The 109,336-nt window shown below is 47.0% G+C and overlaps 1 protein-coding gene and 1 long non-coding RNA gene across 2 annotated transcripts; both read left to right on the plus strand.

The window, feature by feature from the left end:
- Positions 1-6,292: 6,292 nt before the first annotated feature.
- Positions 6,293-61,716, plus strand: LOC149325325 (uncharacterized). Its single transcript, XM_089564233.1, has 2 exons — positions 6,293-6,406; positions 61,466-61,716. Exons 1-2 carry the CDS (start codon positions 6,355-6,357, stop codon positions 61,714-61,716), a joined length of 303 nt encoding a protein of 100 aa, XP_089420359.1. The 5' UTR covers positions 6,293-6,354.
- A 420-nt stretch (positions 61,717-62,136) lies between these two features.
- On the plus strand, positions 62,137-62,688 carry LOC149325326 (uncharacterized). The gene is made up of 2 exons (XR_016286502.1): positions 62,137-62,312; positions 62,377-62,688. It is a non-coding gene; the product is annotated as an uncharacterized LOC149325326 (long non-coding RNA).
- The last annotated feature ends 46,648 nt before the right edge of the window (positions 62,689-109,336 follow it).

The raw sequence follows: 109,336 nt of genomic DNA on the forward strand, positions 1-109,336 counted from the left end.
ATAATCTGGGTCCCAGGCCACGCAGGCGTAGCGGGGAACGAAAGAGCAGACAGCCTAGCTCGAGGGCTTACACACCGAGCAGGCATGTCAGATGTTCTGGAGCTTCAGCTACTAGCATGCGAGGGGGGATACACAGAGACATTACAACTATACAGGGGGACTAGATTCAAGTACCCACCACCACACAAAGCCCTCACGAGGGAGGAAGCAGTCGGCTGGCGTAGGCTACAAACAAACTCCTTCCCCAGCTTGTACATCTATAACAAGATGTCACCAACACAATACAGAGCAAACTGCCCCTGGTGCGGCGACACACCCACACTATACCACATCACATGGGAGTGAGAACGAAATAAAGCATTCCACCAACACGAATTCCCGAGTGCGGAGCAATGGGAGAGCCGGCTCACCAGCAGCGAGCTCGCGGCCCAAAGGGCCTTAGTGCGGCACGCTACTGATGCAGCGCGACTCAGTGGAGCCCTGGACTAGGGGCCCAACCTTGCTGAAGAGAAGCCTCAAGTCGCCGGCGCCACGAAAGACGACGGAGGCTTCGAATCCGCGAATCTCTTAAAAGATCTCAATAAAAGTTTTCTACTACTACTACTACATGAGTCTGCGTCTGGGTCAGGCGTGAACAATGTTGCCATGCGTGGTCACCTGTTTGAGGAAGCACTTTATCTTTAATGCTGAAATCTACCTTCATTGTGTTTTTCTGGGAAGCTGGCCGCGCCAACTGTTCCTTTTGCTGCAGCAGTGAAGGCAGGAAAAAAGCTGCAGTGTTTAGTTTTTACTCTTGAAACCCACAATGCACGCACTGCAAACAAAAGATGCTCGCGATACGCCGACGACCGCTTTGTGCCCGTACCGAATCATTTGTGAACGAACCGCGTGAAGCCCCTCAGTGAACAGCGGCGGTCTCCTGACGAGCTGAGCAGTACCGGGAAGGACGAAATGCCCATGCGATCGTTGTTGCCGAGCGTGTTTAAATCCGTGCATGCAACAACGAGACTTTAGCACTGAATTCAACTTGAGGTAAGAATGAACGGCGTGAACATCAGCCTTTGAGCACGACCAAAATTAGAAACTCGAGAAGTTAGCGAAAGGGTGCCTCCTCTGCAGTCTCATTGTACGTCTCAACCCGCTGCTGTCGCCCTGTTTATGAATAGCAATTGCCGTTCCTAAACTGCGCCCTAACGACATGGCCACACTTTTCTCCCATGGTGTTGTGTGGGCATGGCCTCTCCTGAGTTTTAAGGCGAACGCCTTACTAGCCCCATTACGAGAAAATCAAGAAGCGTGTATCAGTGTGTGTACTCGCAGAGAGTTCAGAAAATCTAGCGATGGAAAGAAAAATAAGCTGACATCATCAAGGAGCCGTAGCACGCCCACAGCAAGCCGAGTGCCGCAGTTTCAGAGAATCATATAAATTTGGCCCATCTTCTAATCCTCCCTGCCCGAACTCAATGTTGTTCATGTATTCCTAACTAAATTTGTAAAAAAAAACATATGGCCAGCCGTTCTTCATACCGCGTTCCGGGTTGTTTCATACGATTTCAGTTTTGCATACAGCTTACATGTTCAAGCGAAATTGGCGGCGAACTTGCGAAATGGATTCTAAATGAGGACATGTGCACTTTGAATTGTTTGCTTTCCAAGGCTCTACCCCTTTCCTTAAGGCGCAGTTGAGGTGTAGACCATGAAGTCCGAGAGTTAGTGTGCCATTTCCTTTCCTAAAAGTCAATTTTCATATTAAAATTGAGACGCAACCATTCCTCTTACACCGTTGTAATGTCATAGGGTTTCTCGTCCTATATGCCATACTTTTCTTAGTAGGGTTGGAGGCCTGCACGCGACAGGCGTTCGAGCCGAGTGTTTCGCTCCTACCTTTGTGGATTGAGCTTTCGGATGCGCGTTTCCGTTTCACTTCTCAGTGCACAACCTGCGTCGAAGTCGAACATTCACTATCAGACAGTAATGCTTTCTCCATAACAGCATGTCAACAGCCGTAAGGGCCTTCTCAATTTTTGCTTCTGCATGGTGCTCCTTTAGAAGCGCCTGAGTGGAGGGGCGAGTGAGTATAGAGCACGTTACATCGACGCCACTAGGTGGGAGCCTTTCGTACGTGGTTTAATCGATACGGAAGACAGAGCACTTTTAGTTGTTAGCTAGGAAGATTTGCAGACTTTGGTTAATTCTTGTAAAGACGAATGAGACGCATCAGTCTTCACTGTTAGCGCAGTTAACTCAAATCTACTAATTTTTAAGGATTCATTTTATCAGATGCTTAAAATACCAGGTCATGGAGTATCGAGAATTACAGAATGCATGTATATGAGGGTATAGGCGCACAAACGACACATATACATGCAAAAGCACGAGCTAACTGTTGCAGCTAAAGGGCGGTGGATGCCGCGATAGGCCAAAGTAGGGTATCATGAGGGCACAAGAAGCGTGCAGTACTGAGGGGTATATGGAAAGGAATGGTGCGAAGGCTTACTTTTCGGAATGAGCTTTTGTGCCTAAGGACACAAGGTCAGTCGGGACTGAAAATGAATAAGAGTTTTTGGAAGGTTAGCGCTAGGTCCCCACACCAAAACCACTAATGAAACAGTTCAGGGGACATGGGTTTGACATCGAAGCATGGGCAGCTCACTGTAAAATATCATATAAAGAAAGTCTGAGGAAAGTGGACGGTAACAGGCGAGAAGCTAAGGTGTTTATGTACTTGTACAGAAGGACCATTCATTGACAATGGCCAAAAAGGGACCCGGAAACGAACCAGTAAGTATCTAGAAAATAAGGACGGAGATGTGAACAGCTTGAAGCGACAGGTAAAACGCAGAAGGTAGAAAATGGATTAGTTAGATTAAAAAGAAGCAAACTGTAGAACAATATAGAAATAGAAAAAAGGGATATCAGAAAGTAATCGTTCTGTGGTAGGTCAAAAGCAATGCCCTACTCTTTGAAGTTAAATGAGGATGTCTTAAAGCGCGAAGCTAGCAAAGAAATTTCACCCATTAGGGAATAAGAAAAATCTAACGGAGGAGTTTTCTTCATTCTTAGCACATAATGCTAGCCCTTATAAAGAAAACCAGATTACTGAAAAATCGTCACGATTCCTTCATTAGCTCCGGTGTTACAAAGGGGCACTTTTTACAGTACGCTAGGTCCTCCGCGTAGCACATGTGGCTTCTTCACTCCAGTCCTACTTGGTGGCGTGAATTTTGTTAATATGTCTGTTATTTTTCCGTGATGTAACAGTTCCTGCTGGCCCTCAGCAATCTTTTCTGGCTACACTGGCACCTCAGTAATTCAAATGTTCGCGGGAAGCTTTCTCCTTCCAAAGAAGCTTCAGACACGATTGAGCCAGAGTGTGAATGAACCGCTGGTTGCTGCACGTCAAGGCGTAGGTAATGACGAGTAACGTTCCTACCAAAGCAAAAACAGTCAGCAGGCTCCTCTCTAGCAGTTTTGTAGATTTTCCAGGCGTTCACAATTGCGAAGGTAAGTTCCTTGTCAACAGCCACCCCCACTTTCTGTCCTTGGTGCGGATTTAGTAGCAGATGACGGCTCGATCTGTAAGGTCGACAATTGCCCTTCCTTTGTTGTAAAACGAAAGGAGTTTCATACGGAAGAGCTGTTTTTCGTGCTCTCTAGGCAACCACCGCTTTAAAAAACATGTAGGCTCAAAGCTGTTCTAGTTGCAAGCCACTATGACTACACTGTTGTCCTTAGGCTTCAATAAAAGCACGTAACCTACACTATTGAAGCAGGAACCAATTTTTCCTGACTGCTTCTATTCCATTGCTTTCTTTACACAGTGTGGACACTTCTTAAACCCGTTTTGTCGAGCGGTTCCTGTAGCTCGAAATTCGTCAAGTCGAGCATTACAAGAATGTCTTGACTGGTAAAAAAAGTGCCAAAAAAGATGAAATTGTAACTAAGCATTGAAGACACCTTAGGCAATGACGGAAAACACGATTCCAAAAGTTTCTTTTCCGGGCAAAAGGACTTTCCACAGTAGGTGTGAAATGCACAACATTAACCGTCTGCTTTGCAGAACATCCAGTTCTTATAACTAAACCTTTGCTATGAGCAATTAACATTATGGCATTCTCCTATTCAGGATAGCTAGCGACAAGTACAGCAGTCGCTGAGGCCTCGCTGAGCCGACAAAGTCTTCTTTATCAGCGATAAATTGCAAGAAACAAAAAGATCTATTACCTGGAACAGACAGGCGCCGTCGTGCACACAAGAAGACCCAGCGCACTATACAAAGTACAGCAGCATATAATTGATCATAGCGCAAAGAAAAGCCAAAGCTGCTGGACATTCAAAGCATCCATTGTTTTCTTTCGTCTTTCGTGCTGCTCTGTACTTCAAGCTAGAATAATATGCACACAAGCGCGGCCGCGAGAAAATTATAAGCCAGCGACTAGCGGTGTAGTTCATGTGAAAGAAACATCCCGACATGCATCCCGAAGTTTCACCATAGAAAGATGACATACTGAGGAGAGGAAACTTGCCTTCTTAGTTAAGGGGCGTCGGCCGATTCTCCGGTGGCAACACCATGAGCAACTTGGAAAGAAAAATTCAACCTTTGGTGTTAAAATAATAAAAAATTTCACTGTACTTTTAAAAGTATGCTGGGCGCTAATGGGTTAACTAAGATGGCGATGCATTTGGACTATGTGGTGAATTTGTAGAAACAACTGATCCTCTTACACCGGAAGGCAGCGATATCTATGAAGATGTCGATGCAGGTGCAGTCACATTCCCAGAGGAAGTAGTGTTCAAATATACCCATAGCCATGTGGATCTGCGGTAGAGGTTAGCAATAAGTTGCTGAAAAATTGATGGCTGAAAAGCAGGGAGGTGACATAGGTCTGCAATCGCAGGATTAAAATTCCTACCTGAAGAAAATGGGGAATTGATGGATAACCCCAAAGAGCTTGGTTTGTTTAGCCTTCTTTTCCCTCTGTCCTGCGTTCGCTGTTTTTTCCATGAACCCTGTTAAGTTTGATGGATAAGAAGAAAGCCAAGGACGGTGCCTTCTGCCAACGGCCTGTTTCAAAGGGGTCGCTCCTACCTTCCATCTATTCATCGGCTGAAGCTCTTCTTCACCACCCGATTTCGCTTCCGGCCATTCACAGCCCCAGAATTGCTAGCGCTGCAGTGGCAATGAGAATGCGTTTTCGTAAATCAGAACATTTATACGGATATTACTTACGGCGGGCTACAAGCCTTCCGATACAGTAATATGTAAAAAGAAAACTATTTAATATTACTTAAACTGCCTCCTAATTATCACATCTTACCTGTATTCTGACACACTACACCTGTATTCTGACACATTACATCTATGAGAATGCTATGCCAAAAAAGCGCTCTTCTAGCAGAAAATGCAGATTTTTAAGGCTTGCTAACTGATTTTGGTGAAATACCGTGTACTTAGATATCAAGAAATGATGGTAAGAGTAACCTCAGACATCGCAGAAATCTTTTGTGCACTTAAACAGAATTTAAAAAAAGCCGCATTCATCAAGGTAGTCGCTTTTAAAGTGTTCTGTTTGTAGTAATCAGGATTACCAATTAGAGTATCATTTTTGATGCCCTTGTAAGCTGCCAAAATAATGGTAGGCTGCACTGTTACTGGCAGTAGAATAATTTTGATTGCCGCGCTCTCCCTAAATTTGCATTATAAGTTTGTGTATTGGATTTTTTTTTCTTCAGGTGCTTGAGCGAGCAGGCAAGCTGATACTCACACGTCTTGTAGCCGCCGAAGTAGCTAAGTAGCTTTGGCGCTCGGGCACTGGGTCCAAGGCGACGTGATGAAATCGTGACCATCCTGGCCACGCATTTTAATCAAGGAAAATGCAGAGACTTCACAGGGACATCTAACTGCGTTGTGTTGGCAATGTAATTTCATTAGAAGCTGTAGATGCCTACACCAGAAGTGACGTTAGTTCCGGTCTACTAACGTCGCTACCCTCAAGCCAATGAAAATTATCGGCTTTGCAGACGTCCTTTACCTCTATCCAATGAGAATTGTCCAGTTTCGTGACGCCTTCTCCCTCCAGCGAAAGGGCGAATTTTATGGCCCACGACTGATATTTTTTCTCAATGAGGGTTTTAGTGCGGGCGCACTCAACGCCTGTGTGCGTTCCTCCAATAAGGCGACCCTCCTAGCCCATATGTATCTTCGTGGTTATAAACGCCAAATTTCACTTATAGTGATGCTTTCGCTTTCCTTGCAGGTAGTTGCGTTCTTCACGGATGCCGTTGCCGTGATGGATATTGATAATGACGGTAGCCTGGACTGCTTGACAGCAAGAAGAACAGAGTACAACTCCGATGGCTGGACAGCAACTTACGTCTGGTCCTTGCCGGACGAAAACGGAAAGAGGTGAGGCCCTACTTAAAGTCCTTATGCTATTCAAGCAGGAAGGCTCACTGTTTGCCATTGTTTCTTATTTCCGACCTTGTCAAGCTTTTTAAGAGCTTTAGTAATGCAATTTTTTTCTCTCATTCCTGACATCCTTATGAGTACATGACAAGAATCAAATGAATGTGAAAATAAATGAAAATGCCACTGGGCTCTCAGACCCTTAGGCATAATATGTGTAAGGAATATGGCTATTAGACTAGCAGAGTTAAAATATGCCACGGCCAAATCAATATTGCAAGCAAGGAATCTAATATGATGGCAGGCACGTGGCAGGACGATGATGGCAGGATATGATGGCAGGACGATGGCAGGCACGTGCCTGCCATCGCACGTACCTGTGACTCGTTATCGTACGGAGCCGCACACGCGGCGTAACCCGACTATCACCTGGCGGCATTGCCATCAACCCCTACAAGCCTGACAGTTGGCGCTCCGGTCGACCACATCGACTACATATAAGGGACCACCATTAACACGCCGAACACTTGGCAGCGGCGACAATATCTTGAAACAGCGACTGGGCGCCGTTCTACTCTCTGTCGCAGGTTAGTGTCCTGTGTGCTTTCTTCTTTATGCCGTAGTCTTGTCGCTGCTGCCAAGTTGTGGATTGGTTCTGAAATCTTTTTGTGTGTGCTTTTTATTGTTTTTCTTTCAAAATGGATAAGAACCTGGCTAAACTTAAGGAAGACATTAGAGCGGATTTCCAGAAGCTAAAAGATGAACTGAGAATATCCCATGAGGCATCCGAACGAGACCTTCGCACCGAACTTCGTGAAATACGAGCTGAGCAAAGAACCGCAGCCCAAAGTATGGAATTCATGGATTCCACAATTGAAGAACTGAAGAAAAAGTTAGATGCTGAAATCGCAAGAAACATGGCACTAGAAACTGAGAACGAGACACTTCGGGCTAAATATGAGGAACACGAGAAAAGAATTGTAAGTCTGGAGCAGTACTCGAGAAACGCCAACATCGAGATCAAAGGCATCGAAAGGCTAGAAAACGAGAACGTTCTTGACATAGTCGCTAAAATAGGAGATGCCATAGAAGTCCCGATTACTCCTGATGATCATGAAGCTTGCCACCGAGTGCCAACTCGCAATGAAAATGAATCCAACATAGTAGTACAGTTTAAGTCACGTGCAAAGCGCGACGCGGCACTCAGGAAGGCAAAGAAAGCCAGACTAACTAACGAAGACATAGGCTTCAGCGGCTCGGAACCGGTGTATGTAAACGAGCATCTCTGTCCTGCACTTAAAAACCTACTCGGTGCAGCCAGCAAAAGGAAAACGGAGCACAAATGGAAATCTGTGTGGTCGTTTAACGGTAAAATCTTTGCAAAGAGAACAGAAAAGTCGAAGATTATACACATATCAGGAGAGCGTGACCTCTCAAAGATAACAAGCTCGGAAGCAGCTAGCTCAGAAGTACCCGCTTAGGTGCACAGTATGGATTATGTAACTTTCGCTTTACCGGAATCCATTAGACCTGTTTCCTTAGCAAGCGCCTCACTTCTACATTTGAACACCTGTTCAGCAGCTAATAAACACGATGCCATTAACAATCTTTCAAGTCAATTTTCCTTTCCAATAGACACCATAATGTTCACTGAAACCTGGTACTATGAAGGCTGTAACCCTCTTGCGCTTGATGGTTACAAAGTTTTTTTCCTTAACCGCCCAGGCCGAAAAAGTGGCGGCACCGCTATACAGGGTGTTTCACCTAAGACTTTCTGCAATTTTTAAAAATAAGCTATTTGAATTAGATGCGCGCTTTTTCTGGCATAGCATTGTCAGTAGTGTAGTACATCATAATTCAACTAAGACGTGCTAACTAGCAGGCATGTTAACCAATATTTAATAGTTAACTTTTAAACTATTACCGTTGGGCTCCTTAATTATTGAGAGGCATGCAGCCCACCGTAAGTAATGTCCATATCCGTTTTTAGAATTTCGAGAACGCGATTACCCTCGGCGCTGTGGCCCAACAAATTTCGCCTACATCGCGCCAAAATACATGCGGTTTGAGAAGCTTGCAGGCAAAGCAACCTCTCCAGTGAACCTAACTCGTCGAAATAGCCAAAATATGTTGGGCCACAGCGCCGAGGATAATCGCGTTCTCGAAATTCTAAAAACGGATATGGACATTACTTACGGTGGGCTACATGCCTCTCAATAATTAAGGAGCCCAACGGTAATAGTTTAAAAGTTAACTATTAAATATTGGTTAACAAGCCTGCTAGTTAGCACGTCTTAGTTGAATTATGATGTACTACACCACTGACAATGCTATGCCAGAAAAAGCGCGCATCTAATTCAAATAGCTTATTTTTAAAAATTGCAGAAAGTCTTAGGTGAAACACCTTGTATATACAGAAGCTTCTAAAAAATACGACCTTGTGCCAGAATATAGCAAGGTTACTGCGGATTATGAAATGCTGGCGCTGCGATCCAACAATGAAATTGTGTCGGTTGTATAGCGCCCACCCGGCGGTAATATGCTATGCTTCTTCAATTTCTTTGAACAGTTTTTGGAATACGTCTCTGAAAATAGATTCCGACTCATATGTTCTGGAGATTTTAACATAGATATTTTAGAGCAGAGTAATACAACTATTGACCTATATATTGTCCTCAACTGGTTTCAGAAACATAGTTTCTACACCCACTCGTGTCACGTTATCGAGTTCATCAGCATTGGATCTAATTATTACAAACATTGAAACGACTGTTCACCATGCTGGTACAATCACGTCCGATGTCAGTGACCATTGTCCTGTATTCATGTTTTATTCAAGAGACCCAGACAAGACAAAGAGCATATCCCGCGATCCATTTTCCTTTCAGTGCGTAACAACATATGCCTTAGAATCATTCAGAAATGAACTAAGTGCAGTAAACTGCTCTTCTGTATTTGAAAAGACAAGTGCGGATGAAGCGTATAGCGTGTTTATCAAAACTTTTACATGTGTCTACAGAAAGCACTTTCCCTTCAAAACAGCTAAGCCATCGAAAAAAATCAGAAAGCCGTGGATAACGCAGTGGCATGCTAAAATGATAAGGCATAAAAACCATCTATACCATTCATTTCTGCGTTCGCGTACACCAGCGTCGCTTGAAGAATTTAAAAAGACCCGGAATAAACTTAATGCCGAACTAAAACGGGCTAAGCTTGCATATTATCACCAATTATTTGCTAATGCTTCAGGCAAACAGCCAGACGTAGCCTGGAAAACATTAAACGAAGTCTTGGGCTGCAACCACTCAGACTTTCACCCTGATAAGATCACTGTGGACGGCCACGAATTCACCGGCAAGTCCCTTGCTGAATATTTCAACAGGCATTTCGTCAACATTGCTGCAACAATACAGACGGTGCCGCCAGACCAAGAACCAGGACAAGATGTAGAGTTTAGCCCCACAAATAGTTTTTTTATGGAACCAACAGACGAAACAGAAGTGCACAGAACTTTCAATAGCCTAAAGAATAGTGCTGCATTGGACTGCGATAACTTACAGATTAAGCCGATAAAACATGCGTGCTGGTGCACATATACAACCTGATCTTTGAAACTGGTGTATTTCCAAGTGAAATGAAGCGTTCAAGAGTTTCCGTAATCTACAATGGTGGTGATAAAAACACAATAGCAAATTATAGACCAATAAGCATTATTCCAATCTTCTCCAAAGGACTGGAAAAAATCATGTTTTCTCGTCTAATGAAATTTTTTTTTCATTAAAAAATGTCTTCAGTGAACACTTCCATGGCTGCAGAGCCGGGAGATCAACTGAAACTGCTCTCGTAACACTGGAAGACAAAGAAGTTGTTCTTACTAGAGCGTTTCCTTCACGCCTCTGCAGTTTTTTTGCAATTTGTGCTATAACCAGGGAGGCGCCGCTCCCTTTCACATACGGGGATGGAAGTGGAGGCTCATGGGCCTCCCTTGGAACCCGGCGGGTCGGCAGCGGCCGCCCAGAGGAAGCATCTCTACCATCTCAGTGACGCAAGTAGCCAGGCCACCGAGGTGTACTCGGCGGCCAGTGAAGACTCTTCGACGGACGATGGGTTCGTACCAGTCCTCAGCAAGAAGGCCAAGCGAAGACTGCGCCGACGTGAGGAGTCGTCCTCATCAAGCACGTCTACAGTCATCAAGACGCGAGGTCCCCCGACGCATACCATCTTGTTTGTGCCTGAAACGCCAACCGGAAACCTCAACCACCTGAACAGGCAAGCCACGTCTATGTTCCTTGAGGGCCTCGTGCCTGGGGGGATTAAAGACGTGCGAGTCAACCCTTACAAAAACATTATCGCCATCGATGTCACGGAGCGCAGCGCACTGCAAAGTCTGTCCGCCGGTACCAAACTCGGCGACATCAGCGTACGCTCCCATGTCCTCCAAGACAGCGGCACTACAGCAGGCGTCATTTACAACGTCGACATTTCCATCGCTGACGCTGATTTGTCTATTTTAATCAAGCCAGCGTCCAACAGCATCTCTATAATGGCAGTTCAGCGCCTTGGAAGATCTCAGTGCATCTTGCTCACATTCCAGGGCGACTGCATACCGTCGTATGTGAAGGTTGGGCATTTTCGCCACCCAGTTCGACCTTTCGTGCCCAAGCCACTGCAATGTAGAAAGTGCATGAAGATCGGACACGTGAGTGGCGTCTGCAAGAACAACATCGTGTGCTCTAGATGCTCTGATTCACATTGCGGCGACGTTTGCCGCGCGACTACCCTGAAGTGTGCCAACTGCCGTGGCCCTCACGATTCCTCTTCAAAAGACTGCCCACGCCTCAAGAATGAACGAGCAGTGTTGAAACAAATGGTTCGAGACCATTCCACGCACAGAGAGGCCGCTGCTAAGGTGGGACGACGTCGTTCGCGTCGTCGAAGGTCCTCTAAGAAAGCCGTCACTTTTGACAGAGAGGCCTCTAGCACTGCTGCAACTTGTCCTCCTCCTCCGCCTGCCGTACTACACCAAGGGAGCCCGACAGTTGATGAGGCCGGACTTGCTGCATCGGCCGTTACCTGGCCGTCACTCCCGAAACCTCCCACATCCACTGGGTCAGGAAAGTCAATGCCATCTCCAAGTTCGGCGCCTACTGTTGATCCGGAGAAAGGCCAAGATCTCAGCCATGGCCAAGAACTACAGGTTATGGCAATGCTGAAGTCCATCCTGAGTGCCATCCGCGCTGTGCTGGCAGGCCTGCGTACGCCAGCGGCACAGAATGCGCAGCAAGTACTAGACGCGCTAACACCAGTCCTAGCGGCGTTACAGTAGCAGGAACAATGGCTCCCCCAGCATTAACATTTCAAAAGCAGCGGAGGCAAGCCTCCATTTTTCAATGGAATGCCCGCGGACTTCAGCCACGAATTTCAGATATTCGGCAGTATGTTTACGTAAACAATTTCCCCATCCTTATCATTTGTGAGCCTAATGTGCCGAAGACATTGCGACTGTCAGGTTACGAGACGTTTGCATCTCCCACGCACCGAGGGAACAGTAAAGTCATCATCTGCATTCGGCGTGAACTTACATATGTGCTTCATCCAGTTCCCCCTAATAACGACAACCAGTACGTTTGTCTAACAGTGAAGAAGCGTAATCTCACGTTTACGCTTGTGGGTGCGTATATGTCTCCATCAAGTCGATTTGACGCCGCACGACTGAGTGACCTGATCGCGGTTACACCCGGCCCTTGGATCGTCATGGGTGACTTTAACGCTCACCACACAATGTGGGGAGGCGTTATAATGAACATTAGGGGACGGAAACTTGTGTCCTTCGCTTCTGACCATGATCTTCATTGTTTAAATGACGGCTCCCCAACTTATATTCGAGGGACAACTTACAGCAGCTGCCTTGACTTGGCGTTCGTTTCTCGATGCCTTATCAGCAATGTACGGTGGTTTTCGGATATTGAAACCCGCGGCAGTGACCATATCCTTACATATTTGACCATTACTGGCTTTTCCGCATGCACCTCTGCCACACGCATGCGACGCATCGATTGGACAGTGTTTCGAGCACTTATGGAAGATGCATCCAGAGAAGGTTCATCCGCAAGTTTTGAAGGGAAAGTTAAGGAGGCCATGGAGAACGCGACACGGTTATTCACCCCAATTAAAAAGTACACGGAATTCGATATGGAATTGGAGCGCCTGCGATCACTGCGGCGTAGGGCCGAGCGTAGGTACCGACGCACAAAGTCGAGCCTTGACCTCAGAGATGCGAGGCGCATGCAAAAGAAAATTCAGCGCAGAATTCAAGCAGTACAGGCACAACGTTGGAGGTCATTCTGTGAAACGCTTGATCCACGGAAACCGTTGTCACGCATCTGGAATGTAGTTCGTGGCCTTGGAACATCCCCACACCAGCTGTACCCTTTCAAGTCTCTTGCACTCTTCCAACGACGTGGCGAGGTCGAGGTAGCTGAGGATTTCTGCGCTAGGGTAGCAGGACCATCTGCCCCATCTGCGACGCTGCATTGCAGCGATGTTCCTGCTTCTCGGGATCCTCGGACGGACCTTCCCTTCTCCGTGGAGGAACTTGACACCGCGCTGGCTTGTTGCAGACGATCATCATCGCCGGGACCCGACGGTGTGCCATACACTGCACTTGCAAACCTTGGACAAGAAGCTAGGCGTGTCCTTCTGGAGCATTATAACAAATCTTGGAATGAGGGCACAGTTCCAGACGATTGGAAGTCCAGTCGTCTAGTTCCGCTCCTGAAACCAGGGAAATCGCCTCTTGACCTGACATCATACCGTCCAATTGCGCTGGCTAGTTGTGTTGGCAAAGTACTGGAAATGATGGTACTTACACGCATTGAGTGGTACCTGGAGCGCTACCGCATATATCCGGATATAATGTCCGGGTTTCGACGTGGACGCTCTTCAATCGACAACGTGGTCGACCTAGTGTCATCCGTCCAGCGCCAAAAACATTTGAAGCGCTTGACCGCGGCATTGTTCCTGGATGTAAAGGGCGCATACGACAATGTAACCCACCAGGCTATTTTGGACGCTCTGGAAGCTGCTGAGCTTGGTGGCCGCGTATTCTGCTGGATACGTAGTTATTTATCCAACAGATCTCTCTTTGTGCAGACAGAGGAAGACCCAACATCTTCTCATTTCACTTCCCGTGGAGTCCCGCAGGGTGGAGTGCTCAGCCCAACGCTGTTCAACCTTACACTTGTCGGGCTTGTCGATATACTACTACAGTCGGCGCAACTCTCAATATATGCGGATGACATTTGTATCTCGGCATCCGGAGTTACGCGCCCACAAGTTCGAGCGAGACTTCAAAAGGCGTCAAGTATTCTTGCGGCCTACCTTCGCCAGCAAGGCCTACAGATTTCAACCCAAAAGTGCTCGCTGGTTGCCTTTACACGAAAGAACATGTCTCCTTATACCGTGTGCATAAACGGCACAGCAATACCCTACGTAAAGAGCCATCGGTTTCTGGGAGTTATCATCGACCGAAATCTATCATGGACCCCTCATATCTCATACATGAAAAAGAGACTGACAGCGATTTCTCACGTTCTCGCCTTTCTTGGGGGGAAGTCGTGGGGAGCGTCGGTGCGGTCGATGATGCAGCTCTACAACGCCTTATTCATGGGATTTTTTCGCTACAGCCTCCCTGTACTTGGAAATATTCGAAAAACAAACATACGAAGTCTGCAAAGCGCTCAAGCTCAAGCTCTCTGGACTTGCCTAGGATTGCCGAAATGTGCCTCTACGGCCGCATCTGTACTTATCGCCCAGGAGCATCCAATCTCTACCTACTTAACAGTTGACGCACTGAGGGCACATTTCCGGCACATTTCCCGGGTTCCCTCTCACCATCTTGCCAGTCTTCCTATTACCAGGCCGCGCACATCGTTTACAGACATCATTGACGCACATCCCGCCATTCTGCCGTCCCAGTTTACACCCGCCTCTAGACCATCGTCGCCACTTTGGAGCCTGCACAATCCCCGTGTGCTTCTTTCGATACCTGGCATCAGGAAGAAGATAGATTTATCGCCGACAGAACTACAACAAGTCACCCTTGAATATTTACATGAGCACCATGCAAACCGGGTGCACGTTTACACCAACGGCTCAGTGAACCCTATCTCTTCTTCTGGCTCCGTCGTCATACCCGCAAGCACTACAGAAATCAGAGTTAGGACAGGTCACCGCACTTCTTCGACGGGTGCAGCACTCACCGCTCTTCGTGTCGCCATTGAATACATCAGTCAGCAGTGCCCTCAGTGGTGGTCTATTTTCACTGATTCGAAAGCTGCCCTCCAAGGCTTACAAGCTGCTCTTCGCCGTGGAGCCCATGAACAACTGGTCGCTGAAATTCGACAGATACATCACTCTGCCATCAACAAAGGACATGACATTGTCTACCAATGGCTACCGGGGCACAGCGGCGTAGCAGGTAATCACCGCGCGGATGAGGTCGCGCGAACTGCTCACAACGACGGCGATTTTGTGTCGATCCCCATTTCGAGATCGGATGCAGCGAGCAGGTTTCGCGCACTTGCGCGGGACATCACGCTTGCCGCGTGGAATTCCGGCCAATTTTGCAATTCCCGCTTACAATCCTTGGACCCAGATCTGAAGCTCCGGCTACCATCAGACCTACCAAGACGAGAAGAAACTTTGCTGTGTCGCCTCTGGCTTGGTGTAGCTTTCACCAACCACTACTCATTCTTAATCGGTATGGCTGATAGTCCTGCATGTTCTATCTGCGGGCATGACGAGACCATAACCCACATTCTTTGTGACTGCCCTGCCTACACCACCGAAAGGCAGTCTCTCAGCCGTGCGCTGGAGCGCCTAGATACACGCCCTTTCACGGAAATGAAGATTCTCGGTCACTGGCCGCGGCGGTCGTCGGCGGAGAAGGCCTGCAAGGCACTGCTCCGCTTCTTGAGAACTTCTGGCCTGCACGATAGGCTGTGACTTTAACGAACAGTGACGTTTTATAGTGACTTCAGTTTTCTATTACTCTCCTTTCTCTTTCTTTTTTATCCCCTCACCCCCTTCCCCCCGTGTAGGGTAGCAAACCGATTATTCTTTTGGTTAACCTCCCTGCCTTTCCTCTTCTATATCCTCCTCCTCCTCCTCTCGTAACACTGAAAGAGTATGTACTACATAACATCGATCAGAACTACTTTACTTTAGGTGTTTTTGTAGATTTCATGAAGGCTTTCGATTGTTTGAGTCATAAAATCCTCATAGATAAACTGTCCCGGTATGGAGGTCGTGGTATTCCTCTAGAATTGATTAAATTGTACTTAAGCAGCAGAACACAGATGGTATGGCTGGGAAATCACCGATCCAGTTTTCTACCCATTAATAAAGGCGTCCCACAAGGAAGCCTCTTAGGGCCTCTCCTGTTTAATGTTTTTATTAACGACATTGTCCTCATTGACAGATCAGTGAAGTTTATCATATATGCCGATGACTGTTCAATACTTACGCCGGGGCAAGGTGTAGGTATGCTGGTAAAGCAATGCGAAGACTTTCTTTTAAAATTATCCTTATAGACACAATACAATGGACTGAAACTGCGTCCATCCAAAACCAAAATTAGTTTTCCGAGCGAAAAATAAAAGATTTCCGGTTAATCACCCAATAAATTATGAAGCCCAAAATATTGAAATTGTAGAATCCCACAAAATACTTGGAGTCACGTTTAGTAGTAACTTTAACTGGGACTTGCATGTTGAGAACATATGCAAGAAAGTATCCGCAGCAGCCGGGGCGATCTCAGGCTGTCGAACATTCCTGCCTACACAGATAAAGATCCAGCTCTATCACGCATTATTTGCATCCCACATCCACTATTGTAATTTTTTCTGGGGCACCACTACAGGTACCAATAAATATAAATGAAATGAAATTTAAGCGCACACGAAAAACGCACACAAGAGGAGATACACACAGGACAGGCGCTTAAATTTCATTTCATTTATAGCTATGCACCATCTAGCCCAAACAGAAGTTTTGTTAAATTAGGTACATAAAATTCTTACACTACAAAAAAAGGATCATGCGATACATCGGAAATTACCCATACCTCTCGCACACTGGTCACTTGTTCGCAGCCTATAAAATATTCCCCGTGACTTCTTTGTACGACTTCCGAATTTTGCGCACGTTTTATTTTTCAAACGGCCCATTTCATGACTTTGTAATTGCAACCGCATCACTACAGCGCCACGAACATATTCTTTCTACCAGAAGCATTGATAACTGGTACATTCCGCGCTTTCGAACTAATTATAAACATCAGTCACTAAAACATAATCTCCCTTCGGTTCTAAACACGTACATATTTCCTACTAAGCCTACGATAAACCAGTTGAGGCAGCAATTTCTTAACACATTATGACAAAGTCTGCCTTGAATGTTTCTCACTTCAAAAATGCTGGTTTTGTTATGTCTAATGTAGTTGTTGCTTTTGAAATTAAAGATGTGTAAGCTGGTTTTTCTTTTTTTTATTATTTCTTCTTATACATGCAGTATGTTTTCCTTTATGTGCCACATTATAAAATGTCTGACTTCGTATTGTAATTAGTATAATAAAGAACTTTGAAAATGTTGTCTCTCCTGCATGTAGAATGTACGCTGAACATCTAATGTAATACGCTCATTGATGACTGACTGCACTATCGCAATACTAACTGCTTGTCTACCTACTTGATTTGTATTGCGTGTCCTCATGTATGAACATGTCAGCTTCGATTTTATATTTGTTTTTCTCCCTTAGTGTTTGTATTGCCACGCTGGCCTGCCTTGTTGTGGTCTCTTGGGCCCTGTCAAGCTGCCTCGAGCAGCTTTTTGCCCAAGAGTTCCTACCGTGCATATGGTGAAATAAACGAATTGAATTGAATTGAATATGTTATCGTATTCGAAAGCAAGGCCCCGCCACTATCGCGGAAAGGGTACCTTGATAGCTTACGTGAACAGTTGCATTGAAGACCATGTGTTCAGAGAAATCAGATCTCTTTGAGGACGCTCATCACGCAGATCTAACTCACGAGCGAAAGGGCAGAAACATTAAAACCCATTGACAACGTAGAACGGAGCTGATATTTTACCGCCACAAAATGTATTTGGAAATAATCAAAGAAGGATGACATTAACGGCAAGGCGGGTGCAGGCTACATGATTCATTCTGCGTTTATGTAATGAAACCGACTGATCTGCGCCTGAATCGGCAAAGCATGAAATATAACTCATAAAGAAGCGAAACGAAGAAAAAATTGTTTTTTTTTACTGAAACATACACACAACGGTGACATATCTCCATGGGAACACAGGTCAAGTGCCAGCCTGGTAGGAACGACAAGCTGTGTTTTGTTTGAAATTAAAAAGCGGCAGCAGAAGTGAGATATGAAAAACAGGGTGTCGAACCGGAACCGAACCCGAACCCCAAACCGGAATCGAACCCGAATTTTTGCCCGGAACCGGAACTGAACCGAACCCATATTTTTTTCGCCATCTTGGAACTGAACCCGAACCGGAACGATTCAAAGGAACCGTTCCGAACCGGTTCGGGACTCTCTTCAGCCCCACTTTGTTTTGCATTCCGGCATATTTTTTTGTTTTTCGAACAAAACGAGATGATCTAGAGTGTAGATTTATCATCCTTTAGGTGTCTGCGCTGGAAAGTGCGAAAATGGCACCCAGTATATTCGACAACAAACTTATATGAGGTCTGGTGCATGGGAAGAAGCCTAATTGACGATTCTGTAATGTACCACCGCCAATTCTAAAGACTTGCACGTTAGGTTTATGTGAAATCTTGAGTTATTACTCCTCCCTTTTTACATATTTGCGTAATGTTTTAATCAAATTGTTAGGACTGCTCCAACTCAGTAAAGGACTATAGACACCAAATTTTTGCTTGCGTGCTTTCTTCTTTCAAACGATGCGTTAGACATTGGTGTACATAAAGCACCCCGTAGTATTCGCCTACGCATAATAAATAATCTATATTTGAATTTCTTCTTGACCCTGTTCTGGTATCATCAACAGAATGATGGCTATGACATGTAGTGGAATTTAGGTCACGTGAGGCGCAACAAAATCGGCAATATAGCTCCTGATACGCTGTTCATTGTAATTCTAGATCTTGAATCAGGCTGATTGGAGTGCTATAGTAAGTCAATACAACATATCAGCGTTTGTATTAGTTTTTCCTCGCCTCATGTGACCTAATGTCATCAGCCATCATTCTGTTGATGAAACTGAAACAGCATTGGAGAATACCTTCATTTATAAATTATTTAGCGGCAGTAGGTGAATACCACACGGTGATCCATGTATTCTAATATCTGGGACGCCATTTGAAAGAAGAAAACACGCAATAAAACTGAGTGTCTATAGTCCTTTAAGCACCGATTGAGAATACCTTCCCTTTCTTTGCGTCATTTACCACAAATATATGAAATATTAGCGCGAGCACCCAAAAACGTTGTGATGGTGGTTTTCGAGGAAAGGAAATGGCGCAGTAACTGTCTCACTTCCCGATGGACACCTCAACGGCGCCGTAAGGAGAGGGAGGAAGGTGGGAGTGAATGAAGAAAGAGAGAAACAGATGCCGTAGTGGAGGGCTCCGGAATAATTTCTAACAGCTGGGGAGCCTTAACGTGCACTGACATCGCGCAGCACACGGGTGCCTTTTGCGTTTCGCCTCCATCGAAACGCGGCCTCCGGGGCCGGGTTCAAACCCGGGTACACTGAATAAGTAGCCGAGCGCCCTAAACACTGAGCCACCACAGTGGGTAGTGCAACATTTACTTTAATGGCTTAATGGGTGGGGAGCTCGGCTGCTTATTCCATAGTTGTGGGTTCAATCCTGGCCTCGAGGGCCACATTTGATGGCCGCGAAATTACAAAATGTGCGTGCTCTGCCACATGTTGAAAACCCCACCTGGTTTCCGTTAATCTGGATCCCTCCACTACACCGTCTATCCTATAAAGGCCACAATGTCTACTCGGCACGTTAAACCCGAGATATTACTACTAGTATTGCCAAAAGAAGGATGTTCGTGCAGCTTTTTTTTTTCTTTAGAATCCGCCTATTTTTGTTGGCACACGACGGAAATAAGCAACGAAAGGCTTGCCAGCGGTGGAGATATCAGAAAAAAAGTAAATACCGATTAGCTGAAAAGCATGCGCTCGCTTGCATGTGATAGTGATTACGCCCAGGAAGATGCTACTGCGATGAACTATAGCTGCGAGAAATTATTTCGTTTTGGCGATTCGCTGAAATCGTTCTGCTTATAAAAAAAAATTGATGTCAGTCGCCAGCGGGCGGTTTCATCAGCTGTTCTCTGACTGTTCGATCATGAATTCTCTGTCGGGCGGCTTATATCTACTGCTCGCTGTCATGCTTCCGGTTCTTGGTGTCTGGCGCGACAGGCTTATGATTTTTGGCGTTTTTTCGAAGGACGCTTGGGCGACAGAACACGTTTAGCCTTCACAACGATCCGCCTCGGCTATATCGGGTACAGGTGGGTGATGGGAGGTGGGGAGATGGATGAAAGTTGGAGGTTTATTTTTACCATTGTGTGCCCGGATGCGCACCCACCGGAGTGTGTATCAAGGGTGGACGCTGCACGCACGCACCCCCCTCCCACCCACACACACACACATCGCCCACACATACAGAGCACGGTTATTTTTGGGAAAGGAGGCTATACTGCTAACGCAGTAAAGAGAACAACTAAAAGAATATGCATACTCTAACCCCTAACTCCGAGTGGGATTCGTTCCAGTGGCGGCGCGACAGAAAAGCTGCGTTTAGAGATGCTTTAGGCTACTCGGCCATTTTCGAGGCTTCTTTTTGTGGTTGTTGCATGGAATATTAGAACCTCTTTGACCCTCCTCGTGCTTTACTTGACCGCATTGAAATTAGCGATCTCGGCATAAGGCCTCACGCCACCATAGCTCCCTTTCTCCGCCCGCAAATGAAAATTCCAGACGTTGTACACGTCAAGAAAGGGAACCAGTCAGGAGGTTGAACTTGCGCCGCATATTCCTCCTGTGTTAAAGTACACTGTTGTCTGAACAGTGACCTCGTTGAAAGCGGCGGTTCGGTGTGTTCATCCATCATGCGGGCTTTCCACACGCTAAACGGTCCCATGAACACGAAGAGTTCGCACGGAATTCCGGATTCTTTCATAGCAGACATAAATGTTATAATGAGATGCATGATGTCAATGGGTTTTTCAAGAAACTGCTTAAGTGTGTCCCAAAAGAACAAAGCATCACGACAAAAATATTTTTTTGCTCAATGATTTCTCGTTGCTCGCACAGGCAGGAAATCATTGACCACGGCACAAACGTCCCCTTGGCGCGAAGGTACGTCCTAACGCGTAAGGTCCATGCCTGAAGAGTGAAAAAGGTTTTTGTGGCTGATTGAAACTACAGTCGAGTCCACTTATAACGAACCTGACGGTCACGCGGGTTCCATTCGCTATATCTCATGTTAGTTGCAAGTGGATTCTTCGCGGAACAAGATCGCGGCCGCGGCGGCCGAATTTCGATGGAGGCAAAATTCTAGAGGCCCGTACACTGTGCGATGTCAGTGCACGTTAAAGAACTCCAGGTAGTCGAAATTTCTGGAGCTCTTCACTACGACGCCCCTCATAGCCTGAGTCGCTTTGGGACGTTAAACCCCAATAAACTAATAAACCAATCTTCGTACAACAGCCAAACATACTAAGGCCGCTGAAAGTGGCGTTTATATCTTATAAAACTGCGTTACGCGCGCCTACTTGTGCAAATCAGAGCCTGCCGCGGCTCTTTCCAGGCTATTTAGGGCGGTCATTTAATCCTCGTCGAGGCCCTTGCTGCCAACTATCGAATTTAGGGAAGGGGTATAACTAATCATGGATGAAGTGTGCATGGCAACTGGTGCAGGTCGGCCACATAAATGAGACTTCTGGCAGTAGGGAGAGCTCGCACTTGGTGTTCAACGTCTCCGTCAGAGAAGGTGCTTCTGAGATTTTGTGGTCCGCAGGAAAGTAGTTACCCGAGGAAACATCTGCCAGCTATGGATTAACGAAGCGTTGCCAGAAATCTACATGCGTCTGGTCACGTGCGTTTTCGAGCTGCTTCTGTCGTTCCTGGGCTGATGCAGCGACGAAGGTAGCGCTGCGCTTGTGGCGCAGAGTGCATCATTTGCACAGTCCGCTGTATGACGATGCCTGCACGTGGTAGCCGCGCAAAGCCGTCTGGGTAGGCTATTTATACCACGTGACTAGCATAGCCAGCAAGGATTTCAAAATTCTCAAATCCCTGCGGTTAGTTCATCCACGGCCGTGGTCAGTAGCTTCGCCTTCGACGATGCCCCTGTCTCGCGCGCACCGCGCTTCTTCCATTTGGAATGCTGTGGCCAGCCGGCGAACACGTAGGCAATGATTGCCCTCGTAGGCCATCGACGGTGGCTTGGCCGGCGGTTACTTACGGTTTCAATACGGTTAGCATATCGTTACCGTGTTCACTTTACCGTTTACAGTGCTACCAGACGCCGGAGTTTCCGGTTAGCGCTGCGCACGGCAGTGCCGCCTTTTAATTGCACTACTGGGTCGACATGTTCTTTCCGGGTTGGTGTCGTGAAGGTTGAGAGGCGCTCTTACATCTGCGTGCTTAGTGGAAGCACGACCTCTTCAACTCCGAGGGTAGTTTACCGCGACTCCTCGTTCGCTATAGCCGAGTGGTGCGGCCAGACTTGTTCGTTGTATCTGCGACAAATTTCCATTGCCCATATGCATATTTTGACGGTAGCACCGCACCCGCTCGTAATAAACGAGCGTTCGTTATATCTGCGGCCGTTAAAGTGGGCTCGACTGTACATCCGCGGAATTCACTTTAATACACTGGTATCAAGAAAGTCCAGGTGGTGCTGCAGATGTATGAGTAGAGGAAGTAATGACCGATCGCAACATTTGTCATCTGCCTTGTGGAGAGGCCGTACAGGTTTCCCGAGAAAAATCGAGAAGTGAGAAAATCGAATGAATCAGCACAAAGTTTTTACGAGAAAATATCCAGAAAATACAGGCGAGCACTTAGTACCCTATTAAGCACAGCTGCCAGAAAGTCGTTGTTTGTATTTTTCAAAATAAATGCTTGAAACAAGTTGTTGGACAATTTGAATAGGTTTTAGGCGCAAAAAACAGACGAGCCACATAGGAAAAGTAACAGGACGAAGCGCCTTCGTCCTGTTACCTTCCTATGTGTCTCGTCTGTTTTTTGCGCCTAAAACCTATTCAAATATGAACCAAATCCAACTAGCCCAGCAGGAAGTGCTTTTAGATTTTGTTGGATTTGTTGGACAAATGGTGCACACCAGATTAACCACTCTCTATCAAGGGCGCAAACGCTGCCTTTGATAGCGCCCCAGGAAAAGTGACAAAAGTTTTATGTAGTGCAAGTATATCTTCTTCCTTGTACAATGTTGCACTTGCAAGAACGTTGCAGCGCAACGTCGCAACGATGCTGCCTGTTTGTGTCCGTGCACAGATGAAACGTTCTCAATCCATTCAAGCCTGTTTTTTTATCATACTTTTTTATCTGAAGAAAAGAGGTTGTGGTCATAATAAGAAACCAATTGCGTCGTAATTTCTCACTGCACTAGCGAGAAGCCACGATTAGCTGCGTTTTTGAAGATACTGAGCTATAGGGACCCGGGACAGATTCGATCAGGGTGATTAAACAAGACACTTGTAGTATCTGAGGGGGGGGGGGAGGAATCTTTGCACTCTCTGCAATGCAAAGCGTTTACGACCCCGCTCCTTTATTCACCCATCTGCGATGTTCGAACAAATGCTCATTGCTTCCTCCACTAAGGAGAAGTGCCGTGTTTAATCACCCTGAACGAATTGTTGGGAGCTGGTGGAGGCCTTTATGACTAGGAAGGAAGTGTTTTTTCACCATCTATCAGTTTGGCAGAAGAGTTAGGCTTTCTTGGCAACTCTGTGCGGTCCAGGTGATAGGGGAGTGCCGTTTACTATGGAAGATAGGCGAATTTCATTGAAAAAGATGTCATTATTTGACTATGATGTGCATGCGCCGTATGATATTTAGGTTTTAATCTTTGTTCTTCTCTTTTTTTGGGTTGTCACTGTGTCCTCCGCCTTTATACACTTTTCCCAGAATAAAATAACCAGTGGTTAGTCAGTGCTCGTATCGTCTCCCGTCTTCCTTTTGTCCTGTTCCTGTGCTGCTTAAGCATGAACCCTTACCAACTAGCCCAGTTTTTCGTTCTCAAAACCAAAGTGTTCTGCCTTTTTTATTTTGTATATCGATGAGCCAGAAAAAAGTTAACAGCATAGCAAGGTTGATTGAAACCCAACTGCATTCTAATTTTTTTTTGTCCTGAACCCGTTTGAACCGGTTCGATACCGTCCGAACCGGTTCGAACCGGAACGAAATGTCCTTCTGGAGCCGAACCCGGAACTGAACCCGAAAGGCGCGAACCCGTACCCGAACCGAACCCGAAAAAATTCCGGTTCGACACCCTGATGAAAAAGCACGGGGTAATGAGCAATAACATGTGAAGCAATGACGGTATTAGACTTCAATATGGATGGAATTCTTAGTACTATGGTTGTTTCATATTATAACTGCTGCGTCGCTTTCGGGGTCCAGTGTACGACAAAGCGCACATTCTAGCCATCAGATGCAATCTATAGATACAAGTCATGAATATGTGACGGAAAAGACTTGCACCATGCTTCACGTTCTATACAATTATGCATATGTAACATGATTATATTCCACCACCATAAAATATGAGCTTTTTCAATGAAGCTGTGCAATTGACAACCGCAAGCACACATAGTTAGCGCAGTGACGTTTGTGTGAAAGTCTGGCTCTAGAAATAAAGCCAGTAATTTCAGCATAAGCATCGCGAATATGGTCAACCGTATTGACGTGAACACTACTAAAACTTTGTTCATTATATTGTGAACCGTGTACGCGCGTCCCTTTATTTCTAGGTTTCCAAGCAATGATTAGTCACGTGGATGTAATTATAAGTACCCAAATATCTGTGTAACAACTCATAAGACGGTTACCTTTGTGTATCCCACCTTCAGGGACAGCTCTGGAGGTATTGTCAATTCGCGATACATTGAGCTAAAAAACTGGAGAGGGACATTCATACATGCAGAGATATAGAGCACTCTTCTCACTTTTCTACGCATACATATTTCTCCGCAAGTCCTTATCTCCACTCCGCCACTCCAAGTGTGCAACGCCACCGCCGCTCATTCTCTCCTTGGGCGTGCTTCGCAGCAGCTTCCGAAGGAGAAGAGTGGGGCATTCCTCCGTTGTCAACGTATCCGCCACACACCTTCCCGCGGCACCCACCTTCCGTGTTCTTCGCGTGACAACGACGACCCGTTTACGTCACTGCTCCGCTCTGGCCACATTTCCCATCCATAGTAGCCCTCTTCCGCTTGGTTTCACGGTAACCACATTATGCCTACAGCTACCCTCCGGTTACGAAATTCCTCAGCTGTTCCTCATCGGTCCACAGTAACCTCCCTCTGGTTTGTTCCCCTGAGAACCACCCTTTTATTTGCGTTTCCCCGCTTCTTCTTCGACGGTAACCCTCCACCTTCTTAGAGTTTACCCCCCTTCCGTTACGCACACAAGTGCACCTTCGACAGCGTAAAAGAAGCAAACAGGCCTTTACCAGCTGTCGCTGTAAAACCGGGATCGCATTCCACCCTCCTCCCATTACATGTGACGAAACTTATGGGTCAGCAATGCTAGCTCATCTGTTTGCAAAAGTGAAGGAAGTCCATATTTCGCCACCAGTCACCTAATAGAGAGCGGTAGCAAACTTCGGTGACATTTCCACCGAATTCAAGAGATCCGGAAGCTGGAAACCCATAGCCAGCAGTACAGCATGGCCCAAACGTCAACCCCTTTTGCTCATTACTCGCCACAACGGCTGTAGCTAGCAGTACAGTGACGAAGCCCGTTTTGGTCTTAACTGGCGCATTTTGAAGGACAGGGTTAATTGGAGAGACATGGGAGAGGCCTTTGCCCTGTAGTGGGAGTAGTCAGGCTGACGATAATGATGACACGTCCTACCGATGATATTTTGTTCTTGGTTTGTACGTGAATAAGCAGATAACTTAATGTTCCTTGCCCCACTCTTCCTGTCTCTTCGCGTTACGCCTATAATTTCTTTCTTCCAATATCTCGCTGCTGTTTCATTTATTTAAAGCAGAACCCCATTTTAGCCTCCTTGTTTGTGCAGCATAGGGGACACCCGGTAAGTTGCAGCTAGTGTAAATATACTTTTCTCTTGAGAGATACTGCTAAACTGCCAGTGATGATCTGAAAGACCTGCCCAACATGCTCGACCTCGCTATCCTTCCTGTAGTCACTCCGTTCTCGAGGTTCTGATTACCGTTCATTACTCCTCCTAAATAAATGTTTTCCATTGCCAATTACCGGCGCCAGGCTATCTATGAAAAACGGCTGTTACTGGCACTGTTGAACACGGTTTAGTCTTCTGCATTTTAATTATCATACCTGAATTCTGCTTCGCCTGTATAAGTCATTTATCACGCTTAATATTTCATCGCCAGAGTTAAATAACAAGGTAATGCGATCATTTATTTTTATTAAAAATAAGAATGAAATTTTTTTAGGCATTTGTATTGTTCCACTATTGCCTGAGGCGTGCTGACTGAAATCTTTGACCTGTTTTCTTAATTTCGCAGAAAATACATTCCTGTTCGCACCTGGGCGACAGAAATTCCGGGCGTCTTCAATTTCACCGTAGATGCAAGTAAGAAAATGTGTAAATGCTCTAAAAGTAACTATTGTTGATGAGGTTATTTTATGCTTTGATGCAGCGATGGCGTAGAGGTAGAGCATCCGCCACGCGTGCAAGAGGACCGGAGTTCGAATCCCGGTGCCAGCAATTCTCCACCAGATTAAAAGAAAAACTCCGCGTGTCGATGGAATTGCATAACCAGCCTTGGAGTGCGGCCTGATTTCGGTGACCAGAACCGACAACGCACTTCCTCACCAGAACAGGATTTGGCCACCCTGGTGTAGTACTTGGCCACAACCTTCTATGAACAAACCAATTAACCCTCGGCCCTCAGTCCCCAGCGGCTGCGGAGCAACTGACCAAGGCGGCGGTCAGAGCTGTGACGCAGCAGAGGGTGCTAAGAATCTCTGGCTAAGGACAGGCCGCCATTGGAAACTGAACCTGGCAAGGTTTAACGCAAGAACCTTATCAAGTGAGGCAAGCTTAGCAGTGCTATTGGAGGAATTAGCCGGTATTAAATGGGATGTCCTAGGGCTTAGTGAGCTTAGGAGGACAGATGAGGCGTATACAGTACTAAAGGGCGGGCATGTACTGTGCTATCGTGGATTAGCAGATAGGCGACAACTAGGTGTGGGATTCCTCATTAATCAGGATATAGCTGGTAACATCGAGGAGTTTTACAGCATTAACGAGAGAGTAGCAGCTATTGTAATTAGGCTTAATAAGAGGTACAAGCTGAAGGTGGTGCAGGCCTACGCGCCTACATCAAGCCATGATGGCCAGATAGATGAAAGCTTCTATGAGGATGTGGAATCGGCAATGACCAAAGTAAAATCACAGTACACTGTACTGATGGGCGACTTTAATGCAAAGGTAGGTAAAAAGCAGGCTGGAGACAAGGCGGTAGGTGACTATGGCACAGGTTCTAGGAACAGTAGGGGAGAGTTATTAGTAGAGTTCGCAGATATAAATAATTTACGGATTATGAATACCTTCTTCCGCAAACGAGCAAACAGGAAGTGGACGTGGAAGAGCCCCAATGGTGAGACTAAAAATGAAATAGACTTCATACTGTGTGCACAACCTGGCATCATAGAGGATGTGGAGGTCCTCGGTAAGGTCTCTTGTAGCGACCACAGAATGGTAAGGTCTCGTGTTAGCTTAGATTTGAAGAGGGAACGGAGGAAACTGGTGAAGCGAAAGGCTATTAACAAGTTAGCATTAAGAGGGAAGGCAGAGGAATTCAGAATGTCGCTGCAAAACAGATTTTCCGCTTTAACTGAAGAAGACGACCGTAGTGTTGAAACAATGAATGATAATCTTACAGCTATCGTTACAGAGTGCGCCGCAGAAGTAGGTGGTAGGATGGTTCGACAGGATACCAGCAAGCTATCTCAGGAGACTAAAGATCTGATTAAGAAACGCCAAAGCATGAGGACGTCTAACTCCACAGATAGGATAGAACTAGCAGAGCTATCGAAGTTAATAAATAAGCGCAAGGTAGCCGACATAAGAAAGTTTAACATGGAGAAAATCGAGCATGCTCTAAGGAACGGAGGTAGCCTAAAATCAGTGAGGAGAAAACTGAGCATAGGTAAAAACCAGATGTATGCGCTAAAAGACAAACAGGGCAATGTCATCAGCAATATGGATAAGTTAGTTCAAATAGCCGAAGAATTCTACACAAATCTATACAGTAGCGAATGTAATCATCAAGTTACTGAGGGAGGCAGTCGAGCACAGCAATGGGACATCCTGCCAGTAACGAAGGAGGAAGTAAAGAAAGCCTTAGGAGCAATGCAAAGAGGGAAAGCAGCTGGTGAGGATCAGGTAACAGCAGATTTGGTGAAGGACGGAGGAGAGATTGTGCTACAAAAACTAGCCACCCTGTATACGCAATGCCTTGTGACCTCGAGAGTACCAGAAGCTTGGAAGAACGCTAACATTATCTTAATTCATAAGAAAGGAGACTTCAAGGACTTGAAGAATTACAGACCAATCAGCTTATTGTCCGTTGCCTACAAGGTATTTACTAAGGTAATCGCTAATACAGTCAGGACAACCTTAGACTTTAGTCAACCAAATGATCAGGCAGGCTTTCGTAAAGGATACTCGACAATAGGCCACATTCCCACTATCAATCAGGTGATAGAGAAATGCGCAGAATATAACCAACCCCTATATATAGCCTTCATTGATTACAAGAAAGCATTTGACTCAGTGGAAACCTCAGCTGTCATGCAGGCATTGCGGAATCAGGGTGTGGAAGAGTGTTATGTGAAAATATTGAAAGATATTTATAACGATTGCACAGCTACTATAGTTCTCCATAAAGTCAGCAATAAAATTGCAATACGGAAAGGTGTCAGGCAGGGAGACACGATCTCGCCAATGCTCTTCACTGCCTGCTTACAGGAGGTATTCCGGGGACTGGAATGGGAACAGTTAGGGATAAGAGTTAATGGAGAATACCTGAGTAATTTGCGATTCGCTGATGACATTGCCTTGCTAAGCCACTCAGGACAGGAACTGCAAAGCATGATCAACCAGTTAGACAGGCAGAGCAGAACGGTGAGGCTAAGAATTAACATGCAGAAAACCAAAGTAATGTTCAACAGCCTAGCAAAGGAACAGCAGTTCGCAATTGGTAGCGAGGTGCTGGAAGTAGTAAGAGAATATGTCTACTTAGGGCAGCTAGTGACTGCAGATCCGGATCATGAGAGGGAAATAACTAGCAGAATAAGAATGGGGTGGAGCGCATATGGCATGTTCTCTCAGATGATGAATGGTAGCTTACCAATATCCCTGAAGAGAAAAGTATACAACAGCTGTATCCTACCGGTACTCACCTATGGGGCAGAAACATGGAGGCTAACAAAGAGGGTTCAGCTTAAGTTACGAACAACGCAGCGAGCTATGGAAAGGAAAATGATAGGTGTAACGTTAAGAGATCTTAAGAGGGCGGAGTGGGTGAGGGAACAAACGCGGGTTAATGACATCTTAGGTGAAATCAAGAGGAAGAAATGGGCTTGGGCAGGGCATGTAATGCGAAGGCAAGATAACCGCTAGTCCTTAAGGGTAACAGAATGGATTCCAAGAGAAAGCAAACGTAGCAGGGGACGGCAGAAAGTTAGGTGGGCGGATCAGATTAAGAAGTTTGCGGGGATACGGTGGCGGCAACTGACAAAGGACAGGGTTAATTGGAGAGACATGGGAGAGGCCTTTGCCCTGCAGTGGGTGTAGTCAGGCTGATGATGATGATGATGATTTCCTGTGGGAATGCGTGATTTTCAGACGACTTTATTTGTTTGCACTGACACTCCTATAGGTTCACAAATTCAAAGAGAAATCAGATGCAGGTGTTAAGGCGGAAGCCTTTAATGCCTCACCGTTGTAAGCAGGAGCTGTCGGCAGAAATGTCACGCTTTTCAATTGGTCGAAACGGCCGTGACGTCCCAGTGCGCGAATTTCAAACGGGGCCAATTGTACTTTGGCCACTAACCACGCAACCAATTAAAGGGATCGTATTGTGATGCTCCAAGGAAGTTTGAGTTTAGTTAATTGCTTACTTAACCAATTAGTGTAATTTACCTTTCTAGTCAGACCAGATAAATCAATAAAACCGAGTAGGAAATTGGCCTAGCTTGGGAATCGAACCCCGGTCTCCGGAGTGCGAGTCGAGCACGCTACCACTCCGCCATGCCAGCTCGATGGTTTCGATTGAACAAAGGTGCGTGTAGTGAATACGGTGTCTTTGTTCACTCTCATCTTGCTCCCTTCCCGTTACGGCGAGATTTAGGTGTCCACTGAGACATGAGAGACATTTCCTTTCCTCAAAAACCAATTTACCGACGAGCAAGGCGTATTTGTCCGCGTTTCGGATTGCTCCAAATTGTCGCGACGTCACCGCGCGCGAATTTTGACGGGTGTCCACCGATATATGTGAGGCAGTTACTGCGGAACTTCCTTTCCTCAAATGCAATTTTCGACTAATGTCTACTGAGATATGTGAGACAGTTACAGCGTAATTTCCTTTCCTCAAATACAATTTTCATTTTCTTCATTACAGCCCCTCTTTCTTCTTTCACTCACACTTCCTCCCTTCCTGTACGGTCCCTTCCTGTAGGTGTCCACCGAGATGACACAGAATTAAAGCCCCATTTGCTTTCCTCAAAAAGCGTTGCGTTCAAAGGGCAACGGATCGCGCCGAACGGGGGGCGGCGTTCCTTGGACTCCGTGGCAGCGCTACAACACGCTGTCGCGTTCCACTCCTAAAGGCGAAGCTTAAGAGTCATTAATTGGCAGTTAATTAATGCACCAACAAAATGTGCAGTGAACAGTCGCGTAGCAGAATGCAGCACTCAGGCTTTCGCTTTTCACCACTTTAGCCGCTAAAGTTCCTCGTAATTTTACAAGGTTTCAATGGCCTTCTGTATTACTGCACTATAAGATTAATCATGCGAAATGTCCATGCAAACAAATTTTGGTAAACCACGACTGGTGCGTGTGCTCCTTCATGCGTAGCCTAAAGAAGTTATCAGAAACTAGTAGTTGAAATTGGACCGAGGATATGTTAGCAATCATCTCCCAGCTTGCGCCTGTATCTTATGTTGGATTGAAAATATTCACAAAGTTGGTGTAAGATTATATAACACAACTACTGCAGCAATACTTTTATCCCAAGACAAGGCATCAAAACTCCTCATCTTCCTGTATCCGCCGGCTGCATTCCATAATTCACAAGCTTCAAAAAACCTGTCGAAAGTCATATTATTGAAGTTTTATTTTCTTTCATTGCAATTACATCATAGGCATAGTTTCATATTTCTCATGCGTGCCAAGTATTGGTGATAAGTATAAACAAAAGATTTACGAGCAATAAGTGTGATTGTTTCAGAGTGTGGGGTGGGGTATTTCTTTGCATGTGCGTTCCTTTTTCTTGGGCACTTTTATTTACGAACTGAGTTCATTAACATTAATGGTAATTTATGTTCGTCATTATCCAGCTGCACTGGTAAAAATCTCCCGTCGTTCCGAGTGCCGTCAGATAGCACTTCCTCTTTCATTAGCCGCCGCGGTGGCCCAGCGGTTATGGTGCTCGGCTGCTGACCCGAAAGACGCGGGTTCGATCCCGGCCGCGGCGGCTAGAATTTCTTTGGAGGAGAAATTCTGGAGGCCCGTGTACTGTGCGATGTCAGTGCACGTTAAAGAACCCCAGGTGGTCGAAATTTCCGGAGCCCTCCACTACGGCGTCTCTCATAGCCTTAGTCGCTTTGGGACGTTAAACCCTATAAACCAAACCAAACCATCCTCTTTCATTACTCAGCCTTTACTGCCAATGATGACCTGAGGCCGAAGGAGGAACTTCGAGGCTTATGTGGGGATTACTACAGCGGAGTCAGAAATGAAATCCAGCAAGGCACTGGGTTTGGGGATTCCTTGCCCTTTGAAGCGGTCGCACAACATCAGCCACGCTTTCCAACTCAGGCTCGCACGTGCAAGTGGCCGCATGTTCTAGCGTTATCACTCACTAAACCGCGGACGAGTGTTGATAATGACGGCGATATCCAAAGCGGAGCGCAAGGGAAGCAGTAGTTCAACATGCGAGGGGAAAAACTGACGTGGTTGCGGAGTCAATAAAGAAAAAACGGAGGGATGGCCGAAGGGTGCAAAGCTGTGCGAGCTAGACGGAGCTGCTTTCACCGCCGCGTGTTTGAATCCCTCTCAAATCCATAAGTATGATAGGTTTGCGTTCTAGTTATTCAGAGGCTGGTCACCGGCAGATGGCTACAACTTAGTTACCACACTGAATATATTCGACGAGGCAGTACTGCTGCAGGTGGCATTTGTACAGTTTTAGAAACGTCTTCCGAGTTATGGCAGAGCATAATAAGGAGCGCTTACCAACACAACCTTTCTTTTTCACCAGTCTGTCCTTCTTTCTGTTCTCATAAGTAGAGGCTAGGTACGGTTCACTGGAGCACAGCAGCCTGTTCGTGTTACCGAAGTAGCACAAAAACCCAGCTTGCATGAACCTCATAGCATCGTTTTGAGTCGGCTGCTGGGTTGAGCAAGGTCACCCCAATTTTACAAGAACTTGATTTTAGTGAGTAGAAACCGGTTCAACGGCAACGGTACCAAGCGTTGAGCATGTGCAATGCGAGCGAGCTGTGGCCTTCAAGACGCGGCGTACCACCGCAGTCTCGCACGTGCGATAGCGCAAGCAAAAAAAAAGGTTCCCATTTATCTTCTTCCCTCCGACTAACCCGAGTTTTCCACTCGACATCGTTTACAAGCAGACAGAGGATTGGTCGAGTTGAGTCATCCTACCTTTTCAGGGGAGTTGACTAGAACCCGACCGCTCGACTCCCAACTCGATTCGTCGCGCGTTTAATTGAACTCTGTAACTCCCCACATTGGTCCCTTTTGGAGTACATGAGATCAGGTAATATAAAAATGTGGGCCTATGCGGAAATAAAAACCTCGTTACGCTTAATTGGGGGCTGCACGCCCAAAACCTCTAAGATCTCGCATTGACCGCACCGGGGCTGGAAAGATGGCGTGCCCACAAGTATCGCTTGTCAGCGTCTTCGTGGCAGATGCAAAAAAATACGAAAAAAACGCGGCATGCCCAAATGCGGCTGCTGATGTATTGCCACAGACGGTCCTACATTGGCTGCAGCGGGGCGGTACCTACCGGCGTGACTGCATGGGTATATGCGTGCATTTTTCAATAGTCTAAATTTTATTCTACGCACTCATAAATAAACCTCTAGATAACTTTTAATATAGTTCTCAGCATCTTTGCACGATCACTTTAAGCTACACGCTTTGGGCCCTCGCGCTCAAATAAGTATAAAAAGTAAAATGTCAAAATTTTTGCCTAAATTTGGAAAATGTGCGAAAGCATAATTGCATAAACACTAAGCACGACGATGAAGGCAACGAATTCGCTGTCTGTTTCTTCCCGCCGCCGATGGAAGTTCATGAAGACAAAGACGTATGTACATACAATGCACAGCTCGAGTGTGTGCAGCCACCGGTCTCTTTTTACGCCATTCAATATTTCGTACTGGACTCTAATTGGCTTGTTTGGTAAGATTTTTCTTTATTACTTTAATATATTTAATATAAAACATATAACATATCATTTAATATATATTTTCTTTTAATCACTCGGCTACAAATCCCACAGTGTCCATCTCCTGCATGCATTATGTATTTTCCGTTTTATTTCGGTATTTCTTTGTTCTTTACTTCTCTCTGTTTCACCAATCATTTTATTTTATACCATAAAAATTCATCCGACTCTATGCACCCCAATTCTTGACCGATCTCCATCTGTGGGCATGTGCCATTGTGTGAGGACAACATCAAGTGTGTTGGAGTTTAACATAAGGCGAGCTCGGCTACGGCGATCTCCTAGTGCTCTAGAGCACTGACCAGCAATCTGATCTGTTCGCTCCACCACTGTTTCCAATCCCAATCGCTGCAATATTTGTTCGATTTATTGCTTTACTTCACTTGGTACAAACCCAGAACCATTTTCAAGTACTCTGCACATACACACATCGCAAGATATTCGTCGAGGATTACCCATCCTAATAAGGCTTTCGTGCTAATAATCATACCATGCTAAGGAGTAATTCTGCCCGCTTACCAGAATGCAGTTGATTGTCTGAGACTGCCGACATCATTATAGTTCGGAGCACAAACATGGGATGTCGCACAACGCCCAACAGTAAGATTGGCTGCCTGCACAACGAGCAACATGGATTCAGCCCTTACAGACCTAGTGCTTAAGTACAAAGAAAATTTTGGTGTGCTCCTGAGCTCAGCTTGATATTTAATAAACCAGCCCTGATATAATGCCTTCAGGGTACAATGGGAGCATTCCAGGCTAGTCCTTTGCCACACCTGCCCCACAAGTATCCACATCTCCCTCGGCGGGTTCATGTGGTTCATATTGAGCTTGCCCCTTGAGAACTCGCATCGGTCACACGTCGATTTTGAAGGGGCTTACTGCGATGCAAACCTAACGTTCACCCTCAGGGGCTCCCTACATTTTGTCATAATAGGGCACATAGCTGAGTTGGGTGGCCTACCCACTTCAGCCAACACAGGCCGATTGCGGGCAGCCCACATGGACGACCTGCATCAGTCCCAATCGGTCCCATATAGGACCGATTGGGACATAGGACCGATTGGGACGTATGTCCCAATTACTAGCTCACGAAGGCCAGTGTTTCAGACCTTACATTGTTCCTACAAGGTCTCATTGGTCCCAACGGAACAACCTGCCCTTCAGGCTTCAGTTGAGTTCATCAGCCCAGACCTTCTACATGAACGGTCAGTTCTCACTGACTCCAGAGCAGCACTTCGAAGCCTGCAAGCTGCTCTACGCCGCGGGTGCATAACCAACGGGTTGCAGAGATTCTCTAGGTGTACCACCGCGCCATATTGAAAGGTTATGATATCACTTTTCAATGGCTGCGAGGACACTGCGGTTTCAAAGGGAACCACCACATGAATGAGTCTGTCCAGTCTGGCCGCAATTGCGCTCTTCTGCATTCCTATATCAAGGGTTGACGCAGCGTGTGAGCTATTCAGGTTGGTGCCGGAGCTCACACTTTCTTCTTACAACACTTGCCAGTTTTTCAACGGTCGCTTCAGGGCATTGGAGCGTGGTCTCCGCCCTTGTTTTTGCCAGAATATACCCCGTCGCGAAGGAACATTGCTGTACCGTGTATGGCGCAGGGTTTAATTTAAAGAGCAATACATATTCCGGAATGATGGCGGCCGAGAGCCCTGCTTGTGAAAGATGTGGTTGCGAGGAGAAAATTCTCGATCTTCTGTGTGAGTGCCCTGGTTTGGAGACCGAAATACATAGCCTGCGTTGTGCCCTGAACCACCTGGATTTTCGGCCTCTAATATAGGATAAGATCTTGGGATTGTGATCGCAGCAATCGACTACCCTCAAGGCCTACAACGCACAGTTGTGCTTCTTGATATCTACTGGCTTGAACGACCAGTTGTGACTGTGCCCTCACCTGTTCAGTCTTTCACTTCTCAATTCCATCATCCCTGTTCGCCAGTGCAGGGTAGCGAGCCACAGCACACTTAAGGTTAGCATCCCTGCCTTCCCTTTCTTCTTTATTGCTCTATCCCTCTCAGTCTGCTTGTAGGAGAGTTGATTCTTTGATGCGGGCGCTACTAGTACTGCTAAAGTGCATCAAAAATTTGGCCAAAGGCGTGAACTTCCCGCACTTGCTGGGAACTTCATTTCTCATACTACAGCTATTATGTATCCATATCTCGCTGCATTGCTTTTATTTTATTTTCGAGCTCTTTCCTCACACAGAAACTTTCAGCTTATCGATGAGTGCTGGAATGAAACTGCACACTTTCGTTTTTGAGACAATTCAAGCTTCTGTTCGTTAGGTCAGTGCTGCAGGAGAATGCGTGGTCACCTATTTTTATTATGAAAATTTGTGTATAAGGTCTGTTTCCACCATGAGCGCCTCTCCTATACGGATGCATCCCATAAGCGCTTGCAGTGCTTCCATGATAATCTAACATTTTCATCTAGCCTAGTCAAAATTGTTCTACTTTTATTTGCAGCTGAGCTTAGCATATGTGCTAGTCAGATCTTGAAACAAGCGCTCGGATGCATTGCGTCAGTTACTTAACAGACCATCCTAATTTAGAAATCAGAAGTTGACTTAGCGTTTCGCGTTGAACCTCATGCCTGATGGTCTTATATCTGTCATGTGGTCACTTTAAGCAAAACTGATACTACGTGAGGAGCAATACTGCGAAGCCCCATTGACTGAACCCTCCTTAATTCAATGGGAGTCGCAATAATTCAGACACCTCGTCCGGTCACGTGAAACGCAAGTACCACTCTGTGGAGTGGTACTCTTGGTACTTCGGAGCAACTGCAACAAGCTTCGGTTAATTAGGACAGGCCGTGTAATCCGCATGCCCACGGTGAGACGTAGGTTATGGTATTGATGCCGATCACTGTGGAACCTAAAGCTGTAGTAATAGTTGCTGGTATGAAACTGAAATGTTATTGTTCTGCACTCACCGCTGTGGTTGTTATACGAAGGGCTACAACGGGATGACTTTGTATTTCAGGCGTGCCCCATCATTTCCTGCTTTCTTGTTGGGTGCGTTTCGCCTGGTTTGGTGTTGCGAAGACTGTAAGTTTTTTACAGTAAGCGGTGTGAATATCCGAATAGTGCACTTTTAGCGTGAGCGTAAGCATTAGAACTCGTAGACTGGAAATATCTGCCCGCCCGCTCTTCCGTTCATCTGTCTTAAGCTGCGGTTGGTAGTTGTCAGTGTCAGGGCTGCCGTGAGTAAATGAAGGTAGCCGGGTCTCCTGCATAATTAGTGCGGTAGGCTGTATCATGCTTCTATTTGTCCTTGGCAGTCTATTCCAGTGCGGTATGGATATACGCTGAGGGCACAGTCCCAAGAGACGACGGATGCTTCGAGCCTCGTGGTTGATCGGTGCAGCTTGATTCCCTTTCACAGCACTCCTCCAGTGCACACCCAGCACTTCCTCCAAGTGTTACGAACTGGTCACTACAGTGATGAAGGCACCGAAAAGCTACCGAAATTAACTCTTTATTGGACTTAGTGGCGCACACAAAGAAATTCACAACTCGGCGGTAGCGATAGCACAGTGGTGCTATAGCTGGTAATCAAAGAGCCGAATGACTACCGCTCTCGACTAATGTCTTAATAAATGTTTCGAGGTACTTTCAAATTAAGGCGCAGTAATCACTCACGACAACCTCGAACAGAGTAGAAGCAATTCGTACGGGTACAAACCTTTTAGGCACGTTTCGGCGGTTTTAAGCATAGACAAGCATTAAAAGCTTCGCGCCGAATTGTTAAAGGTTTTTACCACTTTTAATAGGACAATTTGTGGCGACTGCAGCTTTAACCGTTTCCTACTATAGAATTTTTGTGATTGCAATAAAGAGCTTCAGAGTTAGTAAATGAAAATTCTTTGGCTTATTTTTCATATTTTAATTAAAATGAATTCGTTAACACTGGAAAACGTCTGGTCAGGCTCTTTACAGTAGTCATAGATGTCATGCAGACATTTTAGCCACCCCGCTGTCATATATTGTCAATCATTTTTAATAAAATCCGACAAAAAGGGCAGCGCGCCTGAGTGCGGTAGTCCATTTTTCAAAATAAAAAAATTCTTCCCATTTAGAAATTATATTTCTGGTAAAAATACTTGCATATTTCATTTTTTTTTGCACTGATCAGACAAAGACAAACGTATTCAGTGAACTTAAATATTAACCTTTCTGAAGTCCACCAGCTGCTCCAAAGTACAGATGTATTGCAGACATGCTTCCCTTATGGTTGTGATAGCGCGAGCGACAAGCGACCCGACGTTTGGAGGATGATCCCGCGCTTCAGATAAGCTGCGCAAAGCGCGCATGCGTGCGCTATAAGAACACGATGCTCTGGAAAATAAAACTATTTTTCTTTTGGTTCATGGTCACTGCTCATCGTAGTTATTACCATGGTAACTGAAATTTTATACTCCCTGACCGGACCAATACCACCTTTCGCCATTCGGGCTTAAGGCAACTTTTGAGGTCATAAGCCTAAACCTGAGTTGCTTAAGTACATTGTTTGTTTACCATCCTATCTCTAGCAATATTAGTTTAGTTCGGCGCGAGTTGGCTGTATTGAAGTAATTTTTTAATGCGAAAGCTTTTCTAGACTATGCCGGCGGTTTCGTGTCACCAAAGCGTGTCCGCAAAACATGTCCGCCGCAGTTGTGACGTTCTTAGAGGAGGCAGCATCAAACTAATGGCTCTAATCGAAAGAGGATGATGTGAGAATGCTGCGCAAAAACATTATGTCGATTGGATGATTAGTTAGTTATTCAGAGTAAAAAAAAGTCGAAATAGCGCAGAGGTTGATATAGTGAGTGGACGGGAAAACAGCCCTGGACGGAAAAATGATGCAAAAGTAGAAGTAGTAAAAATAAGGTTAGAAACGAATTGAAATGTAATTGATGAGTGATAATTAATCGGCTAAAAAGTTTCATTGACACACAATAATTCGTTAATCATCAGTAAACCTAGTGAACGTTTGAATAGGGTGGACGGGGATACAGTAAGTGGACGGGAAAACAACCACAGCGCCAGATTTAAAAAAACTAAAATGGTTGATTCAGGTAAAAAAAAAAAGGCATATTCAGCGTAAATACATCGATCTCGTAAGATAACTACGCTAATTCAGTAGTTAAATTAGTAAACGAAAAGCAGTTGATAAAGAGAGGCAAAGAGATGCGACGAGTGCCAAGGAGGCGTCAATGCTTTCGCATTCTCCCAGTGCTGGTCTCCGTAGTGATCTCTAATTTTTTTCAGAGACACTTACTGCTTGGACCAGGTATTGGCTTCAAGTATTTTGAGAAAAAATAGAGCAATATCTATGCATTTATTAGCACGGACCTAAGAATAGCGCGTAGCTCTTCCCTTGAGGAAAAATGTTTGTCAGTTTTCAGTAAGTGTGCTCAATGGAGGGGCTTCGGTATTTCGATTTAAGAAAACTCCTTCTTTTGTTGCAGATCCCGGGAAGCAATTCGTCAGATACATGGATTACTTTGATCACAAGAGCTGTGCGGTATTAGAGATGCCTCATTTTGGAGACCGTAAGCTGCAAGAGGAAGTTATATTCATGCTTATTTCATGTCTATCAAGCGCATAGATGACCGACATTTTAATCTGCGCATAAACAGTTTGTACTGTATGCGCTGGAGATGAGCCAATATTATAAATATGTTACTGAGGACGGTATTGCCAAATTAACCAAGCTACTTTAGCATATCAACGGCATTGCGTGCCAACTTTTGCAATATATGGCATTTTATTAGCAATAACCACAACCAGCATGGCGAAATGATGATTACTAAATGATCCTGCAATTTTAACTTTTAAAAACTTCTCCCTCCGTCCACAAACCAACCTCCGTAGCGGATTCGGGGTTTTTGTACAGTTATTAAGCCTTGGGAACGTAATTTTAGAAATAGATATAAAATAATCAGTCATAACAAGCGAATGTTTGAGCCCAATAGCAGCTTCGCGCCATCCCTGTCACCCAAGTTAAGTCGAGTGTCGGCCAAAGGCCTATCAGCCTATCCATTTCAAAGCGAGCAGGCGCGTCTCTGCGACTGACTTTGTCTGATGCTTCTGGCCTTGTTGCGAGCCAAAGACGAGCGAGGCTTGAAAAAGTGATGCGAGGGCCAACATTTGTTGAGCAAGGGCGCCGAGGCTTTTGAAAGTCGGAACAGTGGTACTGCTGTTACTGAAGGTTAGCAACAAATCAATAATTGGAACCAAAAAATTCAAAAGGGGGTGGCCGAAAGTTAGGTGGGTGGATGAGATCAAGAAGTTTGCGGGGATACGGTGGCCGCAACTGGCGAAGGACAGGGTTAATTGGAGAGACATGGGAGAGGGCCCTTTGCCCTGCAGTGGGCTTAGTCAGGCTGATGATTTCTTTAAAGTAATACTTAAAAACTTAAAACCTAAGTGTGAGAAAGTAGTTAACCATCTTATTAGTTAATGGGATTCCCCAATTTTCTGAAGTCCAGCAAAACTTATATAAAAAGAAAATAAAATATGAAGGGAAAAGATGTTGCTAAGCGTGGCATCTGCCATCGAAGCCTGAAGCCCCTGAGCTGCGGCTAGCGAGAATAAAATGAGACGGAGAGGACAGGGAGAAGGAAAGAAAGGGAACTAAGCAGTTGCAGACGCGATCTCTACATCTCAAAAAGCCATGTTTTTAACAGTTTTTCAGCTTTTCTGAAACTGTTACTAAGTCGTCCTGTGCATGTATAGCTCGTAACCACCATGTAAGAATATTTGGTGCTGACACTGCGCTCAGTGGCGCGACCAGATCTTCTTCGCCTCTGCTTGTGCTTCTCTAGAAAGTGGACAGAGGGCGCCACGCGGAGACTTGTCCAATCGCCGAGCTGCGGCAGCCGCAATGCAGGTATTGCGGGATCCTTCGGTGAAGGGCATGTTGGTTCGCTGGTTTAAGTGCGGTAATGGGTTTTTTGATATGCACTAAAATCTCAAGGGCGTTCGCAAATTTGCCTGCATCACAAATACTGCCTCCGAGGACGGGAATCGGTCCCGAACTCTCGTACTCGGTACCAGAACTCCGACGCTCTACGCAAGAGCGCCGGGAGCAAAAGGAAAGCATCAGTGAGGCGCTTCAGTGGTGACGTTAACGGCGTTTCAGTCGCTAGTGCTGTGCACATTAAGCTAAACAACGTGTAAATGATTTTCGAAAATGGTCGTGCTGTTAATTCCTCTGAGTTCATCTTTTACGCCGACATCGGCGGTGCTGTGCGCTGACGATATGAAGGGAAGCTGGACCGGCATGTATCTGCGTGAAAAGATAAAATACTTGAGACTTTAAACTGCATTTGGTGGATGACAGTGCCGCAGAATTGCAGTGCACCAGCTAAAATAGCTATGTTACTCTCAATAATGTTCTGCAACAAATTGCTCCACCGATCTTTAGAAAGATGTGTGTAAATTATGCACCTGCGAATTTGTTATAAACGATGCCTGCATATTTCCTGCCTTTCGTAGCACCTTGTGTTGTGGCACAAAAATGCACAACGGGTGCAAATTGCTCGAGGCCATGAGATCGCCGATCGAAATTTGCTGCGCTACTGTGCCTTGCCGCATTTGGTGGGCCTACATAGAAGATTCTTCGGAAAGTCAGGATTGATGCTGATGCACATAGACTATGGAGAATGGAGGCTGCCGTTAGTAGCAGAAATTGTTTCCAGACATCACTACCTCAATACTTTTGGACCTGGGATAGATCAATGGGCAGAGCAAAAAGGCGTCCGTGTGATGTGGGATGTCAGCGCACATTAAAGAATCTCAGGTGGTCTGAATTCACAGGGAGCACTAAGCTCGGCTTTCGTTACATACCTCATATAGCTTAGAGACGGAAAACTGCACAATTGTCCTTTATTAATGCACTGCTGCCCGAATAGCGATTCTGTGCAACAAACAAATTTACAGCAACAAAAAGCACTGCTGGCATATGTAATTTCGTGTATTCACAAGCTTATGCACAAACACAATTAGTCGCAGGTTGATGGGCAATTTTCGGGGAGTTAGGAGTCCAAACCGAGGCAGCAGTTCTGACATTCACTGCATCCGCCGCCTCGGACAATGACTGATTAAATTTCTCAGAATTTTGCATCCACTCAATGTCGAACTTCTAAATAGTTGATAGGCATGGTCTCTCGGTTGCGATAACCAAATCTGCTCTGGAAATTACTGTGCGCCAAAGGTCCAGGTAACGCCGCCACAGCAGCTCAATGGTTATGGCAATCGGTTGGTGACCCGAAAGAAAAGTGTTCATTTTGCCTGCATCGAAATGCTACAGGGCCGTGTACCGTTAGATATCAGTGCACGGTAAAAAAACCCAGGTGGTCGAAAGTATCAGCAGCCCTCCCCGACGATGTCCTCATAGCCTTAGTCGCTTTGGGATTTTAAACCTCTTGAAATCAAACCAAACAGGCCCAGGTGAGGAAGCACCGAAAGAGCTACATTTGATGAACGCAAGTCGTTTAGGCCGAACTGCGGTTGGCTAGAAAGTACGCATTGCCCATAATCGCGGCGAGTCGCCTTTTTGACCCAGCTGGGCTGCGTAGGTACGTCACAACAACAACCAACACATCACAGCCACCAGGCGCATAGACCGCGACGACGGCATATGGGCTCGGAACGCACCAGCACGGTAGACTGTGCAATGATCACCGAGGGAGGCACCAAACAGCAACGCAAAAGCCTAATTTTAGCAGAACTTATTCGCGCATGGTACCCACCGCACTTTCTAGCAGAGAACCTAATGGTCCCGCATTGAGATGCCCTCCGGTAGCACAAAACGCCCCAAACAGAGTCTGAAGCGGCACCGAATGGCACACCGCTATAGAGCGCCCGCCGCGCTGCAAGCCGTTTGCCACTATAGTGCTCCCCTCAGCATGCAAATTATGAGGAAAAGCCGCCACTGTTGCATGGAAGAGGCGGGCCTGGTGCAGTGGTTAGAGCATGTGCACGCTCAATCCCCTTGATTCTGACCCCCCCAATTAGTTTTATTCTAGGCATCTATTACTATTGCATTTAATGGCACTGCTTAGTAATGCGTCTGCTTCACCAGGACCTACCTGAGTGAGTTACAAACAAAATACTCGCCATGCGGGGGATTTATGACACCATCAACTGTGTACGCCGCAAATCACGAAAGTTTTCTTTTTGACAAAGGGAACACTTGGAATAAAATTCTGTGTTATTGATCAGAAAGCCTAGTTTTATTTTGTTTACGATTTATTGGAGTTTAACGTCCCAAAGCGACTCAGTCTATGAGGGACGCCGTAGTGCAGGGCTCCGGAAATTTCGACCGCCTGTGGTTACTTAGCATGCACTGACATCGCACCTACCTCCGAGGCCCGGCGACTACCAGCAGCATCGACGTGACATTTGTCACAAGTTCATTCGCCCACAACTTTGGCTGGTGCACTGATTTGGAGACACGCGGAAGCGACCATTACCCAATCCTCATATCGGCTTTCCATGCGCAGAGGAACCCAAAGAAATTCCATATAAAATCTACAGACTGGGACGCATACAAGGACGCTGTAAGCAGAGGAACACTGCGGCAACTCGCAATGAGGAATTTGCATCGACAATGGCGTATTGCCTGAGAGCGAGTGCACAAATTACCGCTAAAAATGATAACCTACCTTCAAATGATGACACAGTCCAAACGCTTTGCGGTATACGCAGGCGAGCTGAAAGGAAAGCTCTGCGCACAAAAAGCCTCGATGACCTACGTGCATGCCGACGGGCACAACGTCACATTCGACGCTGCATGGATAAACTCAGTCGGCAAAAGTGGCGTGACTTCTGTTCTACGCTGGATGTGCGCAAACCAGTAACCAATATTTGGCGGATAGTTAGAGGTATGCGCACGCCACTTCAACAACTCCACCCCTTCGCCGCACTCTCCCTTCACGAACAAAAGTCTATAAAAGAAGTCTCAGAAGAATACTGCAAGCTGATCCTCCGTAATCCTCCGCGAGAGAATTACTGCAGCATCGCAAGTGTTCAGGTTCATGGCGGGAACAAGGTGGGGTAGCAAGTGCCGATCAATGCTTCTGCTTGAAAAAGCCTACGTTGAAGGAACCTTGCGCTACTGTCTACCAGTGCTTCAAAGATTATCTACATCAAGCAATAAGACTCTCAATGCCGCACGGAACAACTGCCTGCAAATATGTCTTGGCCTCCCAAAGGGTTCCTCTGCATCAGGAACAGTAGCGGAGGCAGGATGTCTCCCACTAGAGGTGATTGCCGCCCAGGAAACTATGCGTACCCATCTTCGCCATGTCCTGCAAGGGAAGAAGCACTTCCTACACCGTGTCCACCTAACTCACAGCAACTCTAGCTTTGGCCAGGCAGTGCAGCTCCTGCCCCTTCCTACTATTAATCAGCCACAGAAACTACTACCTCTGGCCTTTCCTCCATAGACACTCTCTCCTCTAAAGGTGAAGATGTCGGTTCCAGGTGTGAATGCAAAGAGCCGCATGCCACAGGCAGCGCTTCTGCAAGCTACTCTCTCCTTCTTAATCGAAGAATATACGCAGCACACCCATATCTTCACCGATGGTTCAACTACTAAAGAGACCTCTTCTTGTGGCCTTTATGTGCCCTCAACAGGCCATGCCCTTTCTTACCGGCTGCAGCGGAGGACTTCCTCTACAACAGCTGAGCTTCACGGCATTAAGGAAGCTGTTTCTTACATCCTGCGCCGAACCGCCCGCCGTTGGGTTATCTTCACTGATTCATAAGCATCTCTGCAGATCCTGGCCAACCTGCTGAAGAAAACGAATCACCAGCCAGTTTCCCTGGACATCGGGTATATACATCATTTAGCTATTGCCGCAAGCCACTGCATAACATTTCAGTGGGTACCTGCTCACTGTGGCATTCCGGCTAATGAAAAAGCAGATGAAGCGGCCCGTAAGGGCCATCAACATCAGAGATACATTCGTAGTTTTTTCACGAAATCTGATGCGTCCCAAATGGCTAAAAGTTTTGCTTACGAAGAAACGTGTCGGCTTTGAAGTTTGCCGACACATCAGTACCAATTTCTTCACTCAATCGACCCACATCTTATATCAACACTCTCACCCAGAATTCCTCGACAACTGGAAACACTTTATCACCGACTTCGTCTGAATGCTGCATATACAAACGGCTTGCGATACCGTTTTGGACAACTGAACTGTCCGCATTGTGACAACTGTGCCTCGATAGAAACTGTGGAACATATCCTGCTTGAGTGCCCTGCGTATGGTAACGAGCGTGCGTACTATGAACATTGCATGCAGAAGCTCTGCCCAGTGCCCCTAACAATGGACAATGTTTTAGGTCCCTTAGCCTGCTTCAGGCAACAGAGACTTGCAATGACCTTTCTTTTTACATATTTAAAAGACATTGGACATTTCGATAAGCTCTAAATTCACTTGCACGTTACCTTCATGCATTCTTCATGCAGCGAACTGCGTCAGCCCATTTGTCGGACTATGCACTCTATCATTCCATAGGTTACATCATTACTCGCCATTCCATCCTCAGTACCCATTTCATGGCCGCATTTTATCTTTGTTTTTTTTTTCTTTCACCTCTTCCACGCTGCTCTCCTTCAGTCTTTATCTCCCAAATTCCCCTCCCTACGCAGAGTAGCATGCCAGCGATATTCAAACGCCGGCTAAATTCTCTGTTTTTCATTAAAGAGTCTCTCTCTCTCTCTCTCTCTCTTTCACTGACATCGCACAGTACACGGGCCTCTAGAATATTGCCTCCATCAAAATTCGACCACCGCGGCAGGGATCGAAACCGCGTCTTTCGGGCCAGCAGCCGAGCGCCATAAACACTGAGCCACCGCGGCGGCTTATTGTTCTTTGGAGATGTACACTTTAAAAAAGAAATGCCGCAAAGCACAAAAGCAGTAGGTGTCCGAATGGACTGTTAGTAACGGTCTAGGGTTCAACGATGAATATCAGTTTGCTTCTCCAACCATCAGATCGCGTTTAGGCAATAGAGGTCGAGCGACGAAGGGAAAGGAACCGTTCAGCGCTACGTACCTTTACAGTAATTCTGTTGGCCGCTTCTCCTCACCTCCCCCACTCTATTGCGGTAGGAGCGTACAGTCGAGCGCGAACAAAATCTGTGCGCCTTCTCCGCCACGGGGTGCGGTGTCACCACCTTAATATAATCTTACACCGTGCCTGTAACTCAGCGCTCTGCACCCTCACCACGAAATTCGCTAATTCCTTTATATATCTTCATTGCTAAATAGAGAAATGGTCAGTGAGCCAGACTACAGAGCGCTCACTCCACAGTGGCTTCATCTCTTTTCCAGAATGCACCTTGTGGGTTTCCGACGAATACGTGGATTCGGTGCCAGACGATTGTCTCCAACACTTTGGCGACATCTGCGGCAACGGAGTTACAATTCACGACAAGTATCTCTGTCATCTCTCTATTAGGGAGGCTTCGACTTTGAACTGAGATATGCAATACGTGGCGGAGTCTTTGAAGCCCAGGGTATGCAGAGGAGCGCGATGTCGCAGGCGTATCAGCAGCAATAAACGCGTGTGACTTGCCAACAGTGAGAACAGTCGCCTTCGCTCAGGGCCATGATTTGTTGCCTGAATGGACAGAAGCCACTCGCACAATCCTTTAATGAGTTTCTTTAAGTATTGTTTATGTGACTGTCTTATTAATACGTAAATCGTTTTGTGATCCTTTTTGCTCTGTCTAGCATTATTTTTCTACGCCACCTTGTTTTTTCTATGCAGCCGCAAGCGCTATCCCATGTAGACCCCTCCTTTCTATCATCCCTCTCCATAATTTTGCCTTCTCGTACATGGCAAGTTTCACAGCTCTCCTTGAAAATATTTTTCTCTAGCATTCGTAATTGAGCATGGGTCTGTCCAGTCATTCTTACTAATTTTTCATTCCACAGTGCGGTATATCCTAGACTTAGAGACGCTGTTCAGGAAATTCCAAAGTTTTATTAAGCAGCTTTCCAGTTCTACAGTAAAAAAAGTGCAAATTCAAGCAGAGAGAGAAGAGAGAACTGAACGGTTACCCCCAAAAATAGTAATAAATGTTTGGTTTGGTTTACGGGAGTTAACGTCCCAAAGCGACTCAGGCTATGAGGGATGAAGTAGTGAATGGCTCCGGGAATTTCGACCACCTGGGGTTCTTCAACGTGCACTGACATCGCACAGTACACACACAGTTACACTGCAGCTGCAGGGATTGAGCCGGCGTATTTTGGGTCAGCAGCCGAGCGCCATAATTACTGAGCCAGCGCTGTGGCAGTGAAACAAGTGCATACGTCATTGTATTTCAGTACAATGGCGTACCTGTGTGTCTATCGCCCCCACCTGATGAAGGGGACCGTTCCTGGTGCTCTGCACTACATTTCCCTTATTTAACTTTTCTCAGGGCCTATTCTGCGACGTCACCGTAACATACTTTGGGACTAAATAATAGCGTCTCATATACCAGGAGTGCGTAGGTTAATCAAGATTCAGAAATTCCGGATGTCAGTTTGACGCAGGTTGTACATAATTAAACAGAGCTCAATGAGCTCGATTTCTTACTACACTTTCTTTTTGCCGGACAAGTGATTAATCGTCGTACCTGAGACCTTCGACACAGCGTAATCTTGTGAACTTCAGACTACTAAGTAAATACGATGAAGCTGTTACATGCGCTCCCGTACGTAGCGCGACTGTATTAATGTGACAGCTTTACACTTCTCGTTCGACCCGAACCGTAGTGCCTGTAGGACGGTAATCGCATTGGTAGAAAAGGACTGTGAGGCCACAACCCTAGAAGAGAATCATGATTGGTGCTGGCGTGAGAGCTCACATGGTGGTTTGTGGACTATAACGTCACATCAAAATTTCAAAGGTGCTAACAAAATTAATTTTTTTGCGCGATAAAATAGATTCGATATTTTTGGCAGTGGGGATTAAACTTGGGCACCCGGTGACATGAAGCAAGCTCACTACCTCTATGCCACAAAGGTACTTTCTTTTCTTTATTGCGTGGAAGCACAACTGTACTGACAGGCTTCTAATCTTAGTTAACCAGTTCACACCCAGGGAACACGTGATACCTATTATCACTCTGTACGCACATCATAAATCCGAGAGACACACGCATGCATTGTGTAAAGGCAGCCAGATAGGAGGTCGATCTTGCGCAGCATATACCCTCAGCACCAAACAAACCGCTGTCTGAGCAGAGACCGCTGAACGTGGCGGCTCTGCACGGCGATCTATCATGTGGCTATTCTACAAGGTAAAATTTCCTATGGGCACAACCGGCGCTGAACAAGAGATTTTTACGGCAAACCCTGTTCTTGATGGCGTCACAGGCTGGTAAGTAGCGTGCAGTAGACGCCGGCGACAGTGCAGTGGCCCTACTCGACATGCCTTGCTACCGCGAAGCTTGAAGTTGGCTCAGTTCCGAGAAATAAATGTGGTTTCGCGTGCATACTTAACCTTTGTGCTCATTCAGAAGGCAATAGATTGGAAAGGGGTGCTCATGATGGCATAAATGACGGAAGACAACAGTCACCGAAGCCAGGGAGCACAGAGGATGTCTTTTTTCCGGTTTGTATTATTGGGAGGGTAATAAAAGCAGAAGAAAAAACCACGTGCCGCTGGCGCGTCCGAACCAACGACCTATACCGCTAGGCATCAGGGGTCGAACCGCTGCTCGGCAAGCCCATAAATCTGTGAGGGAGCGGCGCAGGTCTACGGGAGGGCCACAAGGTGACGCTCCAGAGGTCGGTCTGCGACAGTGCCAGGTGAATAATTTATTGTTTATTTGTTCTGACGCTTTCGTGCATTGTTAACTGTTGTTAAACGTCTATTGGCAATAGAGACTCTTTAGTTGCATGCCTTGCATTGCTTTTGAGAACCTTGTGTATTAGTGTGAATTCCTCTGTATCGTCAGTTGGCGCATAAAGTTTTGTTTTGCTTGTTTAATCTGACTCCGGCCCTTTCTCTGTCTTGAACCGGCAAAAGCAGGACACCAAACGTCCACTCCCTTCTGCCACTGCAGGTAGCTCGGTTCCGGCTGGTTGTCACGCAAGTAGAGGGCATCTCCTCTGAGACCGACACAGCTGTACTCCCTGTAAGGGTGTCCGGAGCGTGCGCACCAACGAGTGGTGCATCGTTAATAAATAAGATTATTAACTCGTGATATAGTGTAATAATATCACACAACTGAAACTTCGACACATTCTTCGCCTAACTTTATATTGACAGCTGCACTACGCCATTTATCAGGCAAGGTCAACCTGTCCGGCCGCTGACCTTCAAAAAGGTGGTGGGAGCTTGATCTGATTACGCGTAGGTGTCCACCTTTCCGTGGAGTTCACCCATAAGTATACTGCCCCTGCTTTCTTTTCCCCAAAACCTAACTTAAAGAAAAAATTAGGAAAAAGCGGCCTTGTGGTGATTAAGTGTAGCTGTCCACCATTCCGTGGTGTCCACAAAAGAGTATACTGCACCTTCTTTTCCTCAAAACTTTATCTAACAAAAAAATATAAGAAATGGCGATTGAGAAGGTGGTGTTACACGGGCTATCGCGGCTACCTTAAAGGCGAAGCTTGAGTGTTCCCCTTCGTTCAAAGCATCAAACCCTGCATAACCATGCTTAACACAGTGTTCTCTCGTATCCCTAGGTTCATGCCATGCTTAAACCCAAACAATTTTTACACATATTCCAAAAGCATTTTCTCGACGTGCTTTTTCTCGCGTTCTCTGCTTTTTTTTCGACCCCTTCCCATTCAGTTATGCACCCTGTCACCGCCACTAGCCGGTAGGTGGCGCAAGTAGCGCATGTCCTGGAAAGCTGGGCCTGTCGGAATCATTACGAATTGACAAACAACTGCTGCATATTCCGTGGATGAATTCTATCGCTTCTGCTCTGCTCACTGAAATGTATGCCAACGCTGTCGCTGGGAGCGAACTATTCGTCCCCTGTCTGCACAGACTGCGGCACTTGGCGCAAATAAGCGATCGGTGTTTTTTTTTCTCTCGCTTTGGGCGCTCAATTCCTTGGTCGCCTTAGCTTCCCGCAATTGCACTTTAAGGAAGCCTTGAAAACAGTGAAGAATGGACAGAAGGACACACCTCTCAAAGAGAGTGACGAAAGGTCACCCAGTTCACCCTGTGTGGGACCTTCAACGAGCTCCTCTCACCATACCGAGGTTTACCTTAGCAGCCCAGGCTCGACATCTGACACTGTAACCATTGCCTCCACACACTGCTGCCCTACTGCTAAATCACCACAGGGGCGACGTTACCAACAACGTGTAAGAATGCGTACGACTGGCTTGTTTATAACGCGTCAGTGCAGAGGTATTCTGTGAGACTTGTCGCGCTGCTTGTCCTATAAACAATCTTTCGGCCAAATGCTGCAAGAGATAAAGACTCTCAATTGACGTTTGTGGCGAATGGTTTTTCCGACCGGAAGAAAGCTCCTATGACATTTCAGAGACATGAGGCCTCGAATCTGCTGCGTGCGGACATGAGCGGAAATGCAGCTATCAAAGCGGGGGTGAACGTAGCATCTACATACATACATACATACACATATTCTTTATTTCTCTAAAAGAGAAAAAGGCCCCTGGGCAAAAAGCTACCTCATAGTAGGTTGTCTAGGCCCGGGGCCCATTACAAGGCAGCAGGGCATACAGAATTCAGACATGATAAAGCACTGCAATTTCGAACGCAAAAGAGGTGAAACATCTAAGGTTTTTTTACCAGTTAAACCAAATTGAACATAACACAGTATAACAGGCAAGAAGAACAATAAATGAAATCAAAATCAGACATCGAGAACACAGCGCTACTAAATAGTTCTAAGCGACAGAAATAAGTACAAAATAAGATGTTCACTATGAGATAATAGAAATAGGGAGGTAAACTTTTCTGTTTATGATTTGTGATCTGTTTATGATCTGCATGTGTAATTTCAAAGCAAAAGGAAATGAAAGACTGAAGGAAAGCACTGATGACGACATTATCTTCATTGCAGTATTTAGCGTGCCAGGGACTGGCACTGCGAGGTCATGATGATGCAGAAAGTAATCTAAGACAGCTTCTGGAATATCGCTCCAATGACATTCAAGAACTGCAATCATGGCTTTCTCGAACAAAGTAATGCTGTAATGCTGTGCTATGATATTTGACACGAAATGTTGGACACCATGGCTCATGATGTCCTCCGGTCGCTCAGAAATGTGGTTTGTGAAGCAGGGCACTATGCCGTGATAATAGACGAAACAGCGGACATATCTGCCAGGGAGCAAGCGTCAATATGCTTTCATATTTTTCACAAGAACTTCGAAACTTATGAGCTGTGCGGTAGATTTTATAACAATGCTGACACCACAGCGACCAATCTTTTTGCTGTTCTTAAGGACGTCACCTATCGTTTTAATCTGAGCGTTTGCAGTTGCCGTGGGCAAAGCAATGATGGCGCAGCACACATGAGATGACAGTACGGTGGGCTGCAAGCACTATTACAGGAGGAGGAGCCGCGAGCACTGTATGTACACTGCCTTGCGCACATACTGCACCTTGTGCTCGAGGACGTGTCTTAGAAAATGGAAATATGCCCCGTTATCCTGGACATGATACCAGAAATGATAAACTTTGTTAAGTGCTCCGCAAAATGTCTAAATTTTTTCGAGGCATTTCAGAAACGAGATGATGAAATCATTTTTCTGGAGAATAACAATGTCTTCACTCTAACAGAGCACAGCTGCGGAAAGTTTTTCTCTTGTGACATTCAACAACGTTTCTTCACGTTTCTTCGTATTTGCATTTAAATTTCGACTCCACTTTTTCATCTGACTGCATATTTCTTTACTTTGCTAAAGCATTCGAAAAATTTAATAACTCACTGCTTTTACATGAACTCCAAGTGTGCTGAACATCCAGGTTACAGTTTTTTAACTGGATCCATGGATTTCCTTCTTCTCGAGTTGAATTTGTCAGCATTAACAACGATGAATCCTCTACAGTGCTGCTTGTTTCTGGGCTCCACAAGGGTCAATACATGACCCGCTTACTTTTTTTTCATCTTCTATATTGCTGTGAATTGCCGTTCTGCACTGTAATGTACTCTGCATGCTGAGAGTAAAATAAATAAATATCTTTTTCCAAGGAGCATGCCCAGAGTAGGGGGAGGGATAAAGAAAATGAGAGAGGTTGCTAATTGGTCCCCAGCAACCCGCCCCCCCCTCCCCTAACCCCCTCCACAACGGCATATTGAAACCTCGGCGCCTATGAATTAGGTTATAGAGAAGTATGCGCTATATAACCAATCCCTATATATACGAGAAAGAATTTGACTCAGTGAAAACATCAGCAATAATGCAAGCATTGCGCAATCACGGAGTAGAACCCTGTCATGGGAAAATACTGGAAGACACCTACAACGTACATGACTTCACCAGCGAAAGAACAAGACACGAGGAGAAGAAGAACACAGGAGAACGCTGGACTAACAACTGAAGTTTACTCGAGAAACGGTCAACCTAGGTCACCAGAAGACGCATGCGTATCAGACACACCAAGCAAAACAAACAGATACATAAGTGGCGGATCGCCGAGGAGTGGATACACGCTCCAACACTGGCCAACAACAAAATACAGATAATATGTCTATCAATCTTGCACGCGCACACTTCTGCTTAGGAAATTAACTTCCTTGCTAATGAGATGCAAGGACGGTGCACTGATGCATGTGCCACTGCCTTGCAGCCGAATATGAAAGGCCTCGAGGATTTCCCTCTCCTCCCTGTTTTTCCCTTTTCCGATAACAAAAATGTTGTTAAAACCTGGAACACATTCTTTACAACTCCTGCAGTGACGTGGGAGAGTATTTTGATCTGACGAATTTTTCAGAGAATTATTATGTTCGCGTGCCCGGTCATTCACACATCTGCCAGTTTGGCCCGTGTACACTCTACCACATGACAGGGGTATCTTGTAAACGACCCGAGTCGAACAAGCAACGAACTTGCTAGCATGCTTAACAGAGCAGCTCTTAGGCTTCTTCCCCTCACTGGCCTTCGCAATTCGTGCACATAAACCAGACATCTTACAAGGTGCCGAGAACACTACCGTCACGCCGTGCCGTTGTGCCACTTTCTTCAGGTTATGCAACACACCGTGAAGATAGGGCACCACTTCAACTTTCCTCCCATTCGGTCTAGCACTTCCGGAGCCCCGTGCGTTCTCGTTTTTAATCTTCTGCAGCATCGACTCACCAACTGTAGTCAGCACATCATCCGGATAACCCGCATCGCTAAGGCGACGGACTTGCTTATGAAAGCTCTCATTCACTGCATGTGGGCCGCTCTTCTGCAAGGTATTCCCTAGGCAAAGGTTAGCTATGGCTCTTTTAATTAGCTTGGAGTGCGATGAAACATAAGGCAAAAGCGCTTTCTGAGTTCTGGGTGAGTAGCTCCAGCAGATGTGGGCTTCGTTAAAGGTTAGCAATAAGTCTAGGAACCGAATGGCATTGTCGCTAAGCATCAGCAAGTCCGTCGCCTTAGCGATGCGGGTTATCCGGATGATGTGCTGACTACAGTTGGTGAGTCGATGCTGCAGAAGATTAAAAACGAGAACGCACGGGGCTCCGGAAGTGCTAGACTGAATGGGAGGAAAGTTGAAGAGGTGCCCTATCTTCACGGTGTGTCGCATAACCTGAAGAAAGTGGCACAACGGCACGGCGTGACGGTAGTGTTCTCGGCACCTTGTAAGATGTCTAGTTTATGATGCAACATAGCGCCCAAACTCCTGCCGCTGCCAGTCAAGAGTAATATAACCTTCGTGCATAGCGGGGGAGAGCCGAGAGGGGCAAATTTCTTTTCCTAGGCGTTTCCAGCCTGTAACCGAGCCCATCCTTCACGTCGCCTTTGGAAATTCAGCAGCGGGTAAAGACTGAGCTCCATGTACGCAAAAAAGTAAGCGACGCGACGAGGCGGCGCGGCGACGACGGCTGGCGTTCGCTCTGTCGCCCACCGGCCAAACTTCATGCGTTGCCACAACGCGAACGCGAAATGGAGACAGCGATCAGAGTTGCTGGCATAATACACCGCAAAACTGTTTGCGCCTATAACAAGTGTCACGTTATTTGCAAGGATTAAAAGTCTGGGCAGAAAAATGTCAAATAAAACGTATTTACAGCTTTGTCATTGAATACAGACTGTTTAACGGAACGCTTACGTAAACTTTTAATACTTGGCTGGGGAGTTTTGGTTTTGGCGGTTTTCTCCCTGCTTTTTTCCCGTTCTGAAACGAAGCGCGCCTTATAATTTTTTTTTTTTGCTGCAGGTCCCAAAGAACCCGCCCCCACTTCACGGCGTCGATGAGCCTCTCATTGAAGCCTTAGGCTTCGGCGTGTGCCATGGTAGTGCAAGTGTAGTACCTACGAGCTCTCGAAAAAACTAGTCAACACAAAATGCGGCGTGTTCGAGAAAGCGAGCGATATTGCAGGCAGTGACGTACGACGCTGCCGGATTAGCTGCTATTGGCTAATCGCGTAAGCAACTGCCGGACGACGAGAGAAATTTTCTGTGAGTGCAGAACCGAGCGACACGACAAGCGACATGGGCATTTCGCTTCGCGCGACTTCGTCGCTCGTCGCTTGCCGCCGTCGCGTTGTCGATCGCGTGAGTTTTTGCATACATGGAGTTCAGCCTTGAAGCTTGACTTGCTTGAAGCGGTTCGCTTGTAGTTTACGCTGATCACTTGGTCGCCGTCCTGCGAGGCGGCACGAACGGCGAACAAAACGAAATAAGTGATAGAGGTCTGCGTACTGAAAAGGCTCTGTATCTGCACTGCGTTGTGCAGGCGTAGTTTACGATTTAGAAGGCTTACACTGATATCTTTTAGTTAAAAAGGCGCTTTTGTCAACATAGCATTGTGGCCAGTGGTACGGATGACAAAACGGCTAAGAAACTTTAACTAAGTAGCTACTCAGCAAAAACTTTTATAATAAATTAGAGGGTTACTTGGGAGCTTTTATTTATTTCTTGGTTGTAGCGTGCTATTGGCTATACCAATATATATCGCCTATAATAGTTTCCAAAAGCCGGTTCTCGTCTGTGCTGCTGTGAAGAAAATACGAGCTTTGAAATATCGTCACATTTAGGCCATTTAAACCTGAAGAGCGCATGCAGCCGCACTACAAGCGCACGTTACCCGGCATAGGATACATTATGGTCGTTTCTTCTTTGCGGATGAATGGGAGACGCGAGTGGGAAGAGAAACTTAGACAGTGGCTCGTACCTTCAACCTCGGGATTTTGTAAACAAATTTTTACTCTGCGTTGAAGTCCACTTTCATTAGTAGTACCCATTATAATCCCTTGTATGGTGCAGATTGCACACAGACGCATACGAAGTCGATTTCTGCCACTCATCTTTACCTCTTAAAGTTGCGTACATTATACGACGATTATGCTCAGTGCACAAAAATTGGGAAAAAACACTCTGGCCTAGGCTACATCTTTCTAAATTCTTTAAACACTAACTTTAAAAGAGGACTTAAACGTATAGAGTTGTAGCGATCATTAAGGAATCGTTAGCAGGGGTAAAGGTGAGTAGCTCACAATTAAAATTTAAATGATGGTAGCCATTTTGGAAGAAATGTTTTAATAGCGTCGATATTGTTCTGGGTGCCTGTCTTGATGCGTTGGTTTCCGCTGTCAGTTTTGGGGCGGTTTCTTGCTGATGAGAATGGCAGAAGTTGATATGTTCATAAACATTTGAGAATAATGATCCTTTATAGCGTCCTTCATGATTTGTTTTACGGTCCTATACATGCACTCAGTGAAGTTTTCCCAAACGTATTCAGCAATTGTTATTTTTGGTTTGAAAATACGGTACCATCGGGGCAGATAACCGGCTATTGGTGTTCTGTTCTTGAACACATCGAAGTCGAAGGCTTCGAAAGCTGGCGATGCAACTGTATCAACCATGAATTCCGTAACTCGAACCTCATCAAGAGTCACTGAAAGGGAAAACAAAATGATCATTTGCAGCTGCAAGCCAACTTTATGTATTATTTGTAACATTTCACTAATCGCATAAGCTGACGGGATGGCAAATTTGTTCTCACGCAGCATGCTTTACGATATATAGCGGCCTATCTCTGACATCAGGTTACCTGCAGATTTATGTGGCGCCTATAATTAGCTGCGTGACCTTCTCCCTTTGAAAGCGCGATCATTGCGTAGTCTGAGTATGTTTCAGAGCTTACAAATTTAGAGTTCACAATTAGATTTGAGAAAAGCAAAGATTGCCACTACCGTCTGGGAGACGTTGAATTAATGAGCGTTAGCTGTTCGGTAGCGCCATCTATCGTCCATGCGATGCATTGCCACGTGATTGGGCTACTTTTCCATACCTCACGGCGAGCGGGCGCCTACCGTTCCGAGGTCGGATATTTTTGTCGAATTTGACCCGAAAATTTTTTTCCACCCTTTGGGGGGCCATTTCTCCTTACTTCAAGGTGGTAGGTGCGCGGTCGCCAGGAGGTATGAAATTTTGAGCTGCCAAGTGCTGACGAGGTGGCCGCCATGTTAAGGCTTATCATAAGTAAATATTAACCTAATTAGACAATATTGGTGTCTAACATGTCCTACTCATCATGCCCGTTAAGAATATAAATTAGTTATACTATGACGTTATCGGTTAGTTAGTTATAAACAATCCAACATAAGCGTAACCATAAATAAATATTAGCTTCATTAGTTAATTTTGGTATCTAGCCTGTTGTACTCATACAGAGGATTCCAAATTTCTTATTCGTTTTATGATGTCTAATTAATTACTGAGATTAAAGCGTTTAGATATAGTCATGGGATTAGTTAATTGTGACGTCACAAAATCAGTGGCGCAACCAATCAGAAATTCGATATACTAATGGCTTCACCAATCAATCACCAATTGAGTTGCTATGTTGATTTACTATGGGGGCTGCCATCTCGAATTCCTCGGACTTGCAAAATTTCACGCCGAAAGGAGGTGGTAGCAGACCCCAAGAAATCAAGAAACATGAAGAGTAAGAGCTAACGCTCTTAAAAAACGTTGAAGCTAACCGTTTAATGGTCCCTTTCAGCGCAGGGGTCTGCCAATGCGTTCTTGGATGCGTGTATACGTGCATTTCATCCACGTCTATGCTGAAGATGACCTCCAAAGCAAGAACGGGAATTACGCAAGGAAAGCACGGTTCATAATCTCTCTTGTGTTGGCTTATCGCTTATCTTGCTCAGTGTTTTGTGAATTATGCGTCTTGGAGGTGGTCTTCTACTGGGATTCTGTTTACGCTCGTCCCCGCTTTCCATGCAAATAATCCATGTGACGCGGTACGCGCTGGACAATTAGAAAGCTGCACTGCTCTTTTCTGCCTCCATACAGGATGTGCGTAGCGTTGCAACTTATTAGCCCCACATATTTCGTTCTGTTTAGTCAAGCCTCACCCTCCCTTCTTGGAACTGTCATTTCGTTGCGAAATGTTTTACGTCCATTACACTAACTGACATGGCGTGAAGTAGCCGTTTTAATTAGGAGAGTCACACTATATTTCTCATTTCTGTACTACATAGCGCAATTAAGTAGAAATTCTGTATTGCTGATTTTTTTTGCTATTTTTGTTAGGACTCCTGTCGCGAAAGCTCTGTAACACGCTACTGCCCAATCTATACTTCTCAGTTGTTTAAATGTCTTCAAAAGCCAAATAATGAAGACATGTTCTGTCATGCATCATGACTGTTTTCGTGAACAACATGCATCGCGTGACATCGATCCCACGTAATTATAGTCAACTTTAATTTCCATTTCAGTATATCGAAAGTAAATGTACTACCGCCTCAAATAAAATGCGAAGAGCGGAGCGTGTGTACAAAGGTCTGCTATACGCCGTATGCCTGTCCTCGCAAGGGACAGGCACACTCTTCTGGTTTACGATTGTTCTGATCCTCTTTGTTTTACCTACTTCTTCTCGCTTTGCCACTGCAGCACCACATTTCTAGTGGTAGTACTGAGGTGCGGAGATAAAGTCCTGCGCACTGCAGAAAGAAATCATTCAGCAACGGCCGCGTTCGATACAGACCGCAACAAGTTCGGACTTGTCATTCCTTGCATCGCAGCCAGACGCTGATAATAGGACAATGATAGAAGCAAGATGAAAGCATTGCAGACCACTATAAAGTTCTGCTCACTGCAGAAACAAACGATTCAGCAACGACCGCGCTCGATATAGACTGCAACCTGAACAGACTTTTCACTGCTTGCATTGCAGCCTGACGCTGATGATAGTACAAAGATGAAAGCAAGATGAGAGTACTGCACACCACGATAAAGTTGTGATCATTGCGGAAACAAATGACTCAGAAACTGCCGCATTGGATGTAGACTGCATCCGGACCGGAGTTTTCACTCCTTGCATCGCAGCCATACGCTGATAATAGGACAATGATAGAAACAAGATGAAAGCCCTGCAGGCCAGGTAGCTAAGAACGCTCGCTTCTCCCACGCGCGCCACAGCCGCTGCCGCAAGCGAAGCCGTGCTGCGGAATTTTAGATCAGTGCAAAATATGAATGCGGCGCTCCAGGTGGAAAGCGAGAAAACGAACGTCAAGAAAATTAGGAGAAAAACTGTCGCAAACCGGAAGAGCGTGCCTATGTCTTATGATGACAGGTGGACGGTTTACAATATACCTTTGGCCACGCGCTCTGCTGTTAGCAGTTAAGTTGACGCCGAGAGTACTGGGAGCGCGTTTGCATTTCAGGTGACGCCGGAGTACAGGGCTTGCCAAAGTTACCAGTCGTCATGGTCTGCTTTTCAACAACGCAGTCGTGCATTTACGGCACCCCCACAGCGCAAACGTTCAGTAGCATGATGTGAATGCAGCTCATGCTCGGTCTTGGCGTCCGCAGCAGCTTCAAAAGCGCTGAAGTGCTCGACTGTACCAATCAGACATATCCTGTGACCAAACCCTGTACATAGGAGGACCACAGGACTTGCGTATTCTTTTCTACAAGTGAAAAGTGCCTGGATATACTAACATCACTTTCAGATACATAGAATTACCCAAATGGTGTGGATAAATTAAGAACTTCAGCACTGCAGCAACAGAAATCACCAGAATGTGTGAAACCTTATTGTTATGACCTCCATTTTATTGTAAAGAATCTTCAACAGATATGGATTAATGGAAATATTGCCACGTATCATTGTAGTGTCCGTTCGTTCGCGCTCAAGACCGCAGGAAAGAGGTGTTATCACTTTTGTTCGTGACCCGAGAGGCCACCGGACTAACTTCACAGCCATGAAGAGCTGAATCAACGTTTTTCCGGATTACTGTGGATGATCTTGACCTGTTATCTCGAAGTTCCCTTGCCGGATTTAAATTGAGCGATGCCGCGAGCGGCGGGCATTCGTAGTTATACGACTTACGAGCTCGTTTGTTGCTTACGCCGCCGCCGAGTGATTCCGTTCTTTTGCGGGCGCAAGTCAGCCCAAATAAAGACCTTCGTTTGCAAGTCTTGTTGCTGTCTACCTGACCGCTGGACTGCCCTCACTACAACGTGATACCTGGTGTAGGTGCTCGGTAGCGTTCCATATACCGGACACCACCTGCAAGTCGTGACGCCAGCCCTCTGAGTCCTTCACCGGAGGACCAGAGTCCACTCCACCGCACAAGCCGTCGTCTGCTAGGGGACGCACCTGAGATGGGCACACTGCGAGAGCCTACCCGGAAGCGAAATTAAACAGCAACGTCCGCCATGAGCTTGTCCCAGACCTCAACTCTAATCGTACTGCAGCAGCCTCGAGTGCCACGAACCTTCGACGCTTCGCCTGGCGCCTACCCCGAAGAATAGCTGGAACAGTTCGACCGTGTAGCTCTCTTTAACAACTGGGACGATGCCATGAAATTTAGGTGCGTCTTCTTCGCCTTGGAGTTACCGGAAAGAATCTGGTTTCAGAATGAGGAAGCTAGCCTTTCGAGCTGGGAAACCTTCAAGGAGCAGTTTCCTAATACTTTCACATATGTCGCGAGAAGGGAGAGAGCCCAGCAGCTGCTACAGTGTCCCCTACAACATCCAAACGAGACCACTGCTCAGTACATGGAGGAGATGAACCGTCTTTTCCGGCGTGCCGACGCGAGCATGAAGGAAGAAGAAAAGGTAAAGCTGCTTCTGCGAGGACTTAAAGAGCAACTCTTTGCCGGCCTCGTACGGAACCCTCCGAAAACCGTCGCGGAATTCATTGAAGAGGCATCCACCATAGAAAAAACAGGATGCTAGAGCCCGCCAGTATGACCGCGAGCAGCGCGTTTTATCAGCAAGCTGCCTGGACACCGCTACCAACGATAACCTGCGGTAGGTTATACGTCAAATTGTGCCAGAGGAGCTCCAACGATTGCTGCCTATGGGAACGCCGCCGCAGCTTACATCGCTCACTGACGTCACCCGGGACGAGGTTCAACAGGTCTTGGGTGTGACGCCGACAGCCACGCAGTCTCTGCAGCCCCCATCTATGACTTACATCGCAGCAGTGCGCCGTCCTGCACCTCGACGACGGGACCCAAGCCCCTACGCCCTCAGCCAGCTGCGATGGACCTCCGCCCTCTGGCTCCAACCCGCCCGTCCTACGACCGTCGTACACGGCCGAGGAAATGCGACGAATGGAAAACTCCCGTCCAGCTTCACCCACTGTGCTTCCACTGTTGCGAAGCCGGTCACATTCTCCGGCACTACCCATACAGAAGAATGGGCATTCGAGGGTTCTCTTACGACTCCCCACAACCCGAACCGGCCAGTGATCAGCCGAAATCGAGGAAGTTTTGCGCAGGAAGAATGCTCATCGCATAGCCGCCTATCACGTAACAGTCGCCATCATCCCCGCGCTTTGTATCTCCTAGCCGAGGTCACGCTGTGCGTGGACACTCCCCCAGCCTACGAAGGTTAAACTGAATAAAGCAGCCTCTGGAGGTGAGGTTGCTTCTGAGCGCAAGAACGAACATCCTCCATCGACAAAAACGCAACACCTTGCCTCAACTACGACGACAACGCCGCTGACGACGACGACGCGGCCAGACAAAGTTTTTACCGCTGGCCAGAGAAGTAACGTCGGATTACGCCCACCGCAGCCTCACTACTCGACGAAGCCGAGATCGGACACCGAAGACAAAAGGTTTACTCGATTTGGCTGCACTTTCTGAACTAGTTCAGAGAGTGCAGCACCTCTGTACTCGTTTTTTCAGTGCAGCCCGCGCCCCCTGCACCTCGATATTTCTTTTGCAAAGGTGCAGGTCTAGTTCAGCGCGAGTTCACAAATTTTCTGAACTGCTTGGCGAGGAAGTGCAGCGAAAGTGCAGCGATGGGCTCTTGCATGCCAAATTCCGAGCAGACGACGATGGTCATTCGTGGTACCGACGGCAGTGAAAAAGACGCTACGATTGTCTTAAATCCTGACGGATCATTCCTGCGGGACGGCAGCGGCTACGTTTATCAGACAGCAGGTGAGTACCGAGGCGCGACTGCCTTGAGCACGGTGTCACCGCTTGAAAAGACAAAAAAAAAAATAATAATAAACAGTACGCGCGCAGTTTTGAGCGCTATTTATATGTATATTTTCTCTTCGGTGCTCAATTTAATGTTTCGTATTGCACTACGAAACGTGGTCCCTTGTGTTTTAAGGTCGGTCATGTGCGGTTATAGTGCGCACGTGTGTGTGGTGCGTGTGCGCGCTGTGCAGACATAATTTTCATTACACAAGTGCATCTTTGAGCGGCATTAGTCGCCTGTTTCGATGTTATCAGTTTTTTTAGCGACAGCAGCCGCTTTTTGTGCTTTATTTAGGAAATACATTTTTACTTACACACAAACGCAAAGCAGTCTCGGTGATTCTGGGCGCGCATAAATGTTGGCGCTCGTCAAGGCAGCTGTAGTCTGAAAAGCTCTGCTGTCAAAATGTGCTGTGAACGAATTTCATTTTTCTTCTGCAGACGGGGAGCGTTACACGCTGGTATTCTCCCAAGAGGCTGCCGGAACACCCCCCTGCCAGGCACCGCCTGCCAGCCCCCCTGCCTTTGAAGACCCCCTATCTGCTTCGGCCGACCATCCAGATTCTGAGCGGCAAACGGGAGGCCATCAAGAAATCGATTACGAGCTTTGGAGCACCCGGAAAACAAAATTTTTTATCAGTAAATATTCCGAGTTCATAGACCTTGTAGGCAAGAAATGGGGATTTCGGTGAGTTTTTGTTTACCTTGCATACCATCCATGTATTGTAGATCAGCGCCTTAAATTTAATTATTTGCTTCATACTCAGAACCAAAAAGTTGATGTGGCGGAGGATCACTGACCTTATCAACGCGGAGTTTGGTGGGAGCCTGACGCTGACACAGGCGGAAAATAAATGGTTTGGTTTGGTTTGGTTGGTTTATGGGGTTTAACGTCCCAAAGCGACTGAGGCTATGAGAGACGCCGTAGTGGAGGGCTCCGGAAATTTCGACCACCTGGGGTTCTTTAACGTGCACTGACATCGCACAGTACACGGGCCTCTAGAATTTCTCCTCCAAAGAAAGAAAATAAATGGAAATCCCTTGAACGGGCCTACAAAAATGCAAAGAAAAAAAAAACAATTCGTCGGGTCATAACCGTGTGATTTGCGACTTTGAAGAGTAAGTTACAGCTATTATATTTTTGTCCTATTTTGCTCTTAGCGCTGCTCTGACTTACTGTGACATGCAGGGAGCTATCAGGCCTCCTCAAGAAGGAGCATCACATAAGCCCTCCAGTTGTTCTGGTGCCTGGAAGGGCACCACTTTTGTCGCAACCAGGAAATTCGGAGTAAGTGCTGGTTAGTGAGTGATAAAGCGTTCATTATTGAGCATTTGTGAATATGTACTTCTAGCAACACCACCGGTGACCCAACCGAGGACACCGAGGAACCGCCGCTTTCGCTGCCAGCTGCGGTTGAAAGGCCAGCACAGCCACAAAGGAAGCGACGTAGTGTGTCGGCTGCACAGAACCTAAGCCGCACTTTGGAAAGGATGGAGGACGGCCGGCAGAAGCGCCACAATGAAAAAATGATGCGGCTGGACCGCCTTATTGATTTGTTTGAGAAGCAAGTTCAGGGCAACAAACCGCAGCAAGTATAGTACTGTCAGGAGACACCTCCTGTAGAAATTACCGGCATGAAATAAACTTTTTTCAAAGAGCTCAGGTTCATTCTTGCCATGGTGGTATTCTTGTCAGATTCCTTCGCACTCATTCCAAAGCACTAACAAAAGGACATGCAGATTGCTAAAGTCCGCTTGTTACCGGGCCAAATCAACTCCACTCATGACTGAATAATAGTAATGTGTCAAGCAACTAGCCAGGAATGTGGTAGCAGTAATATCCCTCACCTTAACTTCTGCAAAACTTCAGTGTGAACATTCGTTATCGACCAACTAATATAGCATATTCATAGGCGATTTGTTCACCAAAATACTCAACACTTTTGCAACCATCAAGATGACAATGAACACACCATTTGGTAGGGAAACGGAAGAACATTTATTGTTCACTTTAGCACACATCTTAGCACTGCTGCATCGCAATGGCATATCTCTTGGCTTCGGCGGTGTCTACCAAAGTGCGGTCGACATCGTGCAGCACATCTTCATTGCCCACGTCTTCCTGCTGTGGCACAGATGCTTCTTGCAGAGCATCTCTGTCCTCATTGCACAGGTTGTGCAAAACACATGTTGCCATAACTACGAAGCATGCCTGCATTACTGTCTTTGAATCTGCAAGGTACAGCCTTCTGAAACGCTGTTTCAGGAGGCCAAACGAGTTTTCAATGGTAACTCGCTGTTGGCTGAGCCTCCTATTGAACCTTTTTTTCCACGACGGAAACGTGGCCTCATTATCGCGATATGGAGTGAGCAGCCAAGGCATTAGCGGATACGCACTATCCCCCAATAGGTATCCATCGCTGCACAGCGCTGCAGCATTCCCATAAAATGGGCCCTCTCTCAAAACACGGGCGTCATGCACAGATCCCGGAAATCCGATACACACGTCAAGAAATTTGTTTTCATGATCACAAATGCCCTGAAGAATTATCGAGGGCCATTTCTTCCTGTTATAGTAGGAGTGTGTCGACTCATCTGGCCTCAAAATTTCTATGTGGGAGCCATCAATGCATCCCACTGTGTTGCGTGGCCCTTTTCCAGAACTTTTGGCTAAAAAGCCAGCCTTAATGCGGGCGATCTCCGCACCTGTGGGCCAGCGTATGACTTCTCCGCTGATGGAATGTAGAAACTGCACGACTCTCTGCACGCATGCGTTCACCGATGAGTCAGTCACATAAAACTTGTCTGCAATAGAAAACATTGACGTCTGCGAACCAAGGTAGGCCAGCGCAATAAGGCACGTCTTGTCTGCGGGGATTTGCGGCCGTCCTCGTCCAGCACTTGGGAAAAAAGACGACATTTTAAACTGTGAATACAGGCCTTCAAAAGTTTCCCGTGAAAGCCGGAAATGCCTCTTAAATTCCTGATTGTAATATCTAGTCACAACACCCTCACAGTACATCGGCACACGATTGCGCTGTTGTCTCGAAAGTACACAAGCCACAGCCACGAGCGCATCGTCGTCGTCTTCGCTGTCCGTCTCCATAAGCTGTATTGCCGCCTCCACATACATGCCTACATTTGGCACGCGCGTCATTCTCTTCGACAGCACGCAGCACTGCAGCAGTAAAAGTATCGCGAACCACAGGTCACCGCAGCCCAACACCTCGACAACGCATGGAAATGAGCGCTCCCCTTTGTTTGTGCGCGCAATGCAGACGACAAGGCCTGCACTGTGTGCATTCGTTTTAAGTAGCAAGTGAGGAGCGTTGGTGGCGCTGGCGTCGTGCTGCACTTGAACCAGCTGAACTGTAGCTGCACGCCATCTGCACGTAGTCAGAACCTTCTTGGAACTTACCAGAACTAGTGCAAACAGTGCAGCCAAATCGTGTAAACCTAAAGTGCAATACGGAAACGCGAACAAGTGGCCTTGAAGTTACGGTCGACGGTCACGCGTTTACTGCCTTGGTCGACACGGGAGCTGACTACTCCGCCATGAGCTGACCACTCGCTGTCCGATTCAGGAAAGTAACAGCTCGGGATGGTCCGCTGATCCCCACCGCAGGTGGTAACTTTATTACGCCGTCAGGACGCTGCACAGCGAGAGTTACAGTAAATGGGCGAATCTATGCTACAACCTTCCTGGTCCTACAGTAATGGTCCCGAGTGGTGATTTTGGGAATGAACTTCCTGAATGAACCTCGGGCGATCATCGACCTTCGATCTAAGTCGATCAAGCTTTTTACGGACGAAGCCATACCTGCTCAGCACGACTCGTCACGGTGCTTTAAACGTCCTCGACGAAGCATTGAGTGCACCGCCTCTATCGAATGTCGTCGCCTGCATAGGTACTGGAGTCATCGAATATGCTGATGGCGTCGTCGAGGGTAACACCCAGTTACTCCTGGATCGACGACTAAGCGTCGCAAGGGGAGTCGACCAAATCCGATATGGCCAAGCCCAGGTGCTGCTCACCAACTTCACCGAAGAATACCGGCATCTAAACAAAGGTACGACGATTGCTTTCCTCGACGAGCTGGCAGACATCAGAGACATAATATCCCTCCTCGGCATCCAACCCGTACATCCGTCTGACCGAGGCCAACAACCCACGTTTGATATCAAGCTAGCGTTCCCACTGAGCAGACAAGACCAAATACGCGGTTTTCTTCAAAGGTATAGAGATTGTTTCTCATCAGCATCGAATGTGCGACGAACCCGGCTTGCCAAGCACTGCATTTCAAAGACGAACACGCCCGACCACTGCGCCAGAACCCATACCGCGTATCGCCGCTAAAACGCCAAGCTATCCGCAAGCAAGTTGAGGAAATGCTTCGGGAAGACGCCATCCTGCCATAAGGGAGCCCCTGGGCCGCACCAGTCGTCCCAGTGAAAAAGACAGGCACCCTTCGCTTTTTCGTCGATTAACGCCGCCTGAATAGCATTACGAAGAATGATGTGTGCCCTCTCCCCGCATAGAAGACACATTGGATCGGCTGTGCAACGCTAAGTACTTCTCATGGATGCACCTGAAAAGCGGCTACTGCCAAAGTTTTGAGAATATGGGTGAACAGGTGCAGCTACGAGTGTATCGTATTCTGGTCTACACTTGAGTGGAGGCTTCACCTTGTGAAAAATTGTCTGCAAACCTCTTATTTGAAGCGTGCACCAGTCCTGTCTTCTCTTTTTGTTAAAAAAATTGCTCTTTATATGTGTTTGCGGTTCTCTATATCTGCTTTTATGGTCCATGCAAGAATATTTCATCACTTCTCAATTTTCAGCCCAAGTGAATATTTGTTTCATTCTTTTTTTCAGATTTTGTACACCTGTAGAAAAAGTACAGTAATGGGCCGTCGTTATTTGCAGATGCCTTAGCTCTACATTTCGTAATCAAACGGACGCAGATGTATTTCTTGCTTGTCTTCATCGCAATACATTGTATAGATAATGAATAGAAACAGGCAGTGCAGTTTTGCACAGAGCAAACTCGAACCTGATGCTGTACACAAAAATTGGTCGGGTTTTCGCGTTGTTAAACCCAGTAGACGTGGGAAAGCATGTGTTCAGCCTGGTTGGCTTACGGTTTTGCTTTGCTGGGTTGTCCCCATGTCTGGCGACAATATTAGTTTGATAGTAGCCTTAGCAGCTGAAAACGACGATGTGCAATCTACAGCGTGAGACTGAATTTTAGTTCGATAGTAGTGTTGTTGATATAATACGACGATGTGCAATGCACAGCACGGGACAGTGTTGCAGTTTAACACGCGGTGTGATCAGCTGCGGCGATAGCATAGTGCTCTCATTCATTGGTCAACGGGGGTGATCTGTTCGCGCCGCAGCGTATTCGAATACTAGCCGCGGCAATATCTTATTTTACTTCATTTATTTATGGTGTGCCAAAGGTCGCCCTCAAGGCCAAGCTTCACACAAATTAGATTAGCCGGTTGGACGTCATGAAGTAGTACATTTGCACTAAAAAGATCGCATACTATCAAGCCACAGCTGATAAAATTCCGATGTAACCTTCTGCAGCCGTCTCTGGGACGCACACCGCTGTGGACGCAGTTGGTTTCGGGTACCTATTTTGAATGTGTTCGGGAAAAGTGTTCACTTCATGAGGATATCAAAAATATCCCAATGGGTTTTTAAGGAACATTTTGAGAGGGTTTTGTGCTTTTTTGGGGGTGCTTCGGCCGATCCACGAACATGTTGCCACCGCCTTCGCGCTGTGAATGCTTCAGATGCACGAAACGCTGGCCGAAAAAGCGTTGAGGCTGTACTGAATTCACCGAGAGGGCCCATCTGCGTAAAGCGCAAAAAGTATTCGTCAGAAAAGGAGTGGTTGCTATCTCAAAGTGACTGGACCCCACGAGCGTACCATGAATGGGTGCGAAGAGGAAATTTATAAATTTGTTTTTCCACCAGAGTAAATTTGTAAATTCTATTAATCTGTCGCAAATTATTCGGAATGATATTCGCCCAAGCCAACTCATGAAATGATGCTTGCTGCACCCAACTTGAAGGTTGTTGGATCCTTCTGACTTCTGATTATGAATGGCTCTATTTGGATTGAAAGCGCGTTTTCTTTGGGTATTTAGTTTCGACAAAAGACATTGTTCGGGGTGCGCAATGGTATATTGTAAGGTTGGGCGAGTTGAATTTAATTCAAAGTGAAGGTAGCGAGAAACACGAGGACAAATTAAAAGCGCTCGTTTCGCTCTTGCTTCTTTCTTTTGTCTCTTTCTTTCGCTCTACCTTCAACGAGCGCATAGATATGACTTATGCACGCCATGAAGGATGATGGAATCAAAATGAATTGCAGTGTGGCACTGTGATCATATGCAGCGCCCCCCTCGATGGCTGTCCAGTAATTTTAATCGTTCGCAGATTTCTCGAGATTCGATGTTTGTGGGCTGAAGCAACAGACGATCAGTATATAAAATGTTGAAGCTTCCTAACCAATCCTAACCAGCGTGCCGCTTTTAATCCTTGTAATGAATAATAGAACATACTAAATGCGTTGCCTTCTATGCTTTTTGAAGCTTTTTCGCTCAATTTTGCACGATTTATAGAACCGATCGCTAAACATATGAAATTATGTGCTTCCTCATAGTAGCCCTAGGACATACTAGCAGGTTTCTTCTGCTTGACTTTCAACACAACTGCAGCTAGTCGCAAAAAGCTTTCGTAGAGGCCTTAAAGTTAGTGCACTGTGGCATGCGCAAGGGCTGTTTTAACGAACGCGCGAGAAAGTATATGTGAGTGAATTGTTGGAACTATGTCTTCTGGCTAAAATTGTTGAAGGATTGCCCTATGGACACATACCCCCCCCCCCCCCCCCCCCCTTGAATCTTCGTCATGATCATCGCCCTGACTATGTCCACTGCTAAGCAAAGCTCCAACTAACCCTGCAATTTGCAGCTTCGCGCACCGTATCCCCGCAAACTTCCTAACCTCATCCACTTACCTAACTTCATGCCACCCCCTGCTATGCTTTCCTTCTCTTCGAATCCGCTCCGCTATCCTTAAGGAACATAGGTTATCTGGCCTTCGCATTACATGCCCTGCACAAGCCCATTTTTTACTCTTGAGTTCAACTAGGATATCATTAACCCGCGTTTGTTCCCTCACCCACTCCGCCCTCTTCCTATCTCTTAAACATTATACCCATCACTTTTGTTTCCATAGCTCGCTGTGTTGTCCTTAACTTAAGCTGAACCCTCTTTGTTAGCCTCCACGGTTCGGCCGTGTAGTTGAGTGCCGGTAAAATACAGCTTTAAAATAGAGGAATACTGTGCTTCTGGCGGTAGGCGTAAAAAGTAGGAGCCGGGGACCGGCGCCCCACGCTGTCCTACAGCTGCCGCAGCAATCGCACTTACCATTGGTGCTGTTAACCTCCATGTACATGGACACATCAGCAGGACTGCCCCAACCTTCGTAGGGTTTAGCTGCGACTTTTGTGGTAAAGTTCTGAACGATTTTCCTTCCGTAGTAGAGCGCCGTCTCGTAGGTGGCGACGTAGCCGTCAATGGGAAAGCGGCAGAAGATAGGCTTGTATTCTGTTTCGAACTTGCATTCTCCATTGCTTTCCTCTTGTTTCACTGCCCTCGTCATGTTCAGTCTACCATTTGTCAAGTTGAACCTAAATTTTGTCCTGCTCAGATTGCGAGGATCGTAAACCTGAAAGTATTTATATGGGATGTCTATGCTTTCATTTTCCTGGATTAAATTCAAGATCAGGTTGAGCAAGTAGTTTTCACTGTGCGGTCTACCTGAAAAAAGGTCGAAAACGACACCAATAAACATGTTTGTCAAGTTCATACTCAAGCAACACTGTACGCGGAAAGCACATGCTCACCTTATTTATTCTTGTAAAGATCGCAATCTGTAATTCTTGTTCTGTGATTCATGTATTTACCTCAAAGGCCTGGAGCTCATTAATACCGGTAGGTGGCAACTACTTAACCATGCAGAAGCTGGCCTAAAAAGGAAGCCTTACTTGAAAAAATGAACAAAAGTGATATATGAAGAAATATGTTCAATATAGAAGCACACTAAAGACACTCAATGCATCCGATAAAATGTACATAATATTAAAACAGCAAAACCTGCAGTTTTAGTTCACTCTAACAGGGAACTTTATTTTACAGAAATTTCTTCAGAACGAAACTGGTGATCGAAAAAATGAGCGCGTTAATAATTTGGTGCGACCCCCCTACCGCGAAAATTCCACGCAGTCAGATTTTCTAACACATATGAAGTGGTGATAAGCAAAGTTCACTCTGATTTTCTCTCGTCTTGCAAAAACACGAAAGGAAATATCTAATTTATACTGAAGCCTCGAAATGTCTGTCGTGCCCCAGCCCAGTGAATTCATAGTGGATGCGATTGCTCTTTATAATTATGTGACGTTATATCATAGCCGAGGCGCAGTCGCCGACCGAGATGGCGCCCAAAGTTTTGCTTATTTTTTGTATACCTCCTGCATTCGGAAAGAATAGAACCATGGTCCACACATAGGCATTTGCAATTATATTTTACCGTTTACAAATCGACCAGACCGACTCTGTGCCGGTTATAGTTTAGCATCCTAAGTTTAAAATTTCGAACCTCCGACGGAGCAGGCGTGTGAGCAGGCGGTACTGCAGCCAGTATTTGGTTTAGCTCAGGATTTAAAAATAGGTTTCAAATTAAGATGCCCAAAGACTGAGATAGTGCTGGGCCTGTTGGCCTTTTTGAAGTCATATTGACAAATATACGCAAACATATTTTTCAAAATTGGCTGTCCATGTGCTAATACTTGGTCATATTTCGCACGTTTCTTTGTAATGAACGCGCTCCAGAACTCTCAAAATGTCTTTATTTTATTTGTCCATAACGCACTTGAGAAGCGTGGTCCCTAGGGTTGCTTGTTACACAGTTTTACAGGAAGTAATTACGCGAGAAAAACAGGACGCGTTTGTTGTCTTCTTCCAAATTTCCGCTTTTTCGCCCCATTCTACCAAAAAGGTAATTGTTACGATATGATTTCTCTAGGAGCTCGTGAGCAATATGACGCACCTGTTTTATTGGATCAAAGCGAATAATGTGTCGCAGCTAGACAGCAGTCGATGCAACATCGCAAATTCAGCCAAAGCCATAGGTTTTTTCTCTCGCAATGGGAACCAGAAAAAACGGAAACGGACTCGGTCGCACCTATATTTTTCATAATTTCGACGTACAGAGGAACCCCTTCTGCCTCTCGACAAAATGTGCAGCCCCTCAGAAGCTTGCTACCACTGATAGACAGTAGCAGACGGCTTTTAGTAGGCTCGCTTCTGTGATGTCGGCCATCGAACAGCCCATTTAACTCTATGGTTTGCTTCGTGCCTTGCGGAAACGCAGAAATGCAGTCTGGTGACATTTTGCACTAAACACTTCGAACTGCTGCGAAACTCTGCGCTTGGCGTCAACATAACGCGAATTTACTTTATTTTCGTTTACTCCGCCTAACGCCTTGAGACATCATTCAATATTTGGCATGCTAAAGACAATGCTTTCGGCTGACAGCGTTTGTGAACGCATCAACTGGAAACTTTCCGATCACGCCGTGCTTACCACGCACTGAAGCAATCACACACGAAGATAAATAATGAAAACATTATAAGCACGTGCGAACGGGGAAAAGAACGTGTGTAAAAAAACTACGAAGCTAAAATCATATCGGTGACAGGTGGTGGCGGATGGACAGGTGTAAGAGCCTCAGCAACCTCCTCTTGGATGGCGTTTCGAAGAGCCGGAGCCAAATATGGTGTAACTCTGGAGAGCTCGGCAGAAGAGAGAGCAGGCGCGCCATATCCTCACGAACAAAGTCTTTGATTTGTTGCAGCAGAGAGGGGCCAGGTACCGGCGTCGGCCCAGTAAGCGCCTCAACTCGTCCAGGGTGCCAGCGAGTCAGTGTGCTCTTCTTGCGCAGCTCCTCGAAGCTTTGGCAGAGGGAGACGACTTCAGCAACGGTGAGCGGGTCGCATACTAGCAATACCTCGAAGGCGTCGTCGTCGATGCCCTTCAAGATGTATTTCATCTAGTCAGCTTCCGGCATGTGGAGGTTTGCGCGCTTGCATAAGTCAAGGACATATTCGATGTAGCTGGCGAAACTTTCGCTCACCTGCAGGGAGCGTACGCGCAAGCGTTGTTCGGCGCGCAGTTTCCTGACAGCCAGACGACCAAACACTTCTGAGAAGTTCGTCCTGTAGGCATACCAAGTTCGGATGTCCAGGTCCTGCTTCAGATACCACAGGTTAGCAACGGCTGTGAGGTAAAATATCACGTTGTTTAGTTTTGTCGCATCGTCCCATTTGTTGCAGGTTCACACCCGTCGCAAGACGTCAGCCAGTCTTCCACATCCTGCTCATCAGTCCCGGTGAAGATTGCCACGTGCCGTTGGCGAAGCGAGCCGGCACAGATAACAACTCAGACCACTTGCAAGGCTTGATGTTGATTGTCATCCGGCATCGCCGGGGTCAGGATAGTACGGCTGCGGAGTTCTAGGGCTGGCACCTAGTACCTCCACCAAATATAAGGCGGGAGTTGAAGGAAGCGGGACGATGGGTTCGGCGGCGAAAACAGTCCGAGATCATTCAGGGCGGGCACCGAAAACACACGGCGATAGCGATGCCGCTGAAGCGCATGATTATATTCGTATTTGTCACGCGTACTCGTCTTCTTTTTTGGAAAATAAATACTTCGTGAAACATTGGGCTGACACCCCTCAATCCTTATAAATTCAATCTCTTATCCTTTCGCTGGCACAGCCCCCATCTCTTCCAATATTCCATTTCTAACACCCCGATAGAGTTAGTATCATCTTATAACTATATGTGAGTCACTTCGTGTTATGAATGACCATGGCGCATCCATATTGGCAACTGATTTCAGCATCGAAGAAAAAAAACACTTGGATTTCTGAGCTGCCATATCTGCCGCGGCCGCTCACGTAAAATTTCTGCCGCATAAATCACTTATCAGACCAAAATTTGAGTCCGCCTCTGCCACGTTGAGCCCGCACCAAGCGCCCTTAATCAGTGCATTAGAAGCAGTTCAAAACTGCACCAGTAGATTCACCCACTCTTTATACTCGTCATACCCACTCTTCATACTCGGCATATTTTTCATACTTCTTCGTTGAAAACGATATCAGAACTACTGCCCCTTTCGTTCCGTCCCCGAATTGCCAGTCCCACCCTATATATCAAATTAGTTAATTCTTCACTCAAACGGTCACCGTAAATCACAGCCACCGCACGCATATGTCACCGCACCAGTCATCCCTACAAGTTGTTCGGCCGCCATCGCACACTGCTACGTTTTCTACTTCATACTTTTTTGGAAAGGTCTACCCCGTGGCATCGTGAACTTTTGTTTATCAGCCACTTTTCCGGAACGAGTAGCCGATCACCTTAAATGCTAAACAAATTGGGGGGGGGGGGGGGGTAATGTAATAAACTGAACTTAACTAAGCAAAAACGCAGTTGGACCGCCAGCTGCCTTCCAGAGCACAACCCACCAGCCTTACCCCGTTCACAAACCAGGAGGCTGCCACACACATCCACCCCAACCTCGGCCCACCTCCCTGCACAGCCTTCTCTCTTCATAAAATTTTCTCGCGCGTGAGCAGCTCCGCTTAGAATACGACCATCAAAGTAATCATTGAGGTGCGCTGAACTTAGTTCCCGGTGACGGCCGGAACCTAGCTTACCAAACAGCCTACATGTCATCATGCTGTGGTCAAGTCTCTCTTTTGCAAGGACTAGGGTTCAGTCTGTCATGTGATGAGAGATTCTTAGTTTTCTAAGCTTGACTACGGGACCTGAAGCTTTAATCACGGACCGTGTAAATTTGCCCTAATAGTGCCGAAAAGAAAAATCTAAGCATCCGTACGCCACGAAACACCGGGTCACCGGGTGTTGGTTGTCGATATGAAAAGAAGAATTGAGGTTGAAGGGCCGGATAAGTAACCTACCAGCCTGCATCAGAACTCTTGGTAAAGAATACTGATGACACAAGTCTGTTTCACCTAACACTAGTAGCAATTTTTAAAAGAGGGCTTTTTCATGTAGGAGAGTGCGTTTTTTTGGCATAGCGATCTCAGTGGTGTAATCGACCAGAATGCTGCAAAGTGGTGGTTACTAGCAGGCTGGCTAATATTTACTAGAAAGACTCTTAATTATTATTGTTAGGCTCATTTATTGCGAGGCGTGTAGTCCACCATAAGTAAAATGCATACCAAAGTTTTAAAATTTCGAAAACACAATTGTATCGCTGTCGTGGCTCAAAACATTTCGGCCGTCTATCGCTCCATTCGAAATTCGAGCGCCTACGAAGACTGAGCGGCGAAGTCCAGCGAATTTGGGGACTCCGCAATGCGCCTACCACGTGACAATCTCTCTCCGCTACACAAGCTGCGGTGCGACCCGCTACTCTCTACTGCGCGTTCAAGCGCGGGCAGGACAGAGAATGTAACGTACCACGTGCCCCACAGAATGACTTGAGTTTATGGACGTCAGTGTGTGATCTCCGCAGGCGCGTTTTTTGAACGGCCTAAAAAACTGCTCAAAATTTTCAAGGTTCAACAGCGGAGGTGCGCTTGTTTTATTTTAAAACGTTTCTTGGAAATTACTAAGAGCCTTTCGCAAATCTTTAATTTAAATCTCCCAGCTTACTCCAAAAATAAAAAGTAAACTGTTAGTATTTATTTGATAACTCTCCTCGTACGGGACGGGGCCGCAAACTAGCGTCCCCGAAGAACGCTCTCTCTCCTCCGGGTACATCGCGGCTTTCCCGCTGCGATCAACCAGGCACAGCCAGCAGACGCAGCTCGACGGCTTCCCGGTCGCCTTCTACAAGCCGGCAGAATGGCAGCAAGAACGCCACGCGTCTCACCTGGGCAGACCGCGTTTCCGGCAAAACCACCCGTCAACCCCCACCACCCCAGTCCTCCCAGGCAGACCCGAGAGACCAGGAACTCAAGGCCTTGCGTGACGACGTAAGCCGCCTTTCCTCAATCCTAAGCACCCCCGCCCCCTCCATGCCCCCTCAACCCGCACCCCCTGTCATTAATTCGAGCTCATCATCCACAGACACTTCGAGCACCCCTCCTGCAAAGAAACAGCGCACCACAGACGCCACACCCCCTCCCGTGCCCCCAGAAATAGACGCTAAATTAGCAGCACTCGAAGCAAAATTTGACTGTAAACTAAAGGAGCTAGACGCCCGCCTCGAGGCCAGATTCAATCACCTTGCCGCCGCCCTCACCGAAAAACTTGAGCAGCGCATGGACGCTATGCTTACCAAGACGATGGAGCTCTTGGAGCATAATCTTACCCATCGCTTCACCCAACTTCAAACCCCCTCCACTCCCCCCATCCTACCACCACAAGCACAAAACACCTTCCCTGAGCCACACATACCAATTGACACCCGTCTTAATACCCTCCTCAATCCCCCCACCATCCAATATGGCGGGGGGGAACACTAATTATCTCCCCATTATAACTTGGAACTGCCGCGGCTTCCGGGCAAAGCGCGCACCTCTGCAACTTCTCCTTCCCACCATCACACCCACGCCCCACATACTTCTTCTCCAGGAGACTGCACACCGAGCAACCCTCCCCAGCTACACATCTACACACTCGGATACCACTAACACACCCAGGGCGTCCACACTCATCCACCGCAGCCTCACCTACAAAACTCATCACATTACGTCTGAGACGCCCTGCGTGATCACGGAAATTATACATCACACACATTCACTTCCTTCTATATTTATAGCAAACATATACCACCCCCCGTCCCTGCCGATGGCCCCGCTAGAATCACTTCTATGAAGGCTACACCATCTAGCAGGGAAACATCCCCTACTCATCGGTGGGGACTTCAACAGTCAGCATACTGACTGGGGATACACAACCACGACACATCGAGGTCGCAGGCTCTGGCTGCTCCTGCAGAACCTCCAACTCACTGTGCACAACACGTTTCAGACGCCTACGCGGATCGGCAACAGTGTCAGCATGGACACCAGTCCGGACCTGACGCTGAGCCGCTGTATCCGCGGCGTTACCTGGAACAGAACACAACATACACTGGGCAGTGATCATTACATTATACAAATCACTGTCCCATACAAACCACCCCGTCACGCAAATATACTCTTCTAAGTGACCACTTTCTCATCCATATCACCACCTCTCTCTCCCACATCCCTCGCTGTCATCCGATTATTCACACTGACTGGCATGCTTTTCGCACTAATCTCGCCTCCGACTCCTTTCAATCCTACGACGACTGGACGTCGCGCATCTCTGCAGCGCTCACGTCCAGTAGCCGTCGCGTTCGCTCTCGTTACCCAATCCAAGACCCAGATCCTCACCTTCTCCGTTTATGGCGTCGCCGTAAACGTCTTCAACGCTCCTTTCGCTCCCAACCACACAATGCCCAACTTTCCTCCCGGATCACTGCTTTGCGGGCCGAGATCGTCGGCCACTGCGCCTCCCTCGAGCTCTCTCGTTGGAGTGCTCTTTGTGACCGTCTTGACTCTGCATTGCACTCGCGATCCACATGGTCTCTCTTCAAATCCCTCCTTGGCACTAAGCCTGCCCTTGCTCCCACTCTAGCTAAAGCCCTCACTCAAGGAACTCCCTCCGATGTTTTTGATCAGCTCGCCTCTCTCTATCTCCCGCCCCCTCTGGCACCCTCCTACCTGGTGTACTGCGATGGACCTAACCCCGATCTGGACCAATCCTTCACTTTCCGGGAGCTCGAATCGGCTCTGGCTGCTAATGCTACACGCTCGGCTCCCGGTGAGGATGCCATTACATACACCACACTTCGCAACCTTCCTGACTGCGCCAAAGAATTCCTCCTTAAAACCTACAATGATGCATGGGACAGTGGCTGCCTGCCCAGCTCCTGGACCTCCTCCCTCATTTCTATGATTCCAAAGCCGGGCAAGCCTCCCTCTCTCTCTAACCTCCGCCCAATCTCCCTGACATCATGTGTTGGTAAGACCCTTGAGCGAATGGCCCTGACTCACCTCTCTAATTTTCTCGAGACGAGGGAGTTCTTCCCTCATTCTCTCATCGGCTTCCGACGCCACGTCTGTGCACAGGACATGTTTCTGGTTCTTCAGCACACGTTTCTGTCACCTACCCCCACTCAAATTCACGCACTTGTGACCGTCGATGTTCGCAAGGCCTTCGACGGTGTTTGCCACGACCACATCCTTTCCCAACTCGCCTCCCTAGACTGTGGCTCCAGCATGTACTGTTATATCCGCTCATTCCTCTCTAAACGTGTCGCTCGCTTTCGAGTCGACACCTATCTGTCCGACCCCCACAACCTCACCCGAGGCACTCCTCAAGGTGCTGTTCTCTCTCCTACCCTTTTCAATCTTGCTATGGCCCCTCTCGCCTCCCAGCTAGCTGAAATTCCCGACCTGCATCATATATTTTACGCCAATGACATCACTCTCTGGTGTTCATCTGGCTCTCCCGGTCACGTACAGGACACCCTGCAACGTGGCCTAGATCTCATCGACTCCTTTCTCACCACCGCTGGCCTCTCTCCTGCTCCTGAGAAATCCGAGCTTCTCCTTCTCAACCATTCCTCCTACCAGCGCTCACACAACCACTTCTTCTCTCTCCACCTTTCTGGCTCTCCCATTCCTGTCGTCACACAGTGCAAAGTTCTTGGCTTCCCTTTGCATGCGGCTAAGAATGTGCAATCCCTTCACCGCGCTGTCACCACCTGCCACTCTGTAACTCACCTCCTGCGGCGCGTGGTCACTCGACGCTCAGGTCTCCACGAGGCTCACGCGTGCCGAGTTGCCCACGCGCTGGCCCTCAACAAGGTCTTGTACTTTGCACCCTACGCTTCCTTCACTCAGACTCAACTTAACGCTCTCGAGACTGCCCTTGTGGGCCTCTACAAGGCAGCTCTCAACCTCCCTATCACTACCTCTACCGCTAAGCTCTTTGCCACAGGCCTCTTCCATCCTCTTCGTTCTCCTCTCAGTCTCCATCGTGACTCGCAGCTTGCCCGGCTTTCCCTTACCCGTCAGGGTCAGTGGTTATTGACTCAAGCGGGTATCTCGCCCATTCCAATCTCCCCGTTTACCTCTCCTATTCCCACCCCCGCCCCCAATCTTCGTATCCTTCCCCTCCCGACCAACATGTCCCCCGTCCTGCACGCCGGACGTCGTCATGCGGCCGCACAGCACCATTCCCCTCTCTTTGATACCCAGGGTGTAGCTTACACGGATGCCTCCTTCGTGGCTCCTCGAGGTTCCTGCGGCTACGCCCTGTACCATCCACACCTCCCTGCTCCTGAAACCCACACCAGCAGGCCGTATCTACACCCTCCAGACGCATTGTCCCTCGAGGTCCTCGCCATTGCGCATGCCCTCCAGTCATTTTCCCTCCTTCCCTCTCTCCAAGGGTACACAGTCTATTCGGACTCACAAGCCGCTATACACCACATACAGAAACGCACCCTGACCCCTTCTCTCCAACAGGAGGTCGAACGAGCGGTCTCCGCACTGCAGCCTTCCATCGTTTTCCTCCGCTGGGTCCCTGGGCATTCAAGGATTGACGGCAATGAGCTGCTGGCCCATCAGCTGGCCCGCGACACACTTTTCCGGGCACCGTTGATCCCCTGGCCCAAGCCCTCGGAGGACGGTGGGAGGCTCACCCTTCGCCGCACCATAAAAGAGGTCTACCTTGAGCTCCGCCTCGACAAACGCCTTTACCCTCCCCCTCATCCATCACTCACGGTGCCGGAGTCTCGCCTTCTTCGGCACATTCAGATGAATGCAGTTATCACCCCGTCCCGCCTCTTCCTCTATCGCTATCGATCGGACCCTTCCTGTCCCAACTGCCCCTGTATCTATGCGGACCTTGCCCATTGCCTCTTCTATTGCCCGGCTGCTCAGCAGTCGGGTTCCTTCCCCCCACCCTCTCTATCCATCACCACCTGGCTCGACTGGCTTGGCGCTGAAGGGGAAGAAGAACAGCGGCTTCTGGTCGCCCAGGCGGTCGAAATGCCCGGCCTGTAAATTATGGTCGATTAAAAGTCTTTTATTACTACTTACTACTACGACCAAAAGTTAACATTGAGCGGCCCACTGAATCATAACGAAATATTCGGACATCCTTCCTAACAAAAATAATATTTTATTTTTTTATCTTTATTTCGAATACCCTCAGGGCCCGGGTCGGGCGTCACAGAGGGGAGTGGAATAAACAACATAATTAAGATAAAAGCACAGGCATATATATATATATATATATATATATATATATATATATATATATATATATATATATATATATATATATATATATATATATTGTGACGCCCATGAAAAGGCGATACCTATTCTGCATGGTCGGCGTTGCTGACTAAGCCGAAGTTGAGGAGAACGAGGTTGGTGGTGTCTCGTGCTCGGCAAGCGGACCCAGCTGCTTTCAGTCCTCCGTCCCGGTCTCAATAAACCCTGGGCGTCACATCTTGGTGGAGATGCGTGATATACTGGTTCCCCGAAGACGGATCCTCTGCTGCAACCTCGCCGGAGTCGTCGCGTTGTTGGTCTGCCGCCTTCTGTGCTCATGATGTCCCTGGACGGCGAGGCTCCGAGGTCTGTGCCCAGCAGTTAATGGCAGCATTTCCGGGAGCCACGGCCGTTCGCAGGCTCAACCAGCGAGGACGTGGATGAATGGCTTAGCCACTACCAACGGATGAGCCGCTACAATAAGTGGAACTCTTCTGCCCGACTTGCCAACGTCGTCTTTTCCCTGACCGACACGGCCCTAACGTGGTATGACAACCACGAGGATTCATTTACGACATGGGACCGCTTTGTAGAGGAGCTAAAGAAGTGTTTCGGCGACTCTGTCACGAAGAATAAGCGGGCTGAACAAGAGCTCGCGCAAAGGGCTCAGCTTCCCGGAGAGACCTCTACAAAGTACATTGAAGAAATCATAGAGTTATGCAAGGTCGTCTCTCCTGGCATGACAGAAGAAGATAAAGTTGGCCACCCACTTAAAGGGTTTGCAGAAGACATTTACAATTTTCTTATCGGCAAAGCAAGTCTAGATTCTGTGTCTGACGTCATCCAGCACTGCCGCACATTTGAGACATTGAAGATGCGTTGCATCATACCGAAATTCGGACGTTTGGCCGGAGTGACAACGGTGGCAGCCGTAGACACAACATCGTCGTGTGATCTGGCTTACACGATCCGTCAGATCGTGCGCGAAGAGTTGACCGGGTGGCTGGAACTCACTCGGAATTCTTCAGTGCTTCCCCCTGAGTATCCCACGCGCCCTCCACCGCCAGCCGCAGTTAACGCAGCGGACTTTGAGGACCACCGGGTGCCCCGATAGCTGCGACCGCGATAGCCTCCAGAGCACCGGCCCCGCTTTTACCAACATCCGCCGGCCACATACGACGAGAACATTTCGCGCACTACTAGGCACGAAGACTACTTGCCGGCCCAACGTGCTCCTCGTCCCTCTCTTTTGTGTTACCGCTGCGGACAGCCCGGTCACATCTCACGATTTTGTCCCCGCCGCCAACCATCGCGTTACGGCTCCTCAGGCTATCCTCCGCGGCAAGATTACCAACCTGTACCTTTTCGGCGCCCGTCCTACCCGCCTGATGTCGACAACCGATGGCCTGCACAAATGCGGAATAGTTCACCGGCATCGGATAGAAGCGTGACTCTACCTCCAGCTTCCCGCACTCGTCGATCTCGGTCACCCCGACGCCGCTCCTCTTCGCCTCCGCCAGAAAACTAGTCGGCGCGACCGATGGGGGTGAGGTCGCTGGAAGTCTGCCGCCGGAAGTGATACCCCTGTCTGTAGTTATGTTGCGGAACAAAGTGAATGTGCTAGTGGATGGTGTACCTGTAATGGCTTTAGTGGATACCGGTTCTACTGTTTCCATTATAAGCGCTGCATTTAAGTCTCTCCTTGGACGCAAAGTTTTGTTTCGGTGGGACAAAAATGTCCAGTTTTGTGTTGTGAGTAGCGAACCGTTGCCTGCAATCGGAGTGTGTACTGTTAAGGTTTCTTTGAATGGTGAAGTGTTCAGCACGGAAATGGCGGTGCTCGCCCGATCGACGCACGACGTCATTCTTGGGCTCGACTTTTTGCAGATGTGTGGCGCCAACGTCGATTGTCGCACCGGTGAGCTCAGCGTCGGCAAATGTTTTACCACTGGCCTTGTGGATGGCTCTTGCAGTGGAGAGAGTGTGCTCGTTGTTACCCGAGATACTGTCGTTTCTCCTTCTTCGGCCGTATGCGTACCGGTTTCCTGTCCTGATACCACTGTCGAGGTGTTTGATGCGACTGTGGAACCGAACCATCTTACCTGCATGAAGAAGAATATTTTGGGTTCTCATGCCATGGTTTCCGTCACCAACGGTCGCACTGAATTATGGGCAGTGAATTGTTCTACAGAAGCGGTAGTTCTGCCTGAAGGCCAGAAGCTTGCGTCGCGCAGCCACGCCTCACAAGTGTCCGTTGCCTTGGTTACCGACGCCTTGCACGCGGAAGCGCCAGAGTTTTGTGACGAGGCCAAGCTACTCAGCATGATTGACAACTCGCTCTCGACGCATGAGCGCCGTGCTCTTTTGGCCATTCTTCTGCGACACTCCACCATGTTTGACTTTTCACAGCCCGGTGGCCCACCTTCCATCCCCTCTTCTCGGACCCTTCACAGGATTGACACTGGCGCCTCACATCCGATCAGGCAAAAGCCCTACCGAGTGGCCCCGTCTGAACGTAAGCTGATCAATGAGCAAGTGAAGGAAATGTTAACTAAAGGTGTTATACAAGAGTCGTCGAGCACCTAGGCTGCCCCAGTAATTCTTGTTCGGAAGAAGGATGGGTCGTGGCGTTTTTGCGTGGATTACCGTCGTCTGAATGCCGTCACGAGAAAAGACGTATACCCCCTACCTCGAATCGACGATGCCATCGACTGCCTTTTTTCAGCCTCCTACTTCTCTTCTATTGATCTTCGGTCGGGGTATTGCTAAATCCCTATGCATCCCGCGGACAAAGAAAAAACAGCGTTTATCACGCCTGATGGCCTGTATGAATTTAATGTGATGCCATTTGGCCTTTGCAATGCGCCCGCCACCTTCGAGAGATTTATGGACACTATACTCCGCGGTTTGAAATGGGAAATATGCATGTGCTACCTCGACGACGTTGTAATGTTCGGAAAGACGTTCAGTGAGCACAACGACCATTTAGCTCTCATCCTGGACTGTTTGCGCCAAGCTGGACTTGTGCTTGACTCTAAAAAGTGCCACTTTGGTGCGCGTCAAGCGTTAGTGCTTGGACACCTCGTTGATAAAGACGGCGTCACACCTGATCCAGCCAAGACTGCAGCTGTCGAGTCGTTCAAGCCACCACAGTCTGTCAAAGAGCTGCGGAGCTTCTTGGGCTTATGCTCTTACTTCCGCCGCTTTATTCATCGCTTTGCGGACGTAGCTTACACCCTGACTGGTCTACTTCAGAAAGATGTGGCTTTCGAGTGGACACCTGAGTGCGATTCCGCCTTTCGCCAACTAAAATTCCTCCTGACATCCCACCCTGTACTTCGCCACTTCGATCCCTCCGTTCCCACAGAGATTCATACAGAAGCCAGCGGTGTTAGTGTCGGCGCTGTTCTCGTCCAGCGATGCGACAACAAAGAGCACGTTGTTGCGTATGCGACTCGCTCGCTCAGCAAGCCGGAGTGCAATTATACAGTCACCGAGCAAGAATGCTTGGTTGTCGTCTTCGCCACGCAGCGTTTCCGTTCCTATCTGTACGGACGACCGTTCACCGTCGTCACCGACCATCATGCCCTCTGCTGGCTCGTTAACCTTCGTGACCCGTGCGGGCGACTTGCACGGTGGGCTCTCCGGCTACAAGAGTTCGATTACACAGTCGTCTACAAGAGTGGTCGCCGTCACGCTGACGCGGACTGTCTTTCGAGGCTGCCCCTTCCTGAGTCTGAGCCTACCATCGCTACTTTGAACCAGTGCGTCGCGTCAGTGTCACCTGCTTTTCCTGATTTCGCAACGTTCAAAGCGGAACAGCAGAAAGATTTAACCCTACGGTCTCTCCTTGTGGCAGGTGAAGATCCTTCCAATGTCAGCCACTTTTGTGTGCAGGATGGTCTTCTGTGGAAGAAAAACTATTCTTCTACGGGCCACCGCTTCCTGCTGGTAGTCCCGAAGAGCCTGTTTCGCAAGCCATGCACGATGACCCTACATCTGGACATCTTGGTTCAGCACGGACGCTGCACCGTACTCAGGCACGCTTCTATTGGCCGAAAATGCGGGCCACGACTGAGCGGTACGTGGCCAGCTGCACTCAGTGTCAACGATACAAGCGACCTACTAGCCTTGCATCTGGTCAGCTTCACCATGTGACACCGTCTGCTGCACCGTTTGAGCAAGTGGGCATAGATCTCCTTGGCCCGTTTCCGAAATCCTATCATGGGAACCACTGGATGGTGGTTTGTGTCGATTACCTTACTCGTTATTGTTAAACGGCAGCCCTACCCGCAGCTACAGCGCATCATGTGTCCTCTTTTCTGCTACGATTCCTAGTTCTACGTCATGGACCTCCAAAAGTTATCATCAGTGACCGTGGTCGACAGTTCACCGCTGACGTCGTGGAGCAACTTCTCCGTTCCTGCGCATCGCATTTTCGCCATTCCTCGCCTTACCATCCCCAGACGAATGGACTCACTGAGCGCACGAACCGCACGATCACCAACATGCTGTCAATGTATGTTGATTGAAGGCACAAGAATTGGGACAGCGTCCTGCCGTTCATCACGTACGCGTTCAATGTCGCGCGCCATGAGACTACTGGCTACAGCCCCTTCTTTTTACTCTATGCTCGGCCCCCACGCTACACCCTGGACACCATACTACCATTTTCTGATGAGCTGCCTGAAGATCCCTCCATCGCTGAGACACTCTGTCTCGCCGAAGAAGCCCGACGCCTTGCTCGTCTTCGTGTTCTCGCCTCCCAAGATCGGTCCAAAGCGCGCTACGATGCCCGCCGCCGTCACGTCACTTACAGGCCTGGCGATTTGGTCTTGTTGTGGCGGCCTATCAGAAAGCGAGGATTGTCCCAGAAGCTCCTGTGCCACTACGATGTACCCTATGTCATTATTGAGCAATTTGGCGAGCTCAATTACCGAGTAGCTCGTCTCACGGCAAGCGGACGTCGTTCAGCGCGAACTGAAGTCACTCACGTTGCACGGCTGAAGCCCTACCATTCGCGCGGCGCTTCTTAACTCGCCCAGCGGGCTTCGGCTGCGTAGGAGGAAGTGTGACACCACCCATGAAAAGGCCTATTCTACCTATTATTATTCTACATGGTCGGCGTTGCTGACTAAGCCGAAGATGAGGAGAACGAGATTGGTGGTGTCTCGTGCTCGGCAAGCGGACCCAGCTGCTTTCAGTCCTCCGTCCCGGTCTCAATAAACCCTATATATATATATATATATATATATATATATATATATATATATATATATATAAGAAGCGGGTGAAGATCGGATGGATCCGGTAGAACATAAACGTAATTCGGTTGCCACACGGTGGAAAAACAACTTGTTGTTTTTCTACTGTGTGTCAACCGAATGACGTTTATATATATATATATATATATATATAGGGTGTCCACGCTCACTTTAGCCAAGGGTTAAAAAATAAAACATTCGAGGTAGGCTAGGGAGAGAGAGAGAGAGAAAGAAACAACTTTATTGCCATAGATTGGCGGGATTTAGGGCAGGTGGGCTTGGTGTGGCCCCCAAGGTGGGGGCGACTTCCTGGGCCCACGAAATGAGTGCCAGTTGGATGCTCTTGTCTGGCCTTCTGAGGAGTTGGTTCCATCCGTCTTCGGAGGGAGCTGGCAGTAAGGTTCGAGGGGGCGGATTTCCCGCGCAACCCCAGAGGATGTGAGCCTGGGTGGCGATTTCTCCCTGGTAACAATTTGGCAGACGGGGTCGTATTCCCCGTCTGTGATGAGTGAAAGTCTAGAATGGCTAAGGATGGAGTGTGTCTGCAACCTGCGGAGCAAGGTGGCTTCCGCTCGATTCAAGTCGGGGTGTGGAGGCGGGAACTGGCGTCTCATCTCTCTGTAGAGGTTGGTAATTTCGGCAAAGGTCTGGGGAGCCTCGGCAAGAGCGTCTGGGTCCGTGGGGCCGGCCGCCCGGTTGGTTAGTCCTCGGTCTAGTCGGTCGACCCCTTCGTTTCCAGAGTTTCCCGCGTGGGCGGGTACCCAGATCAGATTGATCTTATGGTCGGGAGTGCAGCCGCGAAGGATGCGTGCAGCGGGGTGGCAGATAAAACCTGCCGAGTAATTTTGTATCGCTCTTTTGGAGTCGCTGAGGACTGTGCGCGTACGTGGGTCAGCGATGGCCAGCGCGATGGCGGTTTCTTCTGCCGCTGTCTGCCGCTGCCGCTACTACTGTGGCGGCGGTGACGATAGTAGATTGTGGCGTGGTTGCACAAGCCACGTATGTGTTTGCACTTTGCCGTGCAGCATCTACGTATATTGCGTGTTCGTCGGCAAGGTATGTGGCGTCTAGTGCTTGGGCTTTCAGCTGACGGCGCGTATCATGGCGGCCAGGTAGCATGTTTTTGGGGATTGGTTTTATAACTAGGCGGCTATAGACCCCTATCGGAATGGGCGTCGTGGGGTGGACGTCGCCTATGGGGTTGATGTTGAGACGGTCAAGTATGAGCCGCCCGTGTTTAGTGCGTGAGAGGCGGTGGATTTGGGCGGTCTTGTGTGCCTCTATGAGTTCTGTGAGCGTGTTGTAGATGCCGAGTTGGAGTAGGTGCTGTGTGCTGGCCTACTGAGGTAGCCCCAGTGCCGCTTTGTACGCTGAACGTATAATGCTGTTCACAGCTTCCTCGTCCTTCCGGCGGAGGTGATAGTAGGGGTAGGAGTAGACTATCCTGCTAATGAGGAAAGCTTGCGTGAGCCGACAGAGGTCATCCTCCTTCATACCTCTGCGGCGGGTGCTGATGCGGCGGATAAGGCCGTTGATCTGATTGGCTGTGGTGCGGAGGCGCTGAATGGCCTCCGAGTTTTGCGTGTTGCTCTGTATTAACATACCCAGAACGCGGATGGTGCGGACCGGAGGTATGGGATGGGTGTCGACTTGAAGCACAATAGGTTCTTGCGGGTCGGGTACGGGCAGGCGAGCTCGTCTGTCCCTGATGACTAGTAATTCGGACTTCGTGGAGGAGCATGTGAGCCCGTTCGCCTGTACAAAGGAGTGTACTTTATTGATTGCTGTTTGGAGGGAGTTTTGGATTACCCCGTCAGAGCCAGAGTTGGTCCACAGGGTGATGTCATCGGCATATATTGAATGTTTAATGTGAGGTATCTCTTCCAGGAGCGGAGGGAGGCCTCTCATTGCAGTTTTGAAAAGGAACGGAGATAGGACTGCTCCTTGTGGTGTTCCTCGGGTGCCTAGTGTGATCTTCTCGCTGTGGAGGTCTGCAATGTGAAGTTCTGCTGTGCGGTTATGAAGAAAGTCGGCGATGTAGTTGTAAGTGCGAGTGCCTACATTCATTTGTGAGAGGTTTGCCAGGATGGAAGCATGTGACACGTTGTCGAAAGCCTTGCTGACATCTAGGGTTAGGATGGTTCGTGTAGCTCGGATGGGTCTCGGATCGAGGATGTCGAGTTGGATTTCCCACATAATGTCTTGAGTGGAGAGGCCGGCCCTGAAGCCGATCATAGTGGGGGGGAAAAGGTCCTCTTGGTCTACGTGAGTGTGGAGTCTATTGAGTATGACGTGTTCCATGACCTTTCCCAGGCAGGACGTGAGCGAGATGGGCCGAAGGTTGCCCAGCTCGAGTCGTTTGCCTGGCTTAGGTATGAAAATCACTTTGGCATGCTTCCAAGTGTCTGGAAGGCGACCCTCATGCCAGTGTTGGTTGAAGAGGTCCGTGAGTGCCTCGACGGACTGATCTTCGAGGTTACGAAGCATATTGTTTGTGAAGTGGTCGTCGCCAGCGGCCGCGGTGGTTTTAATCTGGTTGAGGGCGGCGCGGACTTCTCCTGCCGTGATGTCGGCGTCCATGTTGGTGTTCTGAGCACCCGTGTATCCTGAAGAGATGGGAATTTCAGTGGAAGTATAGATGTATTTGTCTTTTAGGGTAGCGAGGAGTTCCTCATTTGTTCCCTTAAAAGCGTGTATGACGCGGGTGAGGTTCTTGTGAGATGTGGATTTGGTGTGAGTTGGGTCCAGTAGATGTCTGAGCAAGAACCACGAATTTTTGCATCCTAACTGGCCGTTAAGACGGTCGCAGGTTTGATGCCATTGCTCCTGACTCAGTTTGATGGACTAAGCTTCGATCTCTCGCTCGAGGCGAACGAGACGGAGCTTGAGGGGTCGATTGTGTTTTTGGCGGAGCCAGCGAGCCAGGAGCCAGCGACTGCGCTGGGCCTCCCACATGTGTATGAGTTTGGAGTCGGGAGAGGGGCCATCCTCGTCCTGGGTAGTCGTGGAGGTGGCATTGGCAGTGTCTTCGAGCAGCGAGTTTGTCCATGTGTCCAGGTCGTCTATGGGGGCCGAAGTGCGTTTGGCGCGCACGTATCGGAAGGCGTCCCAGTAAGTGTGCCTGATTGTTCGGTTGGGGGCTTTGCTGTGTGTAGCCGTGAAGGTTGTGCTGAGAACATAGTGGTCGCTACCTATGTTCATGCCGAGGTTTTCCCAGCGTGCCTCTGGGATGTTGCGGGCGAAAGTGAGATCGGGGCAGCTGTCCTGTGAGACACTGTTTCCAATCCGAGTAGGCCTGTCGGGGTCTAGGAGTAGTGTCAGGCCCAGTGTTTGGGCTGTCTCCCACAATTTGGCTCCCTTACGACCGCATGCTTTGCGGGGGTAGCCCCACTCGGTATGCGGCGCGTTGAAGTCACCTAAGATGAGTAGCATCCCGGTTTGTGCAGTCGCGCAGTCCTTACGAACGAGGGTTGCCACTCGTGTGCTTTTGTCGCTAGGGGGGCTGTAGACGTTGAGGATGTGGAGCGGGGCTTGTGAGCGGCTGTTCGGTAGGACCTGTACGAAAGTGTGCGGAACCTCGGGGTAACTAAGGTCTATATGATTAGCTGCTAAATTTCGGTGGACCAGGATGGCGGTGTTGGGCCGGTGGTCTGGTGTCGTTTGTTGGTTATATGCGGCGTAGCTGGTAAGTTTCGTGTCCATGTAGGTTTCTTGAAGTGCGATGATGTGGGGGGTGTGCGGCTGGGCCTGCAGGGTGTGCTCCAAGGCTCGCCGCTTCGCCTTGAAGCCCCTGCAGTTCCATTGCCAAACTGTGAAGGGGGAGCTAGCCATCGCGTTTCCCGTAGGGTTCGGGGCGCTGTGATAGCACGACGGGTGATTTAAGAATGCCGCCTGCACGTGAGCGCGCGGTTGCACTCTCCGACGTAGCGACAATAATGGGTGCTGGGTAAACAACTTACATCTACCAACCGGCTTCCGCATCATAGGAAAATTTTTGTTTTGCGATTAATTAATTAGCAATTAAGATAATTTTTCTAAACGCGTAAATATTGACTTTAGATAGCAAATGTTAAAGGCAAAGTTGGAGCGCACCTTCAGAAACCCCCATTCCATTTATTTGCGGTAAAGAAAACCTTACGTGTCTCTTCTTTCCGAGCTTCAAAGAAAGCTCGCGAAATACAAAAAAAAAATCAAGTGACTAGCGCATTCGCGCGCCACGATTGTGCTGCTCTCAACCGTGGCTTGAGTGAACGAAATCAGCTGCTGGTAGGCGCGACGACCTCAATGCGCCGGCAGGCTGATATGTGGTTGCGGCGCCCGCGCGAGTCAGTCTGCAGGCGCAACGGTGCAAGTTGCAGCGAACGCGCCGGGCATTGTGAGCTATGACATGGCCAAAGGTGACAAACACCAATTCGACTACTTTTATTCGCCACTGAGAGGCAAAACAAAAGCAAAATACTGGCCTGCTACTTGCAACTTGCCCAGTCACGCTTGCAGACTGGCTCGGGCGGGCGCCGCAACCACCGTTGATATATCGGCCTGCCGGCGCATTGAGGTGTTCCCGCCTTGCAAGCAGCTCATTTCGTTCACTCAAGCCACGGTTGAGAGCAGCGTAATCGAGACAGGCGAATGCACTAGTCACGTGATTTTTTTTTTGTATTTCGCGGGCTTTCTTTGCAGTTCGGAAAAAAGATACACGTAAGGTTTTCTTTACCGCAAATAAATGGAATGGGGGTTTCTGAAGGTGCTCTCCAACTTTGGTATTCACATTTGCTGTCTAAAGTCACTTTTACGCGTTCAGAAAAATTATCTTAATTGCTAATTAATTAGTTGCAAAACAAAGAATTGCCCATGATGCGCAAGCCGGTTGGTAGATGTATGCAAGCGGTTTCCCTGGCGTACCTCGAACATTTTATTTTTAACCCTTGGCTAAAGTTAGCGTGGACACCCGGTATACAGGGTGTTTCACCTAAGACTGTCTGCAATTTTTAAAAATAAGCGATTTGAATTAGATGCCCGCTTTTTCTGGCATTGCATTGTCAGGGGTGTAGTACATCATAATGCAGCTAAGACGTGCTAACTAGCAGGCTTGTTAACCAATATTTAATAGTTAACTTTTAAACTATTACCCTTGGGCTCCCTAATTATTGAGAGGCATGTAGCCCACCGTAAGTAATGTCCATATCCGTTTTTAAAATTTCGAGAACGCGATTATCCTCGGCGCTGTGTCCCAACAAATTTTGGCTATTTCGACGAGTTAGGTTCACTGGAGAGGTTGCTTTGCCTGCAAGCTTCTCAAACCGCATGTATTTTGGCGCGATGTAGGCGAAATTTGTTGGGCCACAGCGCCAAGGATAATCGCGTTCTCGAAATTCTAAAAACGGATATGAACATTACTTACGGTGGGCTACATACCTCTCAATAATTAAGGAGCCCAACGGTAATAGTTTAGAAGTTAACTATTAAATATTGGTTAACAAGCCTGCTAGATAGCACGTCTTAGCTGCATTATGATGTACTACACCACTGACAATGCTATGACTGAAAAAGCGCGCATCTAATTCAAATAGCTTATTTTAAAAAATTGCAGAAAGTCTTGGGTGAAACACCCTGTATATGCGTGTGCGAGAGTGTGTGCGCGTAACTACCGCACAGAAGTACACACATACACCACACACGCACATGTGTGTGTGTGTGTGTGTGTGTGTGTGTGTGTGTGTGTGTGTGTGTGTGCGTGCGTGCGTGCGTGCGTGCGTGCGTGTGTGTGTGCGTGCGTGCGTGCGTGCGTACCTACTGTGGAGCGCTAGTACACATTCACGAATTGGCACGTCATTTTTAAATTTTAAACAAAGGCGGGCATGTGGAAGCAGACTTTTATTAACTTCGACATCCTGCCCGCTACATGTTTTCATGCGTTCTTTTCCGCTGTCAGTTCTTCGTGATTAGAATTGCAGTTGATATGTTCATTAACATTGCTGAGAAGTGCTGCTTTATGGCTTCCTTCATTCTTTGTTTGACGGTACTATACATGCGCTCAGTGAAGTTTTGCCACACGTAATCAGAGATTGTTATATTTTTATGAAAAATAAAGTACCAACGCGATAGATATCTTGCTATAGAAGTCTTGTATTTGAACACCGAGAAGTTGAAAGCACCGAAAGGTGGCGATGCAACCGTGTCAACCATGAATCCCGTCACTCGAACCTCCTTCAGTGCCACTGAAAGGAAAGAATAAATAGATTGTTTTAAGTACACCTCTCTTCCTGGAGCTATAAAAGAATGAAACATGCCGCCTGATTCTATTGTAAAAAATGATTCCCTCGATGCCTTTCTACAATGCACGAAATCATACCTAGATCGTAATACATCAGTATAATAGTTTTGCCTCTGCCCTTACGTTTTCTGATTTACCGTTTGATTTTTGTTCCTTTATGTCCAGTGCATTCTTTAATATTTAGTTCATGGTTATGGTTTATGGGGTTTAACGTCCCAAAGCGACTAAGGGTATGAGGGACGCCAAAGTGAAAGGCTCAAGGAATTCCGACCACCTGGGGTTCTCTAACGTGCACTGACATCGCACAGTACACAGGCCTATAGAATTTCTCCTCCATCGAAATTCTACGGCCGCGGCCGGTATCGAACCCCTGTCTTTCTGGTGAGCAGCCGAGAACTGTTTGTGTCGGATGTCCTAGTTGTGAAATGTGCCCCCTTTTTAATGTGCATTTATTCAATTTTATGCTCCTGACACATCCTGCAAATGCTGACAATATCAATGAATGGAATGAAATGAACTGAAATGCAAAGTTGTATTTGCAGCTGTAGGCAAGTGGTGTGGCTTCTTTTTAGAAAATACATTAACCGCATCAGGGGATGGGCTGGATAGTTCTCTCTAACGCTCGGATTTTGATAACAAATAGGGGAGTTCTTATGCTTTCGCCTTGCTTTCAGACATATATTCCACCTCGCAGTTCCCTGCGTGTCCTTGCGACATTGGGGAATAAGCTTCTTTGGCCAATTTTTGACTATTTTAAACTGCCACCCTTGCACCCAAAGCCTCTAGTAACAGACTGTTGTTGTTAAGAGCTCAGCGGTTCGCTTTCAGCGCAGCGGCGTCCTAAAGAGTTTCTCAATCTACAAATGCCATTTCTGTACAACTTAAATGATGATGATCTCCAAAGCAATCATGTGCTGATTAAGGAAAGACAAAACCTTGTTGGACCAGTTGGTTTATTAATAACACTTGCCAGAAATTAGAATACGAAACCAAGGGAACTGAGTTGAGCGCGCCGCATAAGAAAGGAGGCTAGATCTGTCTCACATACCTTGGTGCACATCTGAGCAGCGTAGTAAGGGAAGAGAGGAAGGTGTGAGTGAAAAAAGAAAGAGAGAAGGAAGTAACCTAGTAGAGGTCTTCGGAAATTATTTCGACCAACTGGAGATCTTTGACTGCACTGACATCGCACAGCACACGGGCGCCTTTTGCGTTCCACTTCCACCGAAACGCACCCACCGTGATCGGGTTCGAGGCGGGGTGCTCCGGCTTAAACACTGAGCCACTGAACGCCTTAACCACTGCGCCACCGCCATGGGTCCGTATATGTGATCCTTTTTGAGTTCCTACTACCCAGCTGCGCAAATTGCGTCATATTGAAGCGGGTAGACGACGACGACAAACAGCGATGGCACGAGTGGGAAGATTAGAAGACGACAACGAAGTTCGGACTGTGTTCTCGGTGCCGCTCGCAGCTGTTCTTGTCTATTTGTAAATATCTGTAAATATATTCTTTCCTGCAACAATATTATTAAACTGATGCGCGTCCTCATACCACTACGGGCGCAGTGGCCCAGCGGTAAAGCGATGCGCGACTTCACTGGCAGGTGGCTATTTCAAACACGGCCGCGGGTAGGGCTTGTGAGACGCAGGTTGCTACTCCCAATCAATGCCAGAAGGAACACCTCCCGCAGGCCTCATTTTTGCACTCATAGTTTTTAGGCGAAATGCATATTTTTCACGCTGGCCTGTGCTTTTCTGGGTCATTTTTATGTTATTCTGCGCCCGTGTCTCGCTCGTATCTTCTGCAAGTAGAAAGAGAGGGGGGGATCGTTGGCAGGTGGCAGATGGAGAGAGGCAAATCACCGTAAACAAAGCCTACCGTGTGGAGGCTTCAGGAACACTTTTCACCTTCATATCCCTGCAAATGCTATCGCGTTAAAGCGCCACTCATCACTTCCCACCTCCCAGCAGGTGGAGGCTGCAAATAGACGCTGACGCCGCCGGTCAACTTTCACTTCATGACCCTACTAAGGCTATCGCATTAAAACACCACATGTCACTTCCCACCTCCCAGCAAGTGGTGGTTGCACATAAACGCTGACGCCGCCGGAACCTTTCGCCTTCATGACCCTGCTAAGGATATGGCATTAAAATGGCACCTCTCACTTCCCACCTCCGAGCAGATGGAGGCTTCTCATGGACGCTGACGCCGCCGGCCAATTTTCGCCTTCTTGCGCTCCCAATACTATCGCATTGAAAGTTTCGTCTCAGCCTCAAACATTTCCTTCTGCTTAGCCAAGCTCCACCACACTTTCTTCGTACTGCCCGTTTTAAGGCGGAAGCCTTTAATGCCTCATCGTTGAAAGCAGGAGTTGTCGACAGAAATGTCACGCTTTTCAATTGGTCGAAATGGTCGTGACGTCACAGTGCGCGAATTTCAAACAGAGCCTATTGTACTTTAGCTAGTAACCATGCAACGAATTAAATCGATCGTATAGTGATGCTCCAAGTAAGTGGAACCGAGTTTAGTTAATTGGTTAATTAACCAATTAGCCTAATTAACCTTTCTAGTCAGAGCAGATAAATAAATAAAACCGAGTAGGAAATTGGTCGAGTTCGGGAATTGAACTCGGGTCTCCGGAGTGCGAGACGAGCATGCTATCCACTCCGCCATGCCAGCTCGATGGTTTGGAATGAACACATGCGCGTTTAGTGAATACGGTGTCTTCGTGCACTGCCATCTTCCTCCCTTCCCTTACGGCGAGGTTCAGGTGTCCACCGAGATATGCGAGACAGGTACATTTCCTTTTCTCAAAAACCACTTTACCCACGAGCAAGGCGTAGAGCCGAACGGGCGACAGCGTTCTGTAGACTCCCTGGCAGCGTTGCGAGACGCTGTCGCGTTCCACTCTTAGCGGCGAAGCTTAACATCTTAACCACACATCAGTGACACAAGCAGCAACACTGCGCTTAAGGCTTTGGCCTCACCACACTTTAGGTCAACAAAGTGCCTCCCTGAATTTTTCCTTCTGTTATGTAATACCTTCGTTATACCCAGCCTCTTGGCGAGAACAAATTCTATGTAATGGCCTAGCTGGCGCAATAAACGGGAAGTCTCAGATTCTTCGCCGAAAATGCAATAGCACGCGCGGCGATGCACGTAGAAAGAAGGGGCGAGCTAGCTTTTGCAGGTGTTGCAGGCTAGCAGGTCACTAGCACGCCGGCTGGACCAATGAGCAAATTTTATGACTGATCACAAGACCGCCTTTTTTTCGGGATAAGGCTTTTAATCGTATCGCATTTGTGACGAGGGAGGTGGAAAGAGGGTTGGCAAGGAGGCTGGCGGCAGATGGCAGGTGGCAGGTAACGTGACATGACGGTGTCGTAATTGTCTAGACCAACTGGCTATGTAATAACAGACCAAAATGCCGGGGTATTTCCGTAATATGGTTTTTAATACTATCGCATTATTGCTAGAGCGAAACAAAACTGCGCGAAGAAGACGGGACAAAAGAAAGGCACGAATACACACACACAAAGCGCAGACTTCCAACTGACTTTATTTTGTAAAAGCAGGGTGCTTATAAAGGCAATCACAGCAAACTAGGAGACAAGCAGAAGCAACGTGCGAACGGCAATGACAAAGTCAACAATACCACATGTGATTACGACGCATGAAAAGTTAGAATGTGACCATCTAAGAAATTGATTTCTTGACATGAAAGAGATAAAGAAGGGGCGCTAACACACTTATCACCCCTTTTAGAAATGAAAAAGACCTCGATAATTTCTCTTTCGGTTTTAGTTTTGGCTTTCGAAAGGAACTTTGTTTTTTCCAGGTAAGGAGAACAGGTTTTCATGTCGCAGCTCTTACAGTGCAAGGGTAGATTGCTGCCAGTGCCACTGCTAAGGGATCGCCTGTGTTCTAAAGCGCGCTCATTAAAACAACGGCCAGTCTGGCCTATGTAGGAACGACCGCATGACAAAGGTATCTCGTAAACAACTTCGGAAATACATTTTGTAAACTTGTTCCGGTGGTTCTTCTTGCAAGTGGTGGGTTGCTTTCTTGTTCCAGCTAGTAGAGGGCACACTTTTTTCAGCTTGCAAGGAGCCGAAAAAACAACGCGTATCCCATGCCTTTCTGCTACCTTCTTGATGTTATGGGAAAGGCAATGAAAATACGGCATGACAAATGGTGGCTTGGAATCCGAGCATCCTTTATCTTTTTCTTGTGAAGATTTTAGCCTTTGAAGCAGGCTTTCGCAGGTGCCAAGAAGTAGATGACGGGGATAGCCCTGGCGCTAATGTTACGCTAGTCCCGCTTAATGAACTTTCTCCCTCAAACTGTCGTCTTGATTAAGTACAGAAATCGCTAGCATATATATATATTTTTTAATTCGCTTGATGCTTAAGCATGTGGTAATTTGGCTTTCGAGCAACACATGGGGCGATGAGATATGCGGTCCCCACTGGGATTGTTTAGTTATTTATAGTAACACTGGTCAGGGGTTTAGGGTGGGTATGTAGCTTAGGGGCATAGGTTTTAAGTCACGCACATTAGTGCCACACACGTGCGAAGGAATGGGGTGCAGCGTGTGTGGACTGCGACTACACACGGTTTCGGCAAACGTCGCCCCTATACCTGTCGCTATTATTGGGCTTACCATTGGTGCTGTTTACCTCCATGTAGAGGGATACGTCAACAGGATTTTTCCATCCTTGGTAGGGTTTGGCTGTTACTGTTGTGGTGAAGGGCAGAGCGATTTTGCTTCCGTACAAGAGTTCTGAGTCGTACGTGGCGGAGTAGCCGTCAACAGCAAAGCGGCAGAAGGTGGGACTGTATTTTGTTGCAAACTTGCAGCCTCCAGCTCCTTGCACATGTCCTTCTGTCCTCGTCATGTTCAGTCTGCCACTCGTCAAGTTGAACCTAAATTGAGTTTCCATATGGGGTCGGGGATCGTAAACTGCAAAGTACACATTCGGCAGTGTGATGCTTTCATTAGCAGAGATTAAGCTGAAGAACAGAGTGTACAAGTTCCGTTCCGGTGAGAAACCTGAAAGGAACAAAAAAGTGGCGCTATAAAACTTCAGGCCACGTAATTTTTCAAAACTCATTATGCATGGAGTGCGCGAGTGCATCTTGTTTAACGCACCGGCTGTTTTGGTTAAGGTACTTGAGTTGTAGCACGTTGCGCCCATAAAGAATTACTGTAGGAAAGTGACGAACATGTAAACATGCAAAAATCGAGTATAAAAAATCTAGACAAGAAAACTATACAAAAGGCTAGATCAAGATTTTATCCTATATGTACAATTATTTAAATTTTCAACTTTTTTTTCATGTAATCATGGTAAACGTCGGGGGTATAAAGCCAGAAATTGTGACTTGACATGCCCCTCGGTCTTTACGTTGCAGGGCAGCAGGCAACATACAAGCAGCATCGCGAGAAGCATACAAGCAATGGTTGCAAAAACGGCTGGCGCATCATCAGAAGAAATGAAGCAATGAAGCACGGAGAAAAAAAAGTAAAAAAGGCTCACAAAAAACACCGCATAGAAAAACAGGGCCGCGGTTATTGAAATCACATCAACTATTCATAAAACCAAAGAAATCATAGAAGGAATGAAAGCATAGTGAAATCTAAAAACGTGGCACATACACGCTATATATATTCACGGCGTGCTCGGGATATGTCAACATCTGTAGCATATGAGTTAATTATTAGATGTGTGAACGTATTTTCTAGGCTATGTGCGCCTTACTCTATGCCGCATGTTGGAATGTGCCACAGTTCGCTCTGTCTGTTTGGGTAAATTTGTACATTTAGCGAAAGGTATATTATGTCGCGCATGGAATTCACATTTTGCTTTACTTCCTTCTAATATCATTGAGCCAGCCTGATAATGTACACTTCAGATGCCTTTACAAAACTGTATTGGCGGAATAAAATCGCCTGTGTTTTGATCATAACTGACTTTTAGTATTTCCCGTAAAACCTTCTTTTTATTTATTTTTCCCGTAAAACCTTCTTTTGCATGGTTCTGCAAAAGGTATATCTTAGTTTTATTGGTACCCGTAGTTGTTCCCTTATTTAAGTACGCATAGTTCACATGGCACATAAAGAGCGAGTTATACAGCAGCAGTTTAAATCCGCATAGAATTAAGTGACAACGCCGGTTAATGATACCCGTGCCAAGAGGAAGCTCACTGATGACAGCGTTGACTTGATTGACCCAGCTAAACTGACCCTTAAAGTTCACCCCTAATATCTAAACATTTTCTGCACCCTCCAGCGTTTCCAAACCTACCCTAAAATGGCATGGTATCGTAATGGTTTTTTTATTTTTTGGCTTAAAGGTGACAGCTTTATGTTTAGATTCATTAATTTCCAGTTTATTATTAAGGGATCATTGAAGGAATATATTTAGTGTTCTATTTGCTTCGTTTATCACATCATAACATTTGCTTGATGAGAACCACACTGAGACGTGATCTGTATACATTTTAAATAAAGAACATCTTTGAGAATGTACAGCATGGTTTCAGGTCTAGCCTTCCGTGTACAACGAAATTGCCGGCCACGACATTTTTCTTGTTACGACTGCGGAGTACAATAAAACTACGTATTTTCGGATTTTAAAAAAGCGTTCGGCTGCGCACCACATCTCTTTTTTTACATAAGATAGCTTCACTTGGGATACACCCCGCTGTGCTTATGTGGACAAATGACAACGTATGTAGCAGACCCCAGCACGTCCTACTTAATGGTACTACATCGTACTGTCAAGATGCTACATACGGTGTACCTTAAACTTCTGTTTCGGCAGCGCTATTCTTTTCAATTTATATTAACGATATTGTTTACAATATTTCCCGCAAAATCCGCTTGTGCGCAGGCGATTGCGTCGTTTACAGCTCCCTATCAGCAAATACGATGCTCGAACTTTGCGGCACAATCTGGCCGGCATCCACCAATGATGAACTACGGGGAAAATTACGCTAAATTTAAATAAAGGAAATATTTTTTCCTTTACTCGAAAATGTAGTCCATTAGACTCGGAGTACTGTTGAAAATCTCCTCATATAGAAAAAAAACTCTGAGTCTAAGTATCTGGGTGTGTATTTCAACATGACCTTTCATGGAGAGCCCGTGTTGAATATGCAACTAGCAAAGCATCAAGGATCTTGAAATTTTTTGGACGAAACTTGCACAAAGCTTGAACAAGTGTAAAAAAAACTGTTGTGCCTCACACACAATAGACGTATTCTTGAATATATCAGTACAATGTGAGTCCACGTATGGCTACATTATGTAATCTTTTTGAATGAGTACAGAGCCATGTAGCCCGCATTGTCACCAATGACTGTTGTGTTCACCGCAGCGTTTCATCAATGAAGGAATCTTTTGGCTTGGAAGTTAGTACTAGGTGCCGGCGCAATAAATTGTAAATGCTCAACAGCATCTATTTCGACCAAACCGGGGCTGATGAACCTCTGTATGTTCTCCCGCCACATTATCTATCTACAAGTTGTGATCATGGTTTTAAGGTACAAGAAACCAGACGTCGAACTAATGCTTACCACCATTCCTTCATTACACATAAGGAAGCTTAACATTGAGAAAATCGAGCATGCTCTAAAGAGCGGAGGTAGCCTAAAATCAGTGAAGAGGAAACTAGGCATAGGTAAAAACCAGATGTAAGCGATAAGAGACAAAGAGGGCATTGTTATTAGCAATATAGATAAGGTAGTTAATATAGCCGAAGAGTTTTACACTAAACTATACAGTATCGATTGCAATCAGAATGATACTATGAGAGACAGTAGAGCACAGCAATGGCACATCCCGCCAGTAACGAAGGAGGAAGTAAAGAAAGCCTTGGGAGCAATGCAGAGGGGAAAAGCAGCTGGTGAGGATCAGATAACAGTAGATTTGTTTAAAGATGGAGGAGACATTGTGCTCGAAAAACTAGCCACCCTCTATACGCGTACCTAGAGCATGGCAGCACGCTAACATTATCTTAATTCATAAGAAAGGAGACTTCAAGAGCTTTTCAGACCCATCAGCTTATTGTCTCTTACCTACAAGGTATTTACTAAGGTCATCGATTATAGGGTCAGGACAATCTTACACTTCAATCAGCCAAATGATCAGGCAGGCTCTCGTAAAGGATACTCGACAAAAGACCATATTCACGCAATCAATCAGGTGATAGAGAAATGCGCAGAATACAACCAGCCCCTACATACAGCGTTCATTGATTACGAGAAAGCATTCGACTCAGTAGAAACTTCAGCTGTCATGCAGGCCTAGCGGAATCAGGGTGTAGAAGAGTGTTATGTGAAAATATTGGAAGATATTTATAACGATTGCACAGATACCGTAGTTCTCCATAAAGTCAGCAATAAAAGTCCAATAAGGAAAGGCGCCAGGCAGGGAGACACAATCTCTCCTATGCTATTCACTGCCTGTTTACAGTACGTATTCAGGGGCCTGAAATGGGAACTGTTGGGGATAGGAGTTAATGCAGAATACCTAAGTTATCTACGATTCGCTGATGACATTGCTTTTCTAAGTAACTCAGGACATGAACTGCAAAGCATGATCAATTAATTATACAGGCAGAGCACAACGATGGGGTTAAAATTAACATACAGAGAACCAAACTAATGTTCAACAGTTTAGGAAGACAGCAGCAGTTCGCAGTTGGTAGTGAGGTGCTGGAAGTAGTAAGAGAATATGTTTACTTAGGGCAAGTAGTGACCGCAGATCCGGATCATGAGAGGGAAATAACTAGAAGAATAAGAATGGGGTGAAGCGCATATGGCAGGTTCTCTCAGATCATGAATGGCAGTTTACCAATATCCCTCAAGAAAAAAGTATATAACAGCTGTGTTTTACCGGGTACTCACCTATGGGGCAGAAACGTGGAGGCTAACAAGGAGGGTTCATCTTAAGTTAAGGACAACGCAGCGAGCTATGGAAATAAAAATGATAAGTCTAACGTTAAGAGATGGGAAGCGGGCGGAGCGGGTGAGAGAACAAACTCGTGTTAATGATATCCAAGTTGAAATCAAGAGGAAGAAGTGGGCTTGGGCAGGGCATGTAACGCGAAGGCAAGATAACTGCTGGTCCTTAAGGGTAGCGGAATGGATTCTGAGAGATGCACAATTAAGCTAAACTGGGCTAGTCGGAGCAATTGCATCTTCGAAAAACGTAGCGCGAAAAACAAGACACAGGTAAGGTGAAGACAGGACACGAGCGCTTTCTCACGACTGAATTTTTTATTAGGAAAGATATCAGAATATATACCATAGATATGGAAGCGAAGAAGAAAGAAGGAAAAACAAAATAACAACTCAAAAAAGGAAAAAGACGAGGAGATAAAAGGCCGGCGATGGAAGAGTGTACATAGCATAGCAACATAAAAAACACGTGCACTGTTACTTGACAACCGATTGGAGGTACACCATCTCACTTTTTGTTAAGGCGATGGATGCGTCACTGATGCATTTTCCCCCCCTTTCGCCTTTTATCTCCTCGTCTTTTTCCTTTTTTGAGTTGTTATTTTGTTTTTCCTTCTTTCTTCTTCGCTTCCATATCTATGGTATATATTCTGATATCTTTCCTAATAAAAAATTCAGTCGTGAGAAAGCGCTCGTGTCCTGTCTTCACCTTACCTGTGTCTTGTTTTTCGCGCTACGTTTTTCGAAGATTCTGAGAGATGGCAAGCGTAGCAGGGGGCGGCAGAAAGTTAGGTGGGTAGATGAGATGAAAAAATTTGCGGGAATATGGTGGCCGCAACTGGCGAAGGACAGGGTTAATTGGGAGACATGGGAAAGGCCTTTCCCTGCAGTGGGCGTAGTCAGGTTGTTGATGATGATGATAATCTCTGTGGAACAAACTACCTGAAACATGGCTAACTGCACATCTATGGAAGCATCTCTTGCGTTATTGATAAACTTTTTATCTTAACACTATAAAATTCAATGTACGCTAGAGTGCTTGTATGTTTTTCTTGTGTGTATGGCTCTTCCATCTGATGTTCTAAGAGTCCCATTATCTACTATGGCACTTGTAAAGCTTGGTTTTCTTTTAACTGCTGAAATAACGCCCTCGGTCGCTGCAGAAATCCTTGAATAAAGAACACGCTTCGCATCCGGGCATTCATTAACGATACCATTGTTGTATAAATTTAAAAATTAGAAGCCCAAGGATACTTCAGTGAGGCATGCCAGCACCTACTTTCTTTATTCAACATCGACAGTTGTTGGTACTAAAAAACTGAAAGCGGTGCGCAAGATATGACGAAAGAAGGGAATGAACATGACCCCTGAAACCGTAGTCGAAGAGGTTTGCCGCAAGTATATTATGGTTTACGGTTTATGGGGTTTTAATGCTCCAAAGCGACTAAGGCTATGAGGAATGCCGTAGTAAAGGGCTCCGGAAATTTCGAAGACCTGGGGTTCTTTAAAATGCACTAATATCGCACAGTACACGGTCCCATAGAATTTTGCCTCCATTTAAATTCCACCACCGTGGCCGGGATCGAACGCGCTAAAAGAATATTGTGACTAATATAGTCGAAGGCCTGCGAAGAGTCTATAAAAACACCCCGAGCAAGTTTCTTTTCCTGTATTCCTGATAAGCTGTATTCCTTTTGGCTTTGTAATGCTCTCTTGGCAGATTTATGTTTGATAATACCGAACTGCGAATCTGTTATTATTTAGTGTGGGTAACAACTGCTTGATATTCGAGTGAGAATAATCTTTCGCCGTCCTTTAGAAAAGCTTCTCACCTTTCTCGTACAATGCTGTAACTTTAGCAATTGGCATACGCCGTGGAAACACTTCCTTTTCAAAACTTAAATATATGTGCTAAAATTCGGGCAACAATGCCTAACACATGCTTTACATGTCGTATCGGCAAATCATACGGCTCCTGGCATCTGCTGTCCCTCATATTCATGAACGCCGTGAATATGTCGGAACATGTAGTTGTATTTAGTTACAGAGAACCACTACACTGCGTGATGCGAGCTTCATGTGATATGTTTGAGAACCTTTGGTATTCTCGGCTCACGAAGTATTGACTAAACACATCTGTTAATTCCTGTGTATTTATAATACGCCATTGAATAAGTATTTCTAGGGGACAGCAAGTCTGCGATGCGCGTGAATGAACGTTGTTATTCAAGTTTCACAGCTTTCGGGAGTCAGCGTGGAATGATTTAAGTTTGCCGTAGTGCTACCAATCCTTAGCACGTCTGAAAAACCGGCTGAGTACAGATCATATTGCGATAGCAGAGCTTGAAATAGTACTCAATTCTCACGGGTAGCAGCGGTAATTGGTAGGTAAAACCTGGAACGCATTAGTACGGCACATGATTTTGAGGATCTTTCATGCATGCTCGCAACCTTAACACACAAAGTGGGGATTTAATAAGCAAAATCACTCTGAATTTCATTGTTGGGACATAAACTCGAAACGAAATTTCTAGTTTGTTGTAAAGCCATGCAGTGTTTAGTGGATACCACCCCAATGAAGACCAAATAGATGTGATAGTCTATTTATAATTTTCACTCAGCGAGCAGCCTGATTGCGGACTTTTTTCTGTTTAGGTGTCGAATTTTCGTTTGTGCTATCAATAGTAGCACAGACCTCATTTATAATTACCATTTCTTGCTTAACTAATGCTAGTGTTATTCCAGGCATGCCTTTGCAAAATTAGGTTCTAATTTAGCATGCGGGAGGGCTTTTAAACCAGAGGTTATATTTGCTTTCGCTAAATTATCGCTCAGCAAAAAACTACATATAAGAAGACCTTTCTACGGAGAAGCTTTTAAGAGATGAACCCGGAAGCAGCATTCAGTCACGATCGTGGAATGTCTGCGGGTATGGGACAAGAACTGGAACTAAGCGGTATTTAAAGATACTGCATACAAGTCGCATTCGCAACTGGTATACAATGTACGTGTTTAAATCACATTACTCGAAAGAAACTACCGAACAGATACCTTAAAAGTTCGTTTCCATACCATATTTGGAAGTTGCATACTCAAAGCTGGAGTAGGCAACTTCAGTTCGGGATCCTCCTTATGACAGTCATATAACTGCTCTTCAGATGGTGCAGAACAACTCTGCGCGTTGCACCCTCACTAATTACAACAAGACGGCAAGCACAACTGCTGTTAAATTTAGTCTTTCTCTTCCATATTGCTGCACTTCGTTGAAAAGTGTCTAGAAGCGGATTGCTTCATAAGTGGTACCATCATCCTGTACAGCGCGGTAGCCTTATCCCACAGCCATTTCATATATCACTTAGTACTGACCATCCTCATTAAGTCGGTTTCGGATCTTGTAACACCAAATATATTTCTCAGCTATTTTTGTGGCGTACCTCGCGCGACTGGAATCTGCTTCCTGTAGATATTGCCGACATCAATAATTACGAGATGTGCCGCGGATAGCCAGCATTGCATACTGGACTGTGTTTAAATTTGTCTCTCTCCTGTATTTTTCTAATCCTCTTGAGTTTTTGCCATTCCTTTCTGTAATGCTTCTTTCCCTCAGGGGTACGATAAATTAATAAATAAATAAAAACAAATAAATAAATAAAAAATCATCATTTTCTCTCTCAACTTCATTTTGTATTTATTACTCACAAAAATCTAAGAAAAACATCTTATAGGGAGGCAGCAGTGCTTGCTTCTCACAGGCGATTCTATCCTGGCGAATACTACCAGCGCTTACATCCCAAAAATGCCTGTTATAAACACCAGGACTTGTCACACAGGTTAGTGGCTTTCACGTGTCGTGAAAACGAATAGAAACAACATACTTTCTGGCTGCCGTCGTCAAAACCGTTGGTGCGTTGTATAAAAATTCTGAAAAGTACTGTAAAAAAATTCGTTGCCCAGAAGGTTAATCTGCGATTTCACAGACTGATTGTGTACATTGTGTCCCGGCTGTGGGGCTGCTGTGCGAATTGCAGGTTTTCCTCTCAAAGCGTTCCAAGTGTAAGCCTTTGTATAAAGTGAAAGACTGGAGTTGAAAGTCCATCGATATTACATTTAGTTACCTGCCTAAAATCTTTAGTTTCTCAAGAGCGCTATAGTAGCACCACTTTCTATCTCTGTAGAAGGTACGGCTCGGGCAAACCGGACAGCCACGGCAGCATCCAATGAAGACATGTTTTCAGCAGAGGCACCAGATCTGTCAGTCATAACCGCAAAGCTCCAAGTGCAAACAATACAATTTTGTTAGCTCCTTTTCTGAATTCACTAGCTATAACGCACGCCTTTCCACCGCCCATGTATGTTGCTTCGTTAGCACGTGTTGACGTTAAAGCTGGAATCCAGGCTTCGAAGTAGTCCAAACAAAATGATGCACTCCCCTCGTTTTGGGGAATAGAGACGTGACATGCGCAGAGTTTTAAGAGAAGAATAAGCTCGGGAACCAGTACTCTTTCTTGGACGTTCTGGAAGAGCACAGCTAAACATGCAGGTGGGCGAGGCGGGTTTGCATGTTTCGAAAAACTTGGGGCAAACGAAACCTACTCGAAGAAAGACAAACATAACACGTACAGAGACACTGCAGAATAACTTGTTTTGCTTGGATTCTGCCACTCCTTCGCTGCTGGTAAGGTGCCTTGCAGGTGTTAGGACGGGAGAAAGGCAGTAAGTCGCGCTAGCGACTAGTGAGGAACGTTTAGTCTATTTTGGGGCGAGAACTTCGCGCCGTTTCTAGCATGACTCAGTGGTGAAACTTAAAGGAAGTTCTATCAACATGCTACAACAAGGAAGTTAGTTGGTGCGATTTCTCGCACCCGATTTAGAGGGAGGACTAAGAACGCCACAAGTCAGTCAGTAGATCGTCGCCATAAAAGTGTGGAGTCGAGGGCGACCAAAAGCGAGCTGTGTGACTGAAGTGGGGATTTAGCAATTCGCCAGGTTCAGCCGACAGTTCAGAATAACGAACGTACCCTTGAACTACTATAACGATGTATCGGGTTATCACTTCGAGTCGCTTAATTTGGTAGCCGGATAATTAAACTTTGGGACGTCTATATAAACCGACATGCGCGCTAGTATGGTGCTTTATTTTAAGGCGCTGTAAGCTAGCCACGGGTATCTTTTAAAACATTCGCTTTTATTTGTGTTACACATACACGACCCCACTGCAAGAATGCACGCGCAAAATGCCGTATTTTTTGGCATGCATAGAGAGCGGGAGTTGTCAGGAAACAAACTGTTCTGCGCTGGTATGGTCCTGCTTCCCTTCCGAGCCATCGCCGGGGATAGTGTTCAATAATGTCTTCGATTTGCAAAGTCTAGAATCACCCCCGACCAGCTTGAAACACCGTCCGGACCGCGAGCAGTATCATGAGTGTCGCACACGAGCACCACAGGCTGCCCAGAAGTGTGCCGGGGTTTACGCGCCTTGCACATCAGGTAGACGATCGCCAAATACTTGCTGAGAGTTCACAGTGAAAATTTCCACTCGCCACACTATACTGCAAGTTTGTGATACGAAACTCTCCAACCGCTTGCTGTAGTCCTCACAGTGAAAATTGCCACTCGCCACACTGCTATACGGCAAGTTTGTGATGCGAAACTCTCCAAACGCTTGCTGTAGTCTTCACAGTGAAAAGTGCTACTGGCCATCCTGCTATACCGAAAATACCTGATACGAAGCTATGTTCCGGCAAAAAAGATTGCTTCGTCCCGTGGAGAACACGTAAATCTCTAACTGTAAATCTCTGTATGGCAAGGAGAACCCCTGTTCTCACGTTTGAAGAACTTTTTGATCTTTAGGGAAGCCATGAGGGCTCTACTATACGAATGAGAAGCAAGCCATGCAGCCTGGCTACTTTTGACCAGAAACGAAACGAGTGAGAAGCTGAGCCCAAGCAGCGACTCCATGTGCTCCAAAAGTGTAGAATAATGTACACATTTCTTCATTCGCTCGCCGTTGAAATGCAGCTTTGGTATAATACGAATCTGAGAAGCGGGGGTATCAAGCGGTGACTCTCTCTCAATATGGCCGAAAGCAGTGGATCGCGCGTCATCGTCTGCTCTCTGCCCGATTCAGCCGTGCCGAAAATGCGGAAACAGCTGAGAAAGCCCCGGACTCCCCTGGAACTCTACGTGGTCTAAAATAATACAATTCGGAGGAGTCTGAATGGTGGGCACAGCTATCCCAGCAAACCGAATAGCAGACACGGGTTTCGGCCAGTTCTGAAAAGTCCTGGTATTAAAAATCAGAGACCTTAAGTGATCGACGTCAGCTTGAAGGAAAAATTACGAGGAACTTAAGCGGCTAAAGTGGGGAAAGGCGAAAGCCTGAGTGCTGCATTCTGCTATGCGATTGTTTACTGCACATTGTGTTGGTGCATTAATTAAGGGCCAATTATTGACGCTTAAGCTTCACCTTTAGGAGTGGAACGCGACAGCGTGTTGTAGCGCTGCCACGGAGTCCAACGAACGCCACCACCCGTTCCGCGCGATGCGTTGCCCTTTGAACGCAACGCTTTTTTGAGGAAAGGAAATGGGGCTGTAATTCTCTGTCATCTCGGTGGACACCTGAGCCGCACCGTACAGGAAGGGAGGAAGTGTGAGTGAAAGAAGAAAAAGGAGCCGTAATGAAGAAAATGAAAATTGTATTTGAGGAAAAGAAATTACGCAGTAACTGTCCCACATATCTCAGTAGACACTAGTCGAAAATTGCATTTTAGGAAAGGAAGTTGCGCAGTAACTGCCTCACATATTTCGGTGGACACCCGTCAAAATTCGCGCCCGGTGACGTCACGACCATTTGGACCAATTTGAAACGCGAACAAATCGCCTTGCTCGTCGGTAAATTCGTTTTTGAGGAAAGGAAATGTATCGTTCTCTCATATCTCGGTGCACACCTAAACATCGCCGTAACGGGAAGGGAGGAAGATGGGAATGAATGAAGACACCGTATTCACTAGACGCATCTTTGTTCATTCCAAACCATCGTGCTGGCATGGCGGAGTGGTAGCGTGCTCGACTCGCACTCCGGAGACCGGGGCTCGATTCCCAAGCTCGGCCAATTTCCTACTCGGTTTTATTTATCTGGTCTGACTAGAAAGGCTAATTAGGCTAATTGGTTAAGTAAGCAGCATCGCTATGCGATCCCTTTAATTGGTTACTAGCCAAAGTACAATTGACCCCGTTTGAAATTCGCTCATGTGACGTCACGACCGTTTCGACCAATCGCAAAGCGTGACATTTCTGTCGACAGCTCCTGCTTACAACGATGAGGCATTAAAGGCTTCCGCCTTAAAATCTCGTCCAGCAGTAAAGGTTCCTCCGCAGCCAGGTGAACCGTGACGGCCTTGGTGCCCCCCATGACATAGACGCTACTGAATGGGATGATCCTCGTTGGTCCTTTCTGAAGTAAAGCTCTTGCTTAGGCAAGTTGACTCATGCTTCAAGCCGCCCTTTCTTGCCGAGCTTTTTATTTCAGAAGACGATTCCTTGTCATTTTCCTGCGTTTGTATCACTCCGGAGTTTCTGAACGCTGCTTTTCTGCCATGAAGGCGCTGCTACATAGTCCAGGATTTCATCGAAGCAGCCCTGATACTTTCGATGACCGCTTAGATTTGAGTATCTTTTGAAAAACCTTCGGGACAGTTTCAGCTTTTTCAATTTTTCATTTTTCGCAGAAAGGTTACATTGTATGCCGTTAATGGTACTTCCAGGGGATCAAAACGGCTGTGAGGAAATAAATGAATGTATATTACACAGAAAATGTAGCCTGGTGCGAAAGCGATATTTACCGACTGCAAAAAATATTACGACCGAAAAGAAGCTCTTGGTGAACTCTCTCTTGGAACGTTCTTCAATGACATTATTAGAACAGCACCACCAAAAGCATCTCTGAAACAGTTCCCTCTAGAGCTGCCGCCGTCATTCGTAGCCTACACAAGGTGACGGCCCCGAACTTTTTACGTTTCACTAACGTCAAACTTGGGCTTGTTGGATCATTATTTATATCAGTAGTTCAGCGAAAGATAAGGGGGGTGAACGATAAGGACACGATAAGAACCTTATCGATAAGAACCTTATCGAACCTTATCGATAGAACGATAAGAACCTTATCGGAAAAACTCACTATTTAAACATGCTCCACTGCCGCGACTTCGAAAGAACTGCTTGGAATCACCGGAAACGAACGTAAGCAACTTTTTCGAAACACTGACAGATGGGATGCTTACGCAAGAACTTCATGGTCCGGCTATCTTTTCTGCTCCAATATTTTCTATCCTGCGCCTATATTTACTATTCCCAAATTAAAACGAGTGGCTTGCATTCTTCAAACCTGTTGTAATGTAGTACAAATTCGACGTCTCGTTAGTTCTTATTTTGAACGCGTTAGCACTAGAACGCCCATTATCGCATAATATCTCTCTACTTTCAGAAGAGAGGAGGAAGAGAGGGAAAGTGGGGGAGAGAAGCCGAAGTGCGGACAGGAGGTCATGGGGCGAGAGTGACAGCACGGTTGACAGAGTCGAGGGATAAGAAGAGTGAAGGTGGTGGTGAAAAACTTTTATTCAAAGAGAGCTTGAGGGTTAAAAAACTCTGCTGCATGGTCGGTATCCCCGGGACACCGCACGACGAGGCCCCGTCTCGCGCCCGCTTGACCAGAGCCCTTTGGGACTCCAGCGTGGAGCAGTTGAGGAGGGCAGTCTCCCATGCCTCTCGGGTGGGGGTGGGGGAAGGGGGAAGGTGAGGATTCTGAGTACATGCTGTTGTGAACGTGAATTTCTAACACCGGAACGCTCCCAGTGTTGCGCGTTCGGCCGGTGAGCTACAGAGACGCTCCCCAAGGACGGCGTCCAAGCCGGCGTCTCTCCGAGCCTGCGCGTCGTCATCGTGGAGCGCGTTGTGCGTTCGGGCCGGACAGCTACGGGAACGCTACCCGGGTTGGCGTTCAAGCCTTGCCGGCCAATCAGCCAACAGGACGCTCCTGATTGGACGAAAAGGGGCGGGAGTCTGTGCCGACTCTATTTAAGGGCTCCCATCTCCTGTGTCTTTGTCTTTTTCCTGTTGAGATACATCGTGCCATGTATCGTGCTTCTCGCTACTTGTAAATATGTAAATACATATATCTTTTTTTTTTCCACGCTGCTCATTAGCCCCCCCGTCTCTTCATTGCTCCGGCTTGTCGGCGACAGCGGACCCGCGTCCCGACGGCAACTGAGAGCCCGCGTCTCAACAACTGGTGGCAGCGGTGGGGTCGAAGTCAGCTCTTCGCATCGCCTAGCAGCGTTCGCGGTTGCAAGAGCTCCCACGTTGGTGGACCCCATGATCGCGGCTCTGAGAGTGTCCGACCTTTCTTTCCTGAGGTATTTTGCCAGGCTTTTGAATTTAGCGTCAATGCTGGCAGGCTTTCTTTGGCAGTGTTGTGAGTACTGATTGTTGTACGCATTGCTAAGAAGAGATAGGGGATCGGTCTAGTGTCTGAGCGCATCATGGACCTGAAATCTTTGAAAAATCCGGATCTAATTTTGATCAGCAAAGAATTAGGGGTTGAACTTGGGAAGGCCATGCGGCAACCGCAAATCATAGAGGCAATAATTTCTTGCGGAGCGGACGATGAAGAGCTTATCGAGACATGGGAATTGATTAAGGAAAGGAAAGCAGCTGAAGAGAAAAAGGAAGCGGCTGAGAAGGAACAGCGCGAGCTGGAACAGAAGCAACGCGATCGCGAGCTTCAGCTTCGAGAGAAGAAGCTCGAGTTAGCACGCCGACAGCAGGAAATTGATCAAAGGAAACTGGACGCGGAGTCGAAAAGAGCCGAAGCCGGCGTCGCTCAGCCACCATCCCTCAGCCCAGGAGGGAGGGAAACAATCAAAATCAAAGATTTCATGCAACCCTTCCAGCTAGGCGAGGACATTGGTATTTTTTTGGTGAACTTTGAAAGGACATGCCAAAAAAACAATCTTGGGAAAGATGGGTGGCCACAGCAACTATTGACACTGTTGCCGTGTAAAGTAGCGGACGCGATCGGGAGACTGAGTGCGGAAGAATCGGAGGACTATGAGACCGTGAAGGCAAACCTCCTAAAGAAGTACCGCCTGACTGCCGAGGCTTTTCGCCAGCGTTTCAGAAAAGCCACTAAGTGTAAAGAAGAGTCTTACCTCGAGTTTGGTTATAACTTGAAAACAAACTTAGTGGAGTGGTTAAAGAGCGCAGGCGTTCACGCGGAGGCAGGGAAGATCATGGAATGCATGTGTCTAGAGCAGTTTTATGACACAATTCCGGATCGAATGCGTTGGTGGATTCTCGACAAGGCCGAGGTAAACACTGTTGAGAAGGCTGCTGAACTCGCGGAAGAGTATGCGTCACGCCGCGTGTTGCTTGAAAGTCG

This window comes from Amblyomma mixtum, chromosome 10 (genome assembly GCF_055824585.1).
Source record: "Amblyomma mixtum isolate Tamu chromosome 10, ASM5582458v1, whole genome shotgun sequence".
In the NCBI taxonomy this organism is placed as follows: Eukaryota; Metazoa; Arthropoda; class Arachnida; order Ixodida; family Ixodidae; genus Amblyomma; species Amblyomma mixtum.

Coding starts and splice junctions, on each gene's coding strand:
- LOC149325325 (XM_089564233.1), top strand. CDS start 6,355: ATGGCTGGACAGCAACTTACGTCTGGTCCTTGCCGGACGAAAACGGAA. Junction 6,407..61,465: donor CCGGACGAAAACGGAAAGAG/GTGAGGCCCTAC, acceptor TTTCTTCTGCAG/ACGGGGAGCGTTACACGCTG.